Source organism: Coregonus lavaretus, assembly GCF_964263955.1.
Source record: "Coregonus lavaretus genome assembly, chromosome: 11".
Taxonomy (NCBI): Eukaryota; Metazoa; Chordata; class Actinopteri; order Salmoniformes; family Salmonidae; genus Coregonus; species Coregonus lavaretus.
This window is the reverse complement of record NC_139998.1, coordinates 15,652,106-15,796,284: the sequence shown is the minus strand read 5'-3', so window position 1 is coordinate 15,796,284 and position 144,179 is coordinate 15,652,106. Positions and strand designations below refer to the sequence as shown.

The window sequence follows — 144,179 nt, the reverse complement described above, 5'->3', positions numbered from 1 at the left end:
GAAGGCTACCCAAAAACGTTTGACCCAAGTTAAACAATTTAAAGGCAATACAACCAAATACTAATTGAGTGTATGTCAACTTCTGAACCTCTTGGAATGTGATGAAAGAAATAAAAGCTGAAATAAATCATTCTCTCTACTATTATTCTGACATTTCAAATTCTTAAAATAAAGTGGTGATCCTAACTGACCTAAAACAGGGAATTTTTACTAGGATTAAATGTCAGGAATTGTGAAAAACTGAGTTTAAATGTATTTGGCTAAGGTGTATGTAAACTTCCGACTTCAACTGTACATAAAATTCTCTTCATTAGTCCTGTTCCTCTAAGAAAGTGAAAGAGCCCTAGACACCACTTCCCTCCCCTTTCCTCCCCCCACTACACCACCCAAACCCCAACCCCGTCCAGTCTCTCTAACCCTTCCACACAATCTCTCCCTATCTACGTCATGCAGTTCACAAAATATCAACACATGCTCCACAATTTCCTCTGCTAAACACTCATCACACAGATCTGTTTCATGTATCCCTATCATCCACAATGTGGCATTCAAACCTGTGTGCCCAAGTCATAGTCTACTCCACACAACTTCCTCTCTCCTACATCCCATACTCCCCACCTCTTCCTTAACTGACCGGTGCACGTGATAAAATTGCCTCCCCTTACTACTAGCATCCCACTCCCTTTGGCAAAGATCGATCCCTTTTGCCAAGATCAAGGACTTGACTTCTCTGCAGCCCAACAGGACCTGAATATCTACCCCCTCTCTCTTCACCACACTCTTAGCCATCACATCAGCCTTCTCATTACCCTCCACACCCTCATGGGCAGGAACCCAGCAAAATCTTACCACCCCTCCCATCCTCTCCAAACCCATTAACAACACCATCATCTCCACAAACAAGTCTCCCCTATCCAACCTGCTAATCTTCACACTACTCAACACTGCAGCCGAATCAGAGCAGATCACCACTCTGAGTGGTTTCACTTCCTCCACCCATCTCAAACCTATAATCATGGCCATCAACTTGGCCGCATACACTGACACATAATCAGTTAACCGTTTACCTACTCTAAAATCTGGGATATACACCCCTGCCCCCACCCTACCACTGACTGGATCATTTGAACCATCTGTATATATCCTTAAAAACGAATTAAACCGATTATCTATACAGTGGGGAAAAAAAGTAGTTAGTCAGCCACCAATTGTGCAAGTTCTCCCACTTAAAAAGACGAGAGAGGCCTGTAATTTTCATCATAGGTACACGTCAACTATGACAGACAAATTGAGGGAAAAAAATCCTGAAAATCACATTGTAGGATTTTTAATGAATTTATTTGCAAATTATGGTGGAAAATGAGTATTTGGTCACCTACAAACAAGCAAGATTTCTGGCTCTCACAGACCTGTAACTTCTTCTTTAAGAGGCTCCTCTGTCCTCCACTCGTTACCTGTATTAATGGCACCTGTTTGAACTTGTTATCAGTATAAAAGACACCTGTCCACAACCTCAAACAGTCACACTCCAAACTCCACTATGGCCAAGACCAAAGAGCTGTCAAAGGACACCAGAAACAAAATTGTAGACCTGCACCAGGCTGGGAAGACTGAATCTGCAATAGGTAAGCAGCTTGGTTTGAAGAAATCAACTGTGGGAGCAATTATTAGGAAATGGAAGACATACAAGACCACTGATAATCTCCCTCGATCTGGGGCTCCACGCAAGATCTTACCCCGTGGGGTCAAAATGATCACAAGAACGGTGAGCAAAAATCCCAGAACCACACGGGGGGACCTAGTGAATGACCTGCAGAGAGCTGGGACCAAAGTAACAAAGCCTACCATCAGTAACACACTACGCCGCCAGGGACTCAAATTCTGCAGTGTCAGACGTGTCCCCCTGCTTAAGCCAGTACATGTCCAGGCCCGTCTGAAGTTTGCTAGAGTGCATTTGGATGATCCAGAAGAGGATTGGGAGAATGTCATATGGTCAGATGAAACCAAAATAGAACTTTTTGGTAAAAACTCAACTCGCCGTGTTTGGAGGACAAAGAATGATGAGTTGCATCCAAAGAACACCATACCTACTGTGAAGCATGGGGGTGGAAACATCATGCTTTGGGGCTGTTTTTCTGCAAAGGGACCAGGACGACTGATCCGTGTAAAGGAAAGAATGAATGGGGCCATGTATCGTGAGATTTTGAGTGAAAACCTCCTTCCATCAGCAAGGGCATTGAAGATGAAACGTGGCTAGGTCTTTCAGCATGACAATGATCCCAAACACACCGCCCGGGCAACGAAGGAGTGGCTTCGTAAGAAGCATTTCAAGGTCCTGGAGTGGCCTAGCCAGTCTCCAGATCTCAACCCCATTGAAAATCTTTGGAGGGAGTTGAAAGTCCGTGTTGCCCAGCGACAGCCCCAAAACATCACTGCTCTAGAGGAGATCTGCATGGAGGAATGGGCCAAAATACCAGCAACAGTGTGTGAAAACCTTGTGAAGACTTACAGAAAACGTTTGACCTGTGTCATTGCCAACAAAGGGTATATAACAAAGTATTGAGAAACTTTTGTTATTGACCAAATACTTATTTTCCACCATAATTTGCAAATAAATTCATTAAAAATCCTACAATGTGATTCTCTGGATTTTATTTTCTCATTTTGTCTGTCATAGTTGACGTGTACCTATGATGAAAATTACAGGCCTCTCTCATCTTTTTAAGTGGGAGAACTTGCACAATTGGTGGCTGACTAAATACTTTTTTCCCCCACTGTATATCTCTCCACACCCTGTCTCATGTCCTTACTCCATTCTCTCCTACCCTCAATCATATCCACGTCTACACTTGGTTTCGGAAACAGCCACGGAGCAACGTTCCCCAATGCAATTGCCGGCCCTATCTCTCTCTCTCCCCAAATCCATATTGTACCACTTTCTGCGCAATTGTCCACTTCTCGCTCCCAACATTCCCCAGTTGCTGTTACTGCAGAATGTCCTTCTGAACTCCCGTTCAACCTTGCCCAGTACGCTAATGCAAGTTTGTACCACCTTATCCTCAGTGGCAGTTCCCCACTATCCACCTGCAATGCATCAACAGGTGTCATCCTGAAGGCACCCACACACAATCTCAGGGCCCTTGACTGTATTCTATCCAGGCGCTGTAGTACCGTTCTGGCTGCCGATCCATATACAAAGCACCCATAATCCAAAGATGACCTGATCAATGCCTGATACATACACAACAGTTTGTCTATCCAACCCCCAATCATATCCTGCCACTGCCCTCATGAGGTTCAGCACCTTCCTACACTTAATTTCAATATACTCAACATGTCTCTTACACGTAAGCCTCTTATCAAACCACATACCTAAATACTTAAACTTAGATACCTATATCCTGGCTGTATATTTGCAGCCTAACATCTTTAACCTTCCTCCTAGAAAACACCATAAAGCAGGACTTGGCCACAGACATCCTAAACCCCCATGTTAGAAACCAATCTTTCACAACTCCCACAGCTTCTTGCATCTTCCTCATCACATATTTCACATTCCCACCTCTCTTCCATACAGCCCCATCATCAGCATACAAGACCACACCCACTCCCTGTTCCACCTTCTTAAAAATGTAATCTATCATCAGGGTGTACAACACCGGACTAACCACACTTCCCTGAGGAGTACCATTGTCCACTTCAAACCACATTGACAATTCTGACCCCACCCTCACCCGTATGACCCGATCGAACAGGAAGTCCATGATCCAGTTATACAGACGTCCCCCAATGCCCAATGTACTCAACTTGATCAGCAACCCTTCCCTCCACATGGTATCGTAAGCTTTCTCAATGTCAAAACTTGTTCATCTTTCAATCACCCACTTAGGTATATGCTTGTAAATAACCAATGAGTAGATGGGAGAGGTGGGACTTTCAGCTCGTCAAGTGTCTAAAATAGAACCAAGTCCTATTTTGGTGCCTGGCTACGCAGATGCCCGTTGACGCGTGTGATCAGTTTGGACAAAATGATTGAACATGTATACTGAACAAAAATGTAAACACAACATGCAACAATTTCAAAGATTTTACTGAGTTACATTTCATATGAGGAAATCAGTCAATTGAAATAAATTCATTAGGCCCTAATATATGGATTTCACATGACTGGGAATACAGATATGCATCTGTTGGTCACAGATACCTTAAAAGAAATGGGCCTCACAATGGGCCTCAGGTACTCGTCAAGGTATTTCTGTGCATTCAAATTGCCATCGATAAAATGCAATTGTGTTCGTTGTCCGTAGCTTATGCCTGCCCATACCATAACCCCACCACCACCATGGGGCGCTCTGTTCACAACGTTGACATCAGCAAACCGCTCGCCCACACAACGCCATACACATGATCTGCGGTTGTGATGCCGGTTGGACATACTGCCAAATTCTCTAAAATGTAGTTGGAGGCGGCTTATGGTAGAGAAATGAACAATAAATTATCTGGCAACAGCACTGGTGGACATTCCTGCAGTCAGCATGCCAATTGGTTCAAAGGAGAAATGCTCACTAACAGGGATGTAAACACATTTGTGCACAACATTTTAGAGAAATACGCTTTTTATGCATATGGACAATTTCTGGGATCTTTTATTTCAGCTCATGAATCATGGGACCAACACTTTACATGTTACGTTTATATTTTTCAGTAAATGTGTACATTTATTTTGCAACACTCGCGCACGCAACATGGGCGATTTGGTCAGCAATTACGCTGTTATTTCTCTGCAAGTAAACTAGCATATGATTTTATGTAATGGACTGGGTTTACATGGCAATGTCTTATAATTATACAAGACCTGCAGTTTGGTTGTTATTTGTGTGTGAATAATTAAGATGCAAGACTGAGGCATACAAGTTGAAACAATTATTTTATTTCATAATAAAATTGAAATTACTCATTTTCCACTCATATTCTCATTCAATCCTGTTACTCTTCAATCTTTATTTGTGTGACTAAGTGTCACAGTCAATTAATTTGGTTGTATATCCTACTGAGATACAGACAGATTATGGTGACTCTCCCTGTATGCTTGTGTAGTTAGTTCATTTATCAGATGCAAGTGAAATGACAGAATACATTTCACAAAACACTGTACTCTGACCTTACAGCTATAGACATGTCACCAATACCAGGATTTTCTATATGCTCTATATTCTTTGCCATTACTTTGACTTCTAGAAACTACCATGGGATAACACAAAATTATGCTACTCCCTAACTGAATATTTCCTGACAAGCAATATCAATGATCACATAATTCTCATCTGAATACTTTTATATGAAGAATCTTAGTCTTTTATCCCAGGTACATACAGAGGTAACCTGGTCCCCAGGCTCGAATTGCTGGCATCTCGACAGAGCAAGAGCAGCCGGCTGGGGGGCGAGATTAATACAGAGGTAAAGTGCAAGGATTCTAATACTGCAAGGCACAAACTATTAATACAAGGATTGTCTCTGTCTAATAGTAAAAACAATTACGAACACAAACATAATCAAGTACAAAATGTTTTTTTCATACATAGATATTACAAGTAAAACCTGAACAAGTAAAACCTTGCCTACACTTTACAATAACCTGTAACATATACCATACATTATTTTCTGCATTACATACATCAAAAATCACAGCAGGTATGTACAGGGAAAACAAGCCATTACAAACATACATTCTATGTCTGGATAAATGTATATAAATAATCATCATAATAACCATTATAATAATGTAATATCATTCCAATCTTATTATTCAATCTAATAAAGATGCAGGTCATAAAGGTTTGAATAGCACATTTTTCTTACAGGGCACATTGAGCTGAAAGATCAGTAGTGACTAAATGTCTCAGCCTTTATTGCACACGCTCCTTCAGAAACTAATAGCCATTTCGTTGAATGTAAAACCATTTGTTGTTGAAGCCATGCAAAATATTGCACAACAGAGAGGCTTTGGTTTGGAATATCTACACAGAAAGTACAGTAGTAAAAGATGAACCTAAAATATAAATAATATACACTGCTCAAATTTTTTTAGGAAACACTTAAACAACACAATGTAACTCCAAGTCAATCACACTTCTGTGAAATCAAACTGTCCACTTAGGAAGCAACACTGTTTGACAATACATTTCACATGCTGTTGTGCAAATGGAATAGACAACAGGTGGAAATTATAGGCAATTAGCAAGACACCCCCAATAAAGGACTGGTTTTGCAGGTGGTGACCACAGACCACTTCTCAGTTCCTATGCTTCCTGGCTGATGTTTTGGTCACTTTTGAATGCTGGCGGTGCTTTCACTCTAGTGGTAGCATGAGACGGAGTCTACAACCCACACACGTGGCTCAGGTAGTGCAGCTCATCCAGGATGGCACATCAATGCGAGCTGTGGCAAGAAGGTTTGCTGTGTCTGTCAACGTAGTGTCCAGAGCATGGAGGCGCTACCAGGAGACAAGCCAGTACATCAGGAGACGTGGAGGAGGCCATAGGAGGGCAACAACCCAGCAGCAGGACTGCTACCTCCGCCTTTGTGCAAGGAGGAGCAGGAGGAGCACTGCCAGAGCCCTGCAAAATGACCTCCAGCAGACCACAAATGTGCATGTGTCTGCTCAAACGGTCAGAAACAGACTCCATGAGGGTGGTATGAGGGCCCGACGTCCACAGGTGGGGGTTGTGCTTACAGCCCAACACCATGCAGGACGTTTGGCATTTGCCAGAGAACACCAAGATTGGCAAATTCGCCACTGGCGCCCTGTGCTCTTCACAGATGAAAGCAGGTTCACACTGAGCACGTGACAGACGTGACAGAGTCTGGAGACGCCGTGGAGAACGTTCTGCTGCCTGCAACATCCTCCAGCATGACCGGTTTGGCGGTGGGTCAGTCATGGTGTGGGGTGGCATTTCTTTGGGGGGCCGCACAGCCCTCCATGTGCTCGCCAGAGGTAGCCTGACTGCCATTAGGTACCGAGATGAGATCCTCAGACCCCTTGTGAGACCATATGCTGGTGAGGTTGGCCCTGGGTTCCTCCTAATGCAAGACAATGCTAGACCTCATGTGGCTGGAGTGTGTCAGCAGTTCCTGCAAGAGGAAGGCATTGATGCTATGGACTGGCCCGCCCGTTCCCCAGACCTGAATCCAATTGAGCACATCTGGGACATCATGTCTCGCTCCATCCACCAATGCCACGTTGCACCACAGACTGTCCAGGAGTTGGCGGATGCTTTAGTCCAGGTCTGGGAGGAGATCCCTCAGGAGACCATCCGCCACCTCATCAGGAGCATGCCCAGGCGTTGTAGGGAGGTCATACAGGCACGTGGAGGCCACACACACTACTGAGCCTCATTTTGACTTGTTTTAAGGACATTACATCAAAGTTGGATCAGCCTGTAGTGTGGTTTTCCACTTCAATTTTGAGGGTGACTCCAAATCCAGACCTCCATGGGTTGATACATTTGATTTCCATAGATAATTTTTTGTGTGATTCTGTTGTCAGCACATTCAACTATGTAAAGAAAAAAGTATTTAATAAGATTATTTCATTCATTCAGATCTAGGATGTGTTATTTTAGTGTTCCCTTTATTTTTTTGAGCAGTGTATTTTCAGAAGTAAATGTACAACAGGTAACACTAGGTGGGACTGAGGATTGTGGTCTGGGATACAAAGGGGGCACATAATAAAAGCATAACGCTGTTGTGCGTGCCAGGGTATATTGTAACTTCAACTGATCCTGTCTCTGTCTCTGAGCCTCTTTTATACAGTAAATGGAACATCAACAATAACCTATGTTTGAGTCGGGATTGGTAGCTTGCCAAACTATCAACATTTGCTCTCCTCCATGACAAGTAGACAATCGCAGGGTTTCCCAAACTCGGTCCTCGGGAACCCAAGGGGTGCACGTTTTGGTTTTTGCCCTAGCACTACACAGCTGATTCAATTAATCAACTAATCATCAAGCTTTGATCATTTGAATCAGCTGTGTAGTGTTAGGGCAAAAACCAAAACGTGCACCCCTTGGGAAACGGTGAGACAACGCATTCAGTGGAACAGAACAGCTAATGTAGGGTTTCCCAAACTCTGTCCTCGGGACCCCAAGGTGTGCACGTTTTGGTATTTGCCCTAACACTACAAAGCTGATTCAAATAATCAACTAATTATCAAGCTTTGATCATCTGAATCAGCTGAATAGTGTTAGGGCAAAAAACAAAACGTGCTCCCCTTGGGTTCCCAAGTTCGGGAAACGCAGAGCTAAGGTGACTCTATTAAATGTATTGAATGAATGTCATAGACCACAGGAATGTCACAAAACAGGAGATCCCCTAGACATGACCACAGTCTGCATTATCCACTGCGCCTCTTTGATGATGTTAAAGTCCATAACGCCTAGTGCTGCCTGCCTGCCCCCTCCCTGTGCTGCTACATGATAGGGGGCAGACACTTGGATGACACCTGGCACCCTCCGTCGGTGCCCACATCTAGCTGAGGCTTGATGATGATGTGCACGTGCCTCTCCCCGCCCGCCTCATGATTGGTGTCCCTGTTGACCTTGGCCACACCCTCACACAACTGCTCCTCTGCTGACGCTCCAATGGGACGCAGTCGCTCAGCGGTCACCATCTTGCGCCCTGCCTTGGCGGAGAGCTCTCTCTTCAGCTTGTTGTTGCTATCGGACCCAATCCTCTCAGCTGCAATGTAAAATGGGAGGACATGGTATTTCACACATACAAAATTATGGGGTTTAATCCATAAATTGATCTTTCACATTGTGAAAATTGATTTTAGAGAAAAAAAGCAAGCGAGAGGCCTGGTCTTACCTGTCCTGTTAGTGACTACTTTGCGGTAAGTGGCCTCGTAGTTGTTTTCTGTGCTGCTCACGCTTTCACTGGGCTTCCTCATCATGGGTCGTGTTTTGGGCCTGAGCTTGTTGAGATGGGCCTCCTGGATCCACTCATGCTGCATCGCCTCATCTGGTGTCATACGCTTGGTTGGATCCCACCTAGATAGCACAGGAATACACAGTGAGTGTGTGTGGAGAAGATTGAGCTAACTACCAGAAATCTCATGACAACAGTAATTCCGCTATTCATGACCCTGTCACCATAGCGTAATAATCCTGTGCTGAATGCTAGATTTCTAGTGTGTTGGTGTTGACATACGTGAGGCAGCGTCGAATGAAGTCCAGGAACAGAGGATCGTTGGTCTTCAACACACTGGCTAGGTCTTTGGAGTTGGGTCGCCTTTTCTTCCCTTTGCTGTTTGTGATGTTTCTGGGGTTTCCTTTGGAGTCTGCAACAAGTCATCAAACACACCAGTTAGTTTGTTAAAATGTTTTGCAGCCCAATTCAGATTTCTTTTGACCAATCAGATCAGAAAAAGATCAGTGAAAAGATCTGAAGCCTATCTAAACGCAGCCTACCTTATTTATCTGATATAAAGAAACACATTTGTACTGTACAAACCATAGAAAGTTCTTACCGAAAAACAATCTTTTCCTGGATGCTGTCTGCACAAAATCATTGGGAGGCATTCCGAATACCTAAGAAATAAAATAACAGAATGTCCTTGAATGGTGATGGATAAATGGATTGCTAAAAACATCCAACACCAGATACTCCAATTGGCTAGCGCTGAGCTCTGAGACTATGTCTGCAGGTGGTTGGTTGTGTACCTCCATGATGCAGGCGATCTGCTCCACCTCGCTCTCCCCAGGGAAGAGCGGGAAGCCGGTGTAGAGCTCAGCCATGATGCAGCCCAAGCTCCACATGTCGATGGCCATGCTGTAGGTGTGTCCCAGTATCACCTCTGGGGAGCGGTAGAAACGACTCTGGATGTAGGTGTAGACTACAATGGCAGGCAAGGAGAGAGAGAGTGCGAGAACGGCGTTTATGTTAACATTCGGTTACTGTATATGAGTGCGATGGCTTTGGAGCTTTAAATATTTACATTTACATTTTAAATATCAGACCTGTACCATGTATAACAGGTATTTAATCAGGTGAGACATTCACCTCTCTGCTGCTCATAACAGCTGGACCCAAAGTCCACCACCTTGATATTTCCTTGTCCTTTCTGAGACAGAAGGATGTTCTCCTTTTGTGAAAAAAGAGAAGCAATGTTAATTTTCCAAGTAACCAATCAAAGTGCAGCCCACTCATTTTCTTTATAGAGCACTGGTACTATGCATTAGCATGTCTGACTTATCAGTTAAATATTATTTGTGTTATTACTATATGCAGTGCCGATACAGTATGTCTGAGGAACCTTACTGGTTTGAGGTCACAGTGAATGATCTTCTCCTTATGCAGCATCTGCAGGCACTTGAGCAGGGAGTGGGTGAAACGACGGATCAAGGCCAGACTGAAGCCCTGGAAGTTGTTCTTCTTGATCAGCTCATAAAGGTTGACTCTATAAGAAGTCAAAGACACAATCATTTAGAGAACTGGTAGAATGATAAACACAGCTTTCTGCCACCAGTCTCAGTCTCTCTGCTTTCTCTTTTTCCCACACTTGCACGTGGACTCAAATGTTATAGTTTATTAGTCCTCCAGAGGGCAGCACTATACTGTGTTTTTTTCATGGCATAGCTCAGTCGAATCTAGCAGGACCATGCAGTTTAGTAATACGATTTTAAAACGGAAGTGAACATGCTATATCAGATTACTTAACATTCTAGAATGTCTTAACATTAAGAAGAGAGACTTAAGAAGATATATATTCCTGGCATTATTCAGTACTTATGGGAAGCACAAACTTCTCTGGTCAGTGTAACCGGAACCTTCACACCACGAGCAGGCAGAGGAAAGAGATAGGGCCCTAATCAAGGCATTAACTAAGGGATTGGGTGACGGTAATGCTAGATAGGGCAAGGTGGCAGTCTAAGACGTCTACTAAAGGTCAGCCAGCCTGGTATAGAACGGTTGTTCCATTAAATGAGGGCCTTTTACGTCCCTTTGATATTTTAGGTTGAAATTGTGCACAAATATTGCATTTTAAAAGACTGTTATATTAAATGAAGTGCCCTTTAATATAGACCACATGGAAAATTAAATAAATCAGATTGTTTATATGAATAAAGGCTTGCTAAAGTGCCCAAATTCAGCATTTTGACATGTCCCTCTGTGTACCTCTGTGACCTCTAGGAAGATTTTAACCCACCCACTTAACCCCAACATTTCTACAAGTTTTCACCATCATTGTAAAGCCCTCATTATTTTGTTGCTTTGACAAAGTCATTTCTGAGCATTATTATTTATTTAATGTGATTAGTGATTCATTTTAAGGTAAAATAAAAACCTGTCTCTCATTTTAAGGTCAACCCTTAAAATAAGGTAAACAGAACTCTTGTTTGAATATGGTAAAACTATTCCTTTTTAAATAATTACACTATTCAAAAAGGTACTCAATTGGTGGAATGACCCAGAAGACTATCTTGTCTCAGAGAGAACCTAAGGCTAGGTTGTTTAAGGCAGATTGTTCTAGGTGGGCTGCTCACTTTACTCAAGTAGTGTAGCAGATGGAGTGACTAGTGATAAGCGAGCTGTGTATGTGATAGGGGAGTTCAGGGCTTAAGTCTTGTTGTTGTACCTCGGGAGAGGTGCCTAACCTTGAATACCTTTGATTAACACATTAATTATTCAGGATTTCATTTAACTTCTACTGGGACTATTTTGATTGTATGTGCGTGTGTGCAGTGCATTCGGAAAGTATTCAGACCCCTTGACTTTTTCCACACTTTGTTACGTTACAGCCTTACTCTAAAATGGATTAAATGATTTCCCCCCCCCTCATCAATCTACACACAATACCCCATAATGACAAAGCAAAAACAGATTTTTTAGACATTTTTGCAAATTTATAAAAAATAGAAAACGGAAAAATCACATTTACATAAGTATTCAGACCCTTTACTCAGTACTTTGTTGAAGGACCTTTGGCAGTGATTACAGCCTCGAGTCTTCTTGGATATGACGCTACAAGCTTGGCACACCTGTATTTGGGGAGTTTCTCCCATTCTTCTCTGCAGATCCTCTCAAGCTCTGTCAGGTTGGATGGGGAGCATTCTCAGGTCTCTCCAGAGATGTTAGATCGGGTTCAAGTCCGGGCTCTGGTTGGGCCACCCAAGGACATTCAGAGACTTGGTCCTCTGTAGCTCAGCTGGTAGAGCACGGCGCTTGTAACGCCAAGGTAGTGGGTTCGATCCCCGGGACCACCCATACACAAAAATGTATGCACGCATGACTGTAAGTCGCTTTGGATAAAAGCGTCTGCTAAATGGCATATTATTTTTATTTATTTTTTATTATTAAGCCACTCCTGTGTCGTCTTGGCTGTGTTCTTAGGGTCGTTGTCCTGTTGGAAGGTGAACCTTCACCCCAGTCTGAGGTCCTGAGTGCTCTGGAGCAGGTTTTCATCAAGGATCTCTCTGTACTTTGCTTCATTAATCTTTCCCTCGATCCTGACTAGTCTCCCAGTCCCTGCCATTGAAAAACATCCCCGCAGCATGATGCTGCCACCACCATGCTTCACCGTAGGGATGGTGCCAGGTTTCCTCCAGACATGACACTTGGCATTCAGGCCAAAGAGTTCAATCTTGGTTTCATCAGACCAGAGAATCTTGTTTCTCATGGTCTGAGAGTCTTTAGGTGCCTTTTGGCAAACTCCAAGCGGGCTGTCATATACCTTTTCCTGAGGAGTGGCTTCCATCTGGCCCCTCTACTATAAAGGCCTGATTGGTGGAGTGCTGCAGAGATGGTTGTCCTTCTGCAAGGTTCTCCCATTTCCACAGAGGAACTCTGGAGCTCTGTCAGAGTGAGCATTGGGTTCTTGGTCACCTACCTGACCAAGGCCCTTCTCCCCCTATTGCTCAGTTTGGCCCAGTGGCCAGCTTTAGGAAGAGTCTTGGTGGTTCCAAACTTCTTCCATTTAAGAATGATGGAGGCCACTGTGTTCTTGGGGACCTTCAATGCTGCATACATTTTTTGGTACCCTTCCCCAGATCTGTGCCTCAAAGCTCTACGGACGATTCCTTCGATCTCATGGCTTGGTTTTTGCTCTGACATGCACTGTCAACTGTGGGACCTTATATAGACAGGTGTGTGCCTTTCCAAATCATGTCCAATCAATTGAATTTACCACAGGTGGACTCCAATCAAGTTGTAGAAACATCTCAAGGATGATCAATGGAAACAGGATGCACCTGAGCTCAATTTCGAGTATCATAGAAAAGGGTCTGAATACCTATGTAAATAAGGTATTTCAGTTTTTTACTTTTAATACATTTACAAAAATTACCTGTTTTCGCTTTGTCATCATGGGGTATTGTGTGTAGATTGATGAGGACCATTTAAAAATATATATATTTTAGAATAAGGCTGTAACGTTACAAAATGTGGAAAAAGTCAAGGGGTCTGAATACTTTCCGAATGCACTGTGTGTGTCAGGGCTGGGGTCAATTATAATTGAAGGCAGTCAATTCAAGAAGTAATTTTTATAAAAAATTCAAAAATGGAAAACGTTTGAAATAAATAGCTTCTACTTCTCAGTTGATTGATAAGTCATAGAAAATAGATGCCCTTTATTAAAATGTTGAATTGTAATTAAAGTTTACTTTCTGAATGGACTGCCTTCAATTCTAATTGACCCCGGCCCTGGTGTGTGTGTATGTCTGTGATGGCTTTAATCACAGCCTAATTCCAGGTATCTTATAGTAGTGTTATACACACTACACTCACCCTAGCAGCTCGAAGGAGATGCAGAGATGGTTGCGGAAGTAAAAGTATTCCTTCATATGGATGACATTGTGGCAGTTTTCCCTGTCTTTCCTCCTCACAGCATCCAGGATCTTTAGTTCCACTAGGGCCTGGTGGTGAAACCTGAAGTCCAATAAGAGTTAGTTAGGTCACAGCTCCATTCTGGATTTAACCATTCAAAACAGTCTGAAAGCCAAAAACTATAATACAGTCGTGGTCAAAAGTTTTGAGAATGACACAAGTATTGGTCTTCACAAAGTTCGCTGCTTCAGTGTTATGAGATATTTTTGTCAGATGTTACTATGGTATGCTGAAGTATAATTACAAGCATTCCATAAGTGTCAAATACTTTTATTGACAATTACAGTAAGTTTATGCAAAGAGTCAATATTTGCAGTGTTGACCCTTCTTTTTCAAGACCTCTGCAATCCGCCCTGGAATGCTGTCAATTAACTTCTGGGCCACATCCTGACTGATGGCAGCCCATTCTTGCATAATCAATGCTTGGAGTTTGTCAGAATTTGTGGGGTTTTGTTTGTCCACCCGCCTCTTGAGGATTGACCACAAGTTCTCAATGGGATTAAGGTCTGGGGAGTTTCTTGGCCATGGACCCAAAATGTCAATGTTTTGTTCCCCGAGCCACTTAGTTATCACTTTTGCCTTATGGCAAGGTGCTCCATCATGCTGGAAAAGGCATTGGTCGTCACCAAATTGTTCTTGGATGGTTGGGAGAAGTTGCTCTCGGAGGATGTGTTGGTAGCATTCTTTATTCATGACTGTGTTCTTAGGCAAAATTGTGAGTGAGCCCACTCCCTTGGCTGAGAAGCAACCCCACACATGAATGGTCTCAGGATGCTTTACTGTTGGCATGACACAGGACTGATGGTAGCGCTCACCTTGTCTTCTCCGGACAAGGTGTTTTCCGGATGCCCCAAACAATCGGAAAGGGGATTCATCAGAGAAAATGACTTTACCCCAGTCCTCAGCAGTCCAATCCCTGTACCTTTTGCACAATATCAGTCTGTCCCTGATGTTTTTCCTGGAGAGAAGTGGCTTCTTTGCTGCCCTTCTTGACACCAGGCCATCCTCCAAAAGTCTTCGCCTCACTGTGCGTGCAGATGCACTCACACCTGCCTGCTGCCATTCCTGAGAAAGCTCTGCACTGGTGGTGCCCCGATCCCGCAGCTGAATCAACTTTAGGAGATGGTCCTGGCGCTTGCTGGACTTTCTTGGGCGCCCTGACGCCTTCTTCACAACAATTGAACCTCTCTCCTTGAAGTTCTTGATGATCCGATAAATGGTTGATTTAGGTGCAATCTTACTAGCAGCAATATCCTTGCCTGTGAAGCCCTTTTTGTGCAAAGCAATGATGACGGCACGTGTTTCCTTGCAGGTAAGCATGGTTAACAGAGGAAGAACAATGATTTCAAGCACCACCCTCCTTTTAAAGCTTCCAGTCTGTTATTCTAACTCAATCAGCATGACAGAGTGATCTCCAGCCTTGTCCTCGTCAACACTCTCACCTGTGTTAACGAGAGAATCACTGACATGATGGCAGCTGGTCCTTTTGTGGCAGGGCTGAAATGCAGTGGAAATGTTTTTTGGGGATTAAGTTCATTTCCATGGCAAAGAGGGACTTTGCAATTAATTGCAATTTATCTGATCACGCTTCATAACATTCTGGAGTATATGCAAATTGCCATCATCAAAACTGAGGCAGCAGACTTATAAAATTAGTATTTGTGTCATTCTCAAAACTTTTGACCACGACTGTATAATATGAATCATAGTGACAGATTTTTACTGACAAGCTTTAGTTTTGTAGGGACCATCTTCTTGCTAATATTTTTCCATTCCAGTTGTAATGTCTTTTGATGTGAGAAATGATGACAGCTGTAAAGAAGGGAAAGCACCTCTCCTCTCCCAGAAGAAACATCATTTTTGAGAGAGGGCTTAGTTCAAGACAAGGCCCCAGTGGCGAGACCAAGGCAGCCCTTAGGCGTTAGGCACCCATTTTGTTTTCTGCATTATTGAAGGGCAGTAAGCACTGATGGCATCTGCATCAATCAAAGTCAAAGAGGAGAAGGGGGAGTTCCATTGATACACAGAGAGCCTTGGATCACCTGAGAGAGGACTGGTAAAGCAATACCGAGGAGCCTCCTTTGGACCTCCCCATGAAAAGGTCACGAAGAGGTCCATGTTTAATGACTTCACACAGGAAGGTCAGTTTCAGGGCATGTAGCAAAATATTTTGTTTGTACCTTTTTTTGTTGCGAATGACCTTGATGGCAACCAGTTCTTGGGTCTTGTGGTCCAGACATTTCAGGACCTGTCCAAAGGATCCCTTCCCGATTACCTCCAACACCTCGAAGCGGAAGCCAATGTGGTCGTGTAGAACCTGGATACGAGACAATATGGACAATATTCATTGTATGTACTTAACTAGTAGTTCATGATACAATGACATCCTTTAATGATGGTTGTTTGTAATGACTACATAAGGCACATTTGCCCAACTACTTCCAGTGCCAAACACTAGTTCTTAATAGTACTTCTGTGTTGCGTTCCATTTAGTTATTTAGCTGTGCATCGGTCATGACTTAACCTGTGTGACCTAGAGGTTACCATGAATGGGGGCATAAGGTCATGAGTCTAAACAATGCTCACAGTCAGTCTCCCTGTGACAGCACATCCATACAGGTTGGAATAAGACACAAACTGCCTGTGGATAGTCAGTTAGGCTCACATCGCAGTTTGGCTAGCGTGCATTAAACTGCTTTTCTTGTGCCTTAACATAAGCTCATAGCATAATGTCTTGCAAATAAACAAAAACCCTCCTACATCTTACCCCAAGGAACCACAATAATATTTATTAATTTTTGATTTAACCTTTATTTTGACAGGGAGTCATGCTGAGACCAAGGTCTCTTTCACATATGGGCCCTGTATGCACATCAAACAAATAAATATACACTATGCACATCAATATACACATTAATATTCACTCCAATACACAAAAAGCAAAACACAATCATAGAAAACAAACACATGCTTATGAGAAACGTATATTCAAATCCTTGATGAAACTTTACGTTGTTGTAGCTGCCGTGCTCGTCGTCGTAGCCTGCGTTCTGAGGAATCCCATGAGAGCCCTCAATCTTCTTGGTCTCCAGACCCAGAAACCAGATCTCTGAGTAGTCCATGATCTCCTCCTGCTCAAACTCTGTCAGACGCCCCTGGAAGTGCCTCAGTGCCTCTGTGGGAGACATGGGCAGCCTCTGTCCCTCATAGAGCTTCTTCTCCTCCAGCTTGTTGCTGAGGCCCTTGGTGGTGATGGAGTCATACAGGTTCTCCACGGAGGAGCCGAACCGTGTGGGGAACTGGGAGGAAGGCTTTGGTCTCTCATCCTGCCAATCACAAAAGGACAGAAGAGGTCAGCTGATCTGTTCTCACAACACTTTGGCACTATCACTTAGCGTAACCCTGATGAAACAGGTCTCACTTTCTTTTACATTTACAGTGGGGAAAAAAAGTAATTAGTCAGCCACCAATTGTGCAAGTTCTCCCACTTAAAAAGATGAGAGAGGCCTATAATTTTCACTTGTTATCAGTATAAAAGACACCTGTCCACAACCTCAAACAGTCACACTCCAAACTCCACTATGGCCAAGACCAAAGAGCTGTCAAAGGACACCAGAAACAAAATTGTAGACCTGCACCAGGCTGGGAAGACTGAATCTGCAATAGGTAAGCAGCTTGGTTTGAAGAAATCAACTGTGGGAGCAATTATTAGGAAATGGAAGACATACAAGACCACTGATAATCTCCCTCGATCTGGGGCTCCACGCAAGATCTCACCCCGTGGGGTCAAAATGATCACAAGATCGGTGAGCAAAAATCCCAGAACCACACGGGGGGACCTAGTGAATGACCTGCAGAGAGCTGGGACCAAAGTAACAAAGCCTACCATCAGTAACACACTACGCCGCCAGGGACTCAAATCCTGCAGTGCCAGACGTGTCCCCCTGCTTAAGCCAGTACATGTCCAGGCCCGTCTGAAGTTTGCTAGAGTGCATTTGGATGATCCAGAAGAGGATTGGGAGAATGTCATATGGTCAGATGAAACCAAAATGGAACTTTTTGGTAAAAACTCAACTCGCCGTGTTTGGAGGACAAAGAATGATGAGTTGCATCCAAAGAACACCATACCTACTGTGAAGCATGGGGGTGGAAACATCATGCTTTGGGGCTGTTTTTCTGCAAAGGGACCAGGACGACTGATCCGTGTAAAGAAAAGAATGAATGGGGCCATGTATCGTGAGATTTTGAGTGAAAACCTCCTTCCATCAGCAAGGGCATTGAAGATGAAACGTGGCTGGGTCTTTCAGCATGACAATGATCCCAAACAGACCGCCCGGGCAATGAAGGAGTGGCTTCGTAAGAAGCATTTCAAGGTCCTGGAGTGGCCTAGCCAGTCTCCAGATCTCAACCCCATAGAAAATCTTTGGAGGGAGTTGAAAGTCTGTGTTGCCCAGCGACAGCCCCAAAACATCACTGCTCTAGAGGAGATCTGCATGGAGGAATGGGCCAAAATACCAGCAACAGTGTGTGAAAACCTTGTGAAGACTTACAGAAAACGTTTGACCTGTGTCATTGCCAACAAAGGGTATATAACAAAGTATTGAGAAACTTTTGTTATTGACCAAATACTTATTTTCCACCATAATTTGCAAATAAATTCATGAAAAATCCTACAATGTGATTTTCTGGATTTCTTTTTCTCATTTTGTCTGTCATAGTTGACGTGTACCTATGATGAAAATTACAGGCCTCTCTCATATTTTTAAGTGGGAGAACTTGCACAATTGGTGGCTGACTAAATACTTTTTTCCCCCACTGTACGTTGGGAGCGATACATGTCAGATACAGCTCAGAGCACAGGAGGTTAGTGGCACCTTAATTGGGGAGAATGGGCTCGTGGTAATGGCTGGAGCAGAATCAGTGGAATGGTATCAAATACATCAAACACATGGTTTTCATGTGTTTGATACCATTCCATTTGCTCTGTTCCGGCCATTATTATGAGCTGTTCTCCCCTCAGCAGCCTCCTGTGGTGAGGAGGGTTCATCTGAAGATGTATAAACTATCAAGGACTTATTATTTACATGTGCATTTACAATTGACAACTGGAGTCCAGTGAACTACTGTTGGAGGCCAACAGTGTGAAATGTAGCCTCACCTGGTGTGTCTGGTAGCTGTTCGGCAGCCCCTTGTTGGCGATGTGGGGCAGGATGCTATCGGACTGCTGGTGGTGGAGTTTGGCATTGCTGACAACCACCTGTATCACCGGGGGCTCCAGTTGGGGCAAGGTCCCTACGTCCGAGTTAAACTTCTACAGGAGAGAGAAAAGGGTTCAAATAAAGGAAGGTTTAAATATGCAGATGAAAACAGTAAAAGTGTAATAACATATTGTATCGACATAACTAGTCTTGCTTGCCAGACTCATGGCGCGCTAACCCCAGTTGTGTCAGAGTTACAGCAGCTGTGGGAAGAGACTCTGTGATCACATACTCTATGGCGAAGGTTTGGAGAGTTGGCGCAAAAATAAAGGGATGGAGAGATGGAGAGAGCGCTACATCCGCTCTGACCATTCTAAATGTGGTGGCTCAGGTAACCAAGACCCCCTGAGTTGAGGGTGGAATTACTGAGCAGGGTAAGAGTGAGTCGGGGACAAAACATCGGAGACTGGTCCCTGACAGACCCTGTCAGCGTTATCTGCTGCTGTGGGGGAGCTGAACTGGAGCAGGCCTTTCTCTAGCTGACATCCTGCTTGCTGTAGGAGCACGTTTACATGTGTCACTGGCTGCCTTGCAAGCATAGCCAAGCTAATGATGGGGGAAAGGAGACCTCTAACCTAGACTACAACAAGGGCAGGGATCATGAGTTTATTCAGCAAATCGTTGAAATTGTAAATGCCAGTAACATATTTAATTACTTCCTACACGGTAATGACACTGTATCTGCCTGTATAAATAATGTAAATACATTGGTATTATTAGGGGCAGTTATTGTAAATTGGAACCAGTAGTTCTATACCCCTTTTCTTCGGTTACAGCAAGCACAGCAGCCCAAAACAGCAGGTTGAAAAGTGCACACTAATCTATACATAGCGGTGATATTTAATCACATGTGCACAGGCTGTTGCAGTAGCTGCCAACTTGGTTATGATGCATAGACACAGGCTAAATATAGTTCCAAGCACCTGCCATAACAAGCACATGGATGCAAATACAGTATTGTGCTTATGCACAACTGGATTCAAGCTGATTACGTAGGCTACTACTCTGTGTTCTTAAACACATCCAGGTCTGACAGTGAGCAGCACCATGATTTCACCCCTTGGGAGTGGTTAGGAGGTGGTTGCTCCATTTACTCCATGTACTCCAGTGCCCTCCAATAGCATGACCTAGCTAGGGTAATGCGTTTTGGTGGAGTGAAGGGGGAGGGCACTGCACAGACAGAAAGATACAGGATTGAAAGAGTGGGTCTGCAGGGGCTTAAATGCTCTGCAGGTCAGGGGTCACCTGTGAGTAAAGGCTCACCTGTAAATAGGGCCGGTTGGTTGCCTGTTGGGTCTGGAGTCTGTGTGAGTGGGAGAAGGCCTCTGGTTTTGAAGACTGTGGAGGAGAGGAATATGGGAGATTTGACTTAACATTAGATTTATACACAAAACTCGCTTCTCTATACTTATTTAAGTCAGTGAGGGGGTGGCGTTGGATGCAGCATTTCCAAGGGAATCTCTCTAAAATCAGATTCAGTTTTGTTAAATAGATTCAATATGACTCATAACAAGTCATTGAGGTCATTCATCTGAATTATAAATCACGTATTTTTAGTAACCGAAACTGATTAACTTCAAAGCATCTCTGTGAATGAGGAGAATAAACAGCCTGGTTGTTGCTGGTGGGAGTTTCAGTCTCAGCACAGCGGTGGGTCCCACAGATATAAACAGCCAGTGGGAAGTGAAGCAAGATTATTACCACGCAAGCAAAGATGATGCACACTCCCTGAAATTAGAGTATTTTATGCAAGTAGCTACCACAGTAACATTGGTCTCTTTATCACTCAGTTTTTCCACAACCTGCATTCCTTTACTGGAGCATAGGCTTGTTAACCCTCTGATGTTCTATGAAGAGTGTAAGGGAGTGGTGATGATGGTGGTAATGGAGAGGAGAGCAAAGGGCTGTTTTAGCCTAGCACCAGAGAGATCATTGACTTCATTTCACAAAGCACAATTCAGTCTAGTGCCAGGTTATATGGGGCCATATGAGCCATTGAGATTCTATTCGTTCTGGTGCAACTGCCGCATTGTCAGAATAGCTGTGCTAACACGTGCCTTAATCAGAGGGGAGCATGTCAATTAACAGTGTGTTGAGAGACTGAGAGACACTGTATTGGTGGAATAAAACCTCCAGCCCAGATGGGCACAGGCTAAACTCAGAGAGCCTGAGAGGGCTGCGCAACGGTTGGCTGGGTACTTGGGTAGCAGAGCAGAGCAGATTTACAATGAACTTGACCAAGACCTACAGTAACACTATACTTTTTCACGAGTTCACTAAATAGACATCTCTTCTATCCATATGCTTAATATTCTTTATTTACTGACAAATTGCCTCTTACTGACCCAGATGGGTTCCTTTGCAAGAATATGACAGTATTTTGATTCCCATGCACACCCAGCGCCACGTATAAAAGTATATATGGCTTGGTATTATGTTGGGATTTAAAGTAGTAGGACACCAGTGCCCACCTTGGATTGCCTATGTTTGGAATCTGAGTTAGAGGAAGAATTCAGACCCCTGGACTTTTCCCACATTTTGTTACGTTACAGCCGTATTCTAAAATTGATTAAATAAATGTTTTTCCTCATTAATCTACACACAATACCCCATAATGACAAAGTGAAAACAGGTTTTTAGAAATCTTGGCAAATGTATTATAAATACAAAACTGAAATACCTTATTTACATAAGTATTGCTATGAGACTCAAAATTGAGCTCAGGTGCATCCTGTTTCCATTGATCATCCTTGAGATATTTCTACAACTTGATTGGAGTCCATCTGTGGTAAATTCAATTGATTGGAAATTATTTGGAAAGGCACACACCTGTCTATATAAGGTCCCACAGTTGACAGTGCATGTCATAGCAAAAACCAAGCCATGAGGTCGAAGGAATTGTCCGTGGAGATCAGAGACAGGATTGTGTTGAGGCACAGATCTGGGGAAGGGTACCAAAACATTTCTGTAGCATTGAAGGTCCCCAAGAACACAGTGGCCTCCATCATTCGTAAATGGAAGAAGTTTGGAACCACCAAGACTCTTCATAGAGTTGGGTTAGGGAGAGAAGGGCCTTGGTCAGGGAGGTGACCAAGAACCCGATGTTCAACTCTGACAGCGCTTCAGAGTTCCTCTGTGGAGATGGGAGAAACTTCCAGAAGGACAACCATCTCTGCTGCACTCCACCAATCAGGCCTTTATGGTAGAGTGGCCAGACGGAAGCCACTCCTCAGTAAAAGGCACATGACGGCCCGCTTGGAATTTGCCTAAAGGCACCTAAAGGACTCTCAGACCATGAGAAACAAGATTTTCTGGTCTGATGAAACCAAGATTGAACTCTTTCGCCTGAATACCAAGCGTCACGTCTGGAGGCAACCTGGCACCATGCCTACGGTGAAGCATGGTGGCAGCATCATACTGTGGGGATGTTTTTCAGGGGCAGGCATTGGGAGACTAGTCAGGATCGAGGGAAAGATTGATGGAGCAAAGTACAGAGAGATCCTTGATGAAAACCTGCTCCAGAGCGCTCAGGACCTCAGACTGGGGAGAAGGTTCACCTTCCAACAGCACAACGACATTAAGCACACAGCCAAGATAATGCAGGAGTGGCTTCCGGACAAGTCTCTGAATGAAGTGGCCCAGCCAGAGCCCGGACTTGAACTCGATCAAACATCTCTGGAGAGACCAGAAAATAGCTGTGCAGCGACGCTCCCCATCCAACCTGACAGAGCTTGAGAGGATCTGCAGAGAAGAATGGGAGAAACTCCTCAAATACAAGTGTGCCAAGCTTGTAGCTGTAGCGGGTGATTTGGACGGAGTCAGGCGCAGGAGGTGTAAATCACAGAATAATGGTTTATTCGGCCAATACAGCGGTTCGCAGCAATGCGTAAAACTACAGTGCGGTATAACGGACTGGAGAAAAACAAAACACAAGGGTGAATATCCCGGCGATACAGTACATAAAGCTCCACCGAGCTATCGACACCTCCACATGAAACAATCACACACAAAGACATGGGGGGCAGAGGGAATACTTATACAGGGACTGATGAGGGGATATGAACCAGGTGTGTATAAAAAACAAGACAAAACAAATGGAATGATGAGATGAGGAGCGGCAGTGGCTAGAAGGCCGGTGACGACGAACGCTGAAGCCTGCCCGAACAAGGAGAGGAGGCAGCATCGGAGGAAGTCGTGAAAGTAGCATCATACCCAAGAAGACTCGAGGCTGTAATCACTGCCAAAGGTGCTTCAACAAAGTACTGAGTAAAGGGTCTGAATACTTACATTTGCAAAAATGTCTAAAAACCTGTTTTTGCTCTGTCATTATGGGGTATTATGTGTAGATTGATTAGGGGGAAAAAACAATTTAATACATTTTAGAATAAGGCTGTAATGTAACAAAATGTGGAAAAAGTCAAGGGGTCTGAATACTTTCCAAATGCACTGTATGTCTTTTCTGAGACTCATATGACACCAGTTACAGTAAAGCATGAGGAAAGTAAAGATTAAACGTCGATGATAATCAATGTATAGAAAATATTGAATTGACAATTGCAAACAACAACTGTCTTGGAGTTCAATAGTTTATAAGCATAATTGTTTTAACATTGTCAGTAGCTAAACTCAAAATAAAGCTTTTTTGCTCATGAAAAGGAGAGCATCAACCCCACCAAGAAGAGCTGAATAAGAGCAACAAACTATTGCTATTCAGATCAAATAGAATCTTGCACTTTAACTGATGTATAGTTGGCTGGTTAGGTTATCAATGTGACAATGAGGTTACAAATAATTAATGACACATGATAACAAGGCTAATATTCTTTGTAAACAGTTGATGAAAGAGTTGCTGATTTCCGGTCCTTGATCATGTTTGATACTATTTATGGGAAAGCTATAGAGCTTCTGTCAACACCATGACTCATAAAATAAAGTGTAGACTGAAATAGCCATGGATCATGTTTACCTTCTCAGAAAATCACAACAACCTATAGGCAAATTAGCCTACTAAATGGGTCATAATGTTTAGGCCTACTTTATAACACGTATCATAATATTCTGTATTTGTGAAATAAGTGGGTAAGTGGAATAGAAAAGTGAATCTCCATACAAGCTAAACTACAAAATGATTATTTCAGACTTCAGACATAGAAATACATAACTTTCTGATGTTCAAGCAAAATATAAAATAAAAGTCAAGTAGAGAAGAGAACAGAAAAGAAAGGCTGTAAAAAACATTGGTCAAAATCTGTAGCCTAAAGAGAGAAATAAATAACGGATTCATGAATATGCCCAAAATGGATGATTGACCTCACCTTGTTATTAATTTCGGGAAACATGTTGCTTTGACACCTGGGTCCTTAGTAAATCCCAATCTCAATGTAGCCTACACGTGAAAGTAACTACTGTAAAATCCAGGTAAATGCAAGGCGCCAGCACATTTTCGAAAGTCCAGACGTCACTTTCATATTCTCTGACACTTGGAGAAAAAAACGTCAGCAACGAAAGTCCAACCGAGGAGCGACTGTCACTTGAATCAACACGAATTGATCGGGTCCTGAATCTCAAACTGCGATAGACATAATCTTGACGATAGGGTCAGTATTGGTGTTGTCAGCAGGAGATTAGAGAAAGAGGCAAGCTGTTAGTCTATTCACCTTGACGCGTAAATCTCTGGAGAGGCCACCTGTTCAGGTGTCTGCATCTGACAGCTGGGTCTCCCCGATATAGATTTGTTTTTGGCTACTTATCGTCCCCTACATTCGACCGACACTCCTAAAATCCAATAGTGCTCGGTGAGTGTGCGCCATTGCGCGCATTACTATACAGTAGCTAATATAGCCTACTGCTGAGGCACTGTGCATAAATCGCACAGTGTATCCCTGTGGATAGCCTATACTGACAGTCGCAGTACTGAGCTCCTCACATTGCAGGAAATGGTCGTGTGATGTGTTGAGAGATGATGCTGTCTCTAAAAATAACCTATTTACCATCCACAGACCCTTTGCTACACAATTTATAGGTTGGACTAGGCCTATATGACAAATAAAGACTCTGTATTGAGGGGGGTAGACACTCTTTTTTGTAAACAGATGTTAAAGATTAATTCCCCCCTGTGACGTTTTGTCCCCTTTGACCTCACATGTGTTAAAAGTTTAAATTGTAGGTTTGCACTGGCAGACATAAACAATGGTAAAGGCTTGCTGGATTTTACCTCTCTCTCTCGCTCTGTCACACATGCACGCACACACACAAATAAAGACGGATGCAACACATAAAGGTAGCATATATTATATAATACCTGCCTTCTCGTAATGCACAGCTTGTTTTATAATAGGTTATACAACTTGATCATCAGTATGAGTAGTCCTATGCTGCAATGGATGATTATTATGTACCAGCACAATAAAATTACCTCAACTCATGCTGACCCGAGAAACAGCACCAGGCATCCTTCACACCCGAACATCAATGATGTACACTACCAGTCAAAAGTTTGGACACACCTACTCATTCAATGTTTTTTCTTTATTTTTTACTATTTTTTACATTGTAGAATAATAGTGAAGACATCAAAACAATGAAATAACACATATGGAATCATGTAGTAACCAAAAAAGTGTTAAACAAATCAAAATATATTTTATATTTGAGATTCTTCAAATAGCCACCCTTTGCCTTGATGACAGCTTTGCACACTCTTGGCATTCTCTCAACCAGCTTCATTAGGTAGTCACCTGGAATTAATTTCAATTAACAGGTGTGCCTTCTTAAAAGTAAATTTGTGGAATTGATTTCCTTCTAAATGCGTTTGAGCCAATCAGTTGTGTTGTGACAAGGTAGGGGGGGTATACAGAAGATAGCCCTATTTGGTAAAAGACCAAGTCTATATTATAGTAAGAACAGCTCAAATAAGCAAAGAGAAATGACAGCCCATCATTTAAGACACGAAGGTCAGTCAATACGGAATATTTCAAGAACTTTGAAAGTTTCTTCAAGTGCAGTCGTAAAAACCATCAAGCGCTATCATGAAACTGGCCACCACAGGAATGGAAGACCCAGAGTTACCTCTGCTGCAGAGGATAAGTTCATTAGAGTTACCAGCCTCAGAAATTGCATCCCAAATAAATGCTTCGCAGAGTTCACGTCACAGACACATCTCAACATCAACTGTTCAGATGGGACTGTGTGAATCAGGCCTTCATGGTCGAATTGCTGCAAAGAAACCACTACTAAAGGACACCAATAAGAAGAGACCTGATTGGGCCAAGAAACACGAGCAATGGACATTAGACCGGTGGAAATTTGTCCTTTGGTCTGGAGTCCAAATTGGAGAATTTTGGTTCCAACCACTGTGTCTTTGTGAGACGCGGTGTGGGTGAACGGAAGATCTCCACATGTGTAGTTCCCACCGTAAAGCATGGAGGAGGAGGTGTTATGATGTGGGGGTGCTTTGCTGGTGACACTGTCTGTGATTTATTTAGAATGCAAGGAACACTTAACCAGCATGGCTACCACAGCATTCTGCAGCGATGCACCATCCCATCTGGTTTGGGCTTAGTGGGATTATCATTTGTTTTTCAACAGGACAATGAGCCAACACACCTCCAGGATGTGTAAGGGCTATTTTACCAAGAAGGAGAGTGATGGAGTGCTGCATCATCCTGGCCTCCACAATCCCCCGACCTCAACCCAATTGAGATGGTTTGGGATGAGTCGAACAGCAGAGTGAAGGAAAAGCAGCCAACAAGTGCTCAGCATATGTGGGAACTCCTTCAAGACTGTTGGAAAAGCATTCCAGGTGAAGCTGGTTGAGAGAATGGCAAAAGAGTGTGCAAAGCTGTCATCAAGGCAAAGGGTGGCTATTTGAAGAATCTCAAATATAACATATTTTCTGATTTGTTTAACACTTTTTTGGTTACTACATGATTCCATATGTGTTATTTCATAGTTTTGATGTCTTCACTATTATTCTACAATGTAGAAAATAGTAACAAAAAAGAAAAACCCTTGAATGAGTTGGTGTGTCCAAACTTTTGACTGGTACTGTAAGTGTAAGATGATTTTCCATTGTAACACGGGACGAAGACGGAATGACTAATCACAGACAAGGTGAGGCGGGTGAAAACAAAATCCATCCCCTTGCAAAATGAGGAAGCTTGGAGTAAAGCTGCAGATTATTTAGTTGAATGTGATTATAGAGTGGCTGTTATGCAACAACACAAGGGCTCTCCAGTAATCAGACAGGACTATATGAGATGATCTGTCCCTGATGGAGAGTAGTCCTTCAGCAGGTCTACTACAGTGCATTTGGAAATTATTCAGACAGCTTCCCTTTTTCCACTTTTTCCACATTTGGGATGTTGTCGTCAGTGGTTGCTTTTTCACTATGCTTTTTAAAACATACGTGTACATCTATTGATATCCCAATGTATGCAGTCTCCTTTCCAAGGCAGTAAGACTGATTTCCCCCTGAGTATGCTAGCATGGTCCCAGAAATGTTGTCCTCCAGAGAAATTACCACTGTTCTGTCAAAATATGCCTCCTACACATCTAAAACTAAACTTCTATCTCCTATCAGTATAAAAACTTAGAACAGCACAGGAGTTCTCTGATCAATAGGACTGAAAAGTACAAATCTCACATATTGGTTATGATGAGACAGATTTATATTGGTTATAACTAGCTTACACATCAGACAATAATCATTTGACCAGGATCCTTGCACAGCTCCCGTTGTCAGCCAAATAATAAAACAATACTTGAATCACAGCACAAAAAATCTACAAAAATCCACACTGGCAGATAATGATGAGATAAGCTAGAGCGAGGCTGCAGTGTCTTCTCCTATTTCAGCACTGTGGTCGTTATCTCCTGTAATCAAACACCCCTGTTCAAGCACTTCTGTCCACCAACACACTTCCCCCCTCCCCCGTCCACCTCATCATCTCAGCCCCTTCCTAAAATGTCTTCCTTTGCCCAGTTCAAAATCCCTACTTATTGCCTGACAATAAGTAGACAAATGGAGTCCATAAAATAACTCAAATTAACTACAGTTAATTTGCAATGGTTTGAGCTGAAGCGTTACAATTTTCTAGTAATAAAACTAAAAGTGCCATGTGTTGCTCAACAATGTAAAAAATGAAGGATGGGAGAAGAATACACTGAACAACAGATGATTCTGTCAATGTCTCAGTCAGTAACAGAAAGGATGTTAATGTTGTTAATTATCAAACACCAAGTAAACAAGCCACTTTTAGATCTGCCAGAGTCCACAGGGGAGACAGACACAGTCATTATGCAGTCTTCTATCACCCAGGTGACTAAGTACGGTTTAGTGACGCATAGCTAGCTAAAGCAGATCAAGTCACTGTGCAATTTCTTGGAAACTGCATTTCCTGTCATAATCACTGGAAATTTGCCAAATGTATAACATAACATATCATTCACCAGAGTTTCATTTACTTGTGTTGCTAAGCAAATGATCACTAGTGCCTCGACTGAAAATAGCACCATATCAAAACAGAAAGCAAGCCTGAGAAAAGAGATTGAGTTATAAAGATGAAGTGATTGAGGAAAAGAGAGCCTCAGTTGACCATCTAAAGTTTACCCACCGACGTAACTCCCTCTGTACCATGAATTACCTCATGTACCTCAGGCTGGACCCTCCTGTTCCCGCAGCCCTGACTGCCCCAGCAGCCCTGGAGGAGGTTAAAGCCACAGCAGGCAGGCGAGGTCTCGTCTCCCCCCATAATGAAGCTCCTCCATGCTGCCACACCTCAGCCCCACCACACCCAACTGGAGGGGGCTTTTTTAGAGATTAAGGTCAGACCACCCCAGAGCAGAGGGAGGATGCTGTTCCTTGAGACCTGTTTTACAAAACCTTCTTCCTTGTCTTCGCAACACTGGTAATGTAGATGTTTTTGTAGCACTCCTTAATAAGTCTTCCTCTGGTAGTTCACATGGTGGAACAGGTGGAACAGAAGCTGGACTGAGCAGGGTGGTTCGCTGTATCATCTGTATCAGCCCTCGCAGAGCCTGGGCTTCTCTCTGGTCCAGGAGACAGATGGGCAGGCAGGCAGGCTCACAGACAGGGAAAGGAGGCTGCTGCTGCTGCTGTGCTTGGTGAGGGAGGAGGAGGCTGATGTGTGGAGGGGGCTCGATGAGGCACCCATCCTGAACCGGAGATGCAGCAGCAGGGGCCTGGCACTGGCTTCCTGTGAGAAGGGCCTCTTGGGGAGGAGGAGTGCAGGTGACAGATCCCTCTCCCTTCATGGGGCTGTGGAGTCAGATAGAGGCGCAGGCAGAGCATTAATAGAGTTCCCAGGCGGCCCGGCTGACGCCTCTCCCTGCTGCGGTCTCCTGGAGACAGAACCACTAGAGCTGTCATATTTCCCCCTTCACCACCTGCTCTGCTGCAAGCCCCACGGGATACCACCGCCTTGCTGACAAACAGCGCAGTGATGAAATCTTATCCTGGTGCCTGCCACGCTGCCAGCCTCCACTGCAGCAGCTGGAGGCTCCACAGTCCACACCAGGACAGAGCACAGAGGAACTCAGAGGATGACTGGTGGGGCTTTTTAAAGGCAGGAGGTTAGGGGCACTAGGTCTAAACTAACCTTAATGTTACTGAAGATGGACGATAGGTCTACAGGTAAGAAACTCTGTGAACTTATGACATCACACTCAGAATATCTGAGTTATATTTTACCACATCACTTCTAAGGCCTATAATCTAGGCCTCACTTTAGTTTGCAGTTGTTTTAGCATGCTGTTGTGTATGTGGGTCTCTCAACTGACATTCATGACAGCTTGCCTCGCAAAGGAGCCAACCTTAGGAGACTTATCTTGATACATTTTGTCTCTGCATGCTTGCAATGAGTAATGTGTCTTTCATGGTCAAAACGTATGTCTGTGACTATGTCAATCAAACTATAGCTATTGTTGCATGAAAAAGGGGCTATTCCCTACTAACATCATCAGGCATTCTGGAGCAGTACCCAAGTGTCACCCAAGGCTGCCACTGTCTGTGTTTCCTCCTCACGCAGCCTCACACAGCTTTATCAAACAGGAACACTTGAACAGACTGCTAGACTCCCAGGGCCCCCAGATCGCTGGGGTTTATAGGCGGGAGCTCACAATTAGTCAGTCGGTCAGTAAGTAAGCCAAGCAGGGAGGGGACTCATGGGAGGGGAGGGAGTGAACAGCTTTGAAATTATTATATTTCTATGTTGAACAGAAGGCAGGCAGGGGCTAGCTGGCCAAACCTCAGACTCAGAGCCAGAGGCCCTGACCTGCAGCCTGTCGTGGCTCCCTAATAGGAGTCAGGTGCCAGGCGATTGAGGCGAAGTGAGCGAGCCGCCGCCAGGTGACAAAGCGCAGTCAGTCTCCTGACGCTTGGCAGAAGAGGAGTCTGGGTAATGACCTGGCTGGCAGGCACGCTGCAGCATCTGCAGTTTAGTCAGCGAGCAAAGCGACAACATGGCTCGGGGGGAGAGATGTGGGTCACGTTTACAGGTGATTATAAGGTTGCCCCTTTTACAGAATTGTTTATGGCACCAGTGTGAGGATTAGTTACCAGATACACACCACTATGAATTTGTGAGGCACATCGGAAATGAGGAGAGGAACTCAATGAAATCAACATGTAAAACACTTTGAGTGACTACTGAAAAGTGTCATGTAAATGTTATCCATTATTTTTATCATCAAGTATTTATCAATGAAAAGTTTTATACTATGCCCATCTATAACAACTTATGTAGAGTCCCCTGACATCTTTAGTAGAGTACCTAGCTGGCATGATGTTATCAAGATGAGTAGCTGACAGCATGTTACAAAGTCATTTCAATCACCATAACCTCTCTATTTATAGGTCAGTTTTATTCATGTCCATAAAACCAATGTGGCCCTGTGGTCAGAATGTCGTTTGTCAGAGTAGCTGTGGAATAATCAGGCTCAGGCCAAATCCCATTAGTTATGTGAGGAGCCTTTCACATTCTTGGCAGGGAAGGCCAACGCTGGTCTCCTAGCAAAAACAAAGGTTTCACCCAGAAAGACCAAATTGGAGGGAAAGTAGGCTAATGTATTAAAGGATAAATACACTGTATGTGAGCTAACAGAGACATAAGCAGCGTTGGGCTTTTGATTACACATAACAAATAACTGTGCAGAGTTAAGTAAATACAATTTAAGTAATCTCACAAACAAAGCCATGAAAATATGAACTTTGAGAGAATATTATAATCAATACTATTACTCTCTCTGGCTCTTTAGGCCTATAATATCTTATTCCAGGTGTTTAAGTGCTCCATAACGGGGGTGGGCAGAGTGGACCAGTGGCCTAGTCCCTCACTGTAGCGTCAATAATGTGTGATATCAGGGCCAGCCATCTGGACTGGGCCACCAACACACATACCTCATATAAAAACCTAATGTAAGAAAGATCAGAACCTCAGAGTGGATAGATGCCAACTATAGACAACATGGCACACATTCTACTGTATAGGGAGCACCTTCGTCTGGCCTGGTTTAGGGGATGAGTGTACTTTAGAATTACAGCATTGTCTTGTTTTATTTCCTTTGTCCCCTGCCAGAATCCTTCAAAACCAAATCCCCAGCCTACTACGAGCCACCACCTTACCCTACATTATCACAATGAGCAGTGTGTCAGACTATCTATGGTCTGACCCGGAACAGGAGAGAGCATTCTCAGGATCACGTTATAAATATAATGAGTAACTCCTAATGCAGTATCCATGCCGTTTACAGTCATTATCATGACCGTACTCTGCATCCTGCCAACTTGCCTTTTGATGACCCTGGGCAATGCAAACAATACACAGTATCAAGAATATACCAGACAGACCGATATGGTACAGAAACCATATCCATACCCTTGCTCTCAGCAGAGAAGCTTCAGCAGTACAATGAGAACCAATCAATATCAGCAACATTGTGCTGGCCAAATTTGATTTAGTCAGATTTAGTCCATTCATTCATCTATCTTGTCTTTGCCATGCCCCTACTAAACTGCACTCTAAAAATATACCTGAATACAACAGGAGTTTTTCAGTGCGGGGAAAATGACCGCCAGCTGAGCGCAATTAAGGAAATGCAGGTAAGGATGTTAATGTGATGGGATTATGGTAGGTGGACGGCTGTGGTCACGATAGGAGGCCTACAGTAAGTACTAGACTGTGCAATAGGAAAAGGAGTGCAATAGGCTACACTGTAAGCCTTCTGAGAGAGAATGTATTTTGTTAGTTCTGTATTGCATTAAAGAAACCCTGCAATCTCAACACTGCTTGTTTTGTCCACCAAAATATGCACACACACACACACACAAACAGTAATTTTACAAGGCAAAGATCAAGTGTACTGTAGGTACAGCATTGTATGTTCTTTCAATTTCTTATACTTAAAATAAGCAAAATGGATCAATAGTGCCATCATGTGCAGAGTAGCAATACATATTGGAATGGATTTTTTCAAACAAAACAACCTATTTAATGAGCTCAGAGGCACTATTTCCTGCCGATCAGCTACTGTACAGTATTATCCTGAACTGGAGCAGACTGCAATGCTGTTGCCTTCTCGATGCCAAATGTCACACTGCTTGAAGCAGCATGAGCAGTACATACCGCAGGAGGTCAGTAACTCCCTGGAGGTCTTACCTCATCATCACCCCCGTCCTCACCCAGAGTCTGCTCTCCCTCCTGGGCATGTGAACCAGCCCATGGCCCCATGTCCAGCTCCGGTTGCTCCAGAGAGAGTGAGAGGTGGCAGGGGAAAGCAGGTAAGATGGACCCCAGGAGCACTGGCTCCCTGTCTCCAGGTAAATGGCTCAGACTAAGGTCTAAAGCTGGGGTGAGGGGTGGCAGGGCGGAGTGAGGTGGGGAGGTTGAAGACACTAGCAGCATTGCTGGATAGTTCTAAATAAAACCTACTGTATCATGTGAGGCTTGCCACTGGTGGTGACCTGGCTGCCCCAGACAGAGCACCTAGCTGAGCCAGGAACCTGAGGATGGAGCAGTGAGTGATGATGGCCTAGTGTCCCTCTGTATGGCCCTGGACCAAGTCCTCTGATGGATGCCCTGAAAGGCTTTGGCGCCACAGATATTAGGGGACCAAGATAGTTCATTATTGTACATTGGAATTGTGCGTGTCTGATGTGCAAATTGACAATCAGGAATCTGTTGACAATAGGATGAGTTACTGTGTAGTGAGTGACCCATTGGTCATCATAGCCTCCTGTGCCAGCCTGTACCATTTTGGGCCGTTCTCCATGGCCCAGGAGAGGTGACAAGCAGAGGAGCACTGTGTCACCCAGGTAAGACAAGCGTCATGATGTCACCGCCAGCCCGTCTTTCACGTGTAAGAACTCACACAACCCTGTCACCTTCCACAACAAACTTCGTAAGGTGATCCCCTTAACCCCTTTTGTCACAGACTGGACACATAAGGTGTATTCCAAAACCAGTGAGACACGAACAATAAGCTCCCTTCAAATTAGAACAATTACAGAACAATTACCACAAATGGGGGAATTAACCCGATGACATCATGTGTCAATGTACTATGGGAATGTACACTTGTTATCTCATTGGCCAAAAGCCGCCAAATACAAGGGCTGTTCCAAAGCGTGTAATCAAATCACATTGATATCCGGGTCTTTGACAGAGATACCTTCACAGAGACACCATGGCTTCCTTTATCAAATGGGGTTCAGATGTAATCTAGTAAGGCTCCATTCAGGCCTGGCTCATAAGGCAAACATAGCCATATGGAGCCCCAAAGTGGAGGTGTCATAATACCCATAAAACCTAGCGGTCAAAGAGGGAAATGGTTCCAATCATTTTTCCGCCATTCATTTTTCCCATAGGGAATTTTAGAAACACTTAAAATAAGGGCTATGTTTCGTGTAGGCTTACCCTGGCATTATGTTTTGATAACCATGTAAATCTCTCTCGGACAAGGTGACTTTTATCAATATATTCGGCTCTATTTACTCTCAGATTCGAAAATGCAAATTAGCATCAAAGTCCTGCATGTCATCTCTAGCTGACACCTTTACTAACAGGTATTGTGTACATTTAAACTTGCACAAGACAGTTCACCAAATTGTCAATTTAAAGAGATGTTGCCAAATTTGGCATTTGTAGTTCTTTATGATAGCCACATTAGCAGCTAATTAGCATTTCATTTTGGGGGGGTAAATACAGGCAGATATATATTGATCTTGTCCTAGAGAGATTTACATGGTTCTCAAAACATCACGCCAGGGTAAGCCTAAATGAAACATAGCCCTTATTTTGACCAGAGTTTGGGTTTCTAAAATCCCCTATGGGAAAAATGAATGGTGGAAAAACGATTGGCACCATTTCCTTGTTTGACTGCTAGGTTTTATGGGTATTATGACTCATACTGTGGTACTCTATACTGACACACTGTGGCCTCAAATACCTTTTCTGACCAACACATTGCTATTCTAACATTGCCCTTCTAATCATTATTTTATTTTCTCAGTCTCATTGTTTTTTTTTCTCCTAGTACATAAGTCAAGTTGACAGAGTGTTTTTTGTTGTTGCTGCACAACAGTGTCTTATAATGTTCCTGATATCAACTCAGATATCTCAGATCTCACTTCATGAGCGTCTGGAAAATTCTTCAGAAATCACTCAAATAGAGGGAGGTGAAATACAGCATTCTTAATATCTTTCTGAGCAGGCAGGTCTTCACACATTACACAATGATGGCCCAGTCCCCATAGAGGATGTGGGCTGTGTTTTGGCACTACCATCCAACCGTACGTACTCTACCAGGACTCAGTGTTGAGGAACAACAGAGGTTAATGCTACAAAGCTAGTCACTAATTAACAACCCCCCTGGGTTGCTGTTTACCCAGCATTCGCTGCAAATCCAATGAATGTACGTTAGACTTGAGGAGCCACCCAGCTGTCCTTTTTCACCGATGCCACAGCGAGTGTTAGTGTCCAGTGTCAGCCGAGGACAAAGCTGTGATGAGAAACCTTATCGGGGACAGAGTTCATTGGAATAATGGGCGACAGTGCAGTGCATACTGTGGCCCGGTCCCCAGGGGGGTGGCAGGCTGAGTTGGGCTATCTAGGAGTAGGAGCTGAGCCTTAGGGCTGGAACACACAACCTGGTCCAGGCCACACAATCCACTGGAGACAGTCTTATGAATGTGCACCTGGTCCCCCTCACTAAATGTTTTACCACTGCAAAACAGAACAAGGTAGAAAGGTACCCACTAAAAAACCTAAGTATGAAGCAATTGGGGTGTTGAAAGTTTATTTTCATGTAATAACACTTCTCCTCTGTGTATCGAATAATTCAGTGGAAAGTATGTCATTGCAGCAAAATACCATTCACATTTCACATCCTGCAGAAGTTCAGCTGCAGTGAGAAACTTGATGCCTCTGTGTCTTGTGATGCCGCAGTGGGTTCCCAAGGCTGTTTACAGAGACCAGCAACAACAACATCACCAGCCGATAAAAGAGCCTGAAAGTCAACCAACCTCTGCTAAAAAGCTGAAAAGATCCAACTGTTTTCTTTGCAACAGTTCTTGTTGAACATTTCTCATTAGGTACAAGAGGTTCTTATTAAGGCAGCTTTTTTGTCTCTCTCAGTGTGAAGTTAAAAGTTCTTCAGACAAATGCTGACTGTGTCAATGCCAACCAATAAAACATCCTAGCCTGAGGCTTTAATGTTAAGTTCAAAACACTACTCAGGGTTAAAGGTCAGGGAAGGGCATGACTGCCACTGTGCTAAAATTAGATTTACATGACTAAAAAGTCCTGTGTAGCTCAGTTGGTAGAGCATGGCGTTTGCAATGCCAGGGTTGATGGTTCCATTCCCACGGGGGGCCAGTATGAAAATGTATGCACTCACTAACTGTAAGTCGCTCTGGATAAGAGTGTCTGCTAAATGACTAAAATGTAAAATGTAAAAAGAGATGATTGATGATTAGCAATGTTAAAGGACTTGACTGTAGTAGCATATTGACGTTTCCATATTTATTTTGTGCCTTTGGACTGGGTGATTTATATTTGTTTGTGGGTGCTCATGTCATGTCCAAGAACATTTGTAATCTTTTTCCACATTATCACAATCCGACAGGCTACATGTAATTTCTGTGGTGATGGAAACGACTACCAAGGAATTCTTAACGACTTTTCTTCATCCAAAAGAGCCCCTGTCTCTGCTGAAATCATACTTCACAAGCTACCTTGTCTTAACTCATTTTCCTCCTTCGTTCTTCCATGACTACCTTGTTTTTAGCCTCATTTCACACTGACATCCCGTTGAGGTAGTTATTAATAGACCCAGTCCCAGGTAGCATTGAAGACACTTCCTGTTCTGTCACTTCAAAGCCTGCAGGTGACTGTCAATTCTCATGGTTGTGGTGGCCTGTATGAAAACTTGATCAGCGGAGAGTGGAACCTTGGCCTGGTGTTGAGAGGTGATGTATGGCCCATGCTAATCTTCCTGAGGCCCGGGTGAATATGTCAGTAGGGGAGTCATCAGTTCAGGGTCCTACCTGCGCTACTGAAGCTCTCAACACTAAGGTACTGTACCTAGAGTGCCCTCTATTTAAATACTGTAGAATGCTATGACTGCACCAATAATGTGGCCCAGATTTTATTGATCCCAATGTTCCTTACTTTATAACAAGTCTCAGTTTAGTCTAACAGGTGTATGGATGCATGCAGGGTACACCTCACATTTTCCTTTAGATCAATGTGATTTTTTTTGTAATAAGAGTTCTATGACCATGTAATTAACCGGGTTCATGGCGCGGGGTCTGGTTTACTCTGCTTTCTGTTGACAGTAAACAGGTTGTAAACAGGTTGATGTTCAAAGAGAGGGCAGAATCAGCAGGTGGGCATTTTTGATAGTACATGCTCAGTGAGTGTGGAGTGCACAACGGTCCAACACCCTGTCTTCCAGGCCAAGGGGCCAAGACTCCACAGACACAAGGGAAGAATGTGTTCCTGAATAAATCAGCCCACTGAGCCCACACAATGAGCCTAAACATTTGTTTAATGGCCACTAAATCAGCGTGGGCCAAATTGACTGCTGCACACACCACAGCGCCTCCCTCCCTCTCCTAACCTCCTGATCTAAAGAGCTGCTTATGGAAAGTGAGTGAATAACAGCAGATAAGCCCCGTTAGCTCATTCTCATTTCTCTATCAAAATCAAGCCAGGTTTTTTACAGTGGCTCAATCTAAGTAAGCATAGCTAAATCATTATTTTGATTAAGCTAATGGGAGCTTTGGAAATTACACCATCACTTTAGGGTGCTTTGAGCAGACACAAGGACCTACTGTACTGAAAAAAGTAATGGCAGATTTACAGGCCAAATGTCTGGAAAACTCACCTGTGCATTTCTGACAGTGTTTTTGTCCTACCTTTTTTAGCAGTGGTAGGGAGACATTATTCCTCTCCTTTATCAGATTTTCCAGCTTCTTCTTCATTGCATTCCTGTAAAAAACTAATTAGATTAGAGTGTATTAGTCACATGCACAGATGTAATAACAGAGTACAGTGAAATTCTTAAGCTCTGAGCTCCGACAGTGTAGGTTAAAGAGAAGTGAATGAAACAACAATAATAATATATACATATTTACAATGTAACAATGATAAATGTCCATTGGGAGTTGGGGCAGAAATACATAATCTCCTGTGATATAACATATTTATGTTAGATGTTTTAACATCCTCGTGTACCTCAGAGAAAATTGATTGACATGGTTTTCCAATTAGTTTGTTTTAGAAAGGTTTCCCTTTTCTTAGTTTGTGTAGGCTGAGGTATAATAATAGCCTAGTCCATATAGCTCCTTGTAAACCAATGGCAAACTACTGACCCCCACTGGCAAAGACCTGCATCAAAATAAAAACATTATCCACCTTTCTCCATTCCCTTCTAAATGGGCTCATTCTTGTTCACAACTTCTATTACACGTATTGTTTTGGCTATGATCATATTTAGCCAACACCTGCCACCACTGCTACAATACAGTAGGCCTGGGCTAGAGTGTTTGGATATTATTGCAATTTCACATTGCTATTGCAAATGTGTCATGCAAAAATATTGAATTATGGTGTCCACAAACATAACTGAAATACATCTGACATGTAATTATAGTCAATCACATCACATAACATGTAAAAACATTTTGTCCCCATCCCCTACAAATAGCCTACTAACCTCTTCTCCGTGGATCTATTAGTCACACTCATGGTTTGTCATGGTCTACTCTTATGTTAAAAATCTAATATATTACTGTGCTGTGACGGTGGACGGGTCCCGCTGCGTCAATGTAGCTGAGCTGCGAGGAGGGGGCTCGCCTCCCACACTTCAACCATGGCGCTCTATGGCACTCTCTCGGTAACCAGGGGAATTTCTCATTACTCCAAACACAATGGATCTGATGGCGTCACAGTTACATAAGTTCCTTAACATCTATTTGTTCGAATTCCGGTCGATCCCATAAATCATTTTGCCGTTATCTGGTTTGGACCAGGTAGGGTCCTTCCCTGAGGCCCCAAGGTCATAAACGTATTATGAAGAATGACCCAAAGAAGAAAGTGATTTTTTTTTGTCACTTACATACAGTAACTGTAGACTACCAGATCATATCTACAATGGTAGGCTATCCCTGCTGTGACTTCTTTCTTCATACATCTTCATGTCTGTTATTATTAGGAAATAAGCTGATAGTCACTGATGAGTTTAGCCTACTCATCATCAGCCAACAGTTCAATAAACCTACTTGAACAATTCCACTGAAGAAATCAATATCCTTGCAGTTGCCACCAGATGCAATATACCCCATCAAGATAATTCCTGATTAGACTCAGTGAAACACCTGTAATGCTTATCATGCAGTCACTGCAATAAATTAAATATGACAATAATACAGGAGTGGCTATACATCCCAATAATAGTGACTAGGCTATCTGAGATATTTGTTAAATTCAATCTGTGTGTGATTTGTGGCTGAAAAGCTGTCATTCAGGATGGAGAGACATGTAAGCAAATCAGTTAAATACCTGTAATGGACACAGCATGCATCTTTAATGGGGGTCTTGTCTCTGGATTGTGAAATTAAAACCTGCTTTAGCCCCTATAACTCCAAACAGAACCCTTCTAAAGTGCCAAATGCTTGTAGAGTCCTACTACCGACACAAACAACTGGCTCACAAACAGGGCCGTTAAACCAGTTTACCCCTCTACGCCAAGGGGACATCAGAACACAGTTCAGGTTTCCATAGATACTGTATACAGTGCATTCGGGAAGTATTCAGACCCCTTGACTTTTTCCAATTTATTTTGCTTTACAACCTTATTCTAAAATGGGTTAAATCGTATTTTTTCCCTCATCAATCTTCAGACAATACCCCATAATGACAAAGCAAAAACAAGTTTTTAGAAATGTTTGCAAATGTATTAAAAATAAAAATATATGACATTTACATAAGTATTCAGACCCTTTACTCAGTACTCTGTTGAAGCACCTTTGGCAGCGATTACAGCCTCGAGTCTTCTTGGGTATGACGCTACAAGCTTGGCAAACCTGTATTTGAGGAGTTTCTCCCATTCTTCTTTACAGACCCTCTCAAGCTCTGTAAGGTTGGATGGGGAGCGTCGCTGCACAGCTATTTTCAGGTCTCTCCAGAGATGTTAGATCGGGTTCAAGTCCGGGCTCTGGCTGGGCCACTCAAAGACATTCAGAGACTTGTCCCGAAGCCACTCCTGCATTGTCTTGGCTGTGTGCTTAGGGTCGTTGTCCTGTTGGAAGGTGAACCTTCGCCCCAGTCTGAGGTCCTGAGCGCTCTGGAGCAGGTTTTCATCAAGGATCTCTCTGTACTTTTCTCTGTTCGTCTTTCCCTCGATCCTGACTAGTCTCCCAGTCCCTGCCGCTGAAAAACCTCCCCACAGCATGATGCTGCCACCACCATGCTTCACCGTAGGGATGGTGCCAGGTTTCCTCCATACGTGACGCTTAGCATTCAGACTAAATAGTTCAATCTTTGTTTCATCAGACCAGAGAATCTTGTTTCTCATGGTCTGAGAGTCCTTTAGGTGCCTTTTGGTAAACTCCAAGCGGGCTGTCATGTGCCTTTTACTGAGGAGTGGCTTACGTCTGGCCACTTGACCATAAAGGCCTGATTGGTGGAGTGCAGCAGAGATGGTTGTCCTTCTGGAAGGTTCTCCCATCCCCACAGAGGAACTCTGGAGCTCTGTCAGCGTGACCATCGGGTTCTTGGTCACCTCCCTGACCAAGGCCCTTCTCCGCCGATTGCTCAGTTTGGCCGGGCGGCCAGCTTTAGGAAGAGTCTTGGTGGTTTCAAACTTCTTCCATTTAAGAATGATGGAGGCCACTATGTTCTTGGGGACCTTCAATGCTGAAAATTGTTTTTGGTACCCTTCCCCAGATCTGTGCCTCAACACAATCCTGTCTCTGAGCTCTACGGACAATTCCTTCGACCTCATGGCTTGGTTTTTTCTCGGACATGCACTGTTAACTGTGGGACCTAATATAGACAGGTGGGTGCCTTTCCAAATCATGTTCAATCAATTGAATTTACCACAGGTGGACTCCAATCAAGTTGTAGAAACAGCTCAAGGATGATCAATGGAAACAGGATACACCTGAGCTCAATTTCGAGTCTCATAGCAAAGGATCTGAATACTTATGTAAATAAGGTATTTCTGTTTTTGCTTTGTCATTATGGGGTATTGTGTGTAGACTGATGAGGAAAAATAATAATTTAATCCATTTTAGAATAAAGCTGTAACGAATGCACTGTAGTCAGAGTATAGTAAGGCTAGGCTACTACGACAACACATGCTGTAAGTTTGACTGTCATGACAAGAGTTACAAATGCCAACTGAGAAAAATAAAACGTCCATTCACTGAAAGTGACTTCTGTTATTTTTGTCACTATATAACGTACGCATAAAGCTAAAAATAGATAAATAACTAAATTGAAGAGCTCATTTATGAAACCTTATCACTAACATCTCTATTATTTCTTCTGTGCATGAAAGCACTGCAAGTTTGGGGCTTTGGAAAATGCACAGAAGCCACACCCAAGCACATCTATAGATACTAGTACACTGTTTTACCAAAAACATTGTTGAAGATTTTGCAATATCCCTTTCTTTGTTCTTCAGTGTTTTTAGGCTTCTTTTCATCTGCTTTCTTAGAGGCTGAGCTGTTTTGGTTTTCTTCCCCGTTTCCCTGTTTCCCCGTTTCCCACTTTCTTTGCAGTGAACTCCTCATTGCTCTAATCCTCCTCATCAAAACTCTGGTCACGCTCTGAGGGGTGGTTTCATGGACACAGATTAAGCCTAATCCTAGACTAAATTGCTCTTTTAACTGGACAAACTGAAATTGCATTTCTCAGACATGGTTTAAAATAGTCTCAGGCTTGCCCTAGTCTAGATTTTAAAAGTCTGATTTCCAGAAAGACGATTAGAGTTAATCTAGATCTAAGTGAAGGCTTAAATTAAACCTGGCCAGAGGCAGGCTTAACTTCAGATTAATGGATGTTGGCCCCCAGGTTGACCTTGGCAATGGAGGAAAATTGATTACCTGGACAATGATGATCAAAGAGCACCACCAAGGCCAGACAGAAGGGTGGTTCTAGACAGGAATAAGCCACTGAATGATTTTGATGAAATCAATTTTCGTGACCGTTTCCGTATGTACAAAGAAAATGCAGCTGACATTATTTGTTTGCTTGAGCCAAGGCTATTAGCTGACTCTCTTCAGGGGATGACCTGCCCTACTGCCCTACAAGTACTGATCACATTGAGGTTTTTGGCATCTGGAACCTTCCATTGTGAAACAGGAGATTTTTGTCTGTAAGTGAACTGACTGTATGCAGAATAGTCCACAAAGTCTGCAATGCTATATGTGAACTGAAAGACAATTACATAAAGTTCCCTGATGCTGCTGCCCAAGACAACTACAAGGTAGAGTTCTATGAATATGGGAGCTTCCCTGGAGTCATTGGCTGTATAGATGGATGTCAAATTCCCATCAAGTGTCCCTCTACAGCAGATGCTGAGGAGTACAGGAATCTTAAAAACAGTTTCTCAATAAATCTACATATCCGCACCAGAGGAGTAGTGGAGCACATGTTTGGTGTGTGGAAGAGTCTTTCCAGTGTCTTAGAAACATATTGCGCTTTCAACCATGATGCCGCATTCTCATAATTGCAACAGCATTGCTTCACAATTACCTCAAACAGCATGGCTCCCCAGATCCTCGCATTGAAGGTGAGGATGACCCAGATGTTCCCATGGTTGAGGCAGACAATGACAGAAATGTACAAGCCAGCAGAGAAGCTTTTGCTATGCAGCACTTCTCACAACAGATAGCTCATGGGATTGAAGCAAACAATAGTAATAATTCACAAATGGAAATGTCAGGACCCTGAACTGGTGCTGGTTCGAGAAGAACATTGGTACGGCTGCTGCTTCATGTTTCTCTCCTCCTCCTCCTCCATAGCCAACTCAACATAAAGGATTTGCATCTTCATATCATGCTCCTTTTTTAAATACATTAGTTTGCACTCATGAAATGCCATGGCCAGTTTCTCATGCATGCTCAGCCTCTGTCTTTGTCCTCCGGCCTGGGTTAGTGACTTGCTCACGGGCTGACCTTCATCCTGTTAAGACAAGTCCCCTCCAAGCTATGGTGATCATCTGCCTCTAGAAAATGATTACATTGCTGCATTAGAGAACATTATTTTTCAAGAGTTGAGTTCATTACATCATTTTTATTATGGGAGTGCAAGAGATGACTGACAACATCACATATTTCCTGCAGTCCGGGGATGGCATATGTTGAATGAATGTGTCCTACCAAATGAGGATTGGAACGGTCCCCAATCTGAACTGTCCAAATGGTCATCATCTGGGATACCTTCCAGCGGTTGCTGGCTATCAATGAACCCGGTCAACAAGTCCCCCAGCTCATCTGTCTCTGGTCTTACCAGTCTGGAAACGCTCCCTATGAGCAACAGCATTTGTCTTCTTTAAGTTGATTGTGTTTTTTCACAGGAACAGAAAGACATGACAATACAGAAATGATATTAGTAATTAAGTATGATATTGTTTCTGTTACATTTCTGTCACACAAATACATTTAGGCCCCACTGTGTTGTATTACACAAGAAAACTAACATTTCAAAGTGACTCTGATTTGTAAAACTGGGCCAACAATAAATATAGTATCTAATCTTAAGTTGTTTTAGCATCATTTTGTTGACTTTTTCATTTGCGTTGAATTCATTACAAATGGTAGTGCAGGTATTATTTTTCTTGTTTTCTGTTGTTGAATCATGCTGTTAGTTGTTGATAATTGGGTGGTTTGACACAATTCACTTCAAGAGGTTTTTTTAACAGTCACTGAAATTCTTTGAACGTTTTCTTTTACCTCCGTCCATAAATCTGGATTAATTTAAGTAGAATTAGCCTAGTCCTTACTTAAACTCTGTTCGCCCCTGAGTGTGTAAGAATGACAGTAGTAGTAATTGCATTGTAATCAAGAATCATGTTTTCACATATGTTGTTCACAGTTTGACACCACTAAACCAAAACACTGCTATGCAGTGCAACAAAATGAACAGCATATTGAGGGCATTAATACACTGTACATCAGTGTTTCCCAAATCCAGTACCCCCAAACAGTACCATGTTTTGTTGTATCCCCTGACAAGCACACCTGATTCAACTTGTCAACTAAACATCAAGCCCTCAATGAGTTGAATCAGGTGAGTTTTTCTGGGGCGGGGCTACAACAAATTGATTTGCTGTTGGGGGTACTCGATGACTGGAGTGGAGAAACACTGCCGTACATAATGACAGATGGTGTGCAGGTAGGCTCGTAATCCTTATTCTCCCCACCACCTTCAGTACAGATCTCTATTGATCTGTAGCTTTGGCAGCTGCCTGTCTCTGGCTGGAGGGGTTGACATTGGATCCCCTCTCATTTGTGACCTCATGAAGGCCTAAGAGAGAGAGAGAGAAACTCATTAGAACACAGAGACTATAGGCAGGGTTTAACGTTACTCTCATGATTTACAGCATGTTTAGCTCTGTCTGACATGTTATACAGCAGGTTTGACAAAGTACTATGTTTCTCTAAATAATGAATGTTCATAAAGGCTTTATAAAAGGATCACTGAACATACTTATTCCACTCGGTGCTTTCTCTAAGACAACTACAGCTCTTTGATCACAGAGAGAGAACAGGATGTTTGTGAATCCACTTCATTCTCTTTGTCATCCTAAGACAATCTGAAAAACACACACAGTGACTGTCTATACGCTTGCCTTGCATGGCCATGATTTCCCCTATGAAGATCCATGTTGCATGGATGGATTCACTGATCAAAATAGTGCCTAACTTGATGGCAGTGTGTGAAGATGTTTTTCCGTGTGACACCTACAAAACATGTAGTAATTCGTTTTTTTAAAATCAAAATACAAATTACAGGCCTACGTTCTTTGAATCCTTGATTGACACAGACTCTTGTCTCTCTGTGGTTCTTTGACAAGGATCCAAACTTTCTTGCTGGGAGGTCCTTTTATACAGGCAAAATCTTCATCTGATTGAAAAAAAACAAAAAACGGGAGCGTTGACTTTCTGATAATTTGTAAAAGTTTAGAATTTCCAAACAGTTGGTATCATCATCACCGTACCATCATCAAGCTCCATCAAGTCTGAGTAATTTAATTGGTTCTTGGCTCTGTTGACAATAGTAAATAGTGATCATTCATCACACTCAAATGAAACAGTTATCATAGTCTTTGCAGTTGGGTCGTTCCATGTCATTTCAGCAAGCCATGACACCCACCATCTCAGATTGTTCTGAAATCACTTCTGTAGTTAGAAACAGATCAAATTAGCATTCCTGCTACATTATTTTTGCTTAAATATAATTTGATCTGAGAAATTAAGTTGATTGATTGCATATAATATTCAATAAAGTACCTAACATCCGAGTTGGACAAAACTTTTTTTCTAACAATGAGTTAGACATAAGTAATCCAAAGGAATGGTCAAAAGCCACACACAGACCCCCACACCCCATGCCAATCCCAATCGCAACAACGATTATACAGTATCAGTTCTCTATCTCTGACAAGTAGCCTAGTATGGAGCTGCGGCTCGGAGTACTGTTTCTTCGTCCTATGTTCTCAGTGAATTTGGTGATGTTTTTTCCCCCCTGTTCAGAGAAATTAGTGATTGACGTTGATAGGTTTATGTCCCATCCTACATCCTGATATTACCAGCTTCTGACCACCCCAATGTTAAAGGGTAGTTCACCCTTACAAAATGACATATTGTTTTTTTTTACCCTGTAAGCAGTTTATGGACCAGGTATGACAGCAACCATGCTTTGGTTTTGTTAACCTGGCCACTGTTTCAAATGCTAACTTTTTAGCATTTGTGGGGATAGTTCACCCACACAAAATGACATATTGTTTTTTTTTACCCTGTAAGCAGTTTATGGACCAGGTATGACAGCAACCATGCTTTGGTTTTGTTAACCTGGCCACTGTTTCAAATGCTAACTTTTTAGCATTTGTGGGGATAGTTCACCCACACAAAATGACATATTGTTTTTTTTTACCCTGTAAGCAGTTTATGGACCAGGTATGACAGCAACCATGCTTTGGGTTTGTTAACCTGGCCACTGTTTCAAATGGTAACTTTTTTGCATTTGTGGCACAAATCCAATGCAAGTCAATGGTACCTATATTAGCATTTTCGCACTTCATATCCAAATAATCTATAAGTAACATCATTGAGTTACAATCAATTTGAGATACTTTAGGATAATTTGAACATTAAGTGTGAAAATGCTAACATAGGTACCATTGACTTGCATTGGATTTATGCCATAAATGCAAAAAAGGTTAAAACAGTGGCCAACAAAACCAAAGCATGGGTTGCTGTCATACCTTGTCCATAGACTGCTTACAGGGTAAGGAAACAAATTTAATTTTGTAATTTTGGTGAACTATCCCTTCAACATTGAGGGGGGGATCTTCAAACTTGTTTTACCTAATGGCAGGAACAGCACCATCTAGTGGTCAGGATGTAGTATGGGACATTAACCTAACTTCAATGACTAATTTCTCTGAACGGGGGAAACATCACCAAATTCACTGGGAATATATTGCATAGGATGAAGAAACAATTCTCAGAGCCGCAGCTCCATACTACTTGTCAGACACAGATAACTGATACTGTAGCTAACGTTAGTTACTGAATAACGTGTCTCAAGTCTCCTAACAGTGTACAAACTAGAAAAAATGAATACTGAATAACTTCGCTAAAAGACCACATTGAAATAAGTACTCAAGTACTTATTTCAAACTATCCAGTTACAAACTGAATGAATCTGGCACATCTATATTGTGTTTCTGTTTAGGTGATTCGTTCTTTTTTTGTGTACATTGACAAAATGTTGAAATATATACTGTTAATGACAATGGAAAACCATTATTCGAATAATAAGATAAACCTCCATATGGTCCCACTTGTGTGTCCTACATTTACATTTTATTAATAAATAAAAAAATACAATACGACGAAAGTTGTATTTCAAAAGCACAGCTAGCTCAGTTGTGTCAGTCAGCTGATTGTACAAACAAGGACACTTACACGGGCGTCAGTTTACATCCACTTAATACTAATGTACAGGTAAAACTAGACTTCTCCCATCTTTATTCTTCTGAAACAAATGTATCACGATTGCAGTATGATTAGTGTCAATATTGCTGCTATTGGTTGCACTAGCTAGGCACCGACCTGATGCGTCAGGTTACGTAACTAAAGCGTTTGCAAGTTAGCTATAGTAGCTAACATTGCAGTATGTTAGCTACTATTGCTAACTATTAAACGCTTTAGTTACGTAACCTGACGCATCATGACTGTATATACACTACATGACCAAAAGTATGTGGACACATGCTCGTCGAACATCTCATTCCAAAATCATGGGCATTAATATGGAGTTGGTCCCCCCATTTGCTGCTATAACAGCCTCCACTCTTCTGGGAAGGCTTTCCACTAGATGTTGGAACATTTCTGCGGGGACTTGCTTCCATTCAGCCACGAGCATTAATGAGGTTGGGCAAATAGGCCTGGCTCGCAGTCTGCGTTCAAATTCATCCTAAAGGCATTCGATGGGGTTGAGGTCAGGGCTCTGTGCAGCCCAGTTAAGTTCTTCCACACCGATCTCAACAAACCATTTCTTTATGGACCTCGCTTTGTGCGCTGGGGCATTGTCATGCTGAAACAGGAAAGGGCCTTCCCCAAACTGTTTCCACAAAGTTGGAAGCACAGAATCGTCTAGAATCTAATTGTATGCTGTAGCATTAGGATTTCTCTTCACTGGAACTAAGGGGCCTAGCCCGAACCATGAAAAACAGCCCCAGACCATTATTCCTTCTCCACCGAACTTTACAGTTGGCACTATGCATTGGGGCAGGTAGCGTTCTCCTGGCATCCGCCAAACCCAGATTCGTCCGTCGGACTGCCAGATAGTGAAGTGTGATTCATCACTCCAGAGAACACATTTCCACTGCTCCAGAGTCCAATGGCGGCGAGCTTTACACCACTCCAGCCGACGCTTGGCATTGCACATGGTGATCTTAGGCTTGTGTGCGCGGCTGCTCGGCCACGGAATCCCATTTCATGAAGCTTCCGATGAACAGTTATTGTGCTGACGTTGCTTCCAGAGGCAGTTTGGTCCCGTTCTGTGAGCTTGTGTGGCCTACCACTTCGCGGCTGAGCCGTTGTTGCTCTTAGACGTTTCCACTTCATAATAACAGCACATACAGTTGACCGGGGCAGCTCTAGCAGGGCAGAAATTTGACGAACTGACTTGTTGGAAAGGTGGCATCCTATGACGGTGCCACGTTGAAAGTCAGTGAGCTCTTCAGTAAGGCCATTCTACTGCCAATGTTTGTTTATGGAGATTGCAAGGCTGTGTGCTTGATTTTATACACCTGTCTGCAACGGGTGTGGCTGAAATAGCCGAATCCACTAATTTGAAGGGGTGTACACATACTTTTGTATATAGTGTATGACCTAACGCGTTCATGCTTATTGTTTTTACTAGCTAGCTAGCTATCTGTCAGCAATAATCTGAACCTTGCAAGCCTGGTAGTTAGCTAAAGTAGTCTATTTCCAATTGCTAAAAGGCATTAGCTATTAATATAATTTCTGTAGCCAGCCGATCCGACCCGCTTGCTTACAGCTGCACTAGGGGCGGATAGGTTTCCTGTGTAGATTAAGACACTGCCGGTGCGAGATATGGCCAGGAAAACGTACCTCAATCCAGGGATGAGAAATGCGTTGTACTCCGAATTGTCCCATTATCCCAACTGTTACACCGAGAAGATTGAACGACTACTCGTTTTTTAGCAGTCGTTTCCTTACAAACCAGAATGTTTAATACAATTACATTTCAACTTACTCTACTGGTTGTCCTTGTGGTTTGTCCTTATTTGGGTTGAAATTTAAGAATAATTATCCAAAGGAAAGTATTATTAAACCGACTTTTCAAAACGCTGGTACTGCCATTGAGATTTCTACCACCAGGCAGATGCGCAAAACCACGTAAACACCTGCAAGACTTTCAGTTAGTATGCATGCATCGCGTGCATGTATTTCTGTCTTGTGCGCGTGCCGTAGGTGATGAGTAAACAAACCATGATGGCCACACACAGACACTCATGTTTAAGTCGAGTTAATAACACTTTCGTGTGGGTATTTTGTCTCATATTTCCATCCGAATAAGGACGAAATCAGCGGACAACATGTAGAGTAAGATTCAAATTAAGTTTGTTCAACATTCTAACTAGTAAAGGGACTGTTTGGAATGTTTTATCGTATATGTTAGAGACGAGTGACGAAGGAAATTCCTCACTCGGATTCGAAAGGGGCAAAATGATATGCATCTCAAGACTATCTGGTTTACATGACACAGGACGTGATTGCATTATTATTACTGTACATATACTCACAATTCTATGAATTTTAATTGGTTTATAACTTCTTTCATCTGCTTCCAGCTGAGAAAATGAAGAAAAACAAGGGAAAGGTGAACACCACCACTGAGAAGGAGTTTGTGTTTCGGTTCAGGGCAGGGAGGAATGACTGTGTCCTCAAAGTACCTCTGCAATTCCCTGTCCAAGAAAATGTCAGTGACCTTCATGGACGACTTATGCTGCTGCACAAAATACCTTGCTTCGTTGAGAATGGTGAGACTTTCATTTAACTAAATAAAATGAAACTTTGTCTTTTCTATTCATCCACACATACCTTTTGGTACTAATAATTTAATGTATATTGGTTTAGAACTGAAGAGCACACTGTCCACCTTTATTGAGAGCGAAACCATCAAGGACTATGACAAAGAAGCAGAGTTGGCCCTACAGAGACTGACAACAGGAGAGGTGGACATCAACCAGCTTACAAACACATGGGCAAAGGCGTACTCGGAGGTAAAAGCAGAACTCAAAACCAAAGACCATGTTTAGAAGCATATTTTCATATAAAGTTCTTTGTCCCTATAGCTTCTAACCCCTTCCCTGCTCCTTTGTCCCTGCTTCTGTCCTCTTGCTTCTTTTCCCACATTCCTCGCTTCTGTCTGGTAGTATCCCACACACTGATTTTTTTCATTTCCTCATGTTGTCCACCTCACATTACAGAAGTGGATGACACTGTTGTATGTATGAGACTACAGTGCAATCTGTATTCTTATGCTATTTTTTGTATGGAACAATCCAATTATCTCAAAGAACAGCTAGAGAAGTGTTTGCATACTGTGCCTCCTGATAATATTATAATCTCCAATGTCTGAGCTGTGGTCATAGATCATTATATTGATACAGAAAGTCAGTAACAGACAGTTGACTGCGCCTTAAGTTCGGAACAATGTATCAAATTAGATTGGAAAGATTTGCTAAAAGTTGTTGGGAGTTGCCAAGATGTAGTGTTTGAATTTGATCCACCTCATCAATTTTATACAAGCAAGACCGGCGTCATCTGTCTGACAGTCTGAAGGAAATTGTAAATCATTAAAACATCTGTGGTCTGATGAGAGATATTACTAGACATGGTGGCTTTCAATTTAAATGGATGAAAGCAGAGACTCCCTTTGAAACAGAATATCTTCCCAATTTTTTGTCTTTTAAAGTCAACAAGATCATCTGCTTCATGCACTTCAAAGTTCTAGACTTTAAATTCTGCTGCCACTTGCTCAAGCACTTGTAAAAATAAAAAAGGCTGCCCCTCCTATAAAGCTTGGTTGCTCACTGCTGTGATGTGTACAGGGTAACCATTAACATTTTACTGCACTAGTGCAGAAATACTCATGGACGCTGTCCAGTGTATTTGAAGGAACTCCAAAGGTCTTTTAATGTATATAATGTTTGTTGCGTAAAGATCACTGGACTTGTAATAATAGAGGAAGACTCTAAATACTTTTCTATGTACATTCTAAATATGGCACAAGTACGAGGTCTTTCTCTTAGCTTCCCCTCTATTACGTTAGTTAAGGAGAATCGCATCTTGCTTTTCACACCGTCCAGTCACAATTGTTGACCGGGTCTTTCATACAGCACAATGTCCCTCACTTTTGCATTTCCTACAATTTCCTCTGATCTACTGAACAGTGTCTTCCTGTGATTTTCCTTTACTGTGAAAAGGTTACGCCCACACCTCAACGCAATCATCCTCTTTTCTTGTTCCTATTTAGACCACGTTGGAACATGCTCGTCCTGAGGAGCCCAGCTGGGATGAGGACTTTGCAGATGTTTACCACGAGCTGATCCACTCCCCGGCCTCTGACACCCTGCTCAACCTGGAACACAACTACTTTGTCAGTGTCTCGGAGCTCATCAGTGAGAGAGACATGGAGCTGAAGAAGTTACAAGAGAGGTTGTTATGATCATAGAGATAAATCCTCAAGTGCAAAGTAGCCAATTAAAGTCATCGTAATTGAAGTTAGTTTCATATAACAAATGCCTAAAGCGTTTTGCACTGTTCTGTTTTCAACTCCCAGACAGGCAGCAGAGATGGACAAAGTCATGCAGGAGCTGGGAAAGACCATGACTGACCAGGATGTAAATGCAGTTGCATCTCAACACTTCGATGCCCAGCAGGTAAGACACAGAACCATTCAGTTTGGCCATTTGAGCTACAAGCATTGCAATGCTCTATGCACAAAGCTACACAGTCATACATATTCATGATTGGTGATTCTTCTCTCTGGTCAGGTGCTGGAGAACAAGTGGGCCAATGAACTGAAACAGGTGACTCATATCCAGAAGCAGGAGTATCAGGAGTGGGTGATCAAACTGCACCAGGACATGCAGAACCCCAATAACAGCACTATTAAGTAAGAGTGAGTGTGTGTGGGTATATGTGTGTGTTTGCGTGCTTGTGAATGCATATGTGCAGAAATGTACTCTCAATAGTTCTTTAGGGGGTTGCAATTCAGCAGGTTTATTCTGTTCCTTGAAATCCTACTAACACTTTCAAGTCTTACGGTGAAGCAAAATTGGTTAAATCAAGATAATGAGTAGTCGAGTCAGGTGGTTAAGTGCTTGGACGGGAAAGAAAGCCTGCAGACACAGTGGAATGACATCTGCACACACAGCAGCACTTTCAAATGCACGCTCAAGAGCATCCTAGCTGAAAAAAATATATTTGTTATATATGGTTTACTCCTTTTTATAAAAAAAAATATATATATTTTTTTTACATTTAGCAGACGCTCTTATCCAGAGCGACTTACAGGAGCAATTAGGGTTAAGTGCCTTGCTCAAGGGCACATCGACAGATTTTTCACCTACAGTGGGGAAAAAAAGTATTTAGTCAGCCACCAATTGTGCAAGTTCTCCCACTTAAAAAGATGAGAGAGGCCTGTAATTTTCATCATAGGTACACGTCAACTATGACAGACAAAATGAGAAAAAAAAATCCAGAAAATCCCATTGTAGGATTATTAATGAATTTATTTGCAAATTATGGTGGAAAATAAGTATTTGGTCAATAACAAAAGTTTCTTAATACTTTGTTATATCCCCTTTGTTGGCAATGACACAGGTCAAACGTTTTCTGTAAGTCTTCACAAGGTTTTCACACACTGTTAATGGTATTTTGGCCCATTCCTCCATGCAGATCTCCTCTAGAGCAGTGATGTTTTGGGGCTGTCGCTGGGCAACACAGACTTTCAACTCCCTCCAAAGATTTTCTATGGGGTTGAGATCTGGAGACTGGCTAGGCCACTCCAGGACCTTGAAATGCTTCTTACGAAGCCACTCCTTCTTTGCCCGGGCGGTGTGTTTGGGATCATTGTCATGCTGAAAGACCCAGCCACGTTTCATCTTCAATGCCCTTGCTGATGGAAGGAGGTTTTCACTCAAAATCTCACGATACATGGCCCCATTCATTCTTTCCTTTACACGGATCAGTCGTCCTGGTCCCTTTGCAGAAAAACAGCCCCAAAGCATGATGTTTCCACCCCCATGCTTCACAGTAGGTATGGTGTTCTTTGGATGCAACTCATCATTCTTTGTCCTCCAAACACGACGAGTTGAGTTTTTATCAAAAAGTTCTATTTTGGTTTCATCTGACCATATGACATTCTCCCAATCCTCTTCTGGATCATCCAAATGCACTCTAGCAAACTTCAGACGGGCCTGGACATGTACTGGCTTAAGCAGGGGGACACGTCTGCACTGCAGGATTTGAGTCCCTGGCGGCGTAGTGTGTTACTGATGGTAGGCTTTGTTAGTTTGGTCCCAGCTCTCTGCAGGTCATTCACTAAGTCCCCCCGTGTGGTTCTGGGATATTTGCTCACTGTTCTTGTGATCATTTTGACCCCACGGGGTGAGATCTTGCGTGGAGCCCCAGATCGAGGGAGATTATCAGTGGTCTTGTATGTCTTCCATTTCCTAATAATTGCTCCCACAGTTGATTTCTTCAAACCAAGCTGCTTACCTATTGCAGATTCAGTCTTCCCAGCCTGGTGCAGGTCTACAATTTTGTTTCTGGTGTCCTTTGACAGCTCTTTGGTCTTGGCCATAGTGGAGTTTGGAGTGTGACTGTTTGAGGTTGTGGACAGGTGTCTTTTATACTGATAACAAGTTCAAACAGGTGCCATTAATACAGGTAACGAGTGGAGGACAGAGGAGCCTCTTAAAGAAGAAGTTACAGGTCTGTGAGAGCCAGAAATCTTGCTTGTTTGTAGGTGACCAAATACTTATTTTCCACCATAATTTGCAAATAAATTCATTAAAAATCCTACAATGTGATTTTCTGGATTTTCTTTTCTCAATTTCTCTGTCATAGTTGACGTGTACCTATGATGAAAATTACAGGCCTCTCTCATCTTTTTAAGTGGGAGAACTTGCACAATTGGTGGCTGACTAAATACTTTTTTTCCCCACTGTAGTCGGCTCGGGGATTAGAACCAGCGACCTTTCGGTTACTGGCACAACGCTCTTAACCACTAAGCTACCTGCCGCCCCTTTTATGTGCAGTTCGTCAGTCCCAATGCACCTCATCTGGGGTTAGTTTGTAGCCCTGTGTCCACTCATCTTCCAGCCTGGTCACAGATCTGTTTGTGCTGTTTAGCCAACTTCTATGCTCATTGGCGTGGGCAAGACGGCACAAACAGGTCTGAGACAAGGCTAGACATCTTGTGAACCCTGCCCTTTACAGTGTGAGGTTGTGTTTGTCAGTGAGGAGATCAAGGTGCAGCCCAGCCAACTGACAGTGGAGTCTGAGCCTGGGGCCAGGCTGTACGAGGAGCAGCGACAGCTGGAGGAGAGCTTCACTATCCACTTAGGTACTATACTGTCTGTCTGTGTCCCCATGGAAGCACTGCTGCCTGGTCCGACAAGCCCATGATAAAAATAAACCCTGATGACAGCCACTGGATTTATAATGAACTTCCTGACATCGTAAACTATAAAGACATCCCATACGTGTTAAGAGTATATTTTTGTTTGTTTTTGATGTATTTTGACGGTGTCATTGCTGTGGTTTTGTCCAGGTGCACAGCTGAAGACCATGCACAACCTGCGGCTGATGCGGGCGGACGTGCTGGACTTCTGTAAGCACCGTCGGCATGGTAGCAGCGGGACCAAGCTGCGGCGGCTGCAGACTGCTCTGTCACTCTACTCCTCGGCCCTGTGTGGCCTGGTGCTGCTGGTGGACAACAGGGTCAACTCCTATAGTGGCATCAAGAGAGGTGAGAGGTCAGGGGCCAAGGGTCAATGGTCAACATTAAGCAGGGGACCACACTGTTAGGCCCTGTTAGTTACATGAGAGGATAAAGCATATTTATCATCAGTGAATCAATTCAATCTTTCTTATTGTCATGACCACATTTGAAGATGTTTGGCTTTGGCTTGATGACACCAGTGAGTTAGATGTTTTAGCATGACGATAGCTCATAAAGGTTTTGTCACAGTCAACATACGCCAACCCCTAAACCTCCATAACCATTGTGAGATTGTAATGTGTCCTCATCATGTGTTTGTGTGTGTTCCCCAGACTTTGCCACAGTATCTAAGGAGTGTACAGACTTCCACTTCCCTCGGCTGGAGGAGCAGCTGGAGGTGGTCCAGCAGGTGGTGCTTTATGCCCGGGCTCAGAGGAGCAGCAAGCACAAAGTCCAGCCGGGTGAGTCAGTCATACACACCAACAGGGGTGAAAATTATTGCCACCCCTGTTTTCAATAGCTTTCAACACCTCCCCTTGCGAGGATAGCGGCACTGAGCCTTTTTCTAACTGTTTCATGAGATTGGAGAACACATTGGGAGGGATGTTAGACCATTCCTCATACAGAATCTTTCCAGATCCTTGATATCCTTTGTGTGCGTTTATGGACTGCCCTCTTCAATGAAAACAACAGGTTTTCAATGGGGTTCAAGTCCGGAAACTGAGATGGCGATAGTAGAATGTACATTTTTTGGTGGTCAATTAACCATTTCTTTGTGGATTTTAATGTGTGCTTGAGGTTATTGTCTTCCTGGAAGATCCACTTGCGGCCAAGTTTCAGCCTCCTGGCAGAGGCAACCAGGTTTTTGGCTAAAATGTCCTGCTACTGGGTAAAGTTTATGATGCCGTTGACCTTAAAGGTCCAATGTGGCCGTTTTTATCTCTATCAAATCATTCCTGGGTAACAATTTAATGACCTTACTGTGATTGGTCTGAGTGGGGAGGGTGAAAACAGAAAATTAGCTGTTATTGGCAGAGCGGTTTGGAACACTCTTGCTTATTGGTCTATTAACAAATTTACCACACTAAAAGGGCATTATAATTTTCACGATTTCACAGTATTATTCCAACCTCATAGTGTGGAAATACACTACATGACCAAAAGTATGTGGACACCTGCTCGTCGAACATCTCATTCCAAAATCATGGGCATTAATATGGAGTTGGTCCCCCCTTTGCTGCTATAACAGCCTCCTCTCTTCTGGGAAGGCTTTCCACTAGATGTTGGAACATTTCTGCGGGGACTTGCTTCCATTCAGCCACGAGCATTAATGAGGTTGGGTGATTAGGCCTGGCTCGCAGTCGGCGTTCCAATTCATCCCAAAGGTGTTCGATGGCGTTTAGGTCAGCTCTCTATGCAGGCCCGTCAAGTTCTTCCACACCGATCTCGACAAACCATTTCTGTATGGACCTCGCTTTGTGTGCCGGGGCATTGCCATGCTGAAACAGGAAAGGGCCTTCCCCAAACTGTTGCCACAAAGTTGGAAGCACAGAATCGTCTAGAATGTCATTGTATGCTGTAGCATTAAGATTTCCCTTCACTGGAACTAAGGGGCCTAGCCCGAACCATGAAAATTCCTCCACCACCAAACTTTACAGTTGGCAGATAGCATTCTCCTGGCATCCACCAAACCCAGATTCGTCCGTCAGACTGCCAGATGTTGAAGCGTGATTCATCACTCTAGAGAACGCGTTTCCACTGCTCCAGAGTCCAATGGCGGCAAGCTTTACACCACTCCAGTCGACACTTGGCATTGCACATGGTGATCTTAGGCTTGTGTGCGGCTGCTCTGCCACGGAAACCCATTTCATGAAGCTCCCGACGAACAGTTCTTGTGCTGATGCTGCTTCCAGAGGCAGTTTGGAACTCGGTAATGAGTGTTGCAACCGTGGACAGATGATTTCTACGCGCTTCAGCACTCGGCGGTCCTGTTCTGTGAGCTTGTGTGGCCTACCATTTCGCGGCTGAGCCGTTGTTGCTCCTAGACGTTTCCACTTCACAATAACAGCACCTACAGTTGACCGGGGCACCTCTAGCAGGGCAGAAGTTTGACAAATTGACTTGTTGGAAAGGTGGCATCCTATGACGGTGCCACAATGAAATTACATGATTGTGTGCTCGATTTTATACACCTGTCAGCAACGGGTGTGGCTGAAATAGTCAAATCCACTAATTTGAAGGGGTGTCCACATACTTTTGTGTGTATATATAAAACACAAGAAAATCACGTTTTTGACTGCACTGGGCCTTTAACAAGGGCCCCAGGACCAATGTCAAGATCCTTATAACAATCCCCATTGAGTGGCTGTTTGAGTGGAGAGCTATCAGAGAGCTGAGTATGGAAACATTCCTCCTGGCTATCAGGCCTTATATGGATGGGCCTATGACCTCTGTTGTTGCTATTGTCATTTACTTCCTGAAAGGTCATCTTTGCTCACACGTTTTCCATTACAGGAAATTCTGAACTCCTCTCTTGTTTTCCTATTGACAGAGGTTCCTAGGAATGGAACTAATAGTGAAGATAAGAACAAAAATTTGGAAAGGAATCCCTCCAATATCTTACCAGGTAAAGTTGACTGAATACATGGTTTTACCTAATTCTGTAAGGGACAAATCCTGACTTTGTGCATTGTGAACATTTTACTTAAAGATGCACTATGCAGAAATTCACTCCGCCATTTCCTGGTTGCTAAAATTCTAATAGTTTGCCTAATTTCAGTTCCCGGGCTGTGTCGCAGCCGGCCGCGACCGGGAGACCCATGAGGCGACGCACAATTGGCCCAGCGTCGTCCGGGTTAGGGGAGGGTTTGGCCGGCCGGGATGTCCTTGTCCCATCGCGCTCTAGCTACTCCTGTGGCGGGCAGGGCGCATGCACGCTGACACGGACCCAGTTGTACGGTGTTTCCTCCAACACATTGGTGCGGCTGGCTTCCGTGTTAAGCGAGCAGTGTGTCAAGAAGCAGTGTGGCTTGGCAGGGTTGTGTTTCGGCGGAAGCATGGCTCTCGACCTTCGCCTCTCCGTACGGGAGATGCAGCGATGGGACAAGACTGTAACTACCAATTGGCTATCACTAAAATTGAGGAGAAAAAGGGGTAAAATAATATATTTAAAATAAAGAAATAGGCTGTCATTTCTAATACCTTATCTTACTCCCTAAATTCTCTTGTCTTTGTCTCCAGGTGAATTCTACATCTCCCGCCACTCCAACCTGTCTGAGGTCCACATAGTGTTCCACCTCTGTGTGGATGACAACGTGCGCTCAGGCAACATCACGGCCCGGGACCCTGCCATCATGGGCCTCCGCAACATCCTCAAGGTCTGCTGCACTCACGACGTCACCACCATCACCATCCCTCTGCTACTGGTCCACGACATGTCAGAGGTGAGAGAGAGCCTTATGTTATGTGTGTAAAAGCAGAAAGTAATTTATATAATTTACCTCAAGGTCCCAGAAGTCAGATGCGTAATGCATGGACAGTATAGTATAGTTATACATATGCTATGCATGCATAACTGGTGCTGTGGGACTTGAGTTTATCTAAGTTCAGGTCACCAGCAGTTACCATTATTCTACATTTTGCTTTGTTATGAACACCAATCAAAATAATTTTTGGGTCCACAATGTTGGCAATGGTGATGTGAAGAGCTTCGATAACTTATTAGTTAACTGTACAGATATCGTTTTTTTGTAAACCCAGTGATCTGAACTGACCACTCCTAGTTCCTTGGTTAGATGGTTAGTGGGGGAAGGAGAAAAGGATGAAAAATAGACTGAGGAAGAAGGAAAGGCGGAGTAATGACGGTCTTATTTCAGGCCTTAGGAACTGATTTGTCTTTAAGTTCCGCCATGCCCCTCCTGGCCTGCAGTTAAACAGTGCTGCAGACCTGGGTTCAAATACTATTTCAAATATCTCAATTGCTTTCAGAAACATTTCGAAGTAAGTATTCAGATTTTTTTTAAATCTGAAAAGACAAGTAGTTGAATATTGGAATCCATTTTGAAATACACTTAAAGTATTGGCATGTATTTGAAAAGACTAAAATACACTTCCATGCATTTAACCCAGGTATTTGAAAATAGTATTTGAAAAAAGTATTTGAAAATTATTTTAAATTACTTTCAAATACTTCCAATAGAAGTAGTTGATTTGGGCCACATTATTTGAAAATACTCAAATACACAGAAAATAAGTATTTCAATAACAAATAATCAAATACACATGTATTTGAACCCAGGTCTGCAGTGCTGTGGGCTTCAGTCTGTTGTCTCCATTCACAGTGTCATCCTAACATGTTCCTACCCTCCCCGATGCCACATTCACAAGCCTTTGATACTGTCTCATTTCTACCTCCTCCGCCATGTCTCTCTGCTTGTTTGTTCAGTGCAACCTCCGCAGTGTTCTGGCCTGTTCAGCTCTGGTTGTGAACTCTCCTTAGCATTTCCTCCATTCAGGAGTAGATGAGGGAAAAGAGGAGGGTCGTGAACTGTTGTGTTTACTCAAACTGAGTATACAGCACTCGGTACGCACAGAGCAGGGTAGCGGTAGTATTGAAAGGCAGCAACACTCCTAAGTCCACATGAGCAACCCAGAATTGAAGAACAGCCATTTCTCAACAAGCTGCTGCCTGATGTAGACCTCCTCACTGCGGTGCAGAGAGGGCCCTCTCCTTATCGTGCCACAACATGCCTGATGAAACGTCTTCTCTCAAGTCAAAGCAAGAGCTTGCTCAGAAATGTACTCCGTATAGTATTCTCACTTCCGAAGCTGCAGGAACCAGTCTCTTTCTAAATTAAAAGCATTTCTGTCAGGAGTCTTCTTTTCCAGTGCTTTCTGAGGAAATTGTACTTTTGCCCAGCTCAGTTTCAAAGGAACCATAGAAAGCAGTGAGAAAACATTCATTTTCTTCTTTAGGAAAATATGCGTTTTGACAATGTCAGGCAGGCAGAAGAGAAGGGAACAGTGAGGGGTGACCGAGGATAAGTGTGTTCCACCATCCTGTGGCCTGACTGACTCCTCTTATTCTCTCACCTGCAGGAGATGACCATCCCATGGTGCCTGAAGAGGGCCGAGCTGGTCTTCAAATGTGTCAAAGGTGAGAGAGTAAGACGCACTAGTGGAATTTTCCTCTTTTGTGTCACCCCTGAGACCTCTCTGTCCTGACTTAAGATGTTTCCCTCTGCAGGTTTCATGATGGAGATGGCATCGTGGGACGGAGGGATCTCACGGACAGTCCAGTTTCTAGTTCCACAGGTAACAAGAAGTCTGCTGCTAAACTGGCCAGAACCTTAATGACTCAGACCTAGCATGCACTGTATTGAAGAATATATACTTTTAGTGATATTATTGAGGTTTATAACTGTATTATTAGAGTTGAATGTACACACCCAGACAGGTTAGAGGTCTCTGTCAGGTCTCAGATGAAAAGAACATCAAAGCAACCAGTCAGTATTCAGGGCTGATTACTCTGAGTTGATAAAGTGTTGCCTGCGAAATATGATTTAGTGAAGCCACAGAATGAACCCTATTTGAAGAGCAAACAAGTACTTGAGGAGAAAGTTATTGTCGTATGTTTCAAAACAGGAATTTGGACCCACATTGGAGTTGGCGCTATTGCTTTATCTCAGACATTCAGTGTCCAACAATAGTACCCCTGAACAGTATGTCTCACAAAGGCACACCTGGTCTTGCATACTCTCCAAATACACTATAGTGTACACTGTGTACCTACATTCAATCTACCATTGCAAAAAAGTATGTACTTTTAGACTCAGTCTACAATGTCACTGTTTGATGAATATGATTATGATGTGCCATTGGAACACAGGACTGATGGTTGCTGATAATGGGCCTCTGTACGCCTATTTAGATATACACACACTACCAGTCAAAGTTTTGGGCACACCTACTCATTCAAGGGTTTTTCTTTATTTTTACTATTTTCTACATTGTAGAATAATAGTGAAGACATCAAAACTATGAAATAACACATATGGAATCATGTAAAATAAATGTTATATTTGAGATTCTTCAAATAGCTACCCTTTGCCTTGATGATAGCTTTGCACACTCTTGGCATTCTCTCAACCAGCTTCACCTGGAATGCTTTTCCAACAGTCTTGAAGGAGTTCCCACATATGCTGAGCACTTGTTGGCTGCTTTTCCTTCACTCTGCTGTCCGACTCATCCCAAACCATCTCAATTGGGTTGAGGTTGGGGGATTGTGGAGGCCAGGTCATCTGATGCAGCACTCCATCACTCTCCTTCTTGGTCAAATAGCCCTTACACAGCCTGGAGGTGTGTTGGGTTATTGTCCTGTTGAAAAACAAATGATAGTCGCACTAAGCCCAAACCAGATGGGATGGCGTGGCGTATCGCTGCAGAATGCTGTGGTAGCCATGTTGGTTAAGTGTGGCTTGAATTCTAAATAAATCGCAGACAGTGTCACCAGCAAAGCACCCCCACACCATCACACATCCTCCTCCATGCTTTACGGTGGGAACTACACATGCAGAGATCATCCGTTCACCCACACCACGTGTCTCACAAAGACACAGCGGTTTGAACAAAAAATCTCCAATTTGGACTCCAGACCAAAGGACACATTTCCACCGGTCTAATGCTCATTGCTCGTTTTTCTTGGCCCAAGCAGGTCTCTTCTTCTTATTGGTGTCCTTTAGTAGTGGTTTCTTTGCAGCAATTCGACCATGAAGGCCTGATTCACACAGTCCCCTCTGAACAGTTTGTGTTGAGATGTGTCTGTTACTTCACCTCTGTGAAGCATTTATTTGGCCTGCAATTTCTGAGGCTGGAACTCTAATGAACTTATCCTCTGCAGCAGAGGTAACTCTGGGTCTTCCATTCCTGTGGCGGTCCTCATGGGAGCTAGTTTCATCATAGTGCTTGATGGTTTTTGCGACTGCACTTGAAGAAACTTTCAAAGTATTGACTGACCTTCATGTCTTAAAGTAATGATGGACTGTCGTTTCTCTTTGCTAATTTGAGCTGTTCTTGCCATAATATGGACTTGGTCTTTTACCAAATAGGGCTATCTTCTGTATACTGCCCCTACCTTGTCACAACACAACTCATTGGCTCTAATGCATTAAGAATGAAAGAAATTCCACAAATTAACCTTTAACCAGGCACACCTGTTAATTGAAATGCATTCCAGGTGACTACCTCATGAAGCTGGTTGAGAGAATGCCAAGAGTGTGCAAAGGGTGGCTACTTTGAAGAATCTGAAATATAACATCTATTTTGATTTGTTTAATACTTTTTTGTTTACTACATGATTCCATATGTGTTATTTATTTCATCGTTTTGATGTCTTCACTATTATTCTACAATGTAGAAAATAGTAAAAATAAAGAAAAACCCTTGAAGGTGTGTCCAAAACTTTGACTGGTACTGTAGATAACTTGTTTTGGGGAGAGCTCTTATTTCTCTATAGAACCATTCCCTTTATTAATGTGGCTCTGTTACAGGTTAGTTATATAAGTATTGTTATAGGCATGAGTGAGGTTCCCTGTAGACTGGGTCGCCTATAGTATGATTACATGTTGACAGGCTCAGGGGATAAAACCAGCATCAAGGGTTATAACAGCATTTACGTCTGCCAGTCTTATGCTCCGACACCATTCAAATTAGAACCTCATTTTCTACTCCTCAAACAGGGCACGTACTGTATGCATAAAAATATGAATGCTGTGAGTGGAGACATTTAATACTTTAAATGCTTATTAGAAGGCCTGTTAGTGTTGTGACCTAACATGTTCCCAATGAAAGCCACAGCTGTCAGAGCACACATAATTACAGCATCTTGACTGGTCCCACAAGAAATGGGACACCGTGCTAAAGGTGGCGTTGAGCTAAAGGTCCCTGCTTAGGTTGTCGTTAACACTTGTACACAAACAAGCCAAAAAAAAAAAATGTGAATTTGTATGTTAAGAATTTCCCCCTAGTAGATGTTGTGTATGTAAGCCGTTTGTGTCCATGTTGGCTACTCAGTTGGAAAGACATCCGTTCCCTGCGTGCCCACTGCTCACTAAGCATTGCTGTCTGTCTGTGTTTTATTGACAGAGTATCTCGGATGAGATGTTCTACCAGTTGAGCAACATGCTGCCTCAGATCTTCCGCGTCTCCTCCACCCTCACGCTCACCTCCAAACGCTGACGGAGACACAGGACCAATCACATTGGCTTGGCAACTGTCAACACTGAGTTCCAGCAAATAGATAAATAAAATAAATAGTTGCATTTCACAGGGGTTAGTGTGATGGATGACTTTAGAGCTTCCTGTCACAAGTGATTATCGACCCCTGCGTAATTAGCATTTTGAGGCAAGGCGATATCATTTTGGCCCATCTTCCCAAAAATATGGATTGTGTTGTTGCCCGAGACGAGCATTATGCAGTTTTTGTGCATTGCTGTGAATTATAGTAAGGACTGTCATTATTCCTCTCCACTCCAGTAACAGCAGAGGGCACTGTTCTCAGAGACAAAGACCCCTACTCTCTCATAGATGTTTAATCTACTGTGTGCCTAAACATGGACTTTATTAACTTTTATTATGAAACTGACAATTGGCATTAAAGTTGCACCCTATTGACCATACACAAGTTCAGCCCTTAAACTTTTCGATGTGGCATTCCAATTAACTCATTCCAATTTACTCTGTGTTTACACCTATATCTGTGCTATATGGTTTTAGTAGAAATGTATGTAAGGAGTGTTGAAACTGTTTCAAGGAGAATGACAGGCTGTGTATAGTCACAAACTTACATTACTGTGTGAATACAGAATAGATGTGAATCTCATCTCTGTGAAATGTTTCAGATTTTACATGTATTTATATTTTTTTACTTGGGCTTGAAGCACTGGAGTATAGCCTACTCCAAATTGCAGTTTCTGCACAATTTTAAAAACTGTTTATGAATAATCCACGATTGGCTAATCTCCCTGAAGCTAATATGACATAGTAATTGCATTCCATTTCTGCTTGGATTAAGTCATTGGATGAAATTATTATTATTGTCAGACATTTGCCTGCCATGATGATCAGTGTCAGTATTGAGATGATTAAACAGATCAAGTGCACCAATCAAAACAGTGTCTTTTTTCAAGTGAAAAACAGATGGCTGTTGGCATTCTCCTCCGAGCTCCCAAGTCGGTGTTGTGTTAAAACTTGCCGCACTGTTTATACCGTACTGCAGTGGTGAGAACCCGGAAAACGCTACAGAAATGTGTTACTGAATGCCTTGCATTCTTGGCATTGGTCTCGGTGGCCTTAAGTGTTGGGTTCCCTGGGGCAGAGGGACCATGGTGCCGACTCAGCAGCATCATGCACCGGCCGGACCCTGTGTCTGTCCTTCGTCCTCCCTGGTGTTGTGTGCAGCCAGGCAGCCTGGACTTCAGAGCCACGCACACAGGCCCTCTGACGAGGACAGCAAATTCCTGGAACAACTGACCTCCTAGGGGGCTGATCGGTTCCTGGGTTCAGGTACACAACTAGCCCTATGTCCTCTGACGAGGACAGCAAATTCCTGGAACAACTGACCTCCTAGGGGGCTGATCGGTTCCTGGGTTCAGGTACACAACTAGCCCTATGTGGCACGTTCATGTCAGACTAGTTTTGGTTTGACACACTTTACTGCCTTTATTGTCCCCATGGGGACATTTTGTTGCAGTATCATGTACGCGTTTGAATACACTAGACAACACAAAATTAATAAGTTACATACAGTATATACAAATGAAAGAGACTAGCCTGCTGGCCTTACTGGGTGGATAGGAACATTAGCCCAAGCTGTTTAGGAGGGATATTACACTTCGCACAAATGATTGTCTAGTCACAAATGATTGTCTAGTTCTGTTTTTCCTGCTGGGGGGTACCCTGTTTTCCTGAGGAGTGAAACAGTGAAACCTACAGTTCAGGGCCCTGGATTTAATCAAACCTGCAAACAGTTGTTTCCATTGTAAGTCAAAGACATGAATGCTCTTGCACAGCAAGAAATAAATGAATTTGAGATTATTTTAGTTTCACACTGTTGATTGATGGGAAAGTGGGGCTTTTTCTCTGCCAAGGAGGGTTCAGATATGAGTTAACTTGTATCTTGCTCTATCTGTTTAGTAACACTATTTAATAATTGTTTTGTTACTGTGTAAAATTGAGTTTAGGGGTTATTGTTGCTACACAAGTGGAATAAGGACCATTCAACAATGTGTTAATACAATGTTATTACTATAGAATTACTACACCGGCATGCGCTACAGTGAAGTTTTACCCTTTCTGAATAGCACAATACATCCTGTCCACATGATGCAGAAGAGACTTCTATTGGCTCCGAGAAGCCAACAACACTGTTTTGTTTTCTGTTACTGTGCAAATGTGGATGATTGACACAAGCTTATGACGGTTATGCATAGAAACCATAAGAAACTAAACCGATTATACAGTGAAAATTGATTTTAAAGGAATGTTCCCAACCTCACCAGCTTGTAATTGAAGTCTAGGAAATGGCCTCCAGGGGGCTAGATGTGAATGCATTAAGCATGGACGTGACCACAGGGCTATTAATCTCTGCCTACTTTGGCTTCATTAATGTTAAATAAAGACTAGTCTAGTATTAATATTGTTAGTAGCTAGTGTTATTAGTTGCCCAACTCCTTATACCTCTGGATAGGCAACATGATGGTCCTGACTCCTGATTTCATTCAACATGTCTTTTGAAATTGTGTAATACGAAAGTATACTGAACAAAAATATAAATGCAACAATTTCAAAGATTTTACAGTTCATATAAAGAAATCAGTCAATTGAAATAAATTCATAAGGCCTTAATCTATGGATTTCACATGACTGGGCAGGGGTGCAGCCATGGGTGAGCCTTGGAGGGCATAGGCCCACCCACTAGGTGGACAGGCCCAGTGTTATGAGAATTATTTAACAAACTATTTCAGTGTCTCTGTGCGTCTCCCAAAATCAAGAAACGGACAGTCCCGGTCTGCATAGTCAGAGATGTTTATTCATTGAGAATTCTGCCATCACAATTTCAGAGTCCATCTTTTATACTCATACGTCATACAAAAATCCCTCCCCTCTTTAGGCAGGCTGTAGTTTTCCACTTTATAATTGCTCTCCTGACCATCAGTTCACACACACACTTTCTTATCATAGCCTACTCCCTGCATTCCTCAGTTATCGCCGTTCTCACAATATTCTGCACCATGTTTCATACTCCTTAAAAAGCCGAACAGTTTCTCTCCTCCCTAAATTGGGAGGCCTCTTTATCTTGGTTTCTCAGTTGTCTGTTGACAGCTCTCCTTGTCCTTTGTTGTCTGGTCTAACTCTTACTCACATTGCTAAATAGTAGCTCAATGTCATAATCTTTACTGGTCCTACACTCACACATTCTAACACATTTCACACAGTTTCAGGGTGTAATAATTAGTCATTAATAATTATTCTATCACCCAGCCAATCAGAATGCGTTTTTCTCCAGACGATCCTGCAGGTGAAGAAGCTGGGTGTGGAGGTCCTGGATTGGCGTGGTTACACATGGTCTGCGGTTGTGAGGCTGGTTGGACGTACTGCCAAATTCTCTAAAACGGCATTGGAGGCAGCTTATGGTAGAGAAATGAACATTCAATTCCCTGGCAACAGCTCTGGTGGACATTCCTGCAGTCAGCATGCCATTGAGACATCTGTGGCATTGTGTTGTGTGACAAAACTGCACATTTTAAAGTGCCCTTTTATTGTCCCCAGCACAAGGTGCACCTGTGTAATGATCATGCTGTTTAATCAGCTTCTTGATATACCACACCTGTCAAGTGGATGGATTACCTGTGTAATGATCATACTGTTTAATCAGCTTCTTGATATGCCACACCTGTCAAGTGGATGGATTATCTTGGCATAGGAGAAATGCTCACTAATGGAGATGTAAACAAATTTGTGCACAACATTTGAGAGAAATACGATTTTTGTGCCTATGGAACATTTCTGTGATTTTTTATTTCAGCCAATGAAAAATGGGACCAACACTACATGTTGCGTTTATATTTTTGTTCAGTGTAGATGGAATGTAAAAATCGCTTTGAAATATACAAAATAGGCTACTTTTGACGTGTCCAATCTCTTTCTGTTTGAGTCAAAACAATTTCTTCAAATGCCCCGTTGAGTTCAACACACATCATAATTGATAGCTGATACATTGTGTCAATCTTATTATTACAGGTGGACGTAAAATAAAGGGGAGCAAAGAAATATCAGCTTCACTAAAATGCAGCATGAAGTCTACTATTGAGCCTTCCCGCACTCCTCAGGAAAACAGTCGCCTCCATCCTCCCTAAATCTATCTCCTCTCTTTCCCCGCTCCATAGAATCCCTCAACGTCACAGCAGTCCTTCCTACAAGTTGGGCAACGACGGAACATCGAGAAAGGTGTACAAGTTTCTGCATGGATTTACGGGAGTTGCGTCGACAAGGTACAGTATTTCGCTAATCTATCTAAGAATTTGCCATTCTTATACGGGGTTTGTTGTGGTATGCAACATACTTTCCGTGTGTTTCCAAATGTAGCGCCGCAGCTCGCGATAACTGAACTACTAACATGTCAAACTTAGTCATTGTATCTTTATAACTTCCACTTTATACAATGCGCCCACTAGGTTTATTGGTTTTGCTTTTGAAAAATATAATGCTTTGCTTTGAAGTCGTCTCGCGGTTATGGTCTATCTATCGAACCTAAAGCAATGTGATGATGTTTCATTCAAAATGAGCGCATGTGGCTACGACGTTGTGGTTTTTGAGGACCTTAAGTTGTTTCTTACCGTCTTAGTTGCCATAAACTTTGCTCTCTATAAATTGATATTGTGCCAAGCGCCATGGTGGCAACGATTGCGTACCGATTGCAATGGCAATCAGTGCCTTTCTTTCTCCTCGAAAGCATTTTATCTTCGCTCTAAACATTTGGCGCTGTTGGGGAGACCCCTGCTGTTTTGTGGGGGAGGCACCATTTGCAAGTATTTTGAGGTCATAGAGATATGTTTTAAAATTACCTCATTGGCAAAGTGGAAAACGGTGTTCAAACAGTAGTAGACCTATTATTATAGTATGTTCCAATTAACATGAACGAGGAATACTAATACTAACATATATATTTTCATATAGGGTTAGGCCTAATACAAGAAAAAAAATCATTCAACAGGGAAAGTAAAAATGTTTCACATACAGTGCGACATGACAAAACTGTCCCAAACTATTTAACTTAACTTTACATGTTATGCAACAAATGTTTTCTTGTTTTAGAGTAGACCACAACAGCTGACATTTCAATAACTTGACATTTTCATACTGTGCCCTTATATTTTACCTTCATCAAAAGTAATTTAGGCCAATTTCATACATTCCTGGAAATCAAACATCATGATATATTTTGAAGATGGATCCTAGACATTCAATCTGCCTAGAGTTTCAATTTAGTGATTGGAATGACACATTTTCTCAGTTTTAGATTAAAAAGAACTGCCTCTATTGCTAGACGAATGACTGTAGAGCCATTAGTCAAATGGTCTGTGTTTTTTTTCTCTGTTTCTATTTAAACTGCCCTGGCTGGAGAACAAAATAACAGGAACTGGGTAATGCACATTTTCCATGAGACTCATTCTGTAAACAGAGGTTGTCATATTACATGTATATAAATGGCAATTACAACTAAAAGTTTCCAATGTTTTTTAATAGCCTATATCTGGTGCTTTGGTTTTACCAGGAACTGAATGGCCAAACCCACAGTACTTACAAAGAGGATCAAAAGGTTAAACAGCTTCAACTCATGACAGAGGAACTTTTATTGTCTCTGTGGCCATGACTCACTCTACCTCCATACAAAGGCCTCTTTCCCTCTGCAAAGGCCACTTGAGTGTGTTATTCATGTTTTTCAGCAAAATACAGACTTCCTTTTAGTCCTATTGCCTGAGTCGATCTCTCCTCTTCCATCCTTATCAGGTTTTGCTCTGTTCTCAGCTAGTTACTGTGCAGTCCAGTTATAACGTCAGCAAATTAACATCTCACTTCCCAACCTATTCTTCCAGCCTAGGACTGATCATTAATTTAAATAGACTAGGGTTGTTTAATGATCCTGTTAATAACGTGTATTAGGCTAAACATTAACATCCAATAATCACTCAGCCTGCTAAGTAATAAGCTGACTATCCCCTGGTAATAACATATATGAAAACAATTCTTATTCAGAATATGCCATTAGGGACTCTCCATGTGTATGGCACAATGGGTAGACAGACACAGTATGTACAGTATGTTGGGCCATGGTTTTTCACCAGAGCCTGTAGTCGCCAATCAGAGGGCCTTGGGTTGATCTCCTTAGGGCCACATCTGCTCCAACCTGAAGAAACGTCCTTCACCCAAAATGCTCCTGCCTGACCAGCTGCACTGCTCCTTAATGCTGTAGAGAGCAGGATAATCACACACCGCCCGGCAAGCTACTTAAAGCGACTCGACTTTTAAACACACATTGATAGATAGGCCTATATCTTCTGCTACTCCTTGTTGTTAACCTCATTGTAAAAGCATTTATTAGTGAAGTGTTGTTCCTCAGAGATAAGTTTAGCATGACCACTGTGAGTGAAATTAGCTCATTGCCTTTCACTGAGAGCAGCTGAAAAAATGTGCTTCATGGGTTTAGAGGCTATTCACTCCTCTAAGCTCTTCCTCCTGTTTAAAGCATTGTATGCTATACTGGTATCATATGATGCCATGAACAATCAGTGGTATACAATCTACACAATGGCTGGCTAGCTTCGCGCACAAGACTCGCCTGACAGTTGCACCCCTCCGAGCAAGGCAGTGTAAACAGAATTGTCTCGTTGAGCTCAACACTCCTACGGTATAAATGGTAATAGCAGAGCAGTGTTTTTGAAACAACTGAAATGTATAAACATTTTCCTTATATTTCAGACTTGTTTTATTGAGTCTTTACCTGAAATTGCAGTAATAAAAATGTTTCCTGGGGCCCAGAGTTTTTCCTGATCTGGTAGGCTAACCTAACCAGGTAAAACTCTGGGTATGACATAGTAATAAATCAGCTGTAAAAAACGGTTTTATATTTACATTTGAGTCATTTAGTAGAAACTCTTATCCAGAGCGACTTACAGTTAGTGCATTCATCTTAAGATAGCTAGGTGGGACAACCACTTATCACAGTCATAGTAAGTACATTTCTCCTCAAAGTAGCTATCAGCAAAGTCAGAGCTAGTAATTGGGGAAAAAAGTCAAGGGCGAGTGTTAGTTCACAAAAAGCTATTTTTATTTTAAATGTTTTTGGGGTGGGGGGAGGGGTTGCTGTGGGATTATTTAAGATGCTCTTTGAAGAGGTAGGGTTTCACTTTTTTTTTTTTTAGCAATGATAGGAGAGACCATGTGAGGATATGATGGAGCCAAGTGACTTGGTGTATAGAGAGAAGAGGAGAGGGCCTAGAACCGAACCCTGGGGGACACCAGTAGTGAGAGTACGTGGTGCAGACACGGTAGGCTGCAATCCAAGAGTGTGCAGAGCCTGAGACGCCCAGCCCAAAGACGGTGGAGAGGAGGATCTGATGGTTCACGGTGTCAAGGGCAAGGGCAAGGGATAGATATGGTTCACCAACTACTTCTCAGATAGAGTTCAGTGTGTCAAATCGGAGGGCCTGTTGTCTGGACCTATGGCAGTCTCTATGGGGGTGCCACAGGGTTCAATTCTTGGGCCGACACTTTTCTCCGTGTATATCAATGATGTCGCTCTTGCTGCTGGTGACTCTCAGATCCACCTCTACGCAGACGACACCATTTTGTATACATCTGGCCCTTCATTGGACACTGTGTTAACAAACCTCCAAACGAGCTTCAATGCCATACAACAATCCTTCAGTAGCCTCCAACTGCTCTTAAACACTAGTAAAACTAAATGCATGCTTTTCAATCGAACGCTGCTGGCACCCGCCCACCCGACTAGAATCACCACTCTCGACGGGTCTGACCTAGAGTATGTGGACAACTACAAATACCTAGGTGTCTGGTTAGACTGTAAACTCAACTTCCAGACTCACATAAAGAATCTCCAATCCAAAGTTAAATCTAGAATCGGCTTCCTATTTCGCAACAAAGCCTCCTTCACTCATGCTGCCAAACATGCCCTCGTAAAACTGACTATCCTACCGATCCTTGACTTCGGCGATGTCATTTACAAAATAGCCTCCAACACTCTACTCAGCAAATTGGATGTAGTCTATCACAGTGCCATCCGTTTTGTCTCCAAAGCCCCATACACTACCCACCACTGTGACCTGTACGCTCTTGTTGGCTGGTCCTCACTACATGTTCGTCGTCAAACCCACTGGCTCCAGGCCATCTATAAATCACTGCTAGGCAAATCCCCGCCTTATCTTAGCTCATTGGTCACCATAGCAGCACCCACCCGTAGTCTGCGCTCCAGCAGGTATATCTCACTGGTCATTCCCAAAGCCAACACCTCCTTTGGCCGCCATTCCTTCCAGTTCTCTGCTGCCAATGACTGGAACGAATTGCAAAAATCTCTGAAGCTGGAGACTCTTATCTCCCTCAATAACTTTAAGCATCAGTTGTCAGAGCACCTTACCGATCACTGCACCTGTACACAGCCCATCTGAAATTAGCCCACCCAACTACCTCATCCCTATATTGTTATTTATTTTGCTCTTTTGCACCCCAGTATCTCTATTTGCACATAATCTCTTGCACATCTAGCATTCCAGTGTTAATACTATTGTAATTATTCTGCACTATAGCCTATTTATTGCCTTACCTCCATAACTTGCTTCATTTGCACACACTGTATATATATTTTCTGTTGTATTTCTGACTTTATGTTTTTTACCCCATATGTAACTCTGTGTTGTTTTTTATTGCACTACTTTGCTTTATCTTGGCCAGGTCGCAGTTGTAAATGAGAACCTGTTCTCAACTGGCTTACCTGGTTAAATAAAGGTGAAATAAAAAAAATAAAAAAATAAAAAATATAGGAGGATGTGAACAGAGGAGAGCGAGTCAGCTTTGGCGGAGGGCCTCCGTGACACAGAGAAGAGCCATCTCGATTGAGTGGCCCGTCTTGAAGCCTGACTGGTTAGGGTCAAGAAGATTGTTCTGAGAGAGATAGCGAGAGTGGGGAAAAACTGTTGCTTTTTTAAATACATTTTTTGGGGGTGGGAATAGATCAGCTATGAAACTAGCAGACAGATTAGTCTAGCAAATAACATTACTTGCATAATTTCTGATCCCCTTTTTATTTATTCTTTACCACCCCCTCCCCTAGTTGGAGGACCTGGTGGAAAACATAAAAATGCAATATATATAATATAGCGTCTTCCTATTTGTACTGGACTCAAGTGCATCGTCAAATCAACCAATCTCTCTAATCTTAATTCCACCCATCAAATGTCCACAGACTATCCCATCTTTCCCAGTGCAATCGGAAAGTATTCAGACCCCTTGACTTTTTCCACATTTTGTTACGTTACAGCCTTGTTCTAAAAAAGACCCCAGTCTGAGTGGTCTAGAGCAGGTTTTCTCTGTACTTTGCGCTGTTCATCTTTCCCTCGATCCTGACTAGTCTCCCAGTCCCTGCCGCTGAAAAACATCCCCACAGCATGATGCTGCCACCACCATGCTTCACCGTAGGGATGGTGCCAGGTTTCCTCCAGACGTGACACTTGGTATTCAGGCCAAAGAGTTCAATCTTGGTTTCATCAGACCAGAGAATATTGTTTCTCATGGTCTGAGTCCTTTAGGTGCCTTTTGGCAAACTCCAAGCGGGCTGTCATGTGCCTTTTACTGAGGAGTGGCTTAAGTCTGGCCACTCTACCATAAAGGCCTGATTGGTGATGTGCTGCAGAGATGGTTGTCCTTCTGGAAGTTTCTCCCATCTCCACAGAGGAACTCTGGAGCTCTGTCAGAGAGGCCATCGGGTCCTTGGTCACCTCCCTGACCAAGGCCCTTCTCCCCCGATTGCTCAGTTTGGCCGGGCGGCCAGCTCTAGGAAGAGTCTTGGTGGTTCCAAACTGTTTCCATTTAAGAATGATGAAGGCCACTGTGTTCTTGGGGACCTTCAATGCTGCAGAAATGTGTTGGTACTCTTCCCCAGATCTGTGCCTCGACACAATCCTGTCTCGGAGCTCTACGGACAATTCCTTCGACCTCAGGTCTTGGTTTTTGCTCTGACATGCACTGTCAACTGTGGGACCGAAAACAGGTTGAAACAGGTTTCCCTCAAGAATTTCCCTGTATTTTGCGCCATCCATCATTCCTTCCATTCTGACCAGTTTCCCAGTCCCTGACGATGAAAAACATCCCCACAGCATGATGCTGCCACCACCGTTGGTGTTCTCGGGGTGATGAGAGGTGTTGGGTTTGTGCCAAACATTTTCCTTGATGGCCAAAAAGCTCAATTTTTGTCTAATCTGACCAGAGTACCTTCTTCCATATGTTTGGGGAGTCTCCCGCATGCCTTTTGGCGAACACCAAACGTGTTTGCTTATTTTTTTCTTTAAGCAATGGCTTTTTTCTGGCCACTCTTCCGTAAAGCCCAGCTCTGTGGAGTGTAAGGCTTAAAGTTGTCCTATGGACAGATACTCCAATCTCCGCTGTTGTGCTTTGCAGCTCCTTCAGGGTTATCTTTGGTCTCTTTGTTGCCTCTCTGATTAATGCCCTCCTTGCCTGGTCCGTGAGTTTTGGTGGGCGGCCCTCTCTTGGCAGGTTTGTTGTGGTGCCATATTCGTTCCATTTTTTAATAATGGATTTAATGGTGCTCCGTGGGATGTTCAAAGTTTCTGATATTTTTTTATAACCCAACCCTGATCTGTACTTCTCCACAACTTTGTCCCTGACCTGTTTGGAGAGCTCCTTGGTCTTCATGGTGCCGCTTGCATGGTGGTGCCCCTTGTTTAGTGGTGTTGCAGACTCTGCAGCCTTTCAGAACAGGTGTATATATACTGAGATCATGTGACACTTAGATTGCACACAGGTGGACTTTATTTAACTAATTATGTAACTTCTGAAGGTAATTGGTTGCACCAGATCTTATTTAGGGGCTTCATAGCAAAGGGGGTGAATACATATTCACGCACCACTTTTCCGTTATTAATTTTGTAGAATTTTTTGAAACAAGTTATTTTTTTCATTTCACTTCACAAATTTGGACTATTTTGTGTATGTCCATTACATGAAATCCAAATAAAAATGCATTTAAATTACAGGTTGTAATGCAACAATATAGGAAAAACGCCAAGGGGGATGAATACTTTTGCAAGGCACTGTACCATGCATAGTCACTTTACCCCTACCTACATGTACAAATTACCTCGACTAACCTGTACCCCCACACATTGACTCTGTACCGGTACCCCCTGTTAATTGCTTCATTATTGGTATTTTATTGTGTACCTTTTATTTATTTTTTACTTTAGTTTATTTAGTAAATATTTTCTTAACTCTATTTTCTTAAAACTGCATTGTTGGTTAAGGGCTTGTAAGTAAGCATTTCATGGTAAGGTCTATCTATACCTGTTGTATTCGGCGCATGTGACAAATACAATTGGATTTGGTCATAGTTTGGTTTTAGTCCAGAGAAACTGGAGAATTTATCCAGGTCCTCAATAAGGCCCTTCAAGGTTGAAGATTGAGGACAAGGTAAAACTTTAATCATCGGCGGAACATTGATTATTTTGTCTCTAAACCATACATTTTTAGCCCCTTATTGTTATAATTAAGATGTTGTACATGACTTTTACCCATCTTATGAAAGATTCTACAAAGTTGAAAAAATCTAAGCACCTATAAACAGATTCTAGACATACTGTATCGAAGGCTTTCTCAAAATATGCTATGAAGATTATACCTGCTTTCCCTGAATCATGTTTTTCAATGATTTCTAGTAGTTGTCTAATGTTGTTTCCAATATATCTTCCTTTAAAGAATCCCGTCTGATCGTGATGAATAATGGACCTTTTTAATTCTATGAGCAATACATTTTGCCAATATTTGAGGGGCCTCCAATTTGAGGGCCTACAGTTTTTTGGGATAGTTTGTCTTTGCACTACCCCCCTGGCTCCTGTTTCAGTAGGAGACAGATCAGTCCCTCTTTTTGTGTGTCTGATAGTCTTCTTTCTATCTTGACGTTTTGGCCCTAGAGGATAACAATCTTTGAACACCTACCAATCAAAATGGCCACACCACCTGCTCAGTGATTGAAGAAACCATTGTGTTCTGGAATGCACCATCCATAACTCACAGCAGGGCTGTCTAGTCCAATGAAGTCTCCTACTGGACCATTGATTGTGGAGAGCTGAGGAGCACAACAGCATTTCTCAGCCCTCTCAAGGCCTCAAGGTCAGAGTCCACACAGTATTAGGTACACCCATCTAGTACCGGGTCGGGACCCCCCTTTGCCTCCAGAACAGCCTGAATCCTTCGGGGCATGGATTCTACAAGTTGGAAACGTTCCACAGGGATGTTGGTCCATGCTGACGCAATGGCATCACGCAGTTGCTGCAGATTGGACGGCGGTACACCACCGCCACCAGCCTGTACTGTTGACACCAGGCAGGATGGGTCCATGGACTCATGCTGCTTACGTCAAATCGTGACTCTGCCATCAGCATGAAGCAACAGGAACCGGAATTTGTCAGACCAGGTAATGTTTTTCCACTCCTCAATTGTCCATTGTTGGTGAACGCGTGCCCACTGTAGCCACTTCTTCTTGTTTTTAGCTGCAATAGCCCATCCGACGAGATGCCATTCTGCACACCACTGTTGGACTGCACCGTTATTTGTCTGTTTGTGGCCCGCCTGTTAGCTTGCACGATTCTTGCCATTCTCCTTCGACCTCTCATCAACGAGCTGTTTTCGCCCACAAGACTGCTTCTGACTGGATGTTTTTTGTTTGTCGCACCATTCTCTGGAAACCCTAGACACTGTAGTGCGTGAAAAGCCCAGGAGGGCGGCCATTTCTGAGATACTGGATCTGGCATTCCTGGCACCGACGATCATACCACGCTCAAATTCTCTTAGGTCACTTGTTTTGCCCATTCTAACGTTCAATCGAACAGTAATGGAATGCCTCGATGCCTGTCTGCCTGCTTTATATAGCAAGCCACGGCCACGTGACTCATTGTAGGAGTGATCCATTTTCGTTTTAGGTGTTTTCTCTGCATTTCTTCTTTAGACAGCTATACTGAGGGATGCTGAAACGCAATACAGACAGCTTGTTTTCATTCCCTTGCTATGCCCGGTAGATATGTCTTGCCATTGAATGTGCTCATCTGTGTTACAGCTAAGCTAAAGAGTGCACTGTACATATTGTCTTAACTTTGGCATCCAAAGGATGGGTGTATGACCTCTTTGACTCCTTGTATGACGGCTAATCCAAATTATTTGGAGAGAGTGCCATTTTATTCTAATTGATCCTCTATGCTTTTTCTCTCCCTATCCACTTTACCTCATCATCAAACCCGTCTCGACTTCCTCAATGGCAAGAATAAACCCCCTCCATGCCAATCTGAGTGGGAACATTGGCAGCAGTTCAGTACTGCAGTGGCTCTACCAACTGCTTACCTCTTCCATCGTTATGTGTTTTTAATTACTTTGTAGTTTCAATTTAATTACATGTGTTAATCCAGTGTCTTCTTTTTAAGTAGATATTATAAAAGGAAAAGATGGTAGCAGATTGGCAAATAAATAACACCATGACCATTACATTTGAAGGCAATCTCTAAAAATAGCCATATTGAGGGAACATTTTAATGGCTTTCAATTGGTCTGGCAGACAAATCCAATTCTTAAGGCCATGCTTGTTGTCCTTGTGCTTGTTTATGCTTAGCCTCTGTCGAGTCCCCAACAACCAGATGTTCCGGTTTTCAGGGGAAATGGAAAGAGAGCCTGTGATGCGACTTCTGATTTTGGACGTTAACAAGGCGACATTCCATCTTAACTCTTCCTCCACATTTACTGGATTGGTTGAACAGTGCAGAAGAGAACCTCCCCCGACAGGTTTTTTCTCGTCAAGACCAGTATGTAGGGGATCTAGTTTCAGGTGTTTTTTTTTACACCTGCTATGTCAGGTTAGTGTATGCTTGGGTGTTAAAAATAACCACCCCCATATGTAATTAATATAACTTTTTAGTGGTTGGGTAGCTAGACAAGATTTTGGTAAATTGGTAAATGCTATCGTTCTTCACTAATGTTATAAACGTACATAAACAGAGCCTTAAAGGAAAGATTCACCAATTGTTTTATGTTATATTGTTTTTGTGCATCTCTGAGCGATGTTCTATCGATTCCCGGGTCATTTCATGTTTTTATGTGTATCTGAGCTATTGCCATTCAAGCAGGCAGAAATTCGGAAGTTAATAGGAATAAGACTTTTAGATCGAAAAGATGTCAGATTTCAATACGGGCCGATGTCATAACGCGGGAGGTTGTCTTCTCTCGAATGAGCCATTGATCATATTTTTGCAATATTCCTACCTCGAGAAATGTGTAATTTAACAGAGGGTCCACAACATTTATCCTATTTGTCTGCCTCTTCAGCCAGGGTGCATTGCATGGTGCCGTTGCATGAACGTTGCGCATGTCAGACTCCACTCTGCGAGTCACATTGATCTGCAGGTTGAACATGGTGAGATTGTAGACTCCTAAATTGATAGTGCAGTTTGTTTAGGCGATTTTACAGCTAACTAGCTACTTCACATGCTGATATTGACTTTGGTATTATTGTGTGTAGCTACGTTTGCTAGCTAGCTTGCTTGAGCTGCAACAGATTTCCACAACGATTTTCACATGTTGCTACCAACCTTATTATAATGACAAAATGAAACATTTGTTCACCAAAAATATTGTTCTCACATATTAGTGTTATTTAACACTGTCAATTATAGGAATTAGTGGTTTTTGGTGGATTTTTCCTTTAAAACATATGTATCCATTGAAAAGCTCTCTGTCTCTCCCTCAATCCCCCAATGCTTTTGAGAGTAGGCTAACTAAGTTACTCACACAACAATGCTCACTTCCTGGTTGAGAGAGAAATCAACAACAAACCCAACTGTTCCTTGTGCCTCATTGCAGTCTGACACCCCCCCCTAGGCCTAATTGAATTTAGCGACTTTACTCAGTTCCGCCCAATTTGGTAATGTGTTTTCGTGGGAGTTTGGCATCTGAGGAGAATGCTGCAGGTCCAACTCTCACGAAAGCAGGGAGTGGAGGGAACAAGGCCCATCGCCTCGGCTAATTCTCCAGTAATGAGAAGCACGTCTTCAGTATGATGCTGTTCAAAATAAAACCCCACATCACACTAATGGCTGACATTGTGTACCAGACTGAGACTGGGCCCCGCAGCTTGGATAACACAGAGGCTTGTCCTCCAACATTATCCCATGGTGATAAGGACTTGGCCAGATGTTTTGCAATACACACAAAGCACCAGCCAGTGAGTGAAGTGTGGTAGAGGAGGCTTTAAGTGTACCAAGTATGGATGTCATTGCTACTACGCTCTTAGAAAAAAAGGGTTATTCGGCTGTCCCCATAGGAAAACCCTTTGAAGAACCCTTTTTGGTTCCAGGTTCTAGATAGTATGAGCGAAACCACCATATTCTCTTTTATGTCGTGAGCTGAAAAGGATTAACGGCCAGTGTTTGAGGGAAGTGGGAGAGACCTTTGATATCTGAGAACAACATACCCTCTGAAAGGATCAAGCCCATGATTTAAGTCACACTGCACCTTAGCCCAGGGCTAAGAGCCTCCCTAGCACTGGGCTAAGGGAGATTTCAGCCCGGGGCTAAGCGAGTGTTCACACTTGCACATTTGAAAGTGGGATACCACCAACCTTAGCCCAGGGCTAGCTGGCCCTGCTCTGGAGCAGGATTAGCACAGACTTTTCGGTGTTAGCCCCAGAAACACGATGCCAAAATAGCCATCCTTCCATTTGAGGACAAAAAATATAATTTACTTTCAAGCATGCAAAAACATTGGTTGCTATCCCTAACAAAAATGGTTGCTATGCTAACGGCTAACGTCTTCTCACTTAGCCAACTAAAGCTAGGGTCGACTCCTGTGGTTGAAGTCGAAGGAGTCGACTCTTGCTCGACTCCCAAAACATGCTTAAACGCCTGCTTGCGCATACATGTACACACACCACCTCATTATTGCAGACAGAGTCCTACTAGGATGACACATTTTGAGTTCTAGAGAGGACTGGCATGAGCATGATGCTGTCCATTTTGCTTATCAAATTATTTTGTTTCAATATAGAAGTTGATGTGTAGGAACTAGAATATTTCAGTGATATTTCTGCTGTGCGCAGCCTTGACAGATCCCATGGGATGATGCGGCGCACTCTCTACGCCGATAACTATATTCTTTGCCGTGTTATAGCCACTGAGGGTTATAGCTATAGTCTATTTGGACGGGACTATTAGGCCTATTACTAGAGACGTTTGTTATGTAATTATTATCCAAGCATATGTGTTAATCCAGAGGACAATTCGCATTGGGATTAGACAAACTGCCTCCTGTAAAAAAATACATGTTTTCATTCAATTGAGTCTTGTGATGGAAGCCTGGAGTTGAGGTTTTTATACTAGGCGTGAAGATATTTCAATGTCATGTCTAGACGATAATAGGCTACACTGATAACTCATGCTTGGCTGCCAAATGTAGGCTAGGTGTCCCCATAATATTTCAACTGAGGAATTGTGATCATAATCATTATTTTAGCAATCCATGGTACGTCCCTCCTAATATAAATGCCCCCCATCCTCCTGATTTTAGCTGCTGAACAGTATTTGCATTTGAGATTATGGATGAGAAAGTGAATTTGCCATTTCAAAAAAGTTAAGCTCAGTGGGGAATCAGGGATGCCCTGCTTTGCGATCTATTGCCTCGGACAAAAATACCCAGGGTTTCATTAAATAAGCTATAGGCACAATACTTTTTATTGCACATTTAGGCCTAATTAAATTGATGCATTTGTTCAACTTCAATTCACAATGTAGCATAGTTTAGCCATACTCATTGATAGCCTAATCTATACTTTCATATACTTTTGGTGAATTTACGAGGCATTGCAAGACAAAACATTGCGAGATACAGATGACCAAGATATAGCCTATGCGCACGGTTCCGACTGTCTGTCTGCCTGCCCCTCATCTCTCTCCCTCGCTTGGTCGCCTGCTCTTTCTCTTCGCTATGAAAGAAATATAGCTTTTGATTACCAATGCACGATTCTGACTGTCTGCCTGGTGGCCGACTTGCCTACCTACAGTGGGGAGAACAAGTATTTGATACACTGCCGATTTTGCAGGTTTTCCTACTTACAAAGCATGTAGAGGTCTGTCATTTTTATCATAGGTACACTTCAACTGTGAGAGACGGAATCTAAAACCAAAATCTATAAAATCACATAGTATGATTTTTAAGTAATTCATTTGCATTTTATTGCATGACATAAGTATTTGATACATCAGAAAAGCAGAACTTAATATTTGGTACAGAAACCTTTGTTTGCAATTACAGAGATCATATGTTTCCTGTAGGTCTTGACCAGGTTTGCACACACTTCAGCAGGGATTTTGGCCCACTCCTCCATACAGACCTTCTCCAGATCCTTCAGGTTTCGGGGCTATCGCTGGGCAATACGGACTTTCAGCTCCCTCCAAAGATTTTCTATTGGGTTCAGGCCTGGAGACTGGCTAGGCCACTCCAGGACCTTGAGATGCTTCTTACGGAGCCACTCCTTAGTTGCCCTGGCTGTGTGTTTCGGGTCGTTGTCATGCTGGAAGACCCAGCCATGACCCATCTTCAATGCTCTTACTGAGGGAAGGAGGATGTTGGCCAAGATCTCGCGATACATGGCCCCATCCATCCTCCCCTCAATACGGTGCAGTCGTCCTGTCCCCTTTGCAGAAAAGCATCCCCAAAGAATGATGTTTCCACCTCCATGCTTCACGGTTGGGATGGTGTTCTTGGGGTTGTACTCATCCTTCTTCTTCCTCCAAACACGGCGAGTGGAGTTTAGACCAAAAAGCTCAATTTTTGTCTCATCAGACCACATTACCTTCTCCCATTCCTCCTCTGGATCATCCAGATGGTCATTGGCAAACTTCAGACGGGCCTGGACATGCGCTGGCTTGAGCAGGGGGACCTTGCGTGCGCTGCAGGATTTTAATCCATGACGGCGTAGTGTGTTACTAATGGTTTTCTTTGAGACTGTGGTCCCAGCTCTCTTCAGGTCATTGACCAGGTCCTGCCGTGTAGTTCTGGGCTGATCCCTCACCTTCCTCATGATCATTGATGCCCCACGAGGTGAGATCTTGCATGGAGCCCCAGACCGAGGGTGATTGACCATCATCTTGAACTTCTTCAATTTTCTAATAATTGCGCCAACAGTTGTTGCCTTCTCACCAAGCTGCTTGCCTATTGTCCTGTAGCCCATCCCAGCCTTGTGCAGGTCTACAATTTTATCCCTGATGTCCTTACACAGCTCTCTGGTCTTGGCCATTGTGGAGAGGTTGGAGTCTGTTTGATTGAGTGAGTGGACAGGTGTCTTTTATACAGGTAACGAGTTCAAACAGGTGCAGTTAATACGGGTAATGAGTGGAGAACAGGAGGGCTTCTTAAAGAAAAACTAACAGGTCTGTGAGAGCCGGAATTCTTACTGGTTGGTAGGTGATCAAATACTTATGTCATGCAATAAAATGTAAATTAATTACTTAAAAATCATACAATGTGATTTTCTGGAATTTTGTTTTAGATTCCATATCTCACAGTTGAAGTGTACCTATGATAACAATTACAGACCTCTACATGCTTTGTAAGTAGGAAAACCTGCAAAATTGGCAGTGTATCAAATACTTGTTCTCCCCACTGTATGTCTGGCTGTGCCCCTCCTCTCTCTCCCTAGCTAGCTCACTCTTTCTTTGCTGTGAAAGATGCGATAGTTTGTGTTCTCGGAAGAAGCCTACGGAACTACTCAGTCTCCTACGTTGCAAAAATACTGAATCTTAGAAGTCGAGAAGTCGATTCCTAGCAGAATCTAAGCTTGACACCCAGAAATGGGAGTCGACACCGGGAGTCGAAGGCCAAGGAGTCAAAGAATCGATTATTTTTGAGTTGACTCGCCATCATTAACTAAAGCTACAAACTCTACAGCATTCTCTGTACAGGGGCGAGATCAAATTTCAAAAGTGAAACATTGTTTCAGAGGTCAGACAGGCAGACAGCAAGGTTTATACAAACCATCGCTGTTGGAAATCAAATGCTAGGCTAGAAGCAAGATGAAATAATGTGTTAATAATTATTGCTTATAACATTGGTCGCGTGTCAGAGATAGAGTGTTGGTCGCATGTTGATTGACCGTTAGCCCAGGGCTTTGGAATACAAGTGTGAATCCTTAGCCCAGGGCTAAAGTTTAGCCCATTGTTAACAAACGCTTGTGTGGACACAGGTAAGCTAGCCTGTGGCCAGTCAAATCAAATCAAATTTATTGGTCACATACAGTGCTATGAAAAAGTATTTGCCCCCTTTCTAATTTTCTCTACTTTTGCATATTTGTGATACTGAATATTATCAGATCTTCAACAAAAACCTAATATTAGATAAAGGGAACATAAGTGAACAAATAACACAACAATTACATATTTATTTCATTTATTTCATAAACAAAGTTATGCAACACCCAATTCCCCTGTGTGAAAAAGTAATTGCCCCCTTACACTCAATAACTGGTTGTGCCACCTTTAGCTGCAATGACTCCAACCAAATGCTTCCTGTAGTTGTTGATCAGTCTCTCACGTCGCTGTGGAGGAATTTTGGCCCACTCTTCCATGCAGAACTGCTTTAACTCAGTGACGTGTGGGTTTTCAAGCATGAACTGCTCGTTTCAAGTCCTGTCACAACATCTCAATTGGGATTAGGTCTGGACTTTGACTAGGCCATTCCAAAACTTCCAATTTGTTGCTTTTTAGCAATTTTCATGTAGACTTGATTGTGTGTTTTGGATCATTGTCTTGCTGCATGACCCAGCTGCGCTTCAGCTTCAGCTCACAGACGGATGGTCTGACGGTCTCCTGTAGAATTCTCTGATACAGAGCAGAATTCATCATGGTTCCTTCTATTAAGGCAAGCCATCCAGGTCCTGAGGAAGCAAAGCATCCCCAAACCATCACACCACCACCACCATGCTTGACCTTTGGTATGATGTTCTTACTGTGGAATGCAGTGTTTGGTTTTCGCCAGGCATAATGGGACCCATCTCGTCCAAAAATTTGACTCAAGTTTGCCAAAAAGCACCTGGATGATCATCAAGACTCTTGGAAGAACGTTCTATGGACAGATGATTCAAAAGTATAACTTTTTGGACGACATGGTTCCAGTAATGCCTGGCGAAAACCAAACTCATCATTGTTGTTAATCAAGCCTACTACTGTTGTGTTGTCACAAACTTGATGATTGAGTTGGAGGCGTGCTTGGCCACACAGTCATGGGTGAACAGGGAGTAAAGGAGGGGGCTGAGCGCGCACCCTTGTGGGGCCCCAGTGTTGAGGATCAGCAAAGTGGAGGTGTTGTTTCCTACCTTCACCACCTGGGGGCGGACCGTCAGGAAGTCCAGGACCCAGTTGCACAGGCCCGGGGCTAAGAATAATGCAGTGTGTAAAGGCCTTATGTGTGACTGCTTTGATGCCCATTTCAGCTGGACCATTGTTTTGTCAGAAATGGTTTCAAACAGCAGGCTTATGGGATCTGCCCTGAATCCGATGATGGGTCAGTAAATGTCTGGCTAGTGAATCACCAACATGCATGTGTGTGTCAGTCAAAATGTATCAACTACACATGCACACTAGGGATTAACATTGGTACCGGGATCCCAGGACTGGCCCGGGAACACACTTCATATTTCCCCCCAAAATTAAAATAAATAAATTACCCAATGTCGGCACTAATACAATTCCACAAAATACACAACATGCGCAGCATCAGATTAGCAAAAAAATGTAATAGAACATTATCCAAACAGGTTGTCACATGGAAGCCTTTAGCCTAGAGTATTTAGTCACCATAAATTCAAAACACACTCATAATTAACACTGCCGGACTGTACACGAGACCCGAATGCCGTTAATAAACCCTACAGGAAACCCCTACAATATAGCCTATAAAATAAAGTGTTTCTCTTTGAGCTGTCATTATGACTCTTCAGACAGTCACAAATTTGATAGGCCAATGCACAATTCACTACATAGGTATCTCTGTCACAGACAAGTCTGTTAACAATTCAGAGGGGCATGAGGGAAAATTATATGTTCTCCTGTCCTAAAGCCTAGGCTATTTTCCTATCCAGTCCCAATCCCACTGAAACCCAAAATCTTGACTCCTGTCTCACATGAAAATTCTTAACTTTATTCTGTAGTCCATCGCCTATGCATGTCAAAATACCACTATAACATTTATCCCGCTTCCCTGCGCTGTCTCATACTTGCTGCCCATACAGTGGGGAAAAAAAGTATTTAGTCAGCCACCAATTGTGCAAGTTCTCCCACTTAAAAAGATGAAAGACGCCTGTAATTTTCATCATAGGTACACATCAACTATGACAGACAAATTGAGAAAAAAAAATCCAGAAAATCACATTGTAGGATTTTTAATGAATTTATTTGCAAATTATGGTGGAAAATAAGTATTTGGTCACCTACAAACAAGCAAGATTTCTGGCTCTCACAGACCTGTAACTTCTTCTTTAAGAGGCTCCTCTGTCCTCCACTCGTTACCTGTATTAATGGCACCTGTTTGAACTTGTTATCAGTATAAAAGACACCTGTCCACAACCTCAAACAGTCACACTCCAAACTCCACTATGGCCAAGACCAAAGAGCTGTCAAAGGACACCAGAAACAAAATTGTAGACCTGCACCAGGCTGGGAAGACTGAATCTGCAATAGGTAAGCAGCTTGGTTTGAAGAAATCAACTGTGGGAGCAATTATTAGGAAATGGAAGACATACAAGACCACTGATAATCTCCCTCGATCTGGGGCTCCACGCAAGATCTCACCCCGTGGGGTCAAAATGATCACAAGCAAAAATCTAGCAAAAATCCCAGAACCACACGGGGGGACCTAGTGAATGACCTGCAGAGAGCTGGGACCAAAGTAACAAAGCCTACCATCAGTAACACACTACGCCGCCAGGGACTCAAATCCTGCAGTGCCAGACGTGTCCCCCTGCTTAAGCCAGTACATGTCCAGGCCCGTCTGAAGTTTGCTAGAGTGCATTTGGATGATCCAGAAGAGGATTGGGAGAATGTCATATGGTCAGATGAAACCAAAATAGAACTTTTTGGTAAAAACTCAACTCGTCGTGTTTGGAGGACAAAGAATGCTGAGTTGCATCCAAAGAACACCATACCTACTGTGAAGCATGGGGGTGGAAACATCATGCTTTGGGGCTGTTTTTCTGCAAAGGGACCAGGACGACTGATCCGTGTAAAGGAAAGAATGAATGGGGCCATGTATCGTGAGATTTTGAGTGAAAACCTCCTTCCATCAGCAAGGGCATTGAAGATGAAACGTGGCTGGGTCTTTCAGCATGACAATGATCCCAAACACACCGCCCGGGCAACGAAGGAGTGGCTTTGTAAGAAGCATTTCAAGGTCCTGGAGTGGCCTAGCCAGTCTCCAGATCTCAACCCCATAGAAAATCTTTGGAGGGAGTTGAAAGTCTGTGTTGCCCAGCGACAGCCCCAAAACATCACTGCTCTAGAGGAGATCTGCATGGAGGAATGGGCCAAAATACCAGCAACAGTGTGTGAAAACCTTGTGAAGACTTACAGAAAACGTTTGACCTGTGTCATTGCCAACAAAGGGTATATAACAAAGTATTGGGAAACTTTTGTTATTGACCAAATACTTATTTTCCACCATAATTTGCAAATAAATTCATTAAAAATCCTACAATGTGATTTTCTGGATTTTTTTTTCTCATTTTGTCTGTCATAGTTGACGTGTACCTATGATGAAAATTACAGGCCTCTCTCATCTTTTTAAGTGGGAGAACTTGCACAATTGGTGGCTGACTAAATACTTTTTTCCCCCACTGTATGAGAGCTTCGGTAGAGAATGTGTGATCAACAAATGGTATGAGAGTAGATATGGATATTTTTATATCCCCCTTACGATACCTTGATATTTAAATTATTTCCACTCTTCATCTCGTTATTCATGAGCTGATCTGTATCAACTCGATTTTGCCAAATATAGGCGATATTCTGTCATTCGTTTAAGGAGGTTATCTAGCAAGCTTAGCAACTTTGGTCATTTTACTTTTGTTTGACTGCCGTTACAAAGTTTGTATGATTCGACAATGCTATACTTGGGGTGCGCTCTGTGCGTCCTCAGTGCGCTCTGTGTCGAGATCGTCTACTGCTGAAATGCGCTGAATTAATTGAGGAACATTCGCAATTCACAACAATGTCATTGGTGATCAAAGATAGTTACTATATCATTACTAAATATGTGTTTAATTTGCTCTGAAGTCTTTACAAAGTGGCGCCACAAAGCCCAAAAGGTGTTGCAGAGCCCTCTTATTTGGGGAGATCCCTGGCATAGTGACCATATCTTGGTTTTAAACGCTTTAAATGGGCACTTACAATTTTTTGGGTATTTCCCGGGACTATAAATGATATATATATATATAAATGGTTCCCGGTATTGAAACTTGGTAGATTTTCGGGAAAATATTCATCCCTAATGTTCACACCAGGACGTTTTGTTACTCTCACACACAGAAACTTGTATTACTACTATATAAATGATTAATACTCACCATTGAATGTGTCAGAAAGACCCCTCTGACTCACCCTCACACAGCTGAGTGACAGGGGTAAAGAGTGGCATGCAAAGGAATTATAATCATATGGTTCTTGTTATACTGTATCAGATAGGCCTATGTGCTGTGCTGGATTGAACAAGGTCATAGATCTAAAGAATTCCCAGCAAACGGGCCGTCCTGAGGACATTCAGCGACATTCCCATTAGGTCCCTTAAGGGTTTTCGGTGCGATGTTATCCCATTGACGTTCTGAGAACGTTCTAAGAACGTTGCGTGATGGTCCCAAGGGAACATTCTCTAGGGGACCTTTGTCTCTATCCCTTTAAGTTCCCAAGACATCACTGAGGACCATGTCAGGACCTTTTTAGGACGTTCTCAGGACTTTCATTTTACTAGGTCGTCGCATGATTATAGTTCCCGGTTTGACCTGGGGATGTTTTTAGGACGTTCTTGGGACGTTGTGTCATGGTCCCCTGAAGGTTTTGTCTAGTTCCCGGATGGTCCCGGGGACGTCCCCGAGGACGTTTTTAGGACATTCTTGGGACGTTGTGTCATGGTCCCATGGAGGCTTTTGTCACGTGATGGTCCCAGATGTCCCAAACCATTGTAAGTAAAGTAATGAAATGGTATGGGGGGTTTAAGGTAAGTGGTAAGCTGTACAGCTAAAATAGGGTAAAAAATATTTAATCAACAACAATATGATTACATTTGACATGAACACTTAGTACTGACTTTTCAATACAGTGCATTCGGAAAGTATTCAGACCCCTTGACTTTTTCCATATTTTGTTGCGTTACAGCCTTATTCTAAAATGAATTAAATATTATTTTTCTCATCCATCTACACACAGTACCCCATAATGACAAAGCAAAAACAGGTTTTTAGAAATGTTTGCAAATTTATTATAAAAACGTATTTACATACGTTTCAGACCCTTTGCTATGAGACTCAAAATTGAGCTCAGGTGTATCCTGTTTCCATTGATCATCCTTGAGATGTTTCTACAACTTGATTGGAGTCCATCTGTGGTAAATTAAATTGATTGGACATGATTTGGAAAGGCACCTTCCAGAAGGACAACCTTCTCTGCATCACTCCACCAATCAGGCCTTTATGGTAGAGTGACCAGACGGAGCCACTCCTCAGTAAAAGGCACACTTGGATTTTGCCAAAAGGCACCTAAAGGACTCTCAGACCATGAGAAACAAGATTCTCTGGTCTGATGAAACCAAGATTGAACTCTTTGGCCTGAATGCCAAGCGTCACGTCTGGAGGAAACCTGGCACCATCCCTACGGTGAAGCATGATGCTGTGAGGATGTTTTTCAGCGGCAGGGACTGGGAGACTAGTCAGGATCGAGGGAAAGATGAACGAAGCAAAGTACAGAGAGATCCTTGATGAAAACCTGCTCCAGAGTGCTCAGGACCTCAGACTGGGGCAAAGGTTCACCTTCCAAAAGGACAGCGACCCTAAGCACACAGCGAAGACAATGCAGGAGTGACTTCAGGACAAGTCTCTGAATGTCCTTGAGTGGCCCAGCCAGAGCCTGGACTTGAACCCGATCAAACATCTCTGGAGAGACCTGAAAATATCTGTGCAGCGACGCTCCCCATCCAACCTGACAGAGCTTGAGAGGATCTGCAGAGAAGAATAGGAGAAACTCCCCAAATACAGGTGTGCCAAGCTTGTCGCATCATACCCAAGAAGACTCAAGGCTGTAATCGTTGCCAAAGGTACTTCAACAAAGTACTGAGTAAAGGGTCTGAATACTTACGTAAATGTGATATTTCAGTTTTCAATACATTTGCAAAAAAATCTAAAAAACAGTTTTTGCTTTGTCATTATGGGGTATTGTCTGTAGATTGATGAGGATTATTTTTAAATCCATTTTAGGATAACGCTGTAACATAACAAAATGTGGAAAAAGTCAAGGGGTCTGAATAATTTCCGAATGCACTGTATGACCCCACCTGGGATTTGAACTCACAACCTCTGGATTTGGGGCATGCTGATATTTCTGCTGCGCCACAAAGTCTGTAGAATTTCAGAAGTCCATTACACATTCATTACTTATAGGGGTGTAACGATTCGTTTTAACAACGATTCGATTTGTATCACGATTCGTGGTTGTCGATACGATTCAAGGACGATATTGGTTCATTTAGAACGATACGATCCGAAACGATTCAGTGACTTGAAATCGATTCAGTAACCTTTTAGCCAAAAATTCAACCAGTGTGACTGAAATAAATACCTGGATACTGGACAGTGCAGGTGAAGTTTCCTAGATTCCTGTTTCTTGTAAGGACCGCAATGGTGGCTTGATAATTTCTCGCTCGTCGGCTTCTCCTCTGTCGTCCGCCATGCTATGTTTTGTTGTCTTTGCGCCTTTGCGCTGCTGCTGGCGCGGGGCGATGACGTCACGGATAGGCAGACTGAATCGAGTAATGTTTAAAGCCTTTATCATTAAAAGTGCTAAGAAAAAACATCCATATAAAGTCTGACGTGCTTAAATCCAATGGGTTATTTCCTAGTATCGATACAATCGATTTATTACATTTTAAAACGATGTTAGATTGATATATGTTGTCCAAAAGGCCAACTCGCCGAGCACAGATCGATGTAGTTGGATCATAGGAATATAAATCGATACATCGATGTAGTAGATGGATCGTTACACCCCTAATTACTTATGATACATCTCTGCACTTAGCAAAAGAGTGCCATCTGCACTGGACCAATGGTTCACCAATCAGGGCCTTGATGGGCGTGGGGGGGAGAACATTTCTTTGCGACTATCAGGTGACGTCCCCGGGACAAACCGGGAACTAGGCAAAAACCTCCAGGGGACCATGACACAACGTCCCAAGAACGTTCAGGGGACCTTCAGGGGACCATAACACAACATCCCAAGAAAGTCCTAAAACCAACCAGGAACTACACAAAACCTCCAGGGGACCATGACACAACATCCTGACGACTTTAGGCAACCATTTTGTGACGTCCCGGGGACGTGCTAACGACTCAATATTGTTTGCAGGGATGTTATTGCTCCTGTGTTCCTGACATGTTATTCTCCTGTATTAGACCTGGAATTCCCCATCAGAAACTGGACGAATGGACATTGTGCTCCTGTGACACATGGCTTCTGCTCCTTCTCACACTCTCATGTACCTAAAATGGAAAGGAATTTCTGTGGGTTGATAAACGCCGAAAACCATGAGAGAGGCCTATTTTGTGAGTTGTTTTTTTTAGGTCTTTATCTAGATTAAGGTTAGTGATGGGATTTCTGCCAATCCCAGCAATGAACAATTTGCAAAAAAAACTTGACCATTTGATGTCTGTCTATGTTTGAGAGTGTTTATGAGAGGCTAATCAACGTAAAGGAAGGAAATCTTGGTTCTAGCCATTTATTGCCTTTTGTGTGTTGGAGCTGACGATTGACATGTCTTCTGTCCCAGCCGACTTTGACTTCCCCGCTGTGCCTCTGTAATGGTTTGGGCTCACCATGAGAGTTATGTTTCAAAAGCTCTTTTATGTTTTGATTTTGTGTTTTAATTACTTTGTCTGTATGTCTGTGAGGGAGTGGTTGTGTGATGTGAACGCTGCTGCTAAGCAACACAAAGCGATGGTGTGTGACTGTGTGTGTGTGCAAGTTAAAGTTGTCAGTATAGTATGGGGGCAGAGGAACCCTTCCTGTCCTTGTCGTCCTTCACTTCACCATCTGGTTTGTGTAGAGTTTGACTGAGGCGTTAATCATTGGGCCCTGAGGCTCGCAGCAGTCTGACAACAGCTAGAGACATGGACCTTGTTGATGTCCCACCAATACAGAGCCACAGCCTGCCAAGCTCCGGCACCCTCTCTCTCTGAGGACAGATGTGTGTTAGGTCGCTACTCTACGCTCCCAGCTTACCTAACAGAACAGCTGGAAGGGTCACATGTGTGTCATGACTCCCAAGCCAAGAAACTTCACACAGAGCCCGACAAACACAGGTTCAAATGTTCCCCAACGCATCAGAGATATACAGATCTAATTTGGCAGTGGACTCCTATAAATGCATCTCTGTTATAGGCCCATGAGTGCGGTCTGTGCTGTCTGTAATAGGCTGTGTGTTACCGTAATGTCGGCCCGTTTTCTCAGCAGCTTAACTCATGTCCTGCAGTGAGGCTCCTTTTCAATAAGAAATCACACTGATAATGCCCAGCAGTACTCCTTCATTGTCATCGTCTCTCAGGCACTATCCCCAACTAATAAGCTATCTATTTAGAGCAAGCAGAGAACAATATAGCTGTATGGTTACTTGCAAGGCAATCTCTAAGGATGGAAGCCAGGCTCTGTGCTTAAGCTAATGAATGTGCAGATCTGTGTTTTAGCATCAGCATCACGTATTTACTTAAAGGTTAATTTGCTATGGGAACACACAATGAGTGATTGAACCTTTCTCCGTCCACCGACTCATCTGTGATGTGGCATTTAAGTTGTATTGGGTCCTTCCTCTCGATGCCAAGAGCAGTAGCACTTCTGGTCTATTTCTGACATGGTGGCTTTCCTCTCCTCCTCAGTTATCAAAGTACAGAGAAGTCTGTCATAGCTTATTATGGACTCTGGGTTTGGCTTGTAGTCCTGGAGCAGGTTTTGTGTAAGATTCAAACCCACATCTGAAATGTAAAACTTAGCCTGCTGATATGTCTTCAGCCAAGACCCGCTGTAATGAACCGTGAACAACTTCAATGAAACGAAACATCTCATGTTCAGTGGAATAGTGCTTCTAGGATATTCCAGATTTACTGACTTTGCAGGTAAAATCTGGATATTGTGGTCTATGTCTAGAGCTGTATCTATAGTCTTAAAGTGTGTCCTATGTGTACTTGTCATATGCTCCTATTTGAATCATTTGGGTATTGTGGAAGAGGCCAGCTGGATATAGAAATGAGACTGGGTGGAACTCTAGTTCCTTGGCAGTTTGACTTAAGTCAATTTACTCAGCACCAAGCCCATTATTCTTACTTTGTTAAAGGCCCATATGTCTTCTTTAACTCCGTCACATACTGAAATGCGTTTACATTCTGCTTTTACTTTGTTAATGAATAGCAAAAGGGGTATGTTTAGACTCATGTTTAGACTCTTGTTCAAGAACATTCAGTTGTATAAATATCTCACATTCACACTTATGACTGGGGACTAAACATAGCTGCCTTTTAAATAAAAGATAGCCTAGTTATTAGAAAGGATCATTCTGAGACAACCTAATTTCATTTTCCTATGGTACTTTTTAAAGCAGAATAATTTCTGTTCAGTTATGCCAGCACAATGTATCTGAATGAACAAACAAAAGTGGAGCAAAGGCTTTTGTTAGTCAGGAGGAAATAGTCTCCTAACAAACTCAGATCATCAGATCATTCCCTAAGCTGTGAGCTCTCTAAAGCTTATCTAATGCAATGCAAGCCACTCTTGTGGGCAAGGGAAGTGTTACCAGCAGCCATTTGCTGCACTCATATTGATCTGCCCCTGGGCTCCAGGCTGCAGGAATGGAGATTCCTTAAACTACAGGCATGCTCTAATGACTTACTCTCTTTGATTCCTCTCCACGCGCTCCACTTCTCCTGTCGGTTATCAAATGAAAAGGTTCTCCGTAGAGGGCTGGGCCTGCTTGCAGGCGTGAGGAGCAGACATGTCAGCAGCCGTGGGGTTAGTGTGTGTGAATGGGCCTGTGACTGAGGCTCTGATCCCAGGAACGGGAGTACATACAGGGTTATGGCTTAAGGCTGGGAGGGGGTGAGAGGGCGGTCCCTGATAGGCAGTTTAACATCATACCGGGTCAGGGGCTTTTATACAAACTTTTTTGGGGAGGAGGAGTGATAGACTGGGAGATGGGAGGAGGTGGAACTGATATGAATTCACTCTTTGTTTCCCGAACAGCCTGTTGTGCTCTGGCCTATCGCGTGTGTGTGTTTTAGGAAGAGGTTTGAGCCAGCGTGCCATACCTTTTCCTCGAGGAAAAGATTCCTGGTTCTCAGGTTTTTTTCCCAACCTTACAGGCTGGGAGAGAGTGAGAGAGAGAATATAGGGAGGGATAGTAAGAAGGAGGAGGGTTCATTCAGAGAGGAGGAGACAAAGAGGGGGAGAGCAGAAAGTATATGAGTTTGGCCAGGTAGTAAGAAGAGGGATCTGTGTAGCTGTCCTTTAGAGTCAGTGGAGTGTTGATTGGATAAGGTGAGCATGCACATATCCAGTGGTCAGTGTGTGAGTGGTTAGTGGACAATACTGTGTGATAGTCAGATATGCAATTCTGCAGTTCTCTTGGACATCAGCTGTACTTCTCTACTTTACATAGTAAGTATTTTGCTAAGTTCTTCTACCCATTACTTTGAATTATTATAAAGTCCTAATTGAATGCGCTAATTGGTCAGAACCATCAGACTGTGAATTTAAAGATGCAAATACTGTTCTTATATGATCCTTTTGTTATGTGTGACAGTTATCTGACTGCAGACAGACAGTCACTCAGTTGTGTATGTTCATTGACAGTTAGGATTTTACATATTGTCAGCCATGCATGATGCCAGTCCACGCCATGCTCATTGTAGTTGATGATGCTTGACTACACCGATTATTTGCTCGCATGAGGGAACTGTGCCAACACTGCCAAGAAGGAGGCATGTATTGACCATTTGATGGCAGACGGTTTGAAAGCTCTGTTTTAGTTAATACTATAAATATGAGCGAGATCAATTTTATTAAACTCTATGGCAATTCTGCATGGGATGAAAACCATTTAATTTCAGGTTTTGGCCTCTCAATTAACTAGTGCAAATGAATCTATTAAGAGGCTATTTACTCACATTAGTCCTTTCACCTTTACATAATAGGGTTTGAGGCAGTGAAAAGAAGTGGTCCTCAGGGACGTTATCAGGCGTTGATTCACAAGAGGCTACAGGACTGGAATCTGTGGTGCTCCATTGTTGTACTATTTACGTGCTGAGTGTGATAACGGTCACCTACCAGATCTGTTACTGGCTCCATTCAACAGTTTGAAAGGACTGGGAGGGGTGCTGATCTTCCTCTCTTCCACCCCCAGCCTGCATTCCTCTCCTCTTGTGTCCACCTGATAACTGTATGTGTGTATGGATCCCCTGTCTGTCTGTCAGAAAGGCTAACCAGCACTGCCCCCCGGGGTGCAGGGATGGAGTGATGCGTGCAGGGTCAATGGCGTAATAGACAATTTAATCTTGAAAAAAACATTGTACTTTATATAGGCTACATGCATAGACAAATGACGTTTCAAAACAATGAATAACAAAAATGAATTGCCTATAACTTTAAATTAAAGTCTGCTTCATTTTCAACTTACTTCTAAGATGTATTCTGAGTCATTGGCCTAATTATGTAGCTGGAGAGTGACACGGCCAAATGTATTATTAGACTCTTCAGAAATAAGACAAGGACGTCTTTCCTCCTCAGCCCAGACAGAGTTCTTTCAGTCAACTGATCGACAGCCAGCCCTGTAATGTTCACTAAATTCATGTGCCAATGTCTCGCATTAAGATGGAAATACCAGACTGAGACTGTCATTCGCTCTTCGAGCTGTTCTGTTGGTCACATGATTGGCAGCCAAAGCCAGGGGTCATGTGTGACAGATGTGGGGGGAAGATTATGGGCCTGGAGGGCAGTGGGGTTAGGCAAGCCTCTCTCATGTGATGGGAGTCTGAGGCTCCAAAGAGAAGGCCTCTCAAGTGAGAGATCCTCCCCAGCCCAGTCCCCAGCCTGCTCAACCTCAACTGGAATCCATCTGGAATTCACTGTCTGGAAGACTGGAGGCTAAAGCCACGCAGGCGGCCTACTGTTGTTAGACACAGCTCTGTTCCTCTGTCTCCTGCCAGCAGTCCCTGAACAGGAACACAGAGGGGGAGAACTAGTGTGCTGTCTCCCTGCAGCCATTCAGAGGGAGCCAGAACACCACAAGAGCCTCCTTGAGGTTTCTTCATCCGCTGCCGAAGCAGCACTTGTGGTTCTGATGTCATATCGCAGCAATTCTCCTCCTCCTCTCTCAGACTCACAGACACAGACTCTCCAGTTGCTGTTTTTTTGTACCATTTTATATGAAACCCCGCATTAATAAAAGCCCAATTGAACGGGCCTGGTACCTCACTATATCAAGTTACTCAGACTGGCACAATGTATACAAAGACTGTTTTGTATTGTAATAATACCCCTCAGAGACATTAAGGCTGATTTGGGGGGCCTGGGACTGAATGGGCCTGGTAATGGAGCAAAGGGAGAGCAGGGCTGACGAGACAAAAGCACCTCTTCCCCCTCCTCCTCCTCCTCCTCTCTCTTCCCCCCTCAGCCCCTTCTCTCTCTCTACAATAGCTGGCTCTGGCTGCCCCTGTGCCTAGTTCCTGTGTGTGTAATCACTCCAGAAGACAGGCTGATGCTCTGATTAAGTATGGCTGGGGTTATAGCCAGACAATCGATGAGCATGACTGGAATTATATATTGTGGAGTCAGAGGTGTCATTAAACTTGTGTGGAATGGTTGTTGTGTGGGTTGCTGTGTGTGTCTCGGCTACCTCGCTCTGCTCCATCAAGGCAGGAGTTGGCTCCCGAGAGCTCCGCTCTGTGCCATGTTGATGTTATTTGTGAGGAGTGCCAGCTTTAAACCAAACACGTGGGTTTTATTTGACACATAATTCAGGGTTCGCTAAATGTGCTGATCAATTCTCTGCACGGTAGTCTGACTCCCCCCCCCCCCCACCTCATCCCTGACTCAGTATGGCCACCAATGCTTAGGTCAATACCTCTGCAGCCATTCCATTTTCAAACCCTGGAGTCTGCACAAAACAATATTCCTTGTCTGTTCATGTCATGTGGAGCTTGTGGTTTCAGTGAGGAAGTCTGACTGGGACTGGACTCAGCTGGGATGGATGGGAATAGAGGGCATTCAAACTGTGATTCAAAGTCATCAAAGAATAACCAGTCGTGGGCAGAAATGTCAGAAGTCCTCTGAGAATTCATAGAATGCAGGTCAGCACTGAAGGAGTGAGGTGTGAGGGGGAGAGAGGGTGGTTTGGGGATGGGGAGAAGATGACGTGTGTACAGACAGTGGAGGCACTGGCTGGTCCCCTGATGGGCTCTTTTCAGGGTGTTTGGGGCGGGTAGGAATGGGATTTGACGGGTGTGAAAGTCCCCTCTCTCCTCCATAGGAGTGACCCAGGCCCCTGCTGGTTCCTGGCTGCCAAAGCATCTGATTTGTCCCGCTTCTACTCTCACGTTGCTCACTGACACTATGATGATGAGATCATTCATTGTATTCAATGCTGGGTTGAATTACCTGCTATTCGATTTAAAGAGATGTTATTCTAACATTTACGTAACATTTGAATGAACTCGTTTCCCCACTCTACAAACAGCCTAATGCGGTTGTTTTTCTGTTTCTTCACCACCTGAAGGACACAGACTCAACTCACCATGTAAATGCAGCCAATTCCTTCTGTGCACTTGAACAGTATTTATTTACTGTGCTGGGCTTGTCATTACTAACTGAGTCTGTTATTGAGAATGACATATCCATTTGATTTGCTAGGGATGAACAGATGGACCACACTGGCGGAGGAATTTCACACCAAATATGAATTTAGCACCTTGTTGTTTTTGCGTCTGTGGCTGTTCTCAGTGTTCTCACACATCTCTTGCACAGATGGCACCTTGGCAGTAGTCTTTTCTCTTAGGAGGCTGGAACATGGCAAGATTTCCTTTTCTGTCTGACTCTGAATCAGTCTGGTACCAAGGCTGAGGAAATCTGATCCTATATCAGCTGGGGTTTCTCCCAATAAATTCTTCCCGAGTGACCGACTTGAGGAACACTCGATCCATGCTCTTTGGAGTGTTCTTTCATTGTTCCTATACGTGATATTGCATCACCTCAGTGAATGAGTTCAGTTGAGGGTTAGAGTACGCTGCTGTTGCTCTCTCAGTCAATTGATACGATATCTATCTCGCTTTGTGCTTTTCCTGTTCAATTTCCTTCAGATAAAAATCAAGCTTTGCTCTCATGAGAAAATAATATGTATGAAAAAAGAGGGGTATTTGTGTAGAAAGGACTCAGGGTTAGTGAAGGAGAGGTGTGCAGGAAGTAAGGCGTGAAATGGAGAATGGCACGTCTTGTCATTGTTGGGGGGAGAGGTCCTTCAGTAGAGATGAGATGTCAGGCACAGGAGGATTGTGAGAGGAAACAATCTGGGAGATGCAGGGGGCACACTCTGGTGTTCTGTTACGCATGGGATGGTGCTGGGTCCTGCTCTGTCTGCATGTGGGTGTGTGTGCGAGCATGTGTCTGTGTGTTTCTGTGTGTGTGATGGGGCAGACGTTTGTGGAACTGTGACATCAGAATCAGTAAATGATGTAGGCCTAGATCTGTTTAGGCTCTGTTGATGCAGCGTTCACTTGCATCTTTGAAGCGGGATCATCAGATCAGGGTGTACTTTCCTTCTGTCTACTGGAGTGGAACTAAAGGTAATGCCACATCGCTCATTTTGTTGGAAGACCAGGAAATATTATTTTGCTCTTGGCACTATTGACCCTCATCTAGACAAGGTCTCATTATGCTCACTATGCCTTTTACTCCAATTTGAATGGATGACATTGCTGCCTGGAGTCAGGGCCGTTGTCTATCCGCATATCTTGCCTAAAAGACCCCTGTGTATCGTATGGTTATTAGAGCTTAGAAGAAAATGACACAGAATTAGTATCACCTTCGGTCTGAGTTGATCTGCCAATGTTGCTGTTCGTTGTGTGTGAGGTCCTGGTCCTCTCAAGGGAGAGAGTGGTAGAAACGGGCTCATTAGCAGCGATTCAGGTGAACAATGGGTGAAAATGAGAGCGAGGTGCTCCGTGTTAGCAGGCCTCAGATAGTTTAATGACAGAGCAGAGAGCCGGCTCCCAGACACCACCTGCTGCTGTAGCCTTGCAGGCAGGAGAGAGCGAAAGCTCCTCCGGAATGTCTCTCTCTCTCTTTCTCTCTTTGTCAACAACCACTTTTGTCATGCCCTCCCTCCTTCCCTCTCCCGCCTTAAGAAAACAGAGAGGGAACGATAGTGCCAAATAGGTGCATTTGCCACGTTGCCACATCGGGCTGACTCATCTCTCTGTTGTTCAAGCTGCCCTGAAGCTGAGCAGTCAAGTTTGTGTATCAATCCCTTTGTGTCTGGTTGTGGCTTTCTAACAGTCCCTGTCTCTGCGTGTTGGAGTCCTCCTCTTTGTCTTGTGAGAAAGCCTCTCCGCGGCAGCAGCAATCAAGCAATTTCGGTGCCTGAGGCGTCTGACAACCAGGTGCTTTAGCCTGAGAGTGACCTGTCTGGCTCAGCATGCGTGGGCCCTTTTCTCTCCTGGCTTTCCTCCATCCTCAGGCCGGTCTTAGCTCTCAGCCTTCATGTTTTCCCAAAGTGAGTTAATCAGTTTTTCTGTTTTTGTCAACGCCTGTCTCTCTCTCCTCTGTTCTGTTCTTTCAGATCCAGAATGCTGAAACCAGAATGGATCCTCCAGGTCATCTGAGACAGTGTCAGTGTGTCCTCCCTGCTCTCCCTCCGCGGCAGTCCTCTTGTCCCCGAGCCTCATCCCACGGGGCACCATCTGCCTCTCCCTCTCCCGGCAGCAGCCCCCTGTAACGGCGTAGCGGTGGAAAGGCGACCCTGTAAATATGCCTGGATGGAGGTCTCAGTGGCGTCTCGTCCTGCTGAACTCCCTGACCTGCGGCCTGGAGATCTGTGTGGCAGCTGGGATCACGTACGTTCCCCCCCTGCTGCTGGAGGCTGGGGTAGAGGAGCAGTACATGACCATGGTGCTAGGTAAGCCAGCTCGGGCTCACCCTGACGGGGGGACATTCATTACACATGAAAGAGTCTTCATCTAGAGGGGTCCTGTCCTGAAGGGAGTGGAGGTACAGGGCTGTGCCCCACCAGCCTGTTGGATAATGTATCTAAAGCAACCTGCTGTCTATTGTGGAGCAGAGGCCTACTCTTACTGATAGATACAAAGAGGGGTTGTTGTTGTTGTTGTTGTTGTTGTTGTTGTTGTTGTTGTTGTTGGACCTCATTGCTTGCAAATCAGTGACATGCTGTTGTGTTTGACCTAACCTTAATGCTACATTAGAAGTTCAGGTTTAAAAAAAGATATGTATATATAGCTACCGTGCTGCAGTGCATTTTTTGTGTAGGCGATGTGAATGGCTATAAAGGTTTTTCTTCTCTCTCTCAGATTATCTTGTGACCAAACGGATCGAGATTGCCACTCCGAAACGTGCAGGTGGCAATTACAGCTCGAATAGAGAGATACAGTAATATTATGTGTGTTAATGTACACTCCACTATCCCTCTCATTAAACAGCTGCATGCGAATGGGAGACATTTTTTATTTGTGTCATTCCCACACAGCCCGTAAACCTCATCTGGAAATGGCACAAAATATATGCTTTACCTCACTCCTTAATTTTGTCTAATGGAACGGCAGAGTGTTTAGTAATGGAGATGGATATTGTGTCCTGGGGTCTTAAGGCTAATTTTCCCAGGAGTAGTGTCAGATTCTCAGATGCAGGCCATCTACTTTATCTAATGGCCACTTCTGGATTAATACTGCCCAGTTGCCACTCTTTAATTGTTTAATCGACTCTTCTCTGTCTATCAGGAGGAGGCAAGCTTTCTGGAGAGGGGCTCAGGGACATGTCTTATGTTAGAAATTCACATTGTAGTGTTTGTACTGTGTATGACTTGGAAAGCACATGGTGTTGTTGTCAGAGTGGTGTGTGTAGATGAGTGGAAGGAATCAAGCGCAGGATCCAGGATGACTTCAATAGACTTTATAGTACGTTCAACACGTGAACAAAATAGTCGCCAACCCAACCGGGTGGCGCAAAACAATTACGCACAAAACACAATGCGTAAAACACCAGAAAAGCGCACGCAGTGCGAACTCTCGGGACAAGCCAAACAACGAGAGAAAATACCCTAACGAGGCAGTCTGACACAAAACAATCACGCATAACACCTGACCCAAACACACGAACTAAATAAGGGAAACAATTAAGACACAAATAAGGGACAGGTGTTATGAAACAGACAAAACCAACAGAACATGAAACATAGAACGGTGGCAGCTAGTACTCCGGAGACGACGACCGCCGAAGCCTGCCCGAACAAGGAAGAGGAGCAGCCTCGGCCGAAACCGTGACAGTACCCCCCCCTTGACGCGCGGCTCCAGCCGTGCGCCGACCCGGAGCTCGGGGACGACCCGGACGACGCGGAGCAGGGCGCGCAGGATGACCCCGATGGAAATCGGTCAGTAGGGACTGGTCTAAGACGTCCCTCCTTGGCACCCAGCACCGCTCCTCCGGGCCGTACCCCTCCCACTCCACGAGATATTGAAGACCCCCCATCCGGCGTCTAGAATCCAGGATGGACCTCACGGTGTACGCCGGAGCCCCCTCGATGTCCAACGGGGGCGGAGGAGTCTCCTCAATCTCAAAGTCCTGGAGTGGACCAGCTACCACCGGCCTGAGGAGAGACACATGGAACGAGGGGTTAATATTTTTGTAATCAACAGGTAGTTCTAACCTATAACTCACCTCGTTCAATCTCCTCAGGACTTTAAATGGCCCCACAAACCGCCGACCCAGCTTCCGGCAGGGCAGGCGGAGGGGCAGGTTTCTGGTTGAGAGCCAGACTCGATCTCCAGGTGCGTACACTGGCCCCTCACTGCGGTGTAGGTCGGCGCTCGTCTTCTGTCGACGTATGGCACGCTGCAGATGGACGTGTGCAGCGTCCCACGTCTCCTCCGAGCGCCGCACCCACTCATCCACAGCGGGGGCCTCGATCTGGCTCTCATGCCATGGTGCCAGAACCGGCTGGTACCCTAATACACACTGAAAAGGGGTTAGTTGGGTGGAGGAGTGTCGAAGAGAGTTCTGTGCCATCTCGGCCCAGGGCACATATCTCGCCCACTCCTCCGGCCGGCCCTGACAGTATGACCTCAGAAACCTACCCACATCCTGGTTGACACGTTCAACCTGCCCATTACTCTCCGGGTGGTACCCCGAGGTAAGGCTTACCGAAACCCCCAACCGTTCCATAAATGCTCTCCACACCCTAGAGGTGAACTGGGGGCCTCGGTCAGACACTATATCCTCGGGTACCCCGTAATGCCGGAAGACATGGGTGAACAGAGCCTCAGCGGTCTGTAGGGCAGTGGGTAGACCCGGCATGGGAAGGAGACGACAGGCCTTAGAGAACCGATCCACAACGACCAGGATGGTAGTATTCCCCTGTGAGGGGGGGAGGTCGGTAACAAAATCCACCGAGAGGTGGGACCAGGGTCGTTGTGGAATAGGCAGGGGTTGTAACTTACCCCTGGGCAAATGTCTGGGCGCCTTACACTGGGCACACACCGAACAGGAGGAGACATAAATCCTCACATCCCTAGCTAACGTTGGCCACCAGTACTTCGTGCTAAGGCAGTGCACTGTCCGGCCGATACCCGGATGGCCAGAGGAGGGGGACGTATGAGCCCAACAAATGAGGCGATCGCGTACCTCGAGCGGAACGTACGTCCGACCCACAGGACACTGTGGAGGACTCGGGTCGGTGCGTAACGCCCGCTCGATCTCACCATCAACCTCCCACACCACCGGAGCAACCAGACAAGACTCCGGTAGTATGGGCGTGAACTCAACTGACCTCTCCTCTGCGTCATACCGCCGAGACAGAGCATCTGCCTTCCCGTTCTGGGACCCAGGGATGTATGTGATCTTAAACACAAACCGGGCTAGGAACATAGTCCAACGAGCCTGGCGAGGATTCAGTCTCCTAGCTGCCCGGATGTACTCCAGGTTACGATGGTCAGTTAGAATGAGGAAAGGGTGTTGAGCCCCCTCGAGCCAATGCCGCCACACCTTTAGGGCCTGTACCACGGCTAACAGCTCCCTGTCTCCTACGTCATAATTCCGCTCCGCCGGACTGAGCTTCTTAGAGTAGAACGCACAGGGACGGAGTTTAGGTGGAGTGCCAGAACGCTGGGAAAGAACGGCCCCTATCCCGGCCTCTGACGCGTCCACCTCTACTTGGAACGGTAAAGAAGGATCCGGATGCGCCAACACCGGCGCCGAGGTAAACAGGTCCTTTAGTCTCCCAAATGCCCTGTCCGCCTCAGCTGACCACCGCAAGCGCACCGGACCCCCCTTTAACAGAGACGTTATGGGAGCTGCCACCTGTCCAAAACCCCGGATAAACCTCCGGTAATAATTCGCAAAACCCAAGAACCGTTGCACCTCCTTCACAGTGGTTGGGGTCTGCCAATTACGCACAGCTGACGCCCGGTCTACCTCCATCTTCACCCCTGACGCAGACAACTGGTAACCCAGAAAGGAGACCGACTTCTGGAAAAACAGACATTTCTCTGCCTTGACATATAGGTCATGCTCCAACAGCCTCCTCAATACTCGGCGCACCAGGGCTACATGCTCAGCACGGGTAGGACTATACACCAGAATGTCGTCGATGTACACAACTACTCCCTGTCCCTGCATGTCCCGGAAAATCTCATCGACGAAGGATTGGAAGACTGAGGGAGCATTCATCAACCCATATGGCATGACTAGATACTCGTAGTGTCCGGAAGTCGTGCTAAACGCTGTCTTCCATTCATCGCCCGCTCGAATGCGTACCAAGTTATATGCGCTCCTAAGATCCAATTTTGTAAAGAACTGCGCACCGTGCAGTGACTCCGTCATAGTCGCAATCAGAGGAAGTGGATAGCTGTACTTCACTGTGATCTGATTGAGACCGCGGTAATCAATACACGGGCGCAGACCTCCATCCTTTTTCTTTACAAAAAAGAAACTTGAGGAAGCGGGTGAAACGGAGGGCCGTATGTATCCCTGTCTCAGAGACTCAGAGATGTATGTCTCCATAGCCTTTCTCTCCTCTTGAGACAAGGGATACACATGGCTCCGCGGGAGAGCTGCTCCTGACTGGAGATCTATCGCACAATCCCCCCGTCTATGAGGCGGCAGCTGCGCCGCCCGAGTCTTACTGAACGCCAGTGCCAAATCCTCATACTCGGGGGGAATCTGCAGTGCTGGCATTAGATTCGGACTCTCCACCGAGGTCGCCCCTATGGAAACACCCAGACACCGCCCCTCACATTGAGCAGACCACCCTTTAAGAGCTTTCTCTCGCCACCTAATAATAGGGTCATGAGTCATCAACCAGGGAAGACCCAGCACTACCGGATACGCAGGAGAGTCAATCAGATAGAGCTGAATTCTCTCCTCATGACCCTCCTGCGCCGTCATCTGAATGGGTGCTGTGACTTCCCTAATCAACCCAGACCCTAACGGACGGCTATCTAGGGCATGGACGGGGAAAGGTTTATCCACTGGAAGGAGGGGAATCCCTAACTCTATACAGAACTGGCGATCTACAAAATTCCCAGCTGCGCCTGAATCTACCAGCGCCTTATGCTGGGAACGAGGTGCAACCTGTGGGAAACAAACAGGCAAGGTTAGGTGCACGACAGAAAGCTCTGGGTAAGCAGGGCGCCTACTCACCTGGGGGGACCCCCCAATGCGTGACCTGCCATCTCCCTCACTGGAGGACCCGCCCCAACACCTAGCCGCGGTGTGTCCTCCACGACCACAGTTGGTGCAAGGGCCAGGTCCCCTCGGGCTCCTCCTCCTCCGTTCCCTAGCGCCAGCACCTCCGAGCTCCATAGGGCTCGGCTCGGAGGTGCTGGAGAGTGGAATGGGCGAACCCCCCCCTCCGGGACGCCCACGGGTGGCGAGCAGGGTATCCAGCCGGATGGCCATGTCGACCAGCTGGTCGAACGTCAACGACGTGTCCCTGCACGCCAACTCTCGCTGGACGTCCTCCCGGAGGCTGCAGCGGAAATGGTCGATAAGGGCCCGCTCATTCCACCCTGCATCAGCCGCTAGGGTCCGGAACTCTAAGGCAAAGTCCTGGGCGCTCCTCATCCCCTGTCGGAGGTAGAACAGACGCTCCCCCGCCGCCTTCCCTTCCGGTGGATGGTCGAACACAGCACGGAAGCAGCGGGAGAACTCCGCATAGTTCGTAGTAGCGGCGTCCATTCTCCTCCACTCGGCGTTGGCCCACTCCAACGCCTTGCCGGTGAGACAGGAGATGAGGGCTGAGACGCTCTCGTGTCCCGAGGGCGCCGGGTGGACGGTGGCGAGGTAGAGCTCCACCTGCAGCAGGAATCCTTGACACCCGGCAGTGGAGCCGTCGTACGCCCTCGGGAGCGAGAGCCGAATCCTACTAGGTTCCGGAGATGAGACGGGGGGGCTGGCCGATGGGGCTGGTTCGGTTCCTGGAGGTGTGGGAACCCCGCTGGTCTCCCATCGGTGCAGAGTATTCATCACCCCCTCCAGGGCATGACAGACCTGGTTGATGCGGTCCTCCTGACCACGAAGACGTTCAGCCATCTCGGCCGTCGGCGCGGTCGCTCCTGCTGATTCCATGGGTGGGATGCGTGATTCTGTCAGAGTGGTGTGTGTAGATGAGTGGAAGGAATCAAGCGCAGGATCCAGGATGACTTCAATAGACTTTATAGTACGTTCAACACGTGAACAAAATAGTCGCCAACCCAACCGGGTGGCGCAAAACAATTACGCACAAAACACAATGCGTAAAACACCAGAAAAGCGCACGCAGTGCGAACTCTCGGGACAAGCCAAACAACGAGAGAAAATACCCTAACGAGGCAGTCTGACACAAAACAATCACGCATAACACCTGACCCAAACACACGAACTAAATAAGGGAAACAATTAAGACACAAATAAGGGACAGGTGTTATGAAACAGACAAAACCAACAGAACATGAAACATAGAACGGTGGCAGCTAGTACTCCGGAGACGACGACCGCCGAAGCCTGCCCGAACAAGGAAGAGGAGCAGCCTCGGCCGAAACCGTGACAGTTGTGTGTATACTGCATATGAGTTAGAGACAGGCTTGGGCGGTATACTGTATATACCGTATACCTGGGTATGGGATGGTATTTTATGTTTTTGAATAATACAAGTTATACATTTGCTTTATGAGTAGTGCGTGACCCTAGGGTGACAACACATACATTCTAAGCGATTTCAATGCGTCTTTCTCCATTCTGATTGTTTTATACTGTTCAATACAACTTTAACCCAAAATAATTTTCTGCATTTTAATACATTTCAGTGCGGCTTGGCAGGGTCGTGTTTCGGAGGACGCATGGCTATCGACCTTCGCCTCTCCCGAGTCCGTAGGGGAGTTGCAGCGATTGGACAAGACTGTAACTACCAATTTGGATATCACGAAATTGGGGAGAAAAAGGGGTAAAAGTACCCCTCCCCCCCCAAAAAAAAAAAAGATAATAGTGGCCTGTTTGAATACAGTGTTGTTTGACATGACAACGAATTAAAATGCAAGGGGGGAGTTATTGTGACAGGGTAGGAACCAAAGTGTTGTTAAGTGTTTCCTAGGGGACCCTATAATCTTTAGCCATATTTTAATTGTTTTCTCTTAGCTACTTCATGTAGCTAGCAAACATATTCATGCTTCACGTATTCCTCTTTGATTTAGAAGATACTGTTGAACAAACAACATGCTGATTTAGGTCTACACCATCACTGGTATTATCAGACTGTATAGCTAATTACATTTGTTCTGACACAGTACATGTATTAGCTAGCTAGCTAGCCAGCTAACTAGTGATTAGCATTAGCGGCTAACAAGATTTAGGCCCAACTTGCTAAGAAAATACAAACTAGCTGTTTGCAGATGTAAGAAACACAAAGTAATATATATATATATACACTACCGTTCAAAAGTTTGGGGTCACTTAGAAATGTTGTGCATTTTAATACATTCAAAAGCACAGGCTCAAAATGAGTTGCAAAGAAAAAGCTATATCTAGATATAGCTTTTTCTTTGCAACTCTGCCTAGAAGGTCAGCATCCCGGAGTCTCTTCACTGTTGACGTTGAGACTGGTGTTTTGCGGGTACTATTTAATGAAGCTGCCAGTTGAGGACCTGTGAAGCCTGTTTCTCAAACTAGACACTCTAATGTATTTGTCCTCCTGCTCAGTTGTGCACCGGGGCCTCCCACTCCTCTTTCTATTCTAGCTAAAGCCAGTTTGCGAAGGGAGTAGTACACAGCGTTGTACGAGATCTTCAGTTTCTTGGCAATTTCTTGCATAGAATAGCCTTCATTTCTCAGAACAAGAATAGACTGACGAGTTTCAGAAGAAAGTTCTTTGTTTCTGGCCATTTTGAGCCTGTAATCGAACCCACAATTGCTGATGCTCCAAATACTCAACTAGTCTCAAGAAGGCCAGTTTTATTGCTTCTTTAATCAGCACAACAGTTTTCAGCTGTGCTAATATAATTGCAAAAGGGTTTTCTAATGATCAATTAGCCTTTTAAAATGGTAAACTTGGATTAGCAAACACAATGTGCCATTGGAACACAGGACTGATGGTTGCTGATAATGGGCCTCTGTACGCCTATGTAGATATTCCATTAGAAATCAGCTGTTTCCAGCTACAATAGCCATTTACAACATTAACAATGTCTACACTGTATTTCTGATCAATTTGATGTTATTTTAATGGACAAAAAAAGTGATTTTCTTTCGAAAACAAGGACATTTCTAAGTGACCCTAAACTTTTGAACGGTAGTGTGTGTATATATTATATTAAGAAGCAAAGTGAAAACAGCATCGTTGTCATCAACATGTGCTGCATTGCCCATGCAGACTGAATGCAATTGTCTCGTGGTCGAGGAACAACAAATGCGCGCCTTGAGTGACGGGGCGGGGCTAGGTACAGTGCATTCGGAAAGTATTCAGACCCCTTGACTTTTCCCACATTTTGTTACGTTATAGCCTTATTCTAAAATTGATTAAATTGTTTATTTCCCCTCATCAAGCTACACACAATACCCCATAATGACAAAGCATAAACAGGTTTTTAGAAATGTTTGCACATAAAATCAAAAACGAAATACTTTACATAATTATTCAGACCCTTTACTCAGTACTTTGTTGAAGCACCTTTGGCAGCGATTACAGCCTCGAGTCTTCTTGGGTATGACGCTACACGCTTGGTACACCTGTATTTGGGGAGTTTCTCCCATTCTTCTCTGCAGATCCTCTCAAGCTCTGTCAGGTTGGATGGGGAGCGTTGCTGCACAGCTATTTTCAGGTCTCTCCAGAGATGTTAGATCGGGTTCAAGGACATTCAGAGACTTGTCCCGAAGCCACTCCTGCGTTGTATTGGCTGTGTGCTTAGGGTCATTGTCCTGTTGGAAGGTGAACCTTCGCCCCAGTCTGAGGTTCTGAGCACTCTGGAGCAGGTTTTCATCAAGGATCTCTCTGTACTTTGCTCCGTTCATCTTTCCCTCGATCCTGACTAGTCTCCCAGTCCCTGCCGCTGAAAAACATCCCCACAGCATGATGCTGCCACCACCATGCTTCACCGTAGGGATGGTGCCAGGTTTCTTCCAGACGTGACGCTTGGCATTCAGGCCAAAGAGTTCAATCTTGGTTTCATCAGACCAGAGAATCTTGTTTCTCATGGTCTGAGAGTCCTTTAGGTGCCTTTTGGCAAACTCCAAGCGGGCTGTCATGTGCCTTTTACTGAGGAGTGGCATCCGTCTGGCCACTCTACCATAAAGGCCTGATTGGTGGAGTACTGCAGAGATGGTTGTCCTTCTGGAAGGTTCTCCCATTTCCACAGAGGAACTCTGGAGCTCTGTCAGAGTGACCATCGGGTTCTTGGTCACCTCCCTGACCAAGGACCTTCTCCCCCGATTGCTCAGTTTGGCCGGGCGGCCAGCTCTAGGAAGAGTCTTGGTGGTTCCAAACTTCTTCCATTTAAGAATGATGGAGGCCACTGTGTTCTTGGGGACCTTCAAGGATGAATGTTTTGGTACTCTTCCCCAGATCTGTGCCTCGACACAATCCTGTCTCGGACCTCTACGGACAATTCCTTCGACCTCATGGCTTGGTTTTTGCTCTGACATGCACTGTCAACTGTGGGACCTTATATAGACAGGTGTGTGCCTTTCCAAATCATGTCCAATCAATTGAATTTACCACAGGTGGACTCCAATCAAGTTGTAGAAACATCTCAAGATGATCAATGGAAACAGGATGCACCTGACCTCAATTTCGAGTCTCATAGCAAAGGGTCTGAATACTTATGTAAATAAGGTATTTCAGTTTTTTATTTTCTTATACATTTGGAAAAAATATATAAAAACCTGTTTTCGCTTTGTCATTATGGGGTATTGTGTCTAGATTGATGAGGGAAAAAATAATTTATCAATTTTAGAATAAGGCTGTAATGTAACAAAATGTGGAAAAAAGGGAAGGGATCTGAATACCTTACGAATGCACTGTATGTGTAGAAAGTGGCATGGAGAGAGATGACTCAAGTAGCGAAGTAAACTGTAAAAATGGATGTTACATACGGCGTATCACATTTAACAAACCAAACATTCAAATACCGTTATAGATGGTAAAGTAAAAACCCAAAACGGTAATGTAACACACAGTATACTGACCAACTATACATTTAAATATTTGTGGCTACTTTTTAAGTAAATACCTGCAGTCAATTTTGTGCAATACGTTTGGAGAATAAGCAGATCGCGTTCTTCATTTCACCTGTCACATTATTTTACATTGTGTTTGTTTATAAATAGCACAATGAGAGAAAGTAGCCACAAGTTGTATTGAAAGGGGTTGCATCTTATATTGAAAGTAAACAGTGTTTTTTGGCTTCAATAGAGTGATCAGGGACGTGCAACTAAAGTTTTCCTTCACAGACAATACATTAGTGCAACACATTCGGCAGAAAATAGCGTCATTTTCATCAGATGACAACAGAAGTGCAATGCTAATTGGCTGGCAGCCACACAAGTAAATGAGCTTACAATGAAAAAGCATGAGCTTTTTTACAAAAACGATGCATGGCCATCATATTTCTAATGTTTGTTATAGAAAGAATGTAGCCAATTACATTTCCTAATGTTTTGCTTAAAGGTAATCTTACATTTTACCAGAGAAAAGTAGGCTGGCTACACCAAGAAAAGTTCTGGAGAAAAGTAGCTACACATCAGTCAGAGCGCAACTGAAGCATGAAATTAGTCTGATGCTGAGCAGAAATTACAATAACTAGCATTTTACATCTGCGTTTACAAAACCCAGCAAGATAATTCTTATGCGTTGTATCTTTTTTTCCTGCTTGAAAAACGCAGAATTCTGCATGAACGCGACCACTAAATTTAACTTGCTAATTAATCTAAGTAAGTGGCTGAATTAACAAGGTGACAGGGCATCATATTGTGTTAGCTTTCTGGATGAGTTATTTGTACAGTTCTTGAGTTCCTTGCGTTTTTTCTCCTCTCAGCCTGTCTGTTCCTCCCCCATCGTCTCAGAGTCTAGAGTCCCACTGTCTCCGTTGCGACTCCAGACAGACACAACTTGTAGCCTACACATTTAGCTCCAGAGCCAGTACTGTTCTTCCTTCAGACAAGCATGTGTCAAAACTTTGTTCATTTGCACAATGTCTCTCGTTCACATTCACATGTAAATGTCCAAACTCACCAAAAATGACATTCGGTAGCTCCTACCTATATACAGTATGTATAACTTTATGAACTAGATTGCCTGTCTTTGCAATTAGTTTATTTTTGTTTGCGCTCGTTAGCATATTTAGCTAGCAGCCTCCATTGAAATGTGCTATTACTTGTGCAGATTTTGTTAGCATTCAGTTAATAGACGCCCAATTGGGTTTTTTTCTCGTTTTTTGGGCGCCCTCTTGTCTACTAATCCGGTAATACCGTATATACATGTATGAGAGAAGGACAATATGACGATAAGAAAATCGGGATACCGCCCAACCCTAGTTAGAGAGCACATTATGTTTGTAATGGGAATATTTAAAATGAATAAAGTGTATATTCAGTTAAGAGTGGTCGATACAATGTTCTGTTTGTGCAAGGTTGTTGGTTCGCCAGACTTGAATGTTGTGGATTTTTCTCATATCAGTTGATAGTGTTTGATGCCAGACTGGGCCGAGGACACACTGATCATTTGTATTGGTGGCATTCTATGAACACTGTGTGATTCTGTAGCAGCTGACAAAGTCACTGCCTGGTATTGTATGTGGTGTGTGGTGAGGTAAGGAGAGCTTATATTAAGCGGTGTAGGGTTGTGTGTGAGAGTGAGAGTTCAAGCTGTACCATCAGGCTGTACACACTGGATTGTTATGATGGGCCTCCACAGCTGCTGTGGCAGCCAGGCAAATATGTGACTGAGGGTTTGACTGTAGTGATTCACTCTGTCTGTCCGTCCGTCTGACGCACACAGTGTGCCCCTTCCTCTCTAGTCTACACAACGGTGTCTTTTTTACCTCAAGAAATCGAATAAATGTTTTCCTGAGAACGACTGAATCCCAATAAAATAGTATATGGTTTCTTTCATTTAATTGTGTAACAGTTTCAACAGCATGTTGTCAGATATCCATCCAGGTCGATTAATCCCATACTTATACCATGGCATTGTTGAATACTCGTTTCTGATTGGCATTCTAGAGAGTGCATTATTTAAGTGATAATGCCAGAGAAGCCGGTGTTTGGAGGATATATTGGCACGGATGTTGTTAGCAAACCATGCCAATATATCCTCCAAACACCGGCTTCAAGGGGCATTATCACTTTTATACAAGGGGTTACCAACATATTCAAATAATGATTTACATATTTTCATTAAAAACATTATTTTGATAAATGTATTCATACTATTTCATCCTTCCACAAGATATAGTCCCGACACAAATCTAGGGTTGCTACCCAAGCCGGCTGGTCATTCGTTCTATCGGTTAGGTTGCCAGAGACGCGACCCAGTCATTAAGTCTTTTTGTTCTGCATCTATGGACGCAACCCAGTCGTTCGTTCTAAATGTTCTATTGCCATACTGGCTGGCAACGTTCTTATCCCTTACTTGCTAGCTAGCCAACTACGGCTAACTTACAGTCACGTCAGAATAACAACAAAGTAGCTGTATTTGCATTTGTTTAAGCTGTTTTATTTGTTATTTTTATTTGGTACATCAATAACAATGAGCGATTTCACCTGGCATAGAAAATGTGCTCTCTCGTCAGGACATTGTTGTTCAAAGGAGCTAGCCAACAACACAGCTAACAATCACTTCAAACTGAAGCTGAAAAGACTGCAAACTAGCTGCACTTCGTTTCTTTTGACCAGTTTTCTATTGATTTTTCTTTGTATATCCATACAAATAATGCTAATTCATGATTTCAACTGGTTGAGAAAAGCTGCCTCGTTGTCTGTCTCATCCCGACTCCCGACACGTTAATTTCTATGCAACAGCTGGAGATAGAATTTGAATATTGAAACAATGTTGCAAATGTTGGAGAGACAGACAGCAAGGTTTATACAAATCTCCCCTGTTGAAGACTAAATGTTAGTCTAAAAGAAATGTGAGATAATGTCTAGATGCTTTTTAAAGTGGAGATCAAGTTTATAAATTGCCTGGCTGGGCTGATGAGACAGTGGATTGTGCAGTCAGATGGAACAGAGTAAATAGGCATTTTAACGTCATAGATTTAGCCGGTGGTAACTTGTGGAATAGACACCGGCTTGAATGCGGTTTTAACCAATCAGCATTCAGGATTAGACCCACCCGTTGTATAATTCCCTATAACGCACGGTATATCAGCATGGTAGAATTCAATGGCTACAGTATAGTTCAATCTTTCATGTTCGAGCTGCTTTTGAAAGCATTATTGGCATTGTTGAATTCGATTTTCACAATAGCAAGCTAGGACTGATGGTTTGGTAAGCTAAACAAGCAAGTCTGTTAGTTTGGTTACCAAGGCAACTACTGTAGCTATCTAGTAAACTTGCTAGCTACTTCAATGGATGTTTAACACATTCCTTCCTTCAAATGAACACATTTCTAGCGGCAAATGTGTTAAATAATAGCAATGGTATAAAAGGAATAATCCAACTCCGTGGAAGGTTAGTTCCACTTGGCTAGCACATCGTGGAACACACCTTCCACGTCGTTCATTATTTTCCATAGATCGTTGATTATCCCTTACATAAAAGGTCATTGTCTGGGAATGGAAAAATGGAATGTACCTATTCATACAGTACTCCAGTCTACACACATATTTCATCAGAATGACACTCGTGGCATCCCTCATGTGGATCCAGTTAATGTTATATTTCTCTTCTCTATGGAATTTTTAATCATGTTTTCAAAACAAGCATTCCATGCGTGCTCCCATTGTGAAACCAGAGGCATACATCTGGCCATTGTGGGGAATGTAAGTTGAATGTGAGTTGTGTTGCTCCACAAGCATCCTTTGTCATGGGGTGTTTTAATTAGCCCAAGCCAGCAGTGGGGAGGAGAGGGAGGCTGATGGTGGGTTAGCTTGGGGCACAGAACCATCTGTAGGCAGCCTTCACTAGCACTCAGAGAGATGGATAGAGCAGTGATGGGGCCAGTGGGCCACATACCCCCGGAGATCCTGCCTCCAAGCCCTATCAGATGCAGCCAGGACATTTTTTGGATTGCAGATTTCCCAGTTCACAGGGAAATATTGTGGAAGAACTCATGTTGGCTTGTAACTCACTCAATTGTTCTTGAAGGCAATTTCAATCATAACAGCTTTACCTACTTGACTCTTTTATGTATTTATGACAATTGCTTTGATACTGATAACTAAACTAACTGGTTTTACGCACCAACCTATAATAATAATAATATGCCATTTAGCAGACGCTTTTATCCAAAGCGACTTACAGTCATGCGTGCATACATTTTTGTGTATAGGTGGTCCCGGGGATCGAACCCACTACCTTGGCGTTACAAGCGCCGTGCTCTACCAGTTGAGCTACAGAGGACCACAAAAACCCTTTGACTTTGTTACTGACAACCAATGAATCAACATCACTGATGCCCTCCTATCTCTTCTCTCTCTCTCTCTCTCTCTCTCTCTCTCTCTCTCTCTCTCTCTCTCTCTCTCTCTCTCTCTCTCTCTCTCTCTCTCTCTCTCTCTCTCTCTCTCTCTCTCTCTCTCTCTCTCTCTCTCTCTCTCTCTCCCCCCCCCCAGGTATTGGCCCAGTGTTAGGTCTCATCTTCATCCCTGTGATTGGCTCAGCCAGTGACCACTGCAACAGCAGCTATGGCCGCCGCCGGCCCTTTATCTGGCTGCTGTCCCTGGGTGTCCTCCTAGCCCTCCTCATCATCCCCCACGCCGACCTGCTGGCTGCCTACTTCACCTGGGGCGGACGCACCCTGGAGGTGGCCTTCCTCATCCTCGGGGTGGGCCTGCTCGACTTCTGTGGCCAGGTGTGCTTCACGCCGCTAGAGGCGCTCCTCTCGGACCTGTACCACGACGAGGAGGACTGCAACCAGGCCTTCGCCATGTTCTCCTTTATGGTCAGCCTCGGAGGCTGCGTGGGCTACCTGCTGCCTGCACTGGACTGGAGCCGGGGCCTGCTGTCCGTCTACCTGGGCGGCCAGGCAGAGTGCCTCTTCTTCATGCTCATCCTCATTTTCGTGACCAGCGTGCTTATCACCATGAAGGTGTCGGAGGAGCCGTCGTGTGCTGGCGTGGCGGCCCTGGAGCCAGGTCCTCTCCTGGAGGCGGGCCGCTGCGGCGTGCCGCGCTCCTGCTGCTACCTGCTCAAGTGCAAGCTACGGCTTCTGAAGTCAGGCCCGCTGTTGTGCCTGCTGAGGACGTGCTGGTCCATGACGCCGGCCATCTACCGCAGCTACTGCCACGTGCCCCGGGTGATGAGGCAGCTGTGCGTGGCCCAGCTCTGCAGCTGGATGGCCGTCATGTCCTTTATGCTCTTCTACACAGACTTTGTGGGGGAGGGGCTGTACGAGGGCGTGCCCAGTGCCGCACCGGGGACCGCCTCCAGGCAGCGCTACGACGACGGTGAGTTGGCTTTCTTCTCTGTGGATATAATGTGTGATCTATCACTTACTTTGGCAGAGTGCCTCTTCATCTCTCATATAGACACTATTTGATATTATCATATACACGCTTTGGCTGGGCAAGCTCTGCTTCATTATATCCTTGATCTTTGATGTATTCACAATCAGAGAACCCAAAGTTCTCAAACGGCCACATCCAATAGAGTGATTTTGTATAGAGAAAGATAGAATCCTCCCCCACCCTACTAGTGAGGCCTCAGAGTGCAGACAGTCCCAGTCCAGTTCACCCTGCCTGTCCTGTCCCCAGTCCAGTTCACCCTGCCTGTCCTGTCCTCAGTCCTCCCCACGTCTGCATCTTCACCAACACCACCTGGCCACTCAGCTGCTTTGGCGGCCCAGACGGCTCCCTCCGCCATAGCTGGGCCAGATGCGTGCACATTCCAATGGCACAGGTGGGAGGTAGTCAGGCAGAGGAGCAAGCTTCGGTGTTGCCATAATATTACCTAGAATTTACAGTCACTGTACCTTTCTACCTGGTAATAAAGTGTGCAGTTCACTCTGTCCTAGCTCTAAATACGCAAGTCATTAAGAGTCTGGTTCCTAATCCCCTAGAATATTGCATAGCTTTATTGGATGAGAAGGAGAAGATCAGTGTAAAAGGAGAAGAACACCGTCAGTGTCTTTGACCTTCAAACTGCATTGAATCTGACTAACATAATATCCCAGACTCGCAGCAGAAAAACAGAGGTGAGAGAGACAGACCAAGAGCTAAAGAGACAGAGAGAGAAAAACAGTGGTGAGAGAGACAGACCAAGAGCTAAAGAGACAAAGAGAGAGAGAAACAGTGGTGAGAGAGACAGACCAAGAGCTAAAGAGACAAAGAGAGAGAAACAGAGGTGAGAGAGACAGACCAAGAGCTAAAGAGACAGAGAGAGAGAAACAGTGGTGAGAGAGACAGACCAAGAGCTAAAGAGACAGAGAGAGAAAAACAGAGGTGAGAGAGACAGACCAAGAGCTAAAGACAAAGAGAGAGAAACAGAGGTGAGAGAGACAGACCAAGAGCTAAAGAGACAAAGAGAGAGAAAAACAGAGATGAGAGAGACAGACCAAGAGCTAAAGAGACAGAGAGAGAAAAACAGAGATGAGAGAGACAGACCAAGAGCTAAAGAGACAAAGAGAGAGAAACAGAGATGAGAGAGACAAAAAGAAAGGCACCTTCTTCTCCCACACTGAGAAGTTTCCCATGTCAACCCTCCAGGTCTGTTCTCTGTGTGTAGTGGAGCTCTGCAAGGCTTCCTGCTTCTCCCTCCCTCGCTCCCTCCCCACCTTACTCCTGCCCCCCCCCATGCCTGCAGGACCAGGAGGAATGTCACACTCACAGTGCATTAATGTCAAACAATCAGTGCACAAAGAGCATGTTCATTAAGGTACAGGGCAGAGGCCAAGCACAAAAGTCTGAAGCCTGTCATATTTATTTAAGTTGTAACACAGTATTTATTACAACACCCCATAATTGTGATTACCCTTTTTACTGCAATGTGGCTTTTCCTCAGTGCAGATTTGATTGTATACCCTGAACTTCCAATGCTGGTTAAAGCTAATCCACTATCTCATGCAGTGTTTGTAATGTGGGCTTAGTCAATCCACATCCTTTTCCCATGTAATATTAGTGGCCATGTTGCTGAACTTGTGTCATATGCACTTAGGGGGGAATTCAAACCTGAGTAATGAGCGCATAAATTAAACTTAATTCCCATTTTATGCACTTTTCTCTCTACGCAATTTAAGCATGGGGCAAACGCCAGTGTCAGACAGTGGCGGTCAGTGCCGTTTATGATGAGGGAGGACATTATTTTTATTTTTATGAGCATGGCCTTATTTATATTACAGCATATTGGATGACTGTCATTCATATTCCATTCGCCCAGTTCAATGTAACATCGATAGGTTTAGGCTACTACATGATACTCCATCTTTCCCTATACCCATCATGAGGTTGCTATAACCTAGCCTATGAATGAAAGTTTACAACGTAGGTGCACACAGGTCGCAAGAAAAGGTGACAGACAGTGACACATGGACAAACAGTGACACATTCAATACCGCCTTGCACACGCTTGCCTGCATCTAGCTTATTTAGGCTGTAATCATTAGTCCAAATGTTGCAAACGATAGTTTCTATTGGACAAATTCAGGTATTTTTATCCCCATTTCATTTGCTTCCGTTTAAGATAAGTTTTTCAACAGAATCGGCGGAATGAATACAACCCTGATCACGCATAAACACAGTTCCCTTTCATAGCAGCCACATTGTATTCCTTCTCGCATCTATGCACTCTCCTCCTCTCACCTTTTCCCTTCGTTTGTGGACTTCAATGCACAACACATCAGCTGTAAGTGACCAGGCAAAAAAACGCTGCACACAGCCTACATCGTTGTCCACATATTAGCTAAAGTAACGTCCTAGTCAACATACAGTGAGGGAAAAAAGTATTTGGATCCCCTGCTGATTTTGTATGTTTGCCCACTGACAAAGAAATGATCAGTCTATAATTTTAATGGTAGGTTTATTTGAACAGTGAGAGACAGAATAACAACAAAAAAATCCAGAAAAACGCATGTCAAAAATGTTATAAATTGATTTGCATTTTAATGAGGGAAATAAGTATTTGACCCCTCTGCAAAACATGTCTTAGTACTTGATGGCAAAACCCTTGTTGGCAATCACAGAGGTCAGATGTTTCTTGTAGTTGGCCACCAGGTTTGCACACATCTCAGGAGGGATTTTGTCCCACTCCTCTTTGCAGATCTTCTCCAAGTCATTAAGGTTTTGAGGCTGAAGTTTGGCAACTCGAACCATCAGCTCCCTCCACAGCTTTTCTATGGGATTAAGGTCTGGAGACTGGCTAGGCCACTCCAGGACCTTAATGTGCTTCTTCTTGAGCCACTCCTTTGTTGCCTTGGCCGTGTGTTTTGGGTCATTGTCATGCTTCTTCTTCCTCCAAACACGGCGAGTGGAGTTTAGACCAAAAAGCTCTATTTCTTTCTCATCAGACCACATGACCTTCTCCCATTCCTCCTCTGGATCATCCAGATGGTCATTGGCAAACTTCAGACGGGCATGGACATGCGCTGGCTTGAGCAGGGGGACCTTGCGTGCGCTGCAGGATTTTAATCCATGATGGCGTAGTGTGTTACTAATGGTTTTCTTTGAGACTGTGGTCCCAGCTCTCTTCAGGTCATTGACCAGGTCCTGCCGTGTAGTTCTGGGCTGATCCCTCACCTTCCTCATGATCATTGATGCCCCACGAGGTGAGATCTTGCATGGAGCCCCAGACCGAGGGTGATTGACCGTCATCTTGAACTTCTTCCATTTTCTAATAATTGCACCAACAGTTGTTGCCTTCACACCAAGCTGCTTGGCTATTGTCCTGTAGCCCATCCCAGCCTTGTGCAGGTCTACAATTTTATCCCTGATGTCCTTACACAGCTCTCTGGTCTTGGCCATTGTGGAGAGGTTGGAGTCTGTTTGATTGAGTGTGTGGACAGGTGTCTTTTATACAGGTAACGAGTTCAAACAGATGCAGTTAATACAGGTAATGAGTGGAGAACAGGAGGGCTTCTTAAAGAAAAACTAACAGGTCTGTGAGAGCCGGAATTCTTACTGGTTGGTAGGTGATCAAATACTTATGTCATGCAATAAAATGCAAATTAATTACTTAAAAATCATACAATGTGATTTTCTGGATTTTTGTTTTAGATTCCGTCTCTCACAGTTGAAGTGTACCTATGATAAAAATTACAGACCTCTACATGCTTTGTAAGTAGGAAAACCTGCAAAATCGGCAGTGTATCAAATACTTGTTCTCCCCACTGTATGTTAGGGACATAAGTGGTATTACATAATGTTGTATCTTAATTTGTTACCACAACTTCAACCCTGTCTTGCAGGCATCCGTATGGGCAGCCTGGGCCTGTTCCTGCAGTGTGCTACCTCTACCGTCTTCTCCCTGCTCATGAGCCGACTGGTCCGCCATTTTGGCTCGCGCCGGGTCTACATGAGCAGCATGGTGAGCTTCACCATCTCTGCCCTTGTCATCTGTATGTCCAAGAGTGTGGTCCTGGTCACTGTGATGTCGGCGCTGACCGGCTTTGCCTACGCCACGCTGCAGACGCTGCCGTACACCCTCACCTGCCACTACCACAAGGAAATGGAGGTAAAGACAGAAAGGCACACATACATATAGTGCTCCCTGCACTTACTGAGCATAGTGTACATATGAGATCATATTTGAACCGTGATACAATTCTGTTGACTCCTTTAGACACCATAGGAGTCAACAGCCATGTATCAGGGCTGAGTAAACAGCCATGTACAGTTGAAGTTGGAAGTTTACATACACCTTAGCCAAATACATTTAAACTCAGTTTTTCACAATTCCTGACATTTAATCCTAGTAAAACTTCCCTGTCTTAGGTCAGTTAGGATCACCACTTTATTTTAAGAATGTGAAATGTCAGAATAATAGTAGAGAGAATGATTTATTTCAGATGTTATTTCTTTCATCACATTCCCAGTGGGTCAGAAGTTTACATACTCTCAATTAGTATTTGGCATTGCCTTTAAATTGTTTAACTTTGGTCAAACGTTTCGGGTAGCCTTCCACAAGCTTCCCACAATAAGTTGGGTGAATTTTGGCCCATTCATCCTGACAGAGCTGGTGTAACTGAGTCAGGTTTGTAGGCCTCCTTGCTCGCACAAGCTTTTTCAGTTCTGCCCACACATTTTCTATAGGATTGAGGTCAGGGCTTTGTGATGGCCTCTCCAATACCTTGACTTTGTTGTCCTTAAGCCATTTTGCCACAACTTTGGATGTATGTTTGGGGTCATTGTCCATTTGGAAGACCCATTTGCAACCAAGCTTTAACTTCCTGACTGATGTCTTGAGATGTTGCTTCAATATATCCACATAATTTTCCTTCCTCATGATGCCATCTATTGTGTGAAGTGCAGCAATCCCTCCTGCAGCAAAGCACCCCCACAGCATGATGCTGCCACCCCCGTGCTTCACGGTTGGGATGGTGTTCTTCGGCTTGCAAGCGTTCCCCTTTTTCCTCCAAACATAACGATGATCATAATGGCCAAACAGTTCTATTTTTGTTTCATCTGACCAGAGGACATTACTCCAAAAAGTATGATCCTGTGCAGTTGCAAACCATAGTCTGGCTTTTTTATGGCAGTTTTGGAGCAGTGGCTTCTTCCTTGCTGAGCGGCCTTTCAGGTTATGTCGATATTGGACTCGTTTTACTGTGGATATAAATACTTTTGTACCTGTTTCCTCCAGCATCTTCACAAGGTCCTTTGCTGTTGTTCTGGGATTGATTTGCAGTTTTTGCACCAAAGTACGTTCGTCTCTAGGAGACAGAACGCGTATCCTTCCTGAGCGGTATGGCGGCTGCGTGGTCCCATGGTGTTTATACTTGCATACTGTTGTTTGTACAGATGAACGTGGTACCTTCAGGCATTTGGAAATTGCTCCCAAGGATGAACCAGACTTGTGGAGGTCTACAATTTTATTTCTGAGGTCTTGGCTAATTTCTTTTGATTTTCCCATGATGTCAAGCAAAGAGGCACTGAGTTTGAAGGTAGGCCTTGAAATACATCCACAGGTACACCTCCAATTAACTCAAATGATGTCAATCAGCCTATCAGAAGCTTCTAAAGCCATGACATCATTTTCTGGAATTTTCCAAGCTGTTTAAAGGCACAGTCAACTTAGTGTATGTAAACTTCTGACCCACTGGAATTGTGATACAGTGAATTATAAGTGAAATAATCTGTCTGTAAACAATTGTAAACAATTGTTGGAAAAATTACTTGTGTCATGCACAATGTAGAACCGACAAGCAAGTAACCGACTTGCCAAAACTATAGTTTGTTAACAAGAAATTTGTGGAGTGGTTGAAAAACAAGTTTTAATGACTCCAACCTAAGTGTATGTAAACTTCCGACTTCAACTGTATATTACTTATATTCCAATACAAACAAACGCTCACATCGTGCTCATAGTCATATCATTTTTCTCGCTCTCTCCTTACACACACCCAGTCCAGCCCTACACAAACAAACTCCCTTGCACACACTGCCTAGCCCTCGACTGTATAATGAATTTACTTATCTCTCATTGCATTTCAGGTTTACATGCCAAAAAATAAAATAAAAAACTTGCTTAAGAACGGGATTGTGATCAAGCAGGACTCGATCACGCATTTGACAGCCGTGGACGAGGAGGGGGGGCTGGCCCACAAACTGGGGGGCACAAACGGGCATGCTTTCTTCAGCCAAGACGGCTCAGACTACTACCCCCCTCCCCACGGACAGAATGGATCGTCCCACAGTGCCACGGGCCCCGAGCAGGATGAGCCAGAGGGCTACGAGAAGCGTGGTGTAGGGTTGGACTTTGCCATCCTGGATAGCACCTTCCTCCTCTCTCAGGTCTTTCCTACTCTCTTCATGGGCATGATCGTTCAGTTCACAAAGTCCGTCACTGCCTATATGGCCTCCTCCGCCATCTTTGGCATCATCGCCATCTATCTGGCCAACCACATCATCTTTGACCAAAAGGACCTCAAGAGCTGAAAGAACCAGTAACCAGGAGTGAAGGAATGCACTACCGCTCCCAGCTTGCAACACTCCAGTGTCGTTACTGACCGTTGCCATGGCATTACCAATGCATTGCAATGAGGCAGCCCGTCTATACGTTTGTGTGTATGTGTGCGGCAGAATTAAAGACAAATGTATACCCATGACAATTGTTCCCTCCAGAGTTTACTGCAGCCAGTTACTGTGTCTACAAGAGAGAGACTGTCTGTGTATTTTGAGTGTCTCTCACCTTGTTTCTCTCAGCCACATAGATGGCCTCTCAGATAAGTCCTTTCTCCTTCTCCTCAGGTACAACTAGCTTCACAGCATGATCAGACTCCATCAGCCCTTAGACAACTGGAATACAGATGTATTACCATTTTACTCTCATCTATGTGTGAAGTGGAGCTTGTCAATGCTATATCTTTAAAACAATCTGCTGTTAGGGCTGGATTCAATCCGTATTGCGGAGGATCTGCGTTAAAATGTAAAGGTAATTTCCGATTAAGCCGACATATGCAGCTTTTACCGTGAATGCAGTCCGCGGGAACATTGCCTTTAAAATTAAATAGAGCTATAACGTGGATATTCAGCGATACTTCTGCGATACGGATCGAATCCAGCCCTTAGTCAAAGTCAACAGGAGATTATTGCCCACTTCTCATGCAGACTGGCCAAGAGATATAAATAGCCAATCTGGAGAGCCCATCACCTGCTTTGGAAAGGATCTGGGCTCACATAGCTCCATGCTGCTACTCTAGGGGCATTTCTGTCTGTTTGTTATTCTCAGCCAGGTTGTGCTTGCAGTCACAATGATTATGCATTGCTTACCGAAACATACATGTTATCACACACGTGATAAGTCAAATGGGACCATTGGACTTGTTCGTCAAGAAACTGCGAATAGAAAAATTGGGAATGTTAAGGGTAACTGGCCCCGAGTGTTGGATGGTTTTTGGTAATTAACAGGTTTACTGTATATATTTTGTATATGAATACATATATTTATATTCTTATGGGAATTTCTTATGCAACCTGTTTGGGTGAGGTCATCTGTGTAACTGTGGTTGTGTTAGAATGAAGTGGCTCAATGGCATCATTGCATTTTTGTTTGAAGTCTGTCATCTCAGGATATCTCACCTCTTTTCTAGAAATGTCAGACAGTGCCATATTGTGCTATTTATTACATAATTTCTACTGGCATTATCATCACGTTCAACCTGAAATGACACTCTAGGAAAGTAAATAAGGTCAATTAATCAATGCTGTAAAAAATCCAGGTACATTTATTTTTGGAAACTCCATTAATATTCCCATGAGCAAAAGACCAAAATGTCATACTAGCAACACTGCAGCAATACAGTGAACTGGGTTACTGAAAATAGTTTCGGTATGCAAGATGACAGTTTTCTATGTTCTGTCAAATTGTTTATACTTTGCTCTGTGTATTGTACATCTCTTTTGGAGGTCAACATGGGTCTGTGAAAAGGTGTGTGTGTGTTTTTTTGGTTTTACTATCCTTGTGGGGACCAGATGTCCTCACAAGGATAGTAAAACAAGGAAAATTCAGACAAGTGGGGACATTTCACCGGTCTCCACAAGGAAAAAGGCTATTGTATACTTAGGGGTTAAGGTTAGGAGTAAGGGTTAGGTTTAGGGTTAAGGTTAGGGTTAGGTTTAGGGATTCAATTGTTTGGTCCCCACAAGGATAGTAAATCAAACGTGTGTGAATTTCATAGTGCAGTAGAGAGAGCAGGGCAACATGGCTACAGACTTTGTATCTCATCTGCTGCTGTACACTGTGGCCAGTTTATTAGGTACAACCATTTAGTACCAGGTCGGACCCCCCTTTGCCTCCAGAACAGCCTGAATTCTTCGGGGCATGGAAACTTTGCTCAATTGGTATCAAGGGACCTAATGTGTGCCAGGAAAACATTCCCCACACCATTACACCACGGCCACCAGCTTGTACCGTTGACACCAGGCAGGATTGGTCCATGGTGTTTACGCCAAATCCTGACTCTGCCATCAGCATGACGCAACAGGAACTGGGATTCGTCAGACCAGGCTATGTTTTTCCACTCCTCAATTGTCCAGTGTTGGTGGTCGCATGCCCACTGGAGACGCTTCTTCTTGTTTTTTAGCTGATAGGAGTGGAACCCGGTGTGGTCGTCTGCTGCAATAGCCCATCCGTGACAAGGACTGACAAGTTGTACTGTGCCGTTATTTGCCTGTTTGTGGCCTGCCTTCGACCTCTCATCAACAAGCTATTTTCGCACATATGACTGCCGCTGGATGTTTTTTGTTTGTCGCACCATTCTCGGTAAACTCGGCCGTTTCTGAGATACTGGAACCGGTGCGCCTGGCACCAACGATCATACCACGCTCAAAGTCGCTTAGGTCACTCGTTTTGCCAATTCTAAAGTTCAATCGAACAGTAACTGAATGCCTCGATGCCTGTCTGCCTGCTTTATATAGCAAGCCACGGCCACGTGACTCACTGTCTGTAGGAGTGAACCATTTCCGTGAACGGGTGGTGTACCTAATACACTGGCCACTTAGTGTATTTTTAAATAGTAATCAAAATATATTGTGGCCTTCAGTTATTCTTCAAAATTGGGGTTTTGTTAGTAAAACGCTTGTGTTACATTCAATATGTTTATATTGTATCCATTCTGTGTATGATTTGCCTACTCTTTGTGACTTTCAATTAGAAATGTGGATGGCTGTATAATAACCAAACATAATGTAATAGCCAATTTATGCAATGATGAGATTGGCTAGTTGGCCCTATTGAATATATACTCTCATTTTGAGAATGGGATCAAAATGAACTTGTTTTTTGTAATATTTCATTGGCAATTAGTGAAAGATAATACCATGACACTCATCAATGAAAACCAATTACTAAACAGACAGGTTCACGTTTAGAAAATAACAGATGACTTTGAGAAAATTCCCCCTGCACACAGACAAGTAAATACTTATCTGACCTACTGTAGAGCCTATGGACATACTGCCAGCAACTTAGGAATATAGCTACATTTTGCAAGTGCCTCTACAAAATTTAGAATTTTTTGGACATAACTATTTATTTATTGTTCTTTTAAAAATCATAAGCATTAAAGTATTTATTCTTTTTGTTGCATCTGTCAAAGGTGTAAAGGGCAAAATATATTTCTGTGAAAAAATTATAAATTATTATTTTGTATAGATGTGGTATAAAGACATCTTGACTTCAGCGATATAATTTATTTGAATATTCTTCCATCCCACTCGTTCATCATAGGTTGCGTGTCAGAAATCCAACTCAACTCACAAAGTTGATGATTTCCTGGTTTACCATGCATAATAGTACATTAATAATATTTAAACACATGGTTTTGCTTTAAATATTTCATCCTGACCATTTCCTGTATGAGTTCTGGTTTTAAAGGAGCAACTTTGCTGGATGTCCTGATGATGACTAATACCTTTGCAGGGTATGGTAAACAACCTCCTGTATCATTATTCATTAGTAAACAGGAAGTAGTTCATACTGTTGCATCAGGATCATTTATAACCACTGTATTGTTTCTCTGTTTTGAGTTTCCCCTATATTTAGTTTTGTTGATATTTGTTAGACATACACTATATATACAAAAGTATTTGGACACCCTTTCAAATTAGTGGATTTGGCTATTTCAGCCACACCCGTTGCTGACAGGTGAATAAAATCAAGCACACAGCCATGCAATCTCCATAGACAAACATTGGCAGTAGAATGGCCTTACTGAAGAGCTCAGTGACTTTCAACGTGGCACCGTCATAGGATGCCACCTTTCCAACAAGTCAATTTTAATATGTCTGCCCTGCTAGAGGTGCCCCGGTCAACTATAAGTGCTGTTATTGTGAAGTGGAAACGTCTAGGAGCAACAAAGGCTCAGCTGCGAAGTGGTAGGCCACACAAGCTCACAGAAAGTTGCTGCCTAGTGCTGAAACACGTAGCGCGTAAAAATCGTCTGTCCTCGGTTGCAACACTCACTACCGAGTTCCAAACTGCCTCTGGAAGCAACGTCAGCACAAGAACTGTTCGTCGGGAGCTTCATGAAATGGGTTTCCATGGCCGAGCAGTCGCACACAAGCCTAAGATCACCATGCTCCAGTCTCTGGAGATGAATCACGCTTCACCATCTGGCAGTCCAACAGACTAATCTGGGTTTGGCGGATGCCAGGAGAACACTACCTGCCCAAATGCATAGTGCCAACTGTAATGTTTGGTGGTGGAGGAATAATGGTCTGGGGCTGTTTTTCATGGTTTGGGCTAGGCCTCTTAGTTCTAGTTAAGGGAAATCTTAACGCTACAGCATACAATGACATTCTAGACAATTCTGTGCTTACAACTTTGTGGCAACAGTTTGGGGAAGGCCATTTCCTGTTTCAGCATGACAATGCCCCCGTACACAAAGCAAGGTCCATACAGAAATGGTTTGTTGAGATCGGTGTGGAAGAACTTGAGTAGCCTGCACAGAGCCCTGACCTCAACCCCATCGAACACCTTTGGGATGAATTGGAATGTCGACTGCGAGCCAGGCCTAATCACCCAACATCAGTTCCCGAGCTCACTAATGCTGTTGTGGCTGAATGGAAGCGTCCCCACCGCAACGTTCCAACATCTAGTGGAAAGCCTTCCCAGAAGAGTGGAGGCTGTTATAGCACCAAGGGGGGACCATCTCCATATTAATGCCAATGATTTTGGAATGAGATGTTCGACAAGCAGGTATCCACATACTTTTGGTCATGTAGTGTATGTAACCAATGAATTTCATAACTTAGCAACAGTGTTGTGGTCCTTTTAATTATGTTTCCAAATGCCCAGTGTTTAGGTTAGTTGGGTCTCATGATAGCAAGTACCGAGGGTCACATTTCAGAAGATGGCTTTGGTTGATTGACAAAGCTGTTTTGTAAATGTGCTGGGGTGGATAAGACTTAATCAGAGATCTATTCACATTGGTCCTATTTGCCAAGGACTGTATGATTATGAATGTGCTATTATGTCCTCAGTTTTCTCTGATGCTCCAAATGTGTTCTTTGTGTTTTCAGCCTTCATAAAAATCATATAATTTTATTTTGATTATAGATCCCTCAGATTGGGTATTGTGCAGTCACCAAATAGATTTTTTTATACAAAATAAATGTACTGCATTGTAAAATGCTTGTCTGAGATGTTGTATGTCACTGGGAACAACTTTGTAGTCTGTCAAAATTATTTGAACTATGGTCAATGATGGTTGCGCATGAAGCACAGTTAAAACCTTGGAAATAGCGCCATCCATCGGAATTCCCAACCAAATGGATGACATTCAGGGGACCGGTGGAAGCGCGCCACAGACGAATAGGCATATGCTCCATGGTGTCATCATTACAAAGAAAATATGATATGCACTTATGTTTCAGGGGAAGGAATAGTCTATTCGAGACGTTTCGGGGTAACCAAATTACGCACCACAGTGCTCATTAATGCATCCTACTTTAATTGTAAGCCTATTCAAGTGTTTTAAAATAAGAATTGTTTGGGAAAGTTCTTGAACCAGCAGCATAGGAAGTGGCCCCCAAGGGTGCCATTGCTCTCCGGTGACAAGTGGACTGTTTTTACACCTTCCTTCTAAATAAGGAAGCAGCCTGTCAGACATATGACCACCGACCCAATTTGGGAGCTGCCAAAGTGTCCATCATGTCCCGCAGTTGCTTAACGCCACCCAATGAGATCTCTCCCTTCCTCGGTTTCACGGGCGCTGTGACAGTGTTCGGGTGAACTCTCCACAGACTTGGCACTGCAGTTCAGCGCCTCTTTTCTTGCTTGCTTGCAACTTCACTCTCCCCATCCTCCGCCCTTGTATTATTCGAAGGGGCAGCAGTGAAGTCAGCATGATGTCATCTAGAGATGCGATAGCCTGGCAAGGTGAAACAGGGTTTTGGTGAGTGGTGTTCTCCACGGCCTGCGTTGCCCACAGAGAGAGAAAGGCGCGGAGCTACAAAACATGGTAATCATCACCGCCACAATCTCAAGCTCTGCCACGCGCACTCCCATTTCTACTCCTCTGCACTGGGGCTGTCGTCTCATGCCCAGACCCCTGATCCGCGTTCCAAAAATAATCCTCTGCCAGCATGCCGAAGGAAGAAAAACAAGAAGAGTGGTATTTTTAGGGCCATTCATTTTGACCACGTGCCCCGAAGGTAAACCGGATGGCCATTGCGCAAAGGTTCCTCATCAGTATGTCCTACGAGGCCAGCACGCACTGGACGTTGACTGCGATTGTTCTCTTGGGGTTCATAGTGGGGATTGTGTCATCATATCCTATTCCAAGCAGGACAAATGCAACTTTATTGGAGAAAAGATGGGAGACCCTCTTCTCCCGCTCCATTCTGGGCATCTCGGGGGAGAAATCGGACCTGAACTGGGAGAGTGACTATTTGCTAGGTATCAAAAGAGTCCGGAGGCTCTACTGCAACGTGGGCATCGGGTTTCACCTTCAGGTCCTCCCAGACGGCAGGATAAATGGTGTACATAATGAAAACCAGTACAGTGAGTTGCTTCCACAGATGTAACGCAATAGACATCACATAAAGGGGTCGTCATCAATAATTATGGATCTAACAGCGTCTGTAGCCCATTTTGCATGATGTGTCATCAGTCGCGAAGGGATCATTGAATGTCTTCTAGAGCAAAGACAAATCTATTAAAAACAGTATCCATCAGTGCTAACTATCTCCTTAATCTCAAACATGACATGAATGTATGGACGTATTTAGACAACAACCTATTTTTACACTGGCTCCTACTGTGGCCCAGAAACTAACAGTCACCATGCACGTCCAAAAGGGCAATTATTAAGCATACATGATAGCCTAAGCCTATACATTGCTGAGCATACATCGAAAATTGAACGTGGGAATTGATATAGAACAAAGACTCAGCATCCTGCGTAGCAATCTGCAAGGTTACACCCACAGACGCAGAGCATATGCTATAACCATTATGAACTATATTTTGTACCGATCTGATCGGATGTATTTTTTCAATATCTAATATCTGGTATTTTGTTCAATTAGGTCTAATAGAGATCTCAACGGTAGAGCGAGGAGTGGTTAGCTTGTATGGGGTAAGGAGTGAGCTGTTTGTCGCAATGAATAGCCGAGGAAGGTTATACGGAACGGTAGGTATGCACAGTTACATTTATTTTCCTGCAATATTTGTTAATGGCTCAGAGAATAGTGGCCTTTGCTATTACGCTATGACTGGTCGGGTTTTATTTGCATGTCATATAAACTATTGGGTGTGCCTATCTTAACGTGTGCTGTGAATTATGTGACAATAAATATGATAATGGAATGGTAGGCTATTTGGTACTGTTAATGATATGCTCCCCCTATCTTATTATGCATTATTTTGAAATTATAGGCAGTAAATGAGCTAAGGGCCTGTTCATGGTCGATTTGCCTTGGGCTATAATGATGAGGTTAACAGACGCATAATTGTGTCACGCGCTGTAATACGGCCCTGCGTTCGAGGGAAAGCCCCTGATACTCCAGAACCTGTCATCGGGACCCGGGACAGTATGAAATTAGTCCTTTAAAGATTAATATTAGGCCTATTTACATGTTAGGTTACACTTGTAGGCTATGGCTATCACTGATTGAAGTGCGTCCTCTGATTATGGACATTGAACCAAGAGTCAGGATTATGGACATTGAACCAAGAGTCAGGTTTGATGATTTCACAAGTGATTCCATTAGGGAATCTCTGACGGACGTCATCAGCTCAGTCTTGTTGGAACTCCCAGCACATCCTCTCTTTTCACAACGTATTATTGCAGAAAATGGTCAAAAATGTCTATCCAATAAATATTGTTAGAGAAATGTTTAAACAATAAACAAACACGATTAACAATTAACAAAGTGCAAGGTGCGCACAAGAAGGCCCACAGCTTTCCAATTGTGCATGAATGAACAGAGTCACCAAAAAAATACAGTTACAAAGTGTATGCAATTAAAAACATTTTGACATCAATAATTGCACCAATAAACAATTGGTTAAAATGCTAATTAATTACCCATATGGGTGAGAAATAAGTGGCACAGCAGTGCTACCTGTGCATAATACCCCAGTCATTGATGTTTTAACTTAATGGGTTGGTTCACATTTGCGTCATCTTATTAATACACATAAATAAGTCTTATTAATACACATAAGTCTATAGACCCAGGGAGTAAGCAAACCAACATTTGTTTTTGTTAATTAAGCTGCAGTTTAGCATTGTCTTTATCAAGCACAGAGTATGGGAGTGGTAGGGCCTCTGTTAGCATGCTCCCAATAGCATGCATAAATTACTCCAAAACAGCAACATTCACATTGTAAGTTCCTTTGAAATTGAATGAATATGATATTTCAGGATTATCTCAGTTGATTTAAAGTTTTGAGTTCTAGTTTTCAAAAATATGTGGAAAATGTACTTTTCGTTAGATATCCCCTCAAGGACATACGTTTACGGTCTCATAAACAATTTTGTTTCTTATTAATTTTGGATTGAGCAAGAGATGTGCTAGTCTTCCGAGACAAAAGTTTGCAGGTTCATGGCCTTCTCTCAACCCCAAATTTGCTACAATATATTAGTGCATGGCTCCCCTACTTTACATGTGAACCAACTCCGGATGAGGATGAAATGATTGCATGGCAAGTATTTTTCTGTGCATCCTGTACAACCATATCAAACTGCTAACTGTGAAACTAGACTTGGCCACATGTTTTCTTAGACCTTTTCTCCTTTGCTATTTTCAGACAGTCTTCCATGATGAGTGCAAGTTCAGAGAGAGCATGCTGCCAAACAACTACAATGCCTATGAGTCTTCCATTTACAGAGGCTCCTACATTGCTCTCAGCAAGCATGGCCGTCTGAAGAGAGGCAAAAAAGCCACCACTGCCATGACTGTCACACACTTCCTCCCCCGAATATGAGCAAAACTGGCAAAAACTCACTTATTTGCACATGTGGATTGTTTTCCAGGTAACATTATTCTGTATACATGCATATACCAATACAAATGGACTGCAAAAGAAATTAATACCACTATATATGATAGTATTTATTCAGTCTTTTTTATGTACATTTCGGTAGCTTACTTTGTATTAGAACTTATGGATATGCCATTATTTGCTGCTTATTATTTTAATTAGTATTATATAAGGGGTGGAGAAGCTTAATCTGTCCCCTTCACTTTATATGGGTGCTTGCCATAACTGGTGGAGACCTTGCCTTGTCAGTGGATGACAGCTCAGCCTCTAGAAATGGATACTTTTTATTACCTCAAAGCGCCACGTCCCGAATGAAAAAATGTGTGCATGAAATTTCTACTGAGAAGAATGCCTGTTTACTTTGAACTTTTGTCGTTATCAATCAAGTACTAGACATTTTCCGTCCTCTGTGTCAACATTATACCATTGTATAGTAAGGGTAACTAGAGCACTTGCCAAATGTTTGTTTCCTTGCTTTGTGATGAGGTGGTGGCTGCCTTTGATTCCTACTTGCGGCCCCTTCCCTTGCATGCGAGAAATGCGCCCCTCAGTCAGAAATAGGGATGACATGCATGTCATCACTAACCTCATACAGTCCAGGGGGCTTTAGCCCAATTCCTAGAGGCCCACAAGTATCTTCAGTTTATTTTCTTTCCAGAATAACATCAATTAAGTAATTGAGACTCTAATTGAGACTCTGTGTCCGAGCTCACAGCCATTGGTGTGGGAAGCTAGAACTGGAGACCCACCATCCTAGGGGGCTTGACAATCCTGGCTTTTATGAGGCTAGATGGTTTAATGAGGCTAAGTGTGTGATGGCTAGATGGTCAGACCAGATTGAAATGTGTGTGTGTGCCTGGTCTTGGACTAAAGGGAGCCTGCTGTAGCGATCAGTTTGATTCATTTTGGTTAGTTAACTTGTGCGCTGGATAGATTTTTTTTTAGCACTTACAGTATCTCCATTTCTGCAGTAAATATTGAGCTGCATAAATAGTGCTTGTTTTCACATTTACTCTGGAAATGAGGGTCTGCTACATTCATTTGAAGTAATGTCAATATTTCTGTGAAATTTTTTGAGAAGCTTTGCTTATTTCATGCAACTGAGATTTGCTAACAATATTTCAGGTAGCTAGTGCAATCTGTCTTTTACATCTAATATCTGATATTTAGATAATAAGGATTGTACTCATAGGTACCTGTTTCTTTCTTTCATTCTTTAAACCAGTTATTAAGTTATAAGGTCTTGTGTGAAAGAAAAACAGAAGCAATGTCTCAAAGCATTTCACCAAAAGCTTACTGTAGTGATGTTTGGACTTTGTGCATTATGCAGCATATTTGAAGTCAATGCTTGCTTGCTCTCCTCCTCAAATACTGTACATTTCCATAGTGGAGGGAAAAATATATACAGTGCTGGACTGACATGCAGAAGAGGACTTATATGGGACCGTGCATGTGGTACCCATTGTTTGTTTAACCTGCTAAGTATGCGGATCATGTTGGACAAGCTACTCCCCAAATACCTGAGCAGACCCCCCTTGGCCAGTTGACACTGTAAAACCCTTTGTTCAACAATGGCCATGAGATTCCAGAAGTATCCTTCCTCTCCCATCCGGAGCCATTTTAGTCCAAGGTCAGAGTCATAGACTTCTTTCACTGTGTCTAGGCACGTGATGTTCAGGTTGACCCGGATCACTTTGCCCCTTTGATCTACGTTCACTCTGTTATTCCTTTATTTATTAATGGATGATATGTAGCTCGAAGAAAACCTTGCATGAATGACATACAATGATTTTTAGGTGTAAGTGGTTTGATGATTCTGGACCTCTCTTTGACTGGTGGGCAATGAGCATGGACTTATTGCGAATGGAGTGGCATAATCTGATTTAAAGACGTTTATCTTTGGTTATTACAGTCCTATAGGTATGTTTGGTGCGTCAGAGTAGAATCCATAAGAAATGTTGTAATCTTTTACCTCTTTTACATTTACACCTGTTAAATTCTTATTCCAAAACAGCATTCATTGGTAGCCGACTGTAAAATGGATGTGAGCTGGTACTTACCCTCACCCAAGTACTTGTAGTAGGAAGAGACAGGTTGCAGGCTTGATGCAGTGTCTAGTTGAGATGGAACACAGAAAGCATCCGTGTGTACAGCCATCATACTCTGTATCTGCCACAGCCAAAGAGAAAGCAGAGGTGCTATCAGATCAATTTACCTTGTGTCAGGAATAAGATGGAATTGTCTTGCTGTGCAGTGCTAGCAAAGCACTACTTCCAAGGAAGATGGTATACAAGGGAGATGGCAGACAAAGAGGATGGCAGACAATGAAAATATGTAACACAAATGCTGTTTTGAATGTGGGCCGTTATGAGACAAAACATGATTTTATATGGATAACAAGTAGTGCAGGTGCTTGAACCATGGTGCTTAAGGGTTCTATGGCTTGAAAACAATTGGTGCTCCCTGGAGATATACTGTAATAGTTTTAGAAAACAAGTTAAAAGTGTTGCTCAGTCTTCCAAGTAGAGTTATCTCTACAGATAGCACCAGATCAAGCCTACCTATATTGTCACAATGGAACTGAAAAAGGTCTTGATCATGACCTATTCAGGATGATGATCAGTGATTGAGGAATGAAAACGAGCTTTTCCACTGTTCTTGCATGTGTCTTTCTGGGATGACGTAGCAGGATTCATGGTTTATTTCATCTGGGTGGTGCAACATCCTATTTTCTATCCCTTCTTCTCCCCAAAATGTCATCATAATAAGACATGCAATGTGAATGTTCATGAAGGTGTTTAATATTTGTTTTGATAACAACATCCTATTGTATTGATCATTCATAATTTTTTTGCCGGTCCATATGGACAACATGACACTATCTGGACAACTTTGAGATTTTGTATGAAAAGAGCTATATAAAATACATTTATTATTATTATTATTAACAAGCAAATACATGAACTGAAATAAGAGATATTTGGAAGTGTGAGAATTGTGCCTCAGTCAAAATGGCTTCTTATGTCATAAGGGGCACCTAGTTCAGTGTACATCTGTTAGACCTACACACAAGTCTTTGTACCAAATGTATTAAAGCTGCTCAAAGAGTGTTCAAGCCTAGAAGTAACTTACAATGCAATCCATTGCGGGCTCTCCAACTTCTGCAAAGGTGCCGGTAGCGAGTCTGTGTGTGTCCCTGTGTGTTTACATTTTAGTCATTTAGCAGACGCTCTTATCCAGAGCGACTTACAGTTAGCGAGTGCATACATTTTCATACTGGTGTTGGCAGCCTTAGTTTGTGTTCTCGCTCAGTTTTATATTCCTGCACTGAGGGGAGTGTGCATCCTCTAAATCTCCCTCCTCTTTCTTAACATATACCTTACCTTCTGCCTTAGTTCCGATTCATTGAAATGATTGTAAATTAGTTTGAAAAACAGACTTCTCCAATCATTTGTTTCTGAAAAAATATGTCGACGAGTAAGTATACTAATATATAAAAAATGGTTTTCCTTTTATTTTTGTACGTATGTGCTGTGCACAACAGTCAACTGTATTCCTGCAATAATAATAAAACATGTTTTATATGGGTTGTTATGTTATGCCTATGGTTAATGTAAATTGTGAACTGGATTTAGCATGATTGAACCTCCTATGTATTGATTTTGTCAAGGCCACCCCTAAGTATTTTACATTGAGGAGTATATTATACACTATTCAAAATAAAATAAGCCAGCGAGTGTTTCTTTGTGGCAAATGATAAGTAAATTGAACTCTTTCAAGGATTATACTGGAATTTTCAGCACACTCAAATTACATTGACACATGTGCAGCTGGGGTTCCCCCCTTTGGCAAAAATAAATATAGCCACGTTTTTGGGAAGAATATGGTTCAATTTGGTTCCCTACACTCCATATGTGTTCAGGGATAGGAGGATAAGGCAGGGGACAAAAACTGGGCAAAACAGATGTGTATGTGTGAGCGAGAGAGAGATTTAACCTGTCCAGTACTTATCAACTTCCCTATGTAGGTAGAGGCTAGGGGGCAAAAACAAAAGAGAACCCAGACCGTCATATAGGCAACCTCTACTTGCAGGTAAAATGTAAATAAACTGTACCAACAAATAGAAATGCAGACCACTGTAAAGGCGATTGCTCAAGCAGAGAGCAGGAATGGCACATGGGCCAATTACCTTTGAGGCGAGGGTGGTGACGTTTCCTACTAATGTAGGATTTAAACGATCCATACATAATTTCCAGCACATATAAACTACATAATTCTGTTGAGCCTGATAGTTAACACGTTTTTTAGGTAAAAGCGATCATAATTTACTGTTAGCCTTGTTATCTAAAGAGTTATTGAAACTCAAACTAACATCCGGTCAGCCAAAAAAAACTCTACAGGATTGGGCCAGTCACAGAGCTGTCATTCTTCAAATATAACTTTTGGCCTCTTTTCCAGTCAATTGTGGTCAACACTGCAGATAGAGCACATCGCGGATTAGCGTATGATCCCGCACATTTCCCCAACATGCACCCGGCTTTCTTCGTGATCTGGCTGGCCGCTCTACACCAATCAATGCCGGTGAATTGTTTCCCTGTGCTAGACCCATGGCAGCCGCGCAAGACAATCAAGGGAACCTGCAAGAGCTCAGAGTCTGTCGATTTAGGAGATTATTTATCGAAGGTGAATTTGAATGGATATGTAAATAAAGCCATCTCCATAAACTCTCTGGGTAAGTTAAGTTTTCTTTAACAAACTAATTTCACACTGCTTTATTTTATAGTTATCCATTTGTGAAATTCAGTTTTCATTCAAGTTTTTATTTGACACAAACTAAAAGCGAGGGCTCAATTTATACTGCCATTTATACTGCTCTTTTACTGGAGTTGGACAGCTGTGTACGGCATTGCTTAGGACATTTGTAGCTGAAGTTTTGTGTTCAAGGATTTACAGAACCTGTCCAATTTCAGATTTCAGAGTTTTGTACTTGTCTGGTGACTGTATTTTACAGGTGTTTCTCAGCAGTGTTTGTATCAACAAAACAAAAAAAACCTTGAATGAGTAGGTGTGTCCAAACTTTTGACTGGTACTGTATATACACTGCTCAAAAAAATAAAGGGAACACTAAAATAACACATCCTAGATCTGAATGAATGAAATAATCTTATTAAATACTTTTTTCTTTACATAGTTGAATGTGCTGACAACAAAATCACACAAAAATGATCAATGGAAATCAAATGTATCAACCCATGGAGGTCTGGATTTGGAGTCACCCTCAAAATTAAAGTGGAAAACCACACTACAGGCTGATCCAACTTTGATGTAATGTCCTTAAAACAAGTCAAAATTAGGCTCAGTAGTGTGTGTGGCCTCCACGTGCCTATATGACCTCCCTACAACGCCTGGGCATGCTCCTGATGAGGTGGCGGATGGTCTCCTGAGGGATCTCCTCCCAGACCTGGACTAAAGCATCCGCCAACTCCTGGACAGTCTGTGGTGCAACGTGGCGTTGGTGGATGGAGCGAGACATGATGTCCCAGATGTGCTCAATTGGATTCAGGTCTGGGGAACGGGCGGGCCAGTCCATAGCATCAATGCCTTCCTCTTGCAGGAACTGCTGACACACTCCAGCCACATGAGGTCTAGCATTGTCTTGCATTAGGAGGAACCCAGGGCCAACCGCACCAGCATATGGTCTCACAAGGGGTCTGAGGATCTCATCTCGGTACCTAATGGCAGTCAGGCTACCTCTGGTGAGCACATGGAGGGCTGTGCGGCCCCCCAAAGAAATGCCACCCCACACCATGACTGACCCACCGCCAAACCGGTCATGCTGGAGGATGTTGCAGGCAGCAGAACGTTCTCCACAGCGTCTCCAGACTCTGTCACGTCTGTCACATGTGCTCAGTGTGAACCTGCTTTCATCTGTGAAGAGCACAGGGCGCCAGTGGCGAATTTGCCAATCTTGGTGTTCTCTGGCAAATGCCAAACGTCCTGCACGGTGTTGGGCTGTAAGCACAACCCCCACCTGTGGACATCGGGCCCTCATACCACCCTCATGGAGTCTGTTTCTGACCGTTTGAGCAGACACGTGCACATTTGTGGCCTGCTGGAGGTCATTTTGCAGGGCTCTGGCAGTGCTCCTCCTGCTCCTCCTTGCACAAAGGCGGAGGTAGCAGTCCTGCTGCTGGGTTGTTGCCCTCCTACGGCCTCCTCCACGTCTCCTGATGTACTGGCCTGTCTCCTGGTAGCGCCTCCATGCTCTGGACACTATGTTGACAGACACAGCAAACCTTCTTGCCACAGCTCGCATTGATGTGCCATCCTGGATGAGCTGCACTACCTGAGCCACTTGTGTGGGTTGTAGACTCCGTCTCATGCTACCACTAGAGTGAAAGCACCGCCAGCATTCAAAAGTGACCAAAACATCAGCCAGGAAGAATAGGAACTGAGAAGTGGTCTGTGGTCACCACCTGCAAAACCAGTCCTATATTGGGGGTGTCTTGCTAATTGCCTATAATTTCCACCTGTTGTCTATTCTATTTGCACAACAGCATGTGACATTTATTGTCAATCAGTGTTGCTTCCTAAGTGGACAGTTTGATTTCACAGAAGTGTGATTGACTTGGAGTTACATTGTGTTGTTTAAGTGTTCCCATTTTTTTTCTTGAAACTGCATTGTTGGTTAAGGGCTTGTAAGTAAGCATTTCACTGTAAGGTCTACACCTGTTGTATTCGGCGCATGTGACAAATACAATTAGATTTTATTTGATTGAATCTTGGTGGGACAAACATAAAAAAAGAAAAATAAATGTATGCATGCCAGCAAAGCCACAACACAACACAACACTAAACAATACATTCATTGCACTATAACAGTGACAAACGGTGCCCACAAACTGTTAGGGCCTACATAAAGCTGTCCCAACAGCAGAGCTTTCTCTTCAGCACCATGGAGTGAATCCTTACCACCGCTACACCTGGCTATCAGCGGAGCCTTGTCTGGCAGCGAAACAGTTTCATTTACTGCCTTTTTTAAAAACATAGCTGATATGGCTGACTTTCTTAAACAAATGTGGTTTCTACTGACAATTGAGATGTACAAACTATGGCATAAGGGGATGACGAGCAGATAAAAGGCAATCTGAGCTAGGACTAACATTTCAGCACTTTTGAAATGTACAGCGACAGAATTCAGAACATGGGCCGTTCTTACAGTATTCTCCCTGTACACCATGTCAGAACCGTAGAATAAATAAAGGGGGCATATAAGCAGACAATGAAAGCTCTCACAATATTTGATGATTACATTTCTCTAAAACAGGCTATAGGCTACATGTGCACCACCAAGTCAGAATAGTAGGCTAAGTTATGAGGGGGGAAAGGGACCAAATTATTAGGGTGAGGCACATGGGCTACTAACAGCTTACTACACAACATACACTTAGTATTACTTTCTTGGCTACAGTATACACATCTCCCTGGCATATTACATCATTTATGCAGCAGCATACAATACATTTTTGGACTCACCTTGTTGTGCTATGCTCACTTGAACAGGAAGGTGGCGCAGTGGTCCTTCTTGTGGGCTCTAGAAAGAGGCCCGAGCTCCCGACTTGGAATTCCGAGTTGGATGACCATTCAAAATTATTTTCTGATTTTCCCAGCTGTCTTGAACTCACTGAAGTCTGAGATTTCCCAGTTCCAAGTTTCCAGTTGTTTTGAATGCGGCAGAAGTCATGCTGGATTGACAGCATGGCCAATGTATTCAAACATGACCAATTGGATATCACGAAAAAAAAGAAAAACATTAAAAAGTATAAACATTCACATGCAACGCCATGGGCCAGAAGTTACGATCTTGTCTCATCGCTGCAACTTCCCTACGGACTCGGCGAAGGTCAACAGCCAAGCCGCACTGCTTCTTGACACACTGCTTGCTTAACCCGGAAGCCAGCCGCACCAATGTGTTGACGGAAACACTGTCGAACTGACGACCGAAGTCAGCTTGGAGGTGCCCGGCCCGCCACAAGAAGTCGCTAGAGCATGATGAGACAAGGAAATCCCGGCCGGCCAAACCCTCCCCTAACCCGGACGACGCTGGGCCAATTGTGCACCGTCTCCCGGTCACAGCCAGCTGTGACACAGCCTGGGATCGAACCCGAGGCTGCAGTTGCGCCTCAGCACTCGTTGTTGAATTTACGATTTCCAACTTGTTGTGTAATGTTTATGTCCACCGATACGTTTTATCTATAATTTCTCTTCATGTGACAAGGATTGAAAAGGATTTTCCAGTAGATTGTCGACTTGATTCATGATGATGACTGCTTGTCTAGATTGCTAGCTAAGATTTAGAAAGTATGATGTTGACATGATCAGTCCAATCAAAGCTACGGTAGATATAACGTGATTTGACTTTATTTTATCTGTGGCCAATGACCTTGAGCCTTCTTGGATGGACACTTCTAATGGAAGTCTATGGCAGCACCCAAGGGGCTTGAATTTTCGAACTCTACCCGTAGATTTTGCGGTGACGTAGTGTCTCCATTAGTGACAGAACACTTAGCCAATCACGGCGCAACTAGAGAACATTACCAACCCCTACAATCTTATTTTCCGCTGGCTGCGCCACCACCAAAGAAAGCACTGAGTTAGACTGAAACACCTGCATTTTGGAGCTGCCTTACTCAAGAAAGCAAAAAAGAAACCATGTTTATATGTGGCTTTAATAACTCAATGATTATTTATTTTTTTACATTGTTTGCAAACTGATATGTGACACGTATTAATGCCAAAATAACATGCAAAACAGGCAAAAAACTAACAAAACCGGTGGGGCTCTGCCCCACCTGCCCTGAATGACACGTCACCACTGATTACAGGTGTAATTAGTGTTACCCAGAGTTCATTCATTGACATTGGAACAATAGGAGGTACATTTATTCTGGTAAACTAGTGGTAGTGGTCAATAAACTTGGATTCCAAGAGGTAAATCTGTGGTCAATCACGCATAACCTTTCAAAAGCATGAAGTTCTGTTTAACAGTCTGATGACAAAAACATATAGAACATGATGTGAGTAGTTTCAAAAAGGAGATGTGCTGTACAGTCTGATTAGATTAATTAATTAATTAATTAATTAAACCAGCCAAAAGTTTGTGTAATACAAATGGGCGTTGTTCCTGGATAAACAAGTCTGGAACTTCCGTTCTTTCATAAAGTGTTGTCACGGATGCCGCCGAGGCTGCTCCTCCTCCTTGCTCGGGCAGGCTTCGGCGTTCGTCGTCCCCGGAGTACTAGCTACTGCCGCTCGATGTTTCGATGTTTGTCTTGTATTGTCTAGTTGGTACACCTGTTTTGTATTCTGTATTGATTATGTACCATATAAGTTCCCTTGTTTTATGTTTGCCTTTGTGTGTTATTGTCCGCGTGCGTCTCTTGTATGTATGTTCGGCATTGACCATCTTGTTTATTACGCACTCCGCGTACATTTCTCCTCTTGTGTTTGGAGGCTTTTGTTTTGTGCGTATTTTACTTTGGAAAGTAAAGTAGTCGTTACTGATCCTCTGTGTCCTGCGCCTGACTTCACCGCCGCATACACCTCAGCATTGACAGAATAACACACCACCCATGGAGTCAGCAGGAGCAGCGGCGGTGACCGAGTCACTGGAGGATCGGGTCAGCAGCCAGGACGCCATGATCCATAGACTCGGCTCCGCCATGCAAGACGTGATGGACACCCTGCGCCGATGGGAAAGAGGAGGCTTGCCCACACCTCCTCCTACATTACCACCACCATCGGCCAGCCCCATCGTACCATCTCCGGAGTCCAGTGGGATTCGGCTCTCGCTTCCGAGGGCATATGATGGCACCGCAGCCTGGTGTCAGGGTTTCCTACTTCAAGTGGAACTCTACCTGGCAACCATACACCCGGCGCCCTCGGGATACGAGAGCGTTTCCGCCCTCATCTCCTGTCTATCCGGCAAGGCTTTGGAGTGGGCCAATGCCGAATGGAGGGGAATAGACGCCGCCACCATCAGCTACGCAGAGTTCTCCCGCCGCTTCAGGGCTGTTTTCGATCATTCCCCAGAGGGTAAAGCGGCGGGGGAGTGTCTGTTCCACCTCCGACAGGGGAAGAGGAGCGCACAAGAGTTCGCCCTGGACTTCCGGACTCTAGCGGCAGAAGCGGGGTGGAATGAGAGGGCCCTCATCGACCACTATTGGTGCAGCCTGCGAGAGGACGTTCGACGAGAGTTGGCCTGCAGGGACACCAATCTAAACTTCGATCAGTTGGTGGACATGTCGATCCGTCTGGATACCCTGCTGGCTACCCACGGACGTCCGGAGTTGGGGCCGTCCATTCCATCCCCCAGCACCTCCGAGCCGAGCCCTATGGAGCTCGGGGGTGCTGGCGCTAGAGAGAGGAGGAGAGAGATCCGGAGGGAGGCCGTCCTCTGCACCAACTGTGGCCGTAGAGGACACACTGCGGTTCGGTGCTGGGGAGGGTCTCCAGGGGATCGAGGCAACAGGTCACGCACTGGGGAGTCATTCCAGGTGAGTAATAATAATAATAATAATAATAATAATAATAATAAGCCATTTAGCAGACGCTTTTATCCAAAGCGACTTACAGGCGCCCAACTCACCCAGAGCTCTCTGTTGTTCACCTGTGTATACAAGTAGTATTTCCCCAGGTTGCATCTCATTCCCAGCATAAGGCGCTAGTCGATTCAGGCACAGCTGGGAATTTTATTGATCGTAATTTTGGTGTTAAGTTAGGGATTCCCCTCCTACCAGTAGATGTGCCCTTTCCTATTCATGCCCTAGATAGCCGTCCGTTGGGATCTGGGTTGATTAGGGAGGTCACAGTGCCACTAAAGATGAGGACGCAGGGGGGTCATGAGGAGATCATTCAGTTGTATCTGATCGACTCTCCTGCGTATCCCGTGGTGCTGGGACTTCCTTGGTTAATCTCCCATGACCCACCATTTCGTGGCAACAGAGGGCTCTCAAGGAGTGGTCTGACCAGTGTGTCGGGCGGTGTCTAGGTGTTTCCGTAGGGGCGACCATGGTGGAAAGTCCGAACCAAATGCCCGCACTGCACATTCCTCCTGAGTATGATGATTTGGCACTCGTGTTCAGTAAGACGAGGGCGACGCGATTGCCACCTCATAGACAGGGGGATTGTGCGATAGACCTCCAGGCAGGTGCTGCACTTCCGCGTAGTCATGTGTATCCTCTGTCTCAAGAGGAGACGGCGGCTATGGAGACATACATAGCCGAGTCTCTGAGACAGGGATACATACGGCCCTCCACTTCTCCTGCGTCCTCGAGTTTCTTTTTTGTGAAGAAGAAGGATGGAGGGTTGCGCCCGTGTATTGATTACCGTAGTCTCAATCAGATCACTGTTAAATACAGTTATCCTCTCTCTCTGATTGCGAGTATGACGGAATCATTACACGGAGCGCGTTTCTTCACAAAACTGGATCTCAGGAGCGCCTACAACTTGGTGCGCATTAGGGAGGGAGATGAATGGAAGACAGCATTTAGTACCACCTCGGGTCACTATGAGTATCTCGTCATGCCATACGGGTTAATGAATGCTCCTTCAGTCTTCCAATCCTTTGTGGACGAGATCTTCCGGGATTTGCATGGGCAGGGTGTAGTGGTGTATATTGACGACATTCTAGTTTACTCTTCTACACGAGCCGAGCATGTAGCCCTGGTGCGTCGAGTGTTGGGTAGGCTGTTGGAGCATGACTTGTATGTCAAGGCAGAGAAATGTCTGTTTTTCCAGGAGTCCATCTCCTTCCTGGGCCATCGGTTGTCCGCGTCAGGGGTGGAGATGGAGATTGATCGCGTTTCAGCCGTGCGTAATTGGCAGACTCCAACCACGGTTAAGGAGGTGCAGCGGTTTTTGGGTTTTGCCAATTACTACCGGAGGTTTATGCGGGGTTTTGGACAGGTAGCAGCTCCCATCACCTTCCTGCTGAAGGGGGGCCCGGTGCGTTTGCAGTGGTCGGCTGAGGCGGACAGGGCGTTTGGACAAATGAAGGACCTGTTCACCTCGGTTCCGGTGCTGGCGCATCCGGACCCCGCTTTATCGTTCCAGGTGGAGGTGGACGCGTCAGAGGCCGGTATTGGGGCTGTACTGTCTCAACGCTCAGGCACGCCTCCTAAACTCCGGCCCTGCGCTTTTTACTCGAAGAAGCTCAGCCCGGCGGAACGTAATTATGACGTGGGGGACAGGGAGCTGCTAGCCGTGGTTCAAGCCCTAAAGGTGTGGAGGCATTGGCTTGAGGGGGCTCAACACCCTTTTCTCATTCTGACTGACCATCGTAACCTGGAGTACATCCGGGCAGCTAGGAGACTGAACCCTCGTCAGGCTAGGTGGGCCATGTTTCTGGCCCGGTTTGTTTTTAAGCTCACTTACATCCCAGGGTCTCAGAACGCTAAGGCAGACGCCCTGTCCCGGCGATATGACACAGAGGAGAGGTCCATTGAGCCCACTCCCATACTGCCGGAGTCTTGCCTGGTGGCACCGGTGGTGTGGGAGGTCGATGCGGAAATCGAGCGGGCGTTACGTACCGACCCTACTCCTCCAGAGTGTCCAGCGGGGCGGACGTACGTTCCGCTCGAGATTCGTGATCGTCTCATTTATTGGGCTCATACGTCACCCTCCTCTGGACATCCTGGTATTGGCCGGACAGTGCACTGCCTTAGTGAAAAGTACTGGTGGCCAACATTGGCTAAGGACGTGAGCGTTTATGTCTCCTCCTGCTCGGTGTGCGCTCAGTGTAAGGCGCCTAGACACCTGCCCAGGGGGAAGTTACAACCCCTACCCGTTCCACAACGGCCGTGGTCTCACCTATCGGTAGACTTTGTCACGGACCTTCCCCCTTCCCAGGGGAATACCACTATTCTGGTCGTTGTGGATCGGTTCTCTAAGGCCTGTCGCCTCATCCCAATGCCGGGTCACCCTACTGCCCTACAGACTGCTGAGGCTTTGTTTACCCACGTCTTCCGGCACTACGGGGTACCCGAGGATATAGTGTCTGATCGGGGTCCCCAATTCACCTCTAGAATCTGGAGGGCGTTCATGGAACGCTTGGGGGTCTCGGTTAGCCTTACTTCGGGTTTCCACCCTGAGAGTAATGGGCAGGTGGAGAGAGTGAACCAGGATGTGGGTAGGTTTCTGAGATCTTATTGCCAGGACCGGCAGGAGGAGTGGTCGGGGTATATCCCCTGGGCAGAGATTGCCCAGAACTCCCTTCGCCATTCCTCTACGAATCTGACCCCTTTCCAGTGTGTGTTGGGGTATCAGCCGGTTCTGGCACCATGGCATCAGAGCCAGATCGAGGCTCCTGCGGTGGATGAGTGGTTTCGGCGCTCGGAGGAGACATGGAACGCTGCGCATGTAGATCTGCAGCGGGCTATCCGTAGGCAGAAGGCGAGCGCCGATCTCCACCACAGTGAGGGTCCTGTGTACGCACCTGGAGATCGAGTCTGGATCTCGACTCGAAACCTGCCCCTTCGCCTGCCCTGCCGGAAGCTGGGTCGGCGGTTTGTGGGGCCATTTAAAGTCCTGAGGAGATTGAACGAGGTATGTTACAGGTTACAACTGCCTAATGATTATCACATTAACCCCTCGTTCCATGTGTCTCTCCTCAGGCCGGTGGTAGCTGGTCCACTCCAGGACAATGAGATACGGGAGACTCCTCCGCCCCCACTGGACATCGAGGGGGCTCCGGCGTACTCAGTCCGGTCCATCGTGGATTCGAGACGTCGGATGGGGGGTCTGCAGTATCTCGTGGAGTGGGAGGGGTACGGTCCGGAGGAACGGTGCTGGGTGCCTAGGAGGGACATTTTAGATCCCTCCCTCCTGACGGAGTTCCACCGGAGTCATCCCACGCGCCCTGCTCCGCGTCCTCCTGGCCGTCCCCGAGGCCGGGGTCGGCGCACGGCTGGAGCCGCGCGTCAAGGGGGGGTACTATCACGGATGCCGCCGAGGCTGCTCCTCCTCCTTGCTCGGGCAGGCTTCGGCGTTCGTCGTCCCCGGGGGGTACTAGCTACTGCCGCTCGATGTTTCGATGTTTGTCTTGTATTGTCTAGTTGGTACACCTGTTTCGTATTCTGTATTGATTATGTACCATATAAGTTCCCTTGTTTTATGTTTGCCTTTGTGTGTTATTGTCCGCGTGCGTCTCTTGTATGTATGTTCGGCATTGACCATCTTGTTTATTACGCACTCCGCGTACATTTCTCCTCTTGTGTTTGGAGGCTTTTGTTTTGTGCGTATTTTACTTTGGAAAGTAAAGTAGTCGTTACTGATCCGCTGTGTCCTGCGCCTGACTTCACCGCCGCATACACGTCAGCATTGACAAGTGTGTTCTTTACTTATCAGCAATTTATTTGAACGTTTGTGCAATAAGCCACATTACCACATTTCATTAGCAAAATAAACAACCAGTAAAATAGTTATAGAAAATTACACCATTAATTGTCAGAAATTGGAAATTGAAGGAGATGACCTCAAAGGTAAGTAAAAGGTAAACTCAAAGGTAGAGGTAAACTCAAATACTTATCAAGTATGAGCATACTGTTGCCTATGTATGTGTCTCTTGTCTATACTAGTGGTAATTCACAACAATAAAGAATGTAAGAAATGTCCAGTCAACAACAGTAGTTTCACTTAGTGTCCCTCCACAGTTTTAACCATCACACAGGAGGATATGTACTGAACAAAAATATCAATCCAACATGCAACAATTTCAAATATTTTACTGAGTTACAGTTCATATGAGTAAATCAGTCAATTGAAATAAATACATTAGGCCCTAATCTATGGATATCACATGACTGGGAATACAGATATGCATCTGTTGGTCACAGATACCTTTAAAAAATGGGCCTCATAATGGGCCTCAGGATCTCGTCACAGTATCTCTGTGCATTCAAATTGCCATCGATAAAATGCAATTGTGTTTGTTGTCCATAGCTTATGCCTGCCTATACCAAAACCCCACCGCCACCTTGGGGCACTCTGTTCACAAAGTT

The 144,179-nt window shown here is 43.9% G+C and overlaps 4 protein-coding genes across 4 annotated transcripts; 3 read left to right on the top strand and 1 right to left on the bottom strand.

Moving 5' to 3' along the window:
• Positions 1–8,467: 8,467 nt before the first annotated feature.
• Positions 8,468–38,407, bottom strand: LOC311136747 (dual specificity tyrosine-phosphorylation-regulated kinase 4-like; the record flags this gene model as incomplete). The annotated part of the gene is made up of 14 exons (XM_084171018.1): positions 8,468–8,736; positions 8,866–9,047; positions 9,208–9,337; positions 9,527–9,587; positions 9,720–9,892; positions 10,060–10,141; positions 10,318–10,456; positions 13,783–13,923; positions 16,062–16,198; positions 16,893–17,207; positions 19,040–19,192; positions 20,403–20,477; positions 37,576–37,648; positions 38,376–38,407. 14 exons carry the CDS (start codon positions 38,405–38,407, stop codon positions 8,468–8,470), a joined length of 1,962 nt encoding a protein of 653 aa, XP_084027144.1.
• Positions 38,408–46,808: 8,401 nt separating this feature from the next.
• On the top strand, positions 46,809–64,532 carry LOC311137251 (FERRY endosomal RAB5 effector complex subunit 3-like). The gene is made up of 14 exons (XM_084171640.1): positions 46,809–46,899; positions 49,278–49,466; positions 49,564–49,709; positions 50,966–51,147; positions 51,272–51,371; positions 51,486–51,607; positions 53,958–54,064; positions 54,272–54,469; positions 54,775–54,903; positions 56,994–57,068; positions 57,683–57,885; positions 59,540–59,597; positions 59,688–59,755; positions 62,585–64,532. The coding sequence occupies exons 2-14, from the start codon at positions 49,286–49,288 to the stop codon at positions 62,675–62,677; spliced, it is 1,662 nt and encodes a 553-aa protein (XP_084027766.1). The 5' UTR covers positions 46,809–46,899; positions 49,278–49,285; the 3' UTR covers positions 62,678–64,532.
• A 2,370-nt stretch (positions 64,533–66,902) lies between these two features.
• On the top strand, positions 66,903–120,234 carry LOC311136923 (solute carrier family 45 member 3-like). The gene is made up of 5 exons (XM_084171239.1): positions 66,903–66,990; positions 97,910–98,245; positions 112,593–113,426; positions 117,377–117,642; positions 119,622–120,234. The coding sequence occupies exons 2-5, from the start codon at positions 98,098–98,100 to the stop codon at positions 120,063–120,065; spliced, it is 1,692 nt and encodes a 563-aa protein (XP_084027365.1). The 5' UTR covers positions 66,903–66,990; positions 97,910–98,097; the 3' UTR covers positions 120,066–120,234.
• A 6,059-nt stretch (positions 120,235–126,293) lies between these two features.
• Positions 126,294–129,063, top strand: LOC311136811 (fibroblast growth factor 6-like; the record flags this gene model as incomplete). The annotated part of the gene is made up of 3 exons (XM_084171093.1): positions 126,294–126,633; positions 127,161–127,264; positions 128,887–129,063. The coding sequence occupies 3 exons, from the start codon at positions 126,294–126,296 to the stop codon at positions 129,061–129,063; spliced, it is 621 nt and encodes a 206-aa protein (XP_084027219.1).
• Positions 129,064–144,179: the final 15,116 nt, after the last annotated feature.

What these genes read in the sequence shown, in the direction of transcription:
- LOC311137251 (XM_084171640.1), top strand. Translation starts at nt 49,286, where the DNA reads ATGAAGAAAAACAAGGGAAAGGTGAACACCACCACTGAGAAGGAGTTT. An exon ending in ACCTTGCTTCGTTGAGAATG is followed by an intron (nt 49,467 to 49,563) that starts GTGAGACTTTCA and finishes ATATTGGTTTAG; the next exon opens with AACTGAAGAGCACACTGTCC. An exon ending in CTGAAGAAGTTACAAGAGAG is followed by an intron (nt 51,148 to 51,271) that starts GTTGTTATGATC and finishes TTCAACTCCCAG; the next exon opens with ACAGGCAGCAGAGATGGACA.
- LOC311136923 (XM_084171239.1), top strand. Translation starts at nt 98,098, where the DNA reads ATGCCTGGATGGAGGTCTCAGTGGCGTCTCGTCCTGCTGAACTCCCTG. An exon ending in CAGGCAGCGCTACGACGACG is followed by an intron (nt 113,427 to 117,376) that starts GTGAGTTGGCTT and finishes CCTGTCTTGCAG; the next exon opens with GCATCCGTATGGGCAGCCTG. An exon ending in ACTACCACAAGGAAATGGAG is followed by an intron (nt 117,643 to 119,621) that starts GTAAAGACAGAA and finishes ATTGCATTTCAG; the next exon opens with GTTTACATGCCAAAAAATAA.